The following is a 141,917-nucleotide window of genomic DNA, read 5'->3' as shown; positions in this document are numbered from 1 at the left end:
GACACTCAGCCAGTTATCACAGGGGTCCCGGTGACAGTGTGGACCCTGCCCGCAGAGAGGGAGGGCGAGGTCGGAGGGTGGTACAGCCAGTCGTGTGAACACATAACCCAGGCTCACGCCGTGATTGTCACATCTTTATTTGTTTTTTATATCAGACTATCATGTCTATGCAGTAGTAATTATCCATCTTAATTATGAATAATTACTTCCAACTTGTAAGACCCATAGAAGCAATACATTTAATTTATTAAAATTTGGGATGAAAGGATTGCCTTGAGTTAAATTTCCAAACAGTTAGAAAGGCGACCTCCTGTCCTCGACACCGTGAGCAGAGCCCCTGGCGTGGCGCCAGCCGTACCCCGCCCCACCCCCGGTTTCTACATGCTGGTCCAGCTGCCCGGCTGCCCCCTGAATCCCCGCTCTGCCCACGCACGCGCCAGGTGGCCAGTGCCCGAGCTGACACCGCAGCAGCCCTCAGCCAACGGTGACGCAGTGGGGCAGGGAGTCCCCAGCCCCTCACTCCTGGAGAGGGGTTGGCTCTGAGGTGCACGGTCCACGGTGGCTCAGAATCCCCTTCCCTGCTGGGCCCCAGGTGTCCACACAGCTCAGTGCCCGGTCATGGGCCCTTGTCCACACTCCTCCCTGCTCACTTCCCCGCCCGGTTCCTGTTTCCTGGTGTCAGCTCCCGTCCCTGCGGCAGAATCTGCTGCTGTTTATTCCAATAAAGTGCAGCCGTGACCTGCTGCGTCGTCCACTGAGCCTGTGCCTGTGTTTGGAAGCGGAAGAGCCCTGCCATGTAGCGGCAAGATGGTGACTTTTTTAAAGTGACCTTGAAACAGAAAATGATGAAGAAGGCACAAATTGCTCTCAGCATTTCCCGCTCCAGAGGATGCCACTTCCACCCCCATCAGGTGAGACGACAAAGCACGCCGGCCACCCCCAGAAAGCCGTGACGGGGATGATGGTTAGAACAGGGGCACGAGGGGGTTCCTGGTGTCCTGCCTGTGGAATCAATTCACGGAAAGGGCCCAGGAGTCCTGACGACAGACTGGCTGCGGTGCCTCAGCGGGGGTGTCCACTGACGTCATGGGTGTGGCGGGTCCCCAGGGAGGAGGGGAGCCGCGCTAGCCGGGAGACGGGAAGAGGCCCCAGAAGGCGGGAGCGGTCGCTAACCAGTGCCCGGAAGCAGGGTCCTTGGAACCCTCTCTGCTCCCCACAGCACGCCATGCGGCCTATGCCAGTCCTGAACCCCCCTTTCTCATCAAAAAATGGAGATGGTAATATTTCCCCAGGTTGGTGCGATCAGTTGGATAATGGGGGCCCAGCACAGCAGCTAGAGAGTGGCCAACACGGGATGGGTACCAACCGAGGCAGACGGGGCTCACCCCAGCAGACTGAGACGGTGTCCAGGGGGCAGGACAGTGCTGGGGAGCCCCTGGGAAGGGAGGGAAGAACGGGGTTAGCAGAGGGGCCTGGAGCTGAGACGCGGAGTCCCCGGGAGCTCTGGAGCCGCAGCGGCCGTGGGAGTCATCCCGAGCTGGGCCACGCGGGCCAGGGCCCACACCCGTGCACACCTGGAAGGACGTGACCTTGGAGGTCCCTGCAGCCCCGCCCTTCCGGCTGCCCACCTCTGGGCCCCCCGCCCTGTGGTCTGTGGGAACACCCGGGCTCCACGCAGCCGGGGGAGAGCGGGGAGGGGAGCTAAAGTCCACATTGGACCAAACACTCCCCCAGGCATTCTCCATCCCTGAAAACGCAGCAGAAAAGATGGAGCACCTTGGAGCCAGGAAGGGGCCCCTGGGAGTGAAATAAACTTTTGTTAGGTGAGAAGCATTCTGGAAACACATTGGAGACATCTCTCTGGGCCACAGACTGGCCAAGATGGACGAGGACGATCGATAAGGCGGATGGATGGTGTGATTAGGAGCGAACACAGAAGACAGACAGCTGGTCACAGCCGAGGCACTCCCGGAGGGCGACGGCTAGGGGTTCGGCTCCAATGCTCCAGAGGCTGCGGCCCCCGGAGGTCGCTTGTGGGTCCCCACGGAAGGGCGCCTGGTGCCTGGACTCGGCCGGGTCTCGCCCTCTCTCTCCCTTGTTTCATCGTAGACGCATCTTCAGAGAGTGGTTCCCGCAGGACGCAGCCAACGAGCATCGCATCCATCAGCCGACAACCTGCGCTCCTCTCCTCCAGGCGGGGGGCCCACCTCCTCCCCGAGGAGAGCCTTCCCGCAAGAACCGTGTCCTGGGTGTGCGAGAGGGGCTGCAGGCAGCCTGGTCAGAGGTGCGGGGAGGCGGGCAGGGGTCCTCAGGGTGCGGCCTGCTGGGCTGCAGTAAGCACGGACTCCCATATCCCGGGGGCTCATTAAAACGGAAGCAAAGAGAGTGCACGTTCGTGCATGTGCGTGTGTGTGCATGTGTGTGACCCAGGGGGTCGGCAGTGGGCGGGAGAGAGGAGGCCCAGCTCGGGCACAGGCAGACAGCCTCTCCCCACCACCTTTCCTTCCACTCGGCCTCGGTGGGTAGGATGCTTTCCACCCTGGAGAGGACCATCTTCGCTACCGGTCACTGAACCAACGCCAGTCACCTTCGGAAACACCCCGCAGACACACCCAGGAGCGGTTGACCAGCCACCCGGGCACCCTGAACCCCGTCATGTTGACACATAAAATGAACCATCACGATGAGTAACATCAGGACGGGGGTACTTGCGGGAGGGATGCAGGGGCAGCAAAGCAGACGGAAAAGAGATTGGAGCTGCCAGGCGGCCAGCTTTGAAAGCGGGGGGCTGGGCCCCGAGCCAGGGAACGCCAGGTATTCTAGAAGGAAGAAGGCGAGGAAACGGCCTCACTCCAGAGCCTCCGGAAGGAACCAGCTCTGCCCACACCTGACCTCAGCCCACTGAGACTCACTTCAGGCTTCCGACCCCCAGAACTGTAAGATAATCCATTTGTATTGTTTTAAGACGCTGAGTTCATAATAATTTGTTACAGAGTAAAAGGCAGAGTACACCAGCTTCACACCATTACTTCAAAGTTCCCTTTTTTCTGACATTCTTATTTTTTTTACTTGACCTTTGTTGGAGTGTAATTGTCCGCATTAGCTGTCAGAGCCGTGGGGTGTATCTCAGGAAATTTTGCTTGCAGCTCACTAGACTTTTCTTTTCCTAAACAAAATTATGTCCCTGCTTTGTCTAAAGGAACATCCTCCCAGGCCGCTCTAAATTCTGAGGAGGTGGATCAATCTTAGTAAGCTCCGCAGTAACAGGCAGGTCTCAGTGATGAAAGTCATTTAAATTAAATTATTTATGCAGATTTATGAAACCTAATGGAATTTCATGACCGCGGTATTAGAGGCTGGAGGCGCGGACAGCATGGGGCGCGCGGACAGCATGGGGCCCTCGGACACCAGGGGAGCTCGGGCGTCACCCTTGCGGGTGCAGTGCTACCCCCATGGGATGCCAGGCACAGCGTGGGGAGGGGATAGTGGGGGGCCTTTGAGGTCCCTGATGTTACCAGAACAGCGAGCCCTAATTTTACATCTCACACCTCGTGTCCTTCTCCTCCCTCCTCTCCTAGGCCACCTCCCCCCAGACCCCACACAAAGACCAAAGTCCAAGTTTTCCTCCTATCGGACCAGCTTAGGAGACAATCAATTAGCTCTTTATTTGGCTGATTTAAAGCAAGTCTAATATGTGGTGCTTCACTTGATATTATAGACTTTTGCCACACCTCTGAGAAGAAGAGGATGATGGAATGTTAATGACAACCAGAGATTGGAATCAAACACTGGATGCCGTGATTACTTCAGAGTTCAAATTTTTGTCAAATACTAGAAAATGCGTATTTCTTAATCCTGTGCCAGACATGGTATCCCAAGTCAGGTTACTGCTGTGCGCAGGCGCTGAGTAGCTCACTTTCATGCAAGACTCCGATTGCCACTTTTGGGCAAACAAGTCCCTCTGGTCTAATTACAGGACGACCCCCAGGTGTCCAGGGGGCTCGCATCCACAACACTTTGCCCCCCCGGGAGCAAAGGGGGGACATTTTCCCTCGACTCTGGAGGCAGAGACCCCATGTCCCAGGACCTGGGGGTAATTTTCAGCTAAGTCATTGAGCTGTGAATCTCTTGAGGCTTTTGATCATTTGAAGCTCACATCTTCTCAAATGGCTGAAGGTGTAGATGTGTTTCCTGAAAGAAGAAATTCTGCTCTCCAAATAGTAGAGAATACTCACGAAAATAGTTTACGATAAATAAGTAAACAAAGCATTCCGTAATGAAGTCCTGGACTTCAGTGCTTCTCCAGTTCCATTTAAAAAGCAGGAACTCACGAACTGCACGGCAGAGCCTGCCAGCTCTCTAGAGAGTTTCCTGAGCCATCTCAGCTCAACACTTCAATCCTTTCCCCGGGTGACTCGCCCCTTAAATAAATAAAAACAGGTCAGATCCTGAAGCAAATAGAAACCATTGATCTCGTTGAGCTGGAGTAACAAAGCGTTTTCTCAGAGACATTTCTCTGCACATCCCCGAATGGCCAGGTCGTGAGCCAAGTTGCTCCAAATAAAAATGTCCACTGGCTCAGAGTGACCCTGGGGAGGAAGCTGGACTCGAGACTCTGCAGGTCCCCCAGAGGTTCTGCAAACAGCTCTCCAACACCAGGAGCACCTCAGCCCCGGGCCGACCTCCGTCTGGCCCTCCCAGTGTCTCTGAGGAACGTTAACTCACACTGGGGCACAGTTGCTTCTTCAGTTTTCTGAGTCTGCTGGGCGGGAAGTCCCGTCTCCAAGGAGCAAAACGGAGATGCCCTTCCTGCCAACACCGCTCCGTCCACCATAAGGGAAGGGCACCCACTTGTTACGTTCACAGCTGAGACAGAAGAGCTCTCAGCCTCAACTGACCCCCTGAGTGTGGGCTTCTCCCCAGGTCCTATACTCCTTCCACCGACATGCGTTATTCTTCTAACAAGTAAAACTTCCTTTGGTTTCTTGTTTGCAGGATTTAAAGAATCTCCCACAGCGGTACCTCCACCCTCGTGGTTGTAGAAGTGTTTTTTGTGTTTAAGCCATAACCAGGGCCAGAGGGTGGAACGCACTTGGAGATGCAAGGATGGAAAAGTCAGGGTTGCATTTAGCCTAAAATTACCTACAGCGCCATTGCCTCTCGTGAATCTCTACGTGGGAACGTTAAGCGGTCTCTTGGAGACGTCCAGTCCCCAGAGGACTGCTGGGTTGTGGGCAGCAGCTGGGAACCCAGGTGTGCCCTGAATATCACATGGCTGTGTTTTCCCTCCTTCAAATCAGATCTGACTCCAGACACCCCCCAGGCTGGTGGGAGAGTGGACCTCAGACAAAAGTAGTGGCGGGTCTTCCTCCCGGTCTTCCTCCCGGTGGGCACCACGCAGGTGCCACGGTAAGAGCGTGAACAGCCGGGAAGGCACTGGGCACCTTAGGCCAGCCTGGCCCCAGAATCTCCACGGGGCTGCAGTCTTGGCCGCCTGGGCCAGCACGCCCACCTTGCACTCTCCCAGGTGCTGAAGCTTCCACGTGTCTGGGGAACAGGTGAACGGCTTCAGGCCAGGTGAACCAGATCCAAATGAAGGGTAGCCATGGTGCAGCCTCTCTGGAGAACAGGTGGGCAGTTTCGTGCAAAGTTAAGCATAGACGTGCCCACCACCCAGCAGTCCCACGCCTGGGTACCTGCCCTGGAGAATGGAGACCAGGGTTCACACGCCTCCACGTGGCTGCTCACAGCAGCTTTATTTCTAACAGCCAAACTGGAAACAACCCCAAGTTCTACAGGTGCATGGATAAATAGTTCCATCGTACCATGGAACACGGCTCAGGACAAAAGGAGTGACCCATCACCGTGCATCCCCTCGGGTGAATCCCGGCGACAGCAGCTGAGTGAGGAAGCCGGCCTCCAGCCCCGTCCTGCAGGGCTCACGTGCAGACATCCTCAGAAAGACACACTGCCGCCCTGGAAACACGTCCCTGTCAGCCCGGGTCAGGCCCGGGGACAGTGTGACCGTAAAGGGATGGTCACCATTCTGAGGCCCTAGCCGTGTCCAAATGCACAGACCTGCCACCAAAAGAAGAAAAGGCAACTCGACCAGGTGTTCATTTTAAATATAAAGTATTTCTTAGAAAGAACAACTCAAAGGAGAGGGTTAGTGAAAAGAATGTGAAATGCCCAAGATAGCAAAGCCTCCAAGGAACATGAGGGGCTGCTATGGGATCCGATCCTGTTCCCATAACCTTTGACACCAGCAGACGCTTCACATCTCACCAGGTCCTGAGGCCACACCCACCAGCCTCCTCTGTGCTGGCACCGTCCCTCCAACCTCATCCCCCAGTCAGGGCAGTCCCTCGGCCGGGGGCCACCAAGGCTCCCTCTGTCCCCACCAGACAAGACTGGGCATCACCACTGATGGCCAGCATCTCTGGGGGGCCACGGAGGTGGCCCCAGGGAATGCCCTGCCCCTACCGGACACACCGCCCAGAATCTGCTTTTCCACCAGCGCCCCTCGGCTGCCTTCCCACACCAGCACGCAGCCACAGCTTCTTGTCCCATGGGGTGGAAGCCCCTGCTCAACTCCACAGGTGGGCAGAGGCCTGTGGTCAGCGTTACAAACAGCAGTGACCACACGTGTGCAGAGGTAGGGATGTTTCTTCAGAGACCACGCCTCTCAGAGAAGCTGCAGTCTCTGGCAATATCGGAATTATTCTCAGAAACTGGAATCATGATCCTCCCAATATTCTGACATCAGAATTTGTAGTGGAAAAGTAGAACTAACCTAAGTGCCCAGGACAGGAGCCGTGGGGGACAAGCGGTGCACTCCACGCTGGACATGACACGCCACCACAGCAAACAAGCAGAGGGACGGACCCCGGGCGTGAGTCTCAGAACAGAAACAAGCAGAAGAGCAGGAGGTGGAGCGCTGTGTGTGCCATACATCACGGTAGAGAAACCTCAGAAAGCGCAGGATAAATCCACACGCTGTTTATGAATACATACATACTGTTAAAAGTGCTTTGTAAGTGTGCATTCGAATAATAAGCACCAAATTAAGAGCCTGGGTTCCCTCCCGGGAAGCTCCCAGGACTCCCAGGGAACGTCGGGTGCGCTTGTTACGCTGTATTTCTTAAGCTGATCTGTAGGGAGCGGCACTGGTGTATTATTCCCTATTTTTATATACTTTAAATATTTCATTAGTAAACAGAGCCGAGTACAGAACAATACGCAACACACTGTCGTTTATAGACTTCACAAAATGGACGTGTACTTATACTTGCACGCCTCGTCCAGAAGATTCCAGGGAGGCCCGTGAAGGTGAGGACAGCGGTGCCGGATGCGGTGGCACCCGGAGCTGGGACGAGAGGACGGCGCTCGTTTCCTGTCATCAGAGGGGGTGTAGATCCGTGTTACTAGGTGCACGTAGTATGTTTTCAACTTATAACAGAAGGTTTAAATATTTAAAAGGAACATTTTAAGAGAACGAGCGCCCTCACTCCTTCTCTCTATCTCCTGCTGTCACTCCCACCCTCGGCCTCCACCTGGGGCTCCAGGCAGGGCCCCCCCTGCGATGCGACCACAGCGAGGACCCCACTTGTGTCTTCCTTGGCCCACCAGCCTCTTCCCCTGCCCGCCTGCAGCCGCGCGCGCCCCAGAGAAAGTGACCAGGCAGCTGCCCCCGCTGGCCCAGGCCCACTACCCGCACCCTGACCGCTAACCCCACGAATCTGAACCAAGGAGAGCGGGTGACTCGTTTCCTTCCTGAAGATTTAAGAGCTTACCTTCGGAAAAATTTGAATTATGCATGGCTTGGGAATGACCATATTTCCTCCATAAAATATTGATTTGATTCTTTTAAAACAAATAAAATGCAGGCAAGTGATGCCCAGAAAGTTCAGCTGTGGTGCAGACAGAAGCTCCCGGAACTCAGCTCTACCCCAGCGAGAAAGCCCAGCGATTAACAACTATTGGCATGGATTTCATTTACCAAAAACACGTATTTTATTTATTCGCATAAGCCTCGCGCTCCCGACTGTGGTAGAAGCCATTGTCTGAGCTGTTCCTACAGAATAAACACAAACCATCAAAGACGCGGTCCAGATGACGGGGAGACGGTCCCTCCATCAGAGCACCTGTCTGCCTGTTCTGTCCCCCTGCACCCCTAATCCCCCCACTGTTCCTCTAGTACACCAGGCACCTTCCCCCCTTTGCCCCTGCTGGTCCCACTTCTCTCTATCTCCCTGACATCCACAGGGCCCCTTCCCACACACCCCCTTCGCCACTCTGTCTCTCAGGTCAGCGTCATGTTGGGGGCGGGAGGTAACTGCCCAGCTCATCGGGAGGGGCCTGGCGAGGGTCCCCATGCCCCACCCCCAGTGCAGACACGGGCCTCCCTGGGAAAGCCGAGCAGACCCCAGTCTGTGTATAAGGCACACCCCGCTTTCTTCCCAATCGGAATTGGACCGGCTCACAGCAAACGTCCGCAGACAATAAGTCACTTAAAATGGAAATTGAGCCAACAGCCTTGAAGGGAAGGAAGGGCTTTCTCAGCGGTTCTGCCCTGGCTGCCCACACACCTGGGACAGCTGGTCGGGAAGGAATCAGATCTTTTAGCTAAACACATTCCTAAGGTATTTCCAGGAATCTCTGAACAAAGACGGCAGAACTACCTCCACCCTCCAGAAGTGCTTCTGTTTCCCCAGAAATTACCAAGACGCCTCACCACAGGGAGAGAACAGCAGTCCCAGCCAGGCCCCTGCGGCAGCTCCTGGAAATAATCACTTCCCAGAGACGGTCTCTCACTGAGAGGGTTGCCTCTCCCGGCTTAGGGGAGAGTCCTTCCAAGACAACAAAAAAAATATTCAAGTAAACGCAGCTGAGCCCCAGGGAGGAGGAGGAGACCTCAGCATCACACTGCCTCACCCCCGGGGCTCCGGCCTCCAGAGAGACTCCAGGGAGGCACGGGTCTCACCCCCTGATGATGCCTCAGCCAGACTGGCATCTGACCCCCGGCCTCCTGGACCTGCTCAGCCTCCCGGGACCCTTCTGAGCTGGGAGCTTGGCCGGGGGCCTGCTCTTCCGTCGGGGGTGCAGACGGAACCAGGACCACACAGACCCACGGGCTGGAGTCCAGCATCTCTCAGCCCCCGCCCCCAGCCTTGGACCAGGGTTGACGTCAGAACACAGGCAACCGTGACCTTGGGGCCACCGACCCTAACTGGTGAGACTTCTCTCTGCAAGCACTTCAGTCCGATTGTGACGCACAAGCCACCAGCCGTTACCGGGTAAAACACGTAATTAACAAGGCCAGCAAGCATGTCCATTCTCCACAGAGATTCAGTTAATCTCTTCCCTCCTCGGTTACAGGGAGAGCTTTATTTAAGGGCCCCGAGTGGACCAGAGTCCACGGATGTGCACCGGCACTAGCAGGGCTGTCCCGGGCACTGTCCCTAACCCGCTGCCACAGGGGCACCTGTGCCCTCCGTTGTGGGTGAACAGCGTGGCTTGGGCAGGGACACCACAGGCCACCTGAGAGGAGGCTGCCCGTGGCCCAGAAGGCTGACACGCAGGGCCATGGGGTCCTGTTCGAGGCCCCGGCCGCGTGGAGGGTCAGGGTGGGAAGATGTCGTCTGTCCTGAGAGCCCGCGGCCCGCCGAGGGGCTCGAGCAGGAGGCAGCCCCGGCTTGCTCTGCAGACCCAGGTTTTTCCACGTGGCTCTGAGAACCTGTCAGCTTCCCCCACCCCCGTCACTCTGCTTCACCTCAGAATGGAAGGGAGACCCCAATACTCTGTGAATCAGGGCCGGTGGACCAGGGAGCCACTACAAAGAACTGAAGAAAATCTATTCTGGTGATCCTTTCGGTCATTTGGAGACTTTCTGTTATTGTTTAAGTTCAGTAAAATCCACTCTATTTGGTGTACACTTCTGTGCGTCTCGACAAACACTTAACATCGTGAAACCAACAACACAACACAAAGGACCGTTCTGTCATCCCCCCAAATCACTCCTACCGTGCCTTCACGGTCGAGCCCTTCCTCCAGCCCGGCCCCCAGCAACCACTCACCCGTCCTTGGCCCTTTTCATCTTTTCTGGACTATGACGTAAGTCGAATCACGCCCTGCATGCGTAGCCTTGCGAGGCCTGGCTTCCTGCACTTAGAGGGCCACCTCTGAAGGGGACTCCCGCTGTGTGTCAGGATTCCACACCCGTCTACCACAGAGGAGGGCCCATCACCCCAATGCACCACGGCTTTCGTATCCACGCACCTGTTGGTGGAGATCTGTGTTGTTTCCAGTTCTGAGTCATGATAAATAAAGTGGCCGTAATCATTCACAAAGAGGTATTTGTGTTAACATAAGCTTCCGTCTCCCTTGGGTAAACACCTAGTCCTGAGATTGTCGGATCACGTGATACGTGTATGTATATAAGGAACCTCCAGGCTGGTTTCCGAGGCCGTCTGCCGCACCACTTTGCACCCCTGCCAGCAGCCTGAGAGCTCCAGTTGCTCCAAATCCTCGCCAGCACTTGATGTTGCCCGTTATCGTTGTTCTGTCTGTTTGTGTGTTAGCCATTTCTACAGGTGTGAAGTGATGTTTCAATGTGGCTTTGAGTTGCATTTCCCTAGTGACTGATGGTGTTGAGTATTTTTCCATGTGCTCATCTGCCATCTGTGTATCCACTTTGGTGCAGTGTCTGTTCAAATTTCTTGCCCATTTTTTAAGCTGGGTCTTTATTTTCCTACTGTTTTCCTACTGTTGAGTTTTAGTGTTCCTTGTACATTCTGACTACAATCCCTTTGACAAATATGTGATTTGCATTTGTCTTTTCATTCTCTGGGCAATCTATCTTGAAGAGCAAAATTCTTAATTTTGATGAAATTTAATTTCTTAATTTGTTATGGATCAGGCTTTGGGCATCACATCTAAGAACCCTCGCTTGACCCAAGTTTACAAATTCTCTCCTTTGTTCCTCTGGAAGTTCTGTGGATTAGGCTTCACATTTAGGTCTATGATGCATTTGAGTTAATTTTTTTAATTTTTATTTTATATTGGAGTATAGTTAATTTACAATGTCGTGTTGGTTTCAGGTGTACAGCAAAGTGATTCAGTTATACATATACATATATTCATTCTTTCGCAGATTCTTTCCCATATAGGTTATTACAGAGTATCAAGTAGAGTTCCCTGTGCTATACAGTAGGTCCTCGTTGATTATCTATTTTATATACAGAACTGTGTATATGTTAATCCCAAACACATATGAGTTAATTTTTGTTTATGGTGCAAAGACTGGGTTTTTTTGCTTTTTTGCATCTGGATATACAATTATTCAGCCCTATTTACAAAAATACTCTTCTTTCTCTATTTAATACCCTTTGCACTTAGAGGGATTGTTAGGATCAAATGACACACCGTGTGGAAATGTTTGGCGCCTGGGAATACTCAAAGTGCTTGATGAACAGTAGCTTAAAAATCCCACATTCTCTGCGCCCCAGAAGTTTGCGTGACAGGCAGGATCCAGCTCGTCTCAGAAAAGTTCTGGAAGCATCCCCTGCTTCGTGGGGTGTGGTGAGGCACAGATAGTGCTGTGAGGTACAGGCCCTGGCGGGGACTTGGGTGCAGATAGCAATTCTGAAAACCTTCCTGCAGGGTGATTAAGGAGAGGTAATTACAGTGCCTGACCCCCCAAAATATATATCATGTAAAGTGCTTTCTAAACCTGAGATCTTACCGTTAGCACCCAGACAACCATATTTAGAGATGCTTTCCTTAGAAAATGTTATTAATAATTGATTGGGTGATTACTTTTCACTTTGCCCACTGAAGACATTATTTGATTTATGTACGGCACAACTGACTTTGTAAACAGAGCATATTTAAACACAACTTGACAACAGTGATGATTTATTTGATGTTATCCTTTGAAATTATATTTATCAAGCCATAGCTCTCTGGCATTTGTTATAGCTTCAGCCAAACAAAATCACCATGAGTCAGGCCAGCCTCCCAGCAGGCATATAACTCAAAGGATCATGTGACAAAGGCCGCACCTCCCCACAAGGCCACCGCAGATATCACCTGGGGTCGGGGTTCTGGGTGCACCGAGTGTGCCCCCCGGACAGTGCGTCCCTCCAGGTCACCCTCCCAGCACCCTGAGGAGCGGGAGTTAAGATCCGCATTCCAGAGAAAGCCGTGTGTCTGAGAGGTCAGCCGGCGCACCTAAGGTCCAGGGGCCAACTCCGAACCACTCTCCACTCCCCGTTCTCCCCAGTGACTCCCTGCAAAGAGCCAGGCTCCAAGCACAGTGTCCCCTCCATGTCGCCCTGAGAGGTTCTGGCCCAGCTGATGGGGTCCAGGCCTCCAGTGCCCCCCGAGCCAGGCCAGTCTGATGCCTGGGGGGATTGGGTCCTCAGTCTTTCCAACGCTCCTGTGGAGGTGGACATTCCCAGCCACGTCCAGGAGTCGCAGTGTCCCTGCAGCACGTCTGGGACTCCTGGTAAGTGGGCCCCGGGGTCCTCAGGGCCTGGCTTTCTGATGCCTCCCTTGCTGGCCCACTCAGGCAGCCCGCGCCAGCTCTGCTCACCCTGGTGCCTTTGCCTCTCTCGCTCCAGCTCCAGTGCGGGACTCACCCCGTTCCATGCATCTGTGTCTGCAGAGGGGTTGGGGCTCTGCCAGAGCTGCCCACGCGCTAACTCCCGGGGCTGAGGCTCTCGGGGGCTGAATCCCTTCCCTCCCCCCAGCACTTCCTCCACGCTCCCTCCCCGGGCCCCTGACGTTGACTCCAGATGCTGGGCGCCCTCCTTTCCGGTGTGGACTAGCTCAGCCCTGCTCACTCAGCACCTCCCTGCTCCGCAAAGCCGGAAGCTCACAAGGGGCCGGCTCAGACAGAGGCTGAGGGTCTCACTGAGGGTCCACCGTGGGTCTCACCTGTGAGCAGCTCGAACGCCCTCAGAGGCTTCAGACTCTCTCATCATCATCTCCGTGGAGAGCTGCCCCCTGCCCCGCACTCTCCTGTCCTGTGCAGGTGCAGGGAGACAGACACCTAGGTCACTTCTAGAAGCCATGCCATTGGCCCTTCTCACCAAACTGCCCCAAAGGCCCCGGCACCCCAGGCTCCCCGAACCCCACAGAGATGCATCTGTCCCTGACCCCTCTGCCCCAGTTACCTCCAAATTCCACCCAGAACCCACTCAATCCCTCCAGCTCCACGGCCCACCCAGCCCAGACCTTCACCACCACCCACCACCTGCCCCACCTCACAGCCCGGTCTCTGCTGCCCAAGCAATTGTCCACAAATGTGCTTCGGGTTGGGTCCCCAGTAAGCTTCTCTCGCGACCCCTCACCGCCTGAACCCCAGCTGCCCTGTTTCTCTCAGTTCTTGGGGACCACTGACCTCTCTTCTGCCTCGGGCCTGGCACGAGCAGCCCCGCTGCCCACAGGCCACCTCCGCCCTCGTCACGGCCACGCCCTGCCCGCGGCCCCTCAACTAACGCCTCCTTCTCTGAAGGCCTTCCCAGCTCCCTGCCGGGCGCTCACACACAGCTCCCTCCACGCTCGGCCCGTTTTGGAACTGTCTGGTGTTTTGTTACCTGTAGACTGTGGCTCAGTAGGGCAGGAGCTCATCACCTCCACACACGCGTCAGGTGAGCGAGCGGACAGACGCGCCCTCCCCGGCACTCAGAGCAATTCCGCCCAGATTCGTTGGCTTGCTTTTAGTTGGTACGGCAATTTCCCCTTCCTCTCACTAACTGCTTTCTGGATACCTCATCTCCCCAGAGGGCAGTGGTGCCCGAGTAGCTGAGGCTCTTTGCACCAGGGGAGACGTTCTGTGCTCCCAGGGCCTTTGCACAGCCCCTCTGTCCCCGCAGCAGCCTTCCCAGGTGGCCTCAGGGACCAGGACACTGCAGGTGCGGCAGGGACCCTGCCAGCCGGCCCTGTGCTCACAAGGCCAGGAAGTGGTGGGTCAAATCATCACTGCAGACCTTCTCAGGGCCTTCACCAAACACCGCGACCTCCCAGCGAGAACAGGGCCCAGTTCCTTGGTGTGTGGACTCCATCTGTTGTGAAACGCTCCTTCATCTCTTAACAACTTGGTGAAAGGAGACCACGAAGCCACAGCGACAGGGTTGTAGCTCTGGTTCAGACTCACCACCCTGGACGGCCTGAGACCGAGGACTTCCCAGGGGTGGGAAAACCAGGAACTTCCAGGGCAAGCGGGAACAGCTGGGAACCCTCGCTGCAGCCCGACGTGAGGACATTAAAATGCCGGGGGCAGGGGACGTCACACCTGGAAACCTGCAGGTCCCCGGCTCACACCCGAATCATTTCGAGGAGCCCCTCCCTGGCTGCCGGGGAGCAGCCTCGGGTGATGACTAAGCCTGCTCTGTCCTCACTCACACCCGGGACCCAGGCCCCGGGCCCAGGGCGTGTCACAAGGTTTGCCGTGAGCGCAACGCACGTCAGGCCAGCCGGTTCACCCTGTCACTTGCTCCGTGAAGACCTTTACCACTTGGTGACGTAGAAGAGACGTGTGTCCCCAGGGAGGGGCGAGGGGGAAGCTGGCGAGGGTGTGCGGCCCGCCGTGCACTCAGCCGCCAGGAGCGGGACGGGGCCATCGCTGTGAACCTCCTGGGGGCCCAAATCAGCTTCACCGCTGCAGACTTAATCATCTACGTTTTGCAGGAGGATTTTTTTTTTTCTTTTTTTTTGGCCACGCAGCATGGCTTGTGGGATCTCAGTTCCACCCGCGCCATCTAGGCTCCCCACGACCCGCGAAGCCGGCCCTCCCACGGCCGGGGAGCCCTGCCCTTGGGCCACCATGCGACGCTCCCAATGCCTCCCAACAGGCAGGGGCCGCGCCTCCCCAGCAAAGCCCAAGCTTGCTCTGCACAGATGCTGAGCCCAGCGTCCCGGGAAACCAAAGCATGAGTAACCCGAACGAGGTCGAGAAGCTCGCGGCTCTGACGCGGCTTCAACTGCAGCATCACGGTGAAAAGAAGCGTGACTGCTCTTTGCAATTCAGTCAGGCCTCGGCCTCGCCAGGAATATCAAGGCTCTGAGACCCCTGCGGGCTCCACGCAGCCTCTGCGAAACGTCCGTCCCAAGTGCCCGCGCGGAGCCCACCTCCGCGTGCAGGCCACGCGCTTATACTATAGAACGTATACTACAGAGTGTAGTAGATAGAGATTGTCCAGCTGCTGGCAGACCACAGTGTCTTCCTTACGTACGTGTCCATCAAAGGAAAACTAAAGCCCCAAAGCTGGCCGATGACTGTTATGGGAAATCGATCCTAACATTAGCCAAAGAAACCCATCTAATTGTGGATATTATGAAGAACTTATTATTAAGTGGGTTCAAGAAATAATAACTGTCCTCTGCTTTCAGAGGTACTGATCCCTATGAGAAAATATAGACATATTTATTCTGTCTCCCCAGGTCTAGCTGTGAACCAGCCCTTCCTGGCTAATGTGGACATCAGTCAAAATGTGGGCTTTAGCATAAGGCACACACGCCAGTTGCCCCCTGAACATGAAAACCTGAAGCCCCAGATAGAGAGCGAGAGAGACTGCTTCAGGGAAAGTCATTGCCTGCGGTGAGGTGGTGGCCCGCCTGGGGAGGGGACACAGGGCTGCAGAGCTGGCTGCCTGAAGGTCGACGCCGCATCCACGCCGGGGCCCTTGCTCTGGCCTGCTGCCCCAGCGGGTGCAATGACACCCACCGTGCACGACAGCGTGGCCCTCAGCTTACACTCCTCTGCTCCCCTCTGCCCTGCCAAGAGCCACGGCCATGGCCACCAGCCCTGTCGGGGCCTCCGCTCTGTCTACGTCCATAGCAGGTCTCAAACGCACACGCTTAAAAATTCTGGGGTGGGAGGGTGGCTCCAAAGACCTTCTGTTTACAAGGCTTAGTTCTGTCTACTTACATCGTAGTACAAGTTAAAGCTGAGAGAATTTTAAATACTTATCAATTGATTCATTTAAAAATAACAATCATAAACCCAGTGTATGTTAACGTACATAACATATTTTTATGAAAAAAACTAGATTTTCAAAATCAAAAAAAGTGTACTGAGAAGGGCAATGTTTTACATTCGTTCATCTCTTGAATGTCTGGCTGATAGAGGACAGTTAGACTCTCATAACTGCTTCTGCATTCTGTCTTTCATGCTATGTTATTTTGTCTGTAATTATCAAAGAAAATGCAACCCCACACAAATAAGTGGGTAGAAAGGAGAGAAGTGTGTAAAAGGCTTTTCAGAGACTTGCGATCTTCTTCAATACTGCACCCAGCTGGACAAGTGGGAGTTTGTGGGAGGTTGGCAGCGGCATCTGACCCCAAATAGGTACCTCCTGCCCCGTGCATGGAGCTTTACAAGAATGTCCTGCAGCCTGAGTGGGTCTTCTGCTGACGTGATGAATTTTATACGTAACGTCAGGCCCTGGCCATTGGGAAACACTGGTTCCATGAGTTGTGCAGACCTTCCAGATGTGGACCCATTCCATTGTCCAGTGTCCAAATACCACATTTGCTCAAATCACCACTAACCCCACTAGGAAAGTTGCTAAACATTGGGAAGCCATCAGACTCAGGGTGACAGACACCAGTTTTCCAAAATTCTAATTTTTGCCTGAAACCTGAAATTTCATCATTGGCAACAAATACTGCCCACTGTTTTCCTCAAAGCGGCAAGTTTACTGTGTTCCTTTGGAGAAAAAAATCTGTGAAATATCAAAGCCAGAATAACTGTAGTTTGCCTGTTGGTCTTCCCTTCAAGTATAAGTGGCGCTTCATTTTCAAAAAAGGAAAAAAAAAAAAGCAGTTAGTTCAACTCACAGCTCAAACCACAGCCCCGCAGCAGACGCCCTCTGCACGCACATCCCACTTTGTGGGACAGACAGACCAGGAACAAGACAAGTCCTCAAACATGGAGATTGCAAAAGGTGATAATACTTTTGCTCCATCGAGGGCATTCTGAGAAGGGGCCAGTTCCGTGTGACCGCGTGTGTCACCAGGGGCCGCGGCCTGATTCCTGCTGAGGCTCCAAGTTTCCCCATCAGGGCAACGTCAGCACGTGAGGATGGGAAATAGTGTCTCTGTGCGATTATCAGTACAGTTTTTACCTCCCGGACCCCCGAGAGGGTCTGGGGCCCCCAGTGTCTGTGCCCACACCCGGAGAAGGGCTGGTCTGGGGCCCCCAGTGTCTGTGCCCACACCCGGAGAAGGGCTGGTCTGGGGACCCCAGTGTCTGTGCCCACACCCGGAGAAGGGCTGGTCTGGGGCCCCCAGTGTCTGTGCCCACACCCGGAGAAGGGCTGGTCTGGGCCCCCCCCCCAGGTCCTGCCCCAGAGCTGGCTGAGGAGGAGGAGGGTGCACCTAAGCGAAAAACCACCAGGTTTATAACTGCAAGGGAGGGTGCCTGGCACTGCCACGCTCACCACACATCCCACCTGCGACAGTGGCACGTACAGGGAGCAGAGGCGGTGGCCCTGGAGGGCAGCCCGCACAGCTCTACCCAGAGGACCTGGCACTGGCCACCCAGCTGGGGCCGTCCAGCTTCCCTCCAGCCTGAGCGCCCGGGCATCTCTTTTAGATGGCGCTTGACGCCCAGGCAGCCCATCCTGCTGGGTTTCCTGTTTTCATGTTGCCTTGGCACAGACTTTTTATCTTGCTCCAAAACACTACCCTCAGATCAGTTCATTGACGCCTCTTCGTATCTTCCCGCTGGCACCCAGGAGCAGCTGGGCTGCCCTGAAGAATTTTCCCGATGGTCCACAAAGCCCCCTGAACTTACGCTGCATCTGAGAGCACTTCAGACCTTAAATTGCCCCTGCGAGAAGTCGTCATCCAGCAGCCCCTATGCAGAACGAAAGCAGAAGTTCAAACTGAAAAGCGTGCAACCTCGCCCCATGCCAGAGCTCGGCGTCATCAGGACCAGCGAACAAAACACAAATATTCAGAAAGAAAAGTGCTTCCCTGAGGGGAGGAAAAGCACTTTCACGGTTACAAAATACTGCCCCCAAATTTATTCAGACAGACATTCTATATTGGAAAACATGGAAGTGACAAGATATGTTGTGTAAGTTATTTGAAAGAGAGCTGTCTTTTGGTTTAATACATCACGGTGACCAGTGAGGGACTTTAGAACCTGGAGTCCACCCAGGAGGAAGAGGGCTTGTCTCTGTCCCCGCGGCCCCGCCATGTTAGGCTTCAGCTCTGCTTCCCCACAGTGCATCCTGCCCCTGGTCATCTTTACCCCTCCCAACCCCTCCCAAACCCTCGTGCGTCTGAAAAGTTCCCTTGACGAGAGCAGCCTCGTGCTGAACTCAGATAAAAAGCGGGAGAGGGCTTCCCTGGTGGCGCAGTGGTTGAGAATCTGCCTGCCAATGCAGGGCACACGGGTTCGAGCCCTGGTCTGGGAAGATCCCACATGCCGCAGAGCAACTAGACCCGTGAGCCACAACTACTAAGCCTGCGCGTCTGGAGCCTGTGCTCCGCAACAAGAGAGGCCGCGATAGTGAGAGGCCCACGCACCGCGATGAAGAGTGGCCCCCGCTCGCCGCAACTAGAGAAAGCCCTCGCACAGAAACGAAGACTCAACACAACCAAAAATTAAAATAAATAAATAAATAAATAAAAAATATTTTTTAAAAAAAAAGCGGGAGAGGCGGTGAGCACGTGATCGCTAATTGGCTCCAAGGGTGACCTGGGTGGGAATGAGCTTCGCTCCGCAGCCTGCACGCGGGGGAGCCTGGCAAGGACTCGCCTCGGGCACCGGCTGCTGACAGATCGCCTCGTCCGGGCAGGAACGGCACTTGAGCGACTATAAAGATCTATTTTCCAGCAGGATTCGCAAACCCCTCTCAGGGCCCCTGCCATCACCATGATCCCCAGGAATCCTGGCAGGTGTCACCTCCGGGGTCCGTCGTGGAGAAAAGCACTCTTGCTGTTCAGAAAGCAGAGCCCTTCAGCCCCGCTGAGGCAAGTTTAGCTACAGAGGCTAGAAACGTGCCCAAGTGTGTGAGCCCAGCAGGGTCTCGCTGCCCAGACGGTGCCCGGGGACGGGCAGGACCCTGCCCAGGCCGCCTCTGCCTGCCCACCTCCCAACGGCCCAGCCCTGTGCCGACAAGGGTGAGTAGGCCTCACCGGTGCCTTCACCTGATGGGAGCAGGTGGGACCCCTGGGCCAGGGAGCGCTGGCCTCTGGAGGAGTGCACGCACCCCTGGCCACACGAGCGCCCCCTCGAGCCGCATGTCCCATACAGAGCAGGGAGACGGTGGGCAGCCAGTGTGATGGGTGGGGACCCCGCCGCAGCCACACGGTCGACAGGAGTCCCGACTCTGCCACTGGCTGGTTCTGGGTCTCTCTGAGCCTCAGTTTCCCCTCTGCGAAAGGGAGATGGTAACAAGACCTGGCCATGGGAGGGTCGCAGGACTGAATGCGTCAACACGCACGAAGCGCTCAGCGCGGTTCCAGGCTCGCAGTGAGCGCGATTTTTGTGCTTTCTAAATAAACGGGTGTTATCCGGGCTCCATCACTAGGTAGCCTCGGTTGCAGTTTCCCATTCCTGAGTCTGTGCCGCGCCCTTTCTGAAACCACAGCGATGGACTCAGTCTACTTGCGCACAGGAACCTGTGTCCGCTGCTCAGGTGTCAGAAAGGGCTCGGCTTGTTCTGTTGACACAAAGTTTCATTCTCATTCTGTGGTGGCAGCAATTCTCCAGGTCCAAGCAGCAGACGTTTCCTCCGAAGTCACGCAGGTAAACAGGGAAAAGCCAGAGGTTTTCTCCTTGTAAATTATTTCTACTTGGCAAACACGGAAATAAGAACGAGGTGAAAGTCTACAGCTGTGAAAGTAAATAAGCCAGCTGAGGTGGCAAACTTGAAAGCCAAGCTACACAGACTGCTCTGCCGGATGCAGCTCGGATGCCTGGTAGGTCACACGGGTGCCAGGCCTCCCCCGGGGTCTCCATGGGGCAGCAGCTCAGGACAGCCCGGGGTCCCTCCCAGAGTCAGGAAGCCGAAGGCACAGGGGGCTTAGGGTGAGGGGTGGCCTTCTGCCTCAGAGACCACCGGGACAGTGTGGGGACGCAGGGCGTGGAGGTGGGGAGGCCCCGGCCTGGATAATGGGGAGGGGAAGGCCGAGTGTGAGCCCGAGAGCCTACCCTGGGGAGTGGACAGCATCTAAGGACGTTGAAAATGCCAGTCCTCTGGCCTCACCCCCCCTCCCCTCCACCAGGGGTGGGGGCAGGAATCCGAGTGAAACACTCCCCACGGTGACGCTGGTTCTGAGACAACACACAGACCAGGCTGCAGGACCGAATGACCAGGACATTCGTGCAGTTCCCTGGTGGGAGTCTTTGCCGCCCCTCGACGAAGCTGCGCTTCTGTCAGGAAGCAACAACAGCAGGACAGCTTTGGGATGATGCAGGGTGCAGACACCTCGTCTACGTCCACCGAGCTGAGTGACTGCTGACCCCTCTGCCAGACCAGCCCTCAGCACCCACGGCTGCTGCTTGTGGCCTGGAGGCTACCCAGAGGGGCTCCCTAAACCTCACAGCTGGCCCCAAGCCATGTCCCGGAAATCTGAGGGAGGAGAGGAAAGGGGGAGAGCCAGGCTGGGGCCGGAACTTCACACCACGTCCCACCTCAGCAGCCACACGAGATCCACCACCCTTGGCCAAACTGTGGGTCCCGCCCTGTATCAGCCGGTCCCTTGGGAGTCCCCGTCCCCAGCTCTGCCTACAGGACCCCCCAGGCAGCCCACCTGGTGACTCAGATCCCCCTAATGAGGGGTTCAGCCTTTGCAGGCAGACGGCACCGCTGAGAGAGAATTTACAATGACACTTGGTAATTGAACCCCCAGGGGCTGATTCCACTCCTGTTAGAAGTTCGGGAAGCTGTCTCTATCGTTAACAAGGCCAGGCACCCATGTCTCTGGAGCTCATCCTTCGTGTGGAAGAGGCTGCTCACACGACACTCCAAGTCGTTCAACGGTGCTAGAGAAGAGATGGGAACAGGAACACTGTCAGGGAACCAGTCGTGCCCGAAACCATGAGAACAGGCCACAAACCTGGGCTGAGTGTCAAAGCCTGTCTCAGCCCGGCCACAGCATCCCCAGCGCAGGGGATAGCCTGGTCCAGGGCCCTCGGATCCCAAGAGATGGAGGGTGGGGGTGCCCCAGGAGGGAGCTCCCTGCATCTGGCTGCAAGTTCAGGGAAAGTTGGAGGCAAAGGGGCCCAGGCAATGACATTGGGCAGAGGTGCACGCACTTTGTCCACAATGTTTAGTTGAAAGCAATTTTTTTTAAAGAAACTTGGTCAGTGTATTTGAATCAAAGCAAAGTTGGTAAATCAGACAATTTTAAGAAGTGATGAAAAATGAGAAGCTTCTAATTCTGGTTAAGATGGAGTTAGCACACTATACACATCTCCTCCACTGATTACAGGTAAAAACACCAGGCAGAAAACATAAGGCAACCATCTGAGAACATTGAAAAGTAAATAGCAACAGAAGATTGGAGCTGGAAATCAAATGTCAAAGGGAGATTAGACTGCAGAAATTTCCTGGTTTATTTCCTCCCATTTTCCCAGGTTAGACTCCAGGCAGCTTGGATTCCTCAGTCTTTTAAAAGAATAATACATCACAATCAACTGGGGTTTGTTCTGAGAATGCAAGGTTGATGCACATTTGTAAATTGATCAATGGAATCCACCAGGTTAATAGACTGAAACAAAAACCACATGATCATATAGGTTGAAGCAAGAAAAACATTTGACAAAATTTGACAACCTTTCTTTCTCAACAGGAAAAGAACTTCTTTATCCTGATAAAGAGCACTGACCAAAAAAACTAGAACAAAAAACAAACCAAAAAAACCAACTATGAATAGCATTATACTTAATGACAAAAGACTAACTACTTTTGCTATAATATTAGGAACAAGGCAAAGATGTCTTCTCTTTCTTTTGCCATTCCTATTCAACATCCTACTAAGTCCTAGCCAATGTAGTAAGAAAAGAAAATGAAATAAAAAGGCATAGGATATAAAGGAAGGAAAAAAACTGTCCCTATGCACAGATAACACGATTGCGTACGCAGAAAATCCCAAGGGATCTACAAAAGTTTTAGAACCAACACATGAGTTATGAAACTCCTCACAGAATACAAGGTCAACATACAAAAATCAACTATTTTTCTATATACTAGCAATGAATAATTAGAAAAGAAAATTTTCTAAATAACGCCATTTACTATAGCTCTAAAAAATGAAATGTGTAGGCATAAATCTAATAAAAGGGAAAGATTATTGGCTAAAAACTATAAAATGCTGGTGTAAGGAATCAAAGAAGTCCTAAATAAATGGAAAGACATACCATGTTCATGGAATAGAACACTCAATTTAGTTAAGATGTTAATTCTCCCCAAAAATCATCTATAAATTTAACACAATCCAAAAAAAACTCACAGAAGGATTTCTTTAATAGACATGCTTATTCTAAAATTTATATGGAAAGGCAAAGGAAGTGTAATAGACAAAAATATTTTTGAAAAAGAATAAAATTGGCAGACTCATGTTGCTAGATTTTACTTACCCTAAACCTGCAATGATTAAGATAGTGTAATATTGGTGAAAGGATAGACACAGATCAACGGAACAGAAGAGAGAGACGAGAAATAGATTCACAACAATATGATCAATCAATCTTTGACAAAAGTGCAAAGGCCTCAGTAGAGAAAGAATTACCTTTTCAAGAAATATTTCTGGAACAAGTAGACATACATATGCAAAAAAAAAAATGGACCTCAACCTATACCTCACACATTATAGAAAAATTAATTCAAAAGAGACCACCAGCATAAATGTAATATGAAAAGTTATAATACTCTTCAAGAAAACATAGGGAAAAAATCTAACTCTTTGGGTTAGGCAAAAAGTCCTTGAATGGGACACCAAAAACATGATCCATAAGAAAAACTTGATAAATTAGCCTTCACCAAAATTAAGAATATCTACTCTGTCAGAGACACTGTTAAGGGAACAAAAAGACAAGTCATAGACCAATAGAAAATATTTAAAATCATATATCTGATAAGGGACTTATATTCAGAATATATAAATAATTGTCTAAAGCATAGGAAATCTAACGACCATATACTTTGAACATATACTTTGCCTAAAAAGAAATATGGATGGCAAATAAGCTCATGGAATGCGATGGTTTTTCTTGCTCTTTCACTGGAAACTGCCCTCCTGGGGCCTCCTAGGCAGTCACATGGTCTGCGGGTACCTGTCCTGAGCAGCCTCCCAGCCACCCGGGTCCCCCGCATCTGTCCCTGCGTGTTGGCCCTGGCACGAGGCTCCTGGCAGCGGTAGTAATAGGGAAGATTTACAGCGAGTCAAGCACGTGGCACACGAGCGTATCAGACAAATGACTAAGACGGCACTTTCCTCCTTGGCCTTTTCTCTGATGAGCAGGATTTACGAGCTTTGGTAATGGGCCGTAGCAAGAAGGCCAAGTTTGTAAAACACAGTTCCTTTGTCGAAGGACACGGGCTGTCCAAACTTCCAACTCTGCAGACGTCACACTCGTGCGCCCAGCCCTGGAGCACACTGTAGAGGTCAAAGGCAGCCCTGGGTGACAGCTAACGTAGATCCCCACCCTCTGTCCAGGTGCAGCTGCCGCCACGTGTGGATCCCCAGCCTCGGCCCGCTGTGGTCTGATGGCACAGGTTGGCTAGCAGCCGGCATGGGGACCTAAATCATATTCAGCTTTGGCTCAAGCTCCCAGATCCCCACAAAGCCAGCAGGCAGCAGGACACCAGGTCTGGGCCAACCTTCCCTGACAAACCAGCCACCAAGCGGCAGCTCTGCCCAGACCACCAGTTATCAGCAAGGGTTTTCAGCACTCCTGTGGCTCGTGAACACACACACACACACACACACACACACACACACACACACAGAGTCCCTATGCCCACAGGTGTGTGAGGCTGTCCCAGGCAGGCAAAGGGGCTTGACCTTCACAGCAGGGGCAGTCGAGTCTCAGGCTTGTGGTCAGCACAGAGTCCCTTCGTGGCACCTCTCAGCCTGGCCAACTCTGAGGCCAGTCCCCAAGGACAGAACCATCCTTTGGTGCCAGGCCACACCTCCAGTCACAGCCAGCCAATGGACCAGGCCCACGTCCACCGCAAAGTGCTGATGGGCTGCCCAGCAGGCTGGGCAGGGGCGGGTGCAGGTGGGGAGGGAGGACGCCCCGCTCAGGGCTAGCTCACGCTCAGCCCCACCACCTCCACCGGAACTCCAGTGTTTATGTCACGTCGTCACGGTCCTTGTGAGCGCCACCTTCCTGTCTGCTGGCAGGGCTGATGTTCAGCCGGGGTGTGCCCCCTGCATTTGTTCCCATGTCTGGGCAGCCCCTGCGGGGTCAGCGCCCAGTCACTTAGACTCACCCTCGGCTCTGATCATTCTCCAGGCCAAACTCCCCCAGGTGAGTCTGGGGGGGAAGAGCCCCACAAGTGACCGGAGACCCAGCTGGCACGGCGAGACAACTCGTGCATTTGCCTCGTTTCCCGTGGTCCACGCTGGGAACTTGCTCACCCTCATACGGAAATCTCAGCCTGCGCACCCCGATTCCTGGAGCCTGACGCTAGGGTCCACATCTTCTGTAAACCACCCGACACCGCATCACCCTCATAAATCCCCCAGGCTCCAGAGAAGAAAATGTCTACGCTAGCAAGAGAGGCCTTGAGAACGGGCCCCCCATGGGCGGTGCCATCTACAGGTTAGAGCTGCATTTCCCAGGGGCCCCTCTCTGTGGGCTTCCAGGTTGGGGTTGGCCACAGGCAAACTCTGTGAGGTCGTGGAAGGCAGAGGTGAAGCAGGTGACTTCTGAGGCTGGGTCACAAAAGGCGGTGTCACTTCCCCTTGCTCACCGCCCACTGGTGCCTGGCCGTGTGCCACCTCAGGCCGCCCTGCCGTGAGGAAGCCAGGCCACCTGGAGAGGCCCCGTCGGCAGTCCTAGGTTTCTGGTCATCCAGACAGCACCCAAGCCTCCAGATGATCCCAGCGCCCAGCTGTGCTGTCACCCCCCGCCTTCCAGTTTTCCCAGCTGAGGTCCAGACACTGTGGGGCAGACACAAGCCATCCTCTTTTCCCTGTCCAACCCCCGGACCTTCTGAACCCGTAGGCACAATGAAACGACTGTTAACTCCTAGAGTAACTTGTTACACAGCAGTAGTGACCGGAATGCTACCTGTGTCAGCCACAGTTTAAATTGTCATTTGTACCCAAGAGATTCAAAGCTTTGGGCAAAAGGGAGACGTCCCAGAGAAGTAATCCCACAAAACATCTTCTGTCTTCTCATGCTGATGAGGAAATACTTTTCTGGTCTGAGCGCACCGGTCCATAGCTCTCCTCGTCCACATTACGAAAGAGGAGCGTTGACGGCACTTCCAGGGAGTTACCATCCCTTTGCCCAGCCTGGCTGAGTCCGGCAGGGGCCTGGCCCTGGTCAACCTTCTCAGTCGAAGGCCGTTCTGGACTCATTAATCCCAGGCTGCTGGGTGACACCAAAACCTCTTTGGTGGGTTTTCTCAGGTTCCTGCTATTTTTTGCCCTCCTGATCTGTGGGCACCTCAGGCAGGTCTGCATTGACAAGCCCAGTCTGCCCCTGAACTTGACACCTCATTCCGTGTGGGGAAGGACGGTGTGTGTGCAGAGCAGAGCAGATCTGCAGCTGGCATTCAATTTAGAGAATGTTTGTTGCAATAAACACACCAAGATATGTTTCTTCAAGGGTGTTTGACAGGCCATCTCTGGAGGCCATCTTCCCACACCATTTTTCTAGCAAAAAACATGGTCTTTATGTTTTTATTCTAGAAGGAGATTTACTTCCCTAATAATGGGAATCCTGATATCGGTGGATTCGTCACGTGCTAGAGTTAATGTTTGCCTTTGCAGTGCCATTTCCACTGTGAGAGAGGTTTAATTGACAACTTGAGATTTAACATAGCGAAGCTATGAAACATCTGGGAAACTGGAGAAACGCATGTTTTTATAGCCTGAAGGCTACCAGCAATTTGATAAACATAAGATGTGGATAATTTAAATGTTTAAGCATTTAATTACTAGTAAATGGGGATGTTTCGTTTTATGTTGTGTAGCTTATTATTTCATAAGTTTTCATCTAAGGATCCGCGAACAGGAGCCAACTTTCTGTCTTAAAGTCTCTCTCTTCCTCGCCGTTCTTCTTCTGAAAGCAGTGCCCTGGGGGAGCCTGGACAGGCTCCAGAGTGAAATCCTACTCTCTGCCTCCAGCATCTTAAACAAGACTCGCTCCCTCTCTCCTTGCGGCCGCCAAGAGCAGCCGTGCCCACAGAGGCCGAGACCACGACCCTGAGACGGAGCTCCCCGGCTGCTGCCAACAGCTTAGAGGCGCTGTGCTGAGACCCGCAGGGAGAGACAGGACCAGCCTCTCCTGCAAGGCACAGACCTGACCCTCAGTCAATCCACACAGCAAATCTACCAGCCACATGGGCTTTTAAATGTCTTTATACAGGTATCCACAGATGTACAGTTTAACAAAATTGCATGTGTGTGCCGGGTCATATGAACTCTACTTTAAAGCCTAGCCGTTTTCCTCTCCACTTTTTTACCTGTTTTTACCTGCTGACTGCTCCACCGCCCCCGCAGCTCTCCCACTTGCCCCCAGGTAACCATGTTGAAAATGTCATATGAATGTGTCTGTATTTTTCTCTTCAATCACATAGACATAAAGGGACAGCTCTTTAGGCAAATATACATTTAGAGTGGGTTTGCCTTGTTTGCACTACAAAAATAAGAACATGATATGCACATTTTTCTGAGACTCGCTTTTCTCCTAAGGAACTCCAAGACACCCTGCTGAGCCCCACTTAGTTCTTGGTATTAGTCGGCTAATCCTCCGTGTCTGCGCCCCCTCTGCCTGGGCTCGCCAGGTGCTCCCAGGGCTTCGTCTCCGTGAACGGGTACCAGTCAGCATCCTGGAACAGGAGACCTGGGTTCACGAGTTTTCCTTGTAGAAGGTAGATACCCAGTGAAATTACTGGGTCACAGGAAACGTGGATTTTCAATGTTAATAGTTGATACAAGATAAAGCCGTCATATGAGTAAGTGTGATGGGAGGAGCCCACGTGCAAACACTGTCACTATGGCGAGAGTGACAGCCAAGGGCAAAGGGGGTGGCAGAGCCCCCCCAGTGCACCCCGTTGCAGCCCCCACTTTCAACTCTCATACTCTGGCTGTTGACACTAAATTCTCCACGTGGGAAAAGGAGTGAAAGGTAAGGTTCACACTCAGCGCAGACGTTCGGTGCTGTACTCCCCCCGTTATTCCAGAACCTGAATAGACTCACAAGCCCCAGCCAAGCTGCCAGCTTCCAGCTCTGGCTCTCGCAACCGCTGCCTTGCCACACTGCACCCGGGGCTCCCCAGCGGCGCCTGCACCTCACCCGCTCCCCCAGGCCTCACGGGCCCAGTCTGCCTGCTGGGAAGACTCCATCGGCCTCTGTGCACCTGACCGCCCACAACTGCAGCCCGATGTCTTCCAGGGCGGTGCCCAGAGTAGGGCGGTGCCCAGAGTAGGGCGGTGTCCAGAGCCGGCCGGCCGCCCATCCCCCAGGGCAGACACCCCACTCCACCACCACCTGCTTGTTGAGTGACAGACACTCTGAGGCAGACACTGGGCTGTGCTGGGTTGGGGGGTGTCATGCGATGAGAGCTGGGAAGGTGACGGTGGTGACCCGCCCGTCGTCGGGGGCAGGAAGGGCAGGCTGCCCAGGCTGGGGCAGGCCTCCCAAGGGAGAGGAAGAGGAAGGGACAGACCATTTCAGCCAGCACGTGGGTCCACCAAATGGGGGAAGCCCAGGTGGCTGGCGCTCAGAGGGGCGAGGCCGGGGCAGCACGTGCAGGGCGCGGTGGCATGTGGGTGTTCAGCCAGAGTGACGGGTCCCCCGAGGTACCCCAGCTCTCAAACAGGTGGCAAAGGCCCTGCCTGGCCAATTTCCAGTCACCAAGCACGGGGGGAGCTGGAGGGGGACCACAGCTCCTCCCGGGGCAGCGACCACAGCGCCACCACAGCCCCGCGCGCGCTCCAGAATCACCCCAATTCAGAACCGACCTGCATCAGTCTGAACACTGCACTGACTCTTAACTCTGGTTACCGGCACGAAATTACGGTCAACGCAGAGAGAGCACAGATGTTGAGAACAAGGTCGCGGTGCTGGTGGGGTGGAGGCCTTCTGACTCTCACCCCGGATTATCTACGACTTCAGATTGAAGAGCAGCTTCCGGTTATTTACAGCAAAACTTAATCCTCCAAACTCCCCAGGGAAGCCGCTAAGCACCAGTGACAGAGTCCACGCTCCACGATGGAGGCCCCCCGGGTGGCGGGTCATGTAATCGGTGCAGGACAGTGAGGAGAGGCCAGTTCACAGCGCTGTTAACGCGGCTGGAGAAGAGGCTCATTAGGGACACGAATGGAAAACGGAAAAGCCCACAGTCATGCTTAAATTATTTTCAACTCTGCACAACTTTGGTGGCGTTTGAGGTGCAGAAGGGCCAGGTGAAAGTGCAGGTGCACAACTTTGGTGGCGTTTGAGGTGCAGAAGGGCCAGGTGAAAGTGCAGGTGCACAACTTTGGTGGCGTTTGAGGTGCAGAAGGGCCAGGTGAAAGTGCAGGTGCACAACTTTGGTGGCGTTTGAGGTGCAGAAGGGCCAGGTGAAAGTGCAGGTGCACAGCTTTGGTGGCGTTTGAGGTGCAGAAGGGCCAGGTGAAAGTGCAGGTGCACAGCTTTGGTGGCGTTTGAGGTGCAGAAGGGCCAGGTGAAAGTGCAGGTGCACAGCTTTGGTGGCGTTTGAGGTGCAGAAGGGCCAGGTGAAAGTGCAGGTGCACAGCTTTGGTGGCGTTTGAGGTGCAGAAGGGCCAGGTGAAAGTGCAGGTGCACAGCTTTGGTGGCGTTTGAGGTGCAGAAGGGCCAGGTGAAAGTGCAGGTGCACAGCTTTGGTGGCGTTTGAGGTGCAGAAGGGCCAGGTGAAAGTGCAGGTGCACAGCTTTGGTGGCGTCTGAGGTGCAGAAGGGCCAGGTGAAAGTGCAGGTGCACAGCTTTGGTGGCGTTTGAGGTGCAGAAGGGCCAGGTGAAAGTGCAGGTGCACAACTTTGGTGGCGTTTGAGGTGCAGAAGGGCCAGGTGAAAGTGCAGGTGCACAACTTTGGTGGCGTTTGAGGTGCAGAAGGGCCAGGTGAAAGTGCAGGTGCACAACTTTGGTGGCGTTTGAGGTGCAGAAGGGCCAGGTGAAAGTGCAGGTGCACAACTTTGGTGGCGTTTGAGGTGCAGAAGGGCCAGGTGAAAGTGCAGGTGCACAGCTTTGGTGGCGTTTGAGGTGCAGAAGGGCCAGGTGAAAGTGCAGGTGCACAGCTTTGGTGGCGTTTGAGGTGCAGAAGGGCCAGGTGAAAGTGCAGGCAGAAAGGTGGGCTGTGTCCAGCCTGCACCGCCCAGCTTGGCTGAGGGCCTGGGCCTCTCCCTTGTCTGTCCCAGGTAGACAACCCAGGACGGCCAAGGGGAGCAGACGGGGGGCCCTTCGAACCCCTGCACCTTCATCTTCATAACGAGGCTGGTAGCAGACACCTCCCAGCAGGCGACAGCACCCGGGGACCTTCCTGGGGTGCGGCGGGCATGCTCCCCTCCTTCCCGCGCCCACCCCCCAGGATCTACCCCCCCCCCCACCAGTCACCTGAAACAAGTCATTCTAATCCAGCTCATTCTAAGATGAACAAATATGCTGTCGGGTTTTTAAAGATTTGGCACCGTCAAGTTAAAACGCTACCTAATCCCCTCAGAAGACGTGCTTCACGCAAGCCCTCTGAGTTCTGTAAACAGCTGGGAGCAACCTAAAAATAGCGCAGCTGCGAACCGAAACCAGCAACGTGAAGGCAGGAAAATCTACGTGCGGCATTTACTCCGCCCAGGTCACTGGTTCCCCCAAAGCAGAAAAACACGAACGGTGGTCTTTCGTTTCAATTTTAGATCATCAGACAAAATAAATGGCTTTTCTACACTCTGTAACTCATTTTATTGCCCCGTAACAAACCCTACGCGAGGTAAACTAGTAATGCTAAACAGTTAATGCCCACACGTGATGCCTAAGTTGCCCATGAAGATGTTACCTCTTCAGATGATGCAGGAGGACGTCAATCCAGCTATGATTCGCCAGACCTGAAGCTGCCTGGGCACCAGGGCCACCAGGCACGCCCATACTCACCAGTCCAGGTAGGAGGGGCAGGGACGGACCAGCGAGCCACTGGCTCCAGAGCAGCCCTCCCACTGCAGCACCCACCACTCCCCCCAGAGATGCCCCTGCCCCCCTGCATGGAAGCCAGGTGGAGAGGGGGGAATGGGAGGCGCGGGGTGCGCTGGGGGAACCCCCTCCCCAGAACCAGCCCCGCTGCTGCAGCAGGAACAGGACCTGGGCAGTCCTGTAAATCGTCGTAGATCCCACACCAGAGGCGGGAAGCAGAGCCCCCAAGGCTGCCTGACTGCATCAGGCCCCTCTGTCCTCCCTAAAACACCCCTAAAACCAGGGACCCTAACACTGATGGTGTGCCCACGTCATGCCCTGCCCCTGCCCCAGGGCCTCTCCACGCCTACTTGCTCCTTGAGATTTTAGAGGCCGGTGCCTCTCCCTCTCCCGAAAACAAAAGGATGTAAGGCATTTGCCTTCAAAAGGCACATTCCCCAGAGTCCCAGGGGGGCTGGCAGGTGGTTCGGGCTGCCCCTTCACCCTCTGTTAGGAGTGGGGTGCACACTGGTAGCCGGGCTGTGGAGCTGATGCCCAGCATCTAGTGCCGGGTGACAACCATCGACCACAGGAAGGTTGTCCCATCCCACGGGGGCTGAGCAGGGCTGAACGGGGGGAAGCCGGAGCCACCTTCCCTTCGAAGCGACCCCCTCTGGCTCTCTCCAGCAGGTCCCCCACCCCCTGCAGGAGCACAGGGACCCCCCGCCCCCTGCAGGAGCACAGGGACCCCCTGCGCTGGCGTCCCCCCCCCGCCTTCCCTCCCCATCCGTCTCCCATGGACGTGGCAGGTTCTGGGACCGCTGTGGAAGACAGGCTTATTTAAAACACCAAACACAAGCCCCAGCTTTAAGAAGCACATGCGGGCTTCCCTGGTGGCACAGTGGTTGAGAGTCTGCCTGCCAATGCAGGGGACACGGGTTCGACCCCTGGTCTGGGAAGATCCCACATGCCGCAGAGCAACTGGGCCCGTGAGCCACAACTACTGAGCCTGTGCGTCTGGAGCCTGTGCTCCGCAACAAGAGAGCCCACGACAGTGAGAGGCCCGCGCACCGCGATGAAGAGTGGCCCCCACTTGCCGCAACTAGAGAAAGCCCTCGCACAGAAACAAAGACCCAACACAGCCATAAATAAATAATAAATAAATAAAATTAAAAAAAAAAAAAAAAAAAGAAGCACATGGCACACACAAATGCATAAAACCTCAGGGGAGAATCCATCAGGAAGGTGTCTTGTGTACCTGAGAAGATGAGGGGGACGGGCAGCTGCCGCTCTTGTGTTACAGTGAGTGGTGCCGGGGGAGGGGGTCGGACCCCGCAGCACCCTCGGGTCCCCAGGGGGCCCGCAGTCGTACTCCCTAGCGAGCGCGGAGGGAGCCCGGCTCCCCGGGGGTCAGGCCACGCTGGAGGCCAGCACGCCGGAGCCTCCACTGTCCAAGCCGTCCCCCTCCACCCCCGCCCGAGGCTGCGCCCCCAGTAGCACGCAGGGGCCCTGGTGGCTCTCTGGAGCTCACAGGGACTGAGCGAGTTCGGGGGAGGCCAGACCTGGGCCGGGGTGCAGGCAGCCACGGGGAGCCCACCACTGACCCCGACATTCTGCCTGGCTGGGCTGGCAGTGAGGAGGTCCACTTGAACAGCTCAAGGGCGAGCCCAGGTCAGGCCCTGCTGGGGAGGACCCCAGACCCCTGAGCTGGGTGGTTGCAGAGAGCAGGGCCGGGCTGCCCATCTCCAGCCTCCTCCCGAGAGCCGCCCCGGCCCCTCGCGGTTTCCGCTCCACCGGCTCTGACCCTCAGCCTCGCTTCTACCCCAGGGTCGTTGCCCAGGTGACCAGTGCTTTCTGCCTCGCTTACATCGAGGCCATAAGATCTAGACCACCTGGCCGGCTAGACCTTTTCCACTGAACCTGGGGTCAGAGGCCACTGACGAGCCTGGCGCCCTTGACCCCCACCTGTGCCCAGGGTCCCCAGCACGGCTGCTGTGCCCAGTAGAAGCTGCGGGAAGGACGTCTTCCTCAGAAGTGAGAGCTCAGAGCTCGGCCAGCCCCAGGTTGTAATGTGATCACCTCCCACCCTAGCAGTTTGCCATGAAAACAAAAGGGAGTGAGAAGAAATGGGGGAGGTGCAGCGTGGTGTCCCACTCCCCAGTCTCGGCCTCATGGGACGCTTGCTGTGTCTGGCGGTGCCTTGATCCCGGAACAGGCGCTCCTGAGAGCCAGCTGCAGCCGTGCCCAGAGCCCAGGGCAGCGGGCAGGTGCCGCCAGGGGCCAGCACCCAGCCCTCCTCTCCTCCCCGGGAGCGGCCCCCCGGAGAGCCGCGCACCGATGAGGCCGAGGCGCCGGCCAGCTCCCCCTGGACCCACTAGTGCCTCCGGGTGCCCCGTGGCACCCCGGCTGGGGACAGGCGTCAGACCCTCTGGGTAGCTCGAAGTGGTTCCCGTTTAGTGATCCAAGAGGGCTGTGGGGCTGAGACGGTTCAGAAAGGCCAGACCACAGAGGAAAACAAACACTTGACTTTAAACACGCGGTTTTTGTGAACGAGTGGCTATTTTCCTTGAAAGCATCAGCACGGTCTAACCCCATGACACACGAGCAAATAGACCTCAGGACAAGGCGTCCTGCTGGCCGCACGCCCGGCTCACAAGGCCTCCACTACAGGAGAAACCATTCATTTCATTCCTTTGAGATGCCTTGACACGTAAAACACCTGCCCATGACACAGCCCCTCGGCCCAAGGAAGGGCTGCCGTTTGCAGAATGGCCCCGGCCTGCTGGCCTGTGTGGCAGTGACGTGGTCCCCGGGCCCGAGAGCCACCGTCGCTCGCCCGGCCCCGCTCGGGAGGAGCAGAGCGTCCGGAACTGGCCCAGCTGGAGCCCGGCCCTGCGGGGCCCAGAGCTGCTTCCTGAGAGAGGTCGCCCCCGAGCCCCCCGGGCAGAGGCCTAAGAGCTCGCGCCCCTGCCATCCCCGTGAGCAGACCAGGCTCGGCCCTGCTCCTAGGGGTCCCCCCAGCGCTCCCCACGTGTCCTGCTGTGACCCTTTCCGCCCCCAGATGCCGCAACCCTACCCCCAGCCAGAGCTACGCAGCCCGTCCCCCAAGCAGCTGCAAAAGACAGGAACCGTACGCCGAACACAGGGACCCCGGGAGGAAAACAGTGGGAACAGAGATGCTGCATCGAAAGCCGGAAATTGTCCGTGCTTTTTACCCACAGCCCACTGCTGAGACCTTATCTTGAGGCACAAAAGGGGGTTTCTCTTCAAACAAAGGCGTACGGCCACTCCGTCCAAAGACCCCCTGAAATGACAGAAGAGATGTTTTGTAAATGTGAACCCACAGGCACAGGAGGCCACCGGAGAGAGATGGCGGAAAAGTTTCCGGAGAGCCGCAGGGGGCTGGGCAACGTGGGAGCTCTAAGCGTTAAGCTCAGCCCCCAGGTGAGGTGGGGGTCGTCAGGGGCCACACTGAGGAGACCCACAGGTGTAGGAATTGGAGCCCAGCCCCCAGTGTCCAGGGAGGCCCCCCAGCAAGGCCTCTTCGGGGACCCTCTGGTCCTTCTCACTTGCCTCACTCTTTGACACTGGTGGGCCACCGAAGACCAGAAGATGCTTGAGAAAAAGCCTGTTAAATTAAAAGAAGAGGTATGGTGGGGGACCAGAGAAAGTGCAGGGTACCGAAGGAAACTGTTTAAAGTTATAATTATTCCTGACATTGATAAGAAACGATACTGCATCTGTGAAAACTCCAAAGGGTCCCCTCTGGGGAGAAGCGGGGCGCAAGGCATAGGGTTTTTGTTGCCCTACAGAACCACCACAGTCAAAATACAGGACACTTCCATCACCCCGAAAATATCCTCCTGCGGGCTTTTTAATCAACCCTCTCCCCACCTTCAGTCCCTGGCAACCACTGGTCTAATTTCTGTTCCTCTTGATTTTTCTTTTCCTGGATGTCATATGAATAGAATCATTGCATTTTTAATCTGGTTTCTTTCGCTTCACGTGACATCCTTCGGGTTTGTCCATGGCGCTGTGTGGCTTCGGTCTGTCCCCCTTTCCTGCTGTGTCACGGTCCTTTGCACAGACAGGCCACAGTCTGCTCATCCGCTCGCCAGTCGAAGGGCATTTGGGTTGTTCCTTGTTTGGGGCAGTTATGAATAAAACCACTCTAAATATTCGTGGACAGGTTAAGTGAAGGTAACTTTTTCAGATACATGATTTGAAAAGATTTTTTTTCCCAGTTTGTGGCTTGCTTTTTCCTTCTCTTAACAGCATCTTTCACAAAGGAGAAGTTTTTAATTTTGATGAAGTTCACTTTACTGGCCTTTTTCTTTTATGGTCTGTGATTTTCGTATCATACCTAAGAAGTTTTTACCAAATCCAAGGTCATAAAGATATCCTCCTATGTTTTCAACTGGAAAGTTTTCTGTTATTCCAATAGGTATTTAAAGTTAAATTTGAGAGCTTGTTGGGCCAAAAGAAGCAATGAAGGAAATAAAATGGGGGGGGCAGATAAATTAGCCATTATCAAGTAGGAAAGAGTTGGAAAATCACGTAAATTTTCTGGATGGATTATCTCGTGGATACGCCTGTCGTAGTACTAGGAAAATGCAATTAAAGCCGAATACATAAAATCGTTCCTATAGGGCAGATATAGTCAGAAAATCAGAAAGCAAATCAATAAAATTACAAAATTTGTTTAAGCCACTGAAAACGAGGGGCAGGTATTGGAATACATTAGCAAAGTAGCCAATCTAGACACCTACCATTAACTGTATTAGGTGCATTTTTAGTCTGAGTATTTTACTGGCAGGGAAATGTACAAAGTGATCTTTCACGGTACTTTCTAGCACAGATGCTTTCCAGAGCACAGGTGGGAAACTTCCTTTCTTCATCAAAGGAAACCTTCTCTCAGGAAAGTGCCAACCGTGACTGTTGCACACGTGTGAACAGCAGCTTGGTGCTTTAAAAAAAAGTTCTGAGTCGGAGGCCAAAAAATAAAGGACATAAGTACATGGTTTTAAAGTTTAAATCACAAAAGCGGGGGGGGGGTGGGGAATCTCATTTGACAACCACTGTCTAGAGAAAAGGAACCAGTTCCACGTTGTAATAAATGCAGGGATTTAAAATGTGGGGCAGAGGGAGGGGAGAGAGATAGGAAGAAAAACCCCCCGGCAAAGAGGATGTGAAGATGAATGAGAAGAATGAGGAAGAGGAGTTGAAGACCAGCCAGAGGGAGGGAGAGAGGAAGGGAAGGGCAGAGCTCGGCGCGCGCGTCAGACCGCTGACGGTGGAGCCATTTTCTTGGCAATTTGTTATGGACTATCCACGCGCGAAATAGATTCAGGTTTTAGAAATTTATTTTGCAAGCGCACGCGTCAGTCAGGTCTGGACAGATGCCCTGGGGTGATGAGCACTTTTACCCCGTCGCACGATGCCTGATTTCGGAGGTCATCATTCCAAAACGAGACGGCTTCGTTCCTCAGCGTCTGAAGGTTGGGCTGGAAACCTATATTCATGTCAGGTACGAAACAACTTTTCCACTTCACATCAAGCCTTGATTTAGTTAAGGGACGTTCAGGGAACACGTGTACTGAGAACCTCTCCCCTCCAGCTCTGACCCAGAGCAGTTAACAGAGCGAAGCCGGCCTGCTCGCGGGAGCTCCCGCCATCCGCGTCGGAACACTGCCCTCTGCTGCCCACGGGGAGAACGGCAGGCCGTCCCCAAAGCCCAGGAGGGGCAGGACCCTCAGGGTCCCACACCCACCCCGAGGCCGCCCTCATCCGCCAGGAGCCGCCAGGAGCCCACGCCCGCGGCCCAAGAGGCCGGTGCAGGATCCCAGCACCCCTCCCAGACAAGAGGGTGCGATGCCTGGGCCCCGGCTCCCCACCCCTCTGGGCTGTCCCCCTGCTCTGACGGTTCCCTGTAAGGTGGGAATGAATGAGTGAATGAATGAACGAATGAGTGAGTTAACAGAATGATGTGAAGCAAAGGCCCCCGTGACCCCTCCCCTGGTACCTGGCACTAAAAGAAAGAGGAGTTTCAAATTCAAGCACGATTTAAGAAAAAACAACCTCCATTGACCCATTTCTTGCATTACCAAGAATGAAATCTAAAGAACTGACGCTGAATATTCACAATGTTTTTGCATAAATATATCCCTATACGGACGTGTGGGGACCTGGGGAACACTGGGGGCCGCTCAAGTGCCCTCCGATGGGGCAGCAGCAGGACATTAGGCTGTTGTTAAAAACGATGAACAAAAAGATTTTTAAAATATGGGGGAAAGCAGGATTCAAAGTTGTATCTATAATTTAAAGAAATTAAATTAAAATCACGCATGAAAATTAGCTAAGCTGACTGCTTAGGAAGGCGGGAGGGTAGGGTTGTCCTCCTGTGGATGGCAGCTTCCCAGCTACTGCAGTAACTCATCTGTGTAGACGTGCAGTTGGGGATGTTGATAAATAAATGTCTTTAAGATACGTGGCCCCCAGGCAGGTCACAGCCTGGACCGAGCCTTCGGCTACAAGGCCAGGGAGTCGCGCCCATTCTGGGGAGGGGCAGAGGGACAGTCCTCAGTGTCCCCAGGAGGCTGAGCTGCCTCTGATTCTCTGAAGGTGGTTGTCACTGACACACACACACAGGACACCACTGCGACCCTTGTGTCCCGAGGCCGAGAAGGAGCAGAGGCCACTCCCCAGCTCTGTGGACGATGGGGGCCAGGAAGGCACTGCTGTCAGGGCTGTGCGGATGGGAGGACCCTGGGTGGGCCGGGAGCCCGGGGCAGCCTTCCATGCAGCTGGCACGGGCACCCTGCCTGTTACCCGAGTCACCACCTCAGTACGCACCTGCCAGGTGGGGGGGCCCGAGGAGAGGGGCCGCATCCTCCAGCCGCGGAAGGAGCCCCTGCCTTCCATCTGGAGGGTGACTTGAGTCTGTAACAGGGCTGATAAGGACACAGAAGAGTCACTCTCTGAAATGGCTTCTCTCCGAATCCACCAAAAAACACCTACGGGCTTCCATTCTTGCTCAAGTGTCGCCAAAAGACACTGATAAGATTCAGTCTTTTCAAAAAAATAACCTTTCCCCCCAAAATAAATAACCTTCCCGACTGAAGCTGCTCTGTTGGAAGGCGTTTGTGACGTCTGGGCTCCCGCGATCCCCCTTCCTCCAGGGCCACGCCGTGCGGCCTGGCTGAATGGCGACTGGCTGACCAAGACACTGAGCCGGGGGCTCCCTCCATCCTTCTCTCTGGGGGAAAGGCTTGTGGGAGGCATGGAGGGGGTGGCCTCCGGGCTGTGTCTGCTGTGGGTACTCGTCGGGGACCCCACGGTGGCCACAGGGGAGGGGCGAGCTGGGCAGAGCCAGGAGGATGACAAAGAGGGGACCGCACTTGAGGCCTCGTCGGCCACCCGACCTGGAGGAGGGGCCAGGCTGCCTGTGCGTCCCCGGCCCTCGGGCGCAGGTCCTGGGCAGGCCTCACGGGGCCAGGCTGGCCGAGGCACCCACCCCCAGGCGTTGGGGAGCGTCAAACGGAATGTATGGGAGAGGGCTTCGTCAATCGCCAAGAACTAAATAAACATCGGGGTGATTATTATCACTATTCCTTATCAAATTAACCACCCGTATTCCATAATTGCAAAGTGCTTCTGAGCAGAGCAGGTCGGGATGCCAGAGCTCATTAAAAACTCCAGGTGACTTTACATCGTTTTGCTGACCTTTGCATGAATTCTTGCCTTTTCGGTCCTCGTTAAATCCTCTTCCTGGAGCTGTTATTAGCTCCCCAGTCTCTCCCCCAGTTAAATAATGACCCAGGATCACTCGTTTCAGTGTTCCCCATTTTCATTCCCCCCCAGCCCACGGTACCCCCACTTTGGATACGTCCGGGTTGCCGTGGGCGCTGGCTGGTTAGGCGGGCATCTCTCCATCACCCCCATTTGTGTGCACGGACTGTGCCTCTCACACCAATTATTAAAAGCTGGCTATTTTCAGGGGAAAAAATCACTTTTACAAATAATTAGGTTGGGATTTGATCTTCCCCGCAGTAAAAGGACACCAATGACTCCCATTCCATTAGCCAAATGCTTTTCTTGAAGTTTGGGACACTACAGGAAGTTATCCTCTCTGACTGCAGACAGGAGGCCCTTCTGGTTTCTTCTTCTGAACAGAGCCAAGGCCACCTCGTTAGCCTGAGACCAAGCATCCACACAATCTGTGACAGAGTATCTGTCCTCGAACAGCCCCAGCCCTTGTTACTCCCCAAGTATTTATCGACTTAAATTAGAAATACTGGCCCTGATTTCTTACTGGTGCAAGGACTACAGTGTAGGTTTCCAAGTGGGTTTGGAGTTTAAGGTGGGTCGACAACAAAAAAACTACACAAACCAATTCAAAAGTGAGCAAAAGTCTCAAATAGACATTTCTCCAAAAAAAAGACCAATAGCAAATAAGTACACGAAAGGATGCTCAACATCACTCATTATTAGGGAAATGCAAATCAAAGCCCCGATGAGACACTCATTAGAATGGCTATAATCAAAGAAAACAAAACAAAACAAAGACAGAAAACAAGTTTTAGCAGGTGTGGCAAAATTGGAACCTTTGTGCATTATTGGCAAGAATGTAAAATTGTGCAGCCGCCTTGGAAAACAGTAGGGCAGTTATTCAAAAAAATCAAAAATGGAATTACCATATGAACCAGCAACTCCACTTCTGAGTATAGAGCCAAAAGGATCGAAAGCAAGGACTCAAACAGGTATTGGGTTGGCCAAAAAGTTTGTTCAGGTTTTTCTGTAAGATGTTACGGAAAAACCCAAACAAACTGTTTGGCCAACCCAATATTTGTAGACTCATGTTCATAGTGGCATGATTCACACTCACCAAAAGGTGGAAAGAATCCAATCCATCAATGGATGAGCAGAGAAGTAAAATGTGGTCCATCCACGTAATAGAATGTTATTCAGCCTCTAAAGGAAGGAGATTCTGACACAGGTTACAACATGGATGAACCTTGAGGACATCAAGCTAAATGAGTTAAGCCAGTGAAAATGTGTGATTCCACTTATGTAAGATACATAGATTAGCCAGATTCATAGAGATAGAAAAGTAGATCTGAGGTTGCCAGGGGCTCATGGAGGGGGTAGGGAGTTAGTGTTTAATGGGGACAGAGTTTCTGTTTGGGACAATGAGAAAGTTCCCAAGATGGAGGGTGGCAATGGTTATACAACATTATGAATATACTTTAATGCCACTGAACTGTACACTTGAGAAGAGCTAAAATGGTAAGTTTTATGTTACATATATTCACCACAATTTTTAAAAAGTAAAAATAAAATGTACTTTTAAAAAGTTCAAGGTAGGTTCCTTGACAGCCCCTAGACCAGCCTGGACAGACTGAGACAGGCTGGGACCTGGGACCATTTGCTGCAGTGCTTGCACCTGGGCAAACCTCTCCTAGAGCAACAAAATACAAAAAAACTATAAGGGACTAAAAATAACCGCGTCATGTGCAGTTGGGGCAAATTCTGGACAAAAGATACAAAAAGACCAAAAAAGCCCAACTGCCACTTCTGAAGAGCTGGGCGCAAAAGCAGGGGGTCAGGAGCAAAAACAGGGTCCTGCGCATGCCCCCTGCCCACAGCACCAAAGGGACGGGCAGACCACCGACGCCAGCCCTCCAGCCCGACCCCTGGACGCACCCCTACCGTCGCCACATATAAGGAAGCAGCTCGCCCCACCTTGGGCGGCGAGCAAGGGAACCTGTCGTTCTCACTCTGCCCTGCTGCAGCAGGGGCCCCAATAAAGCCTTGTCTGAATTTCTTGTCTGGCCTCTTATCAATTTCTACTGATTGGGGAAGGCCAAGAATGCTGTCGGTATCAAGACAGCAGCCCAACTAGTCTGACAAGACAAATACAGAAGCTCAGAAGGCTGTGAGCAGCACTGCCCGGGCCTGGGAAGGAAGGATGCCTGGAGGCGTGGGTCATCATAGGCTGTGCCCAAACCCCCTGAGACCTGAGAAAGCACTTCTCAAGCTGACCACGGGAAAGAATGAATATCATTTTATGTTCTAACAATAATAAACTAAAATTTTAACTTGATTATATTGAAACTGTCCCAAATTTATAACCCACCACATTTTGAGATTGAGGCAAAACAGACTCTGTGAGAGCATTTGCTCTGTGACTCAGCAGATCCTGTGTCCTTTAAGGCCACAGAGCAGACCTAGAGCCCCGAGGCCCAGGGCCGGGCCCAGGTTGCCCTTTTACACAAGGGGACAGGGGGTGTTTTGGGGTCTGAAAAAGTCTCTCTCTGAGAGGTTGAAGAGGTTCTGTACCCAGCCTGAAGATCTAAGCAGGAGACTCATTTGGACTCTTTAAGGACCTTTACCATAAGTGATATAAAAATAGACGAACAGCAAAAAGCCTTCCAAGGAGGTCTTTGAGTCCTAAGGCCTGGTAGATGGATTGCCTTCCCCATCTTCCCACACAGAGCAGCGCCATTGCTACCCTGAGGTTGGGGAAGAAAGGGCTCTGGGTTTCTTGAGAAGCTGAGGACAAACGGGGATAGGCGTCCCCAGTGGCTCCCTGATAATAATCATTGTGAATTCTGTCCTAAACCTACATTAATGGACGTGAGAAGATTTAGGGGAGGGGCGGACAACAGGAGAAAGACGGGCTTGCCAAGAGGGGGCGGCAGCCGTACGGTGCCACCTGACCCCCGCGAACCCTTCAGGGCAGCCGGATTCTCCCAGCATGCCCCGGGCGGCCTCGGCATGCACAGCGATGGCCTGACCCTCCCGTGATCCTGGCATTCTCCCAGCAGGCACAGCAGTGGCTGGACCCTCTCTGGAGGTGGAAATGCAGACCAGTTGCCCCAGAGGCTCCTTGCCCTTCTGTAAAGAGAGGGATGAGCTCTAGGCCACCTACTAGAGTATATCACCCAATACGGTAACCATTAGACACACAAGCTAGTTCACTTAAATTAGTTAAAATTAAATAAAATTTAAAACTCAGTTCTTCAGCCACACTAGCCACATTTCAATAACACCATTTCAACAGTCGCTAGTGGCAACTGTACTGGACAGTGCAGACCTAGAACATTCCATCTTGGCATGAAATTCTATTTACAGAGTTCTCCTAGGTGTAAAACTCTGATTCTCACCTCCAGGCCACACCCTCCCAGTCTGGGTATCAAGGTCACCTCAAGGATCAATTACTTCACATCTACTCAGTGGCCCCCAAGAATTGAGCAATTCCAGAAGCAAGAGGAAAAACTCCAGAGAGCTCCCCCTTTCTGCCCACATGCTCAGTGGATGTTTCTGGAATATCCCCCAGTGTGTAAGCAGCGAATGAAACCATAGCCATGTTGGTGTCCCAGGAAAACAGAGGGCAGCTTGAGAAGGCTGGCCGGAGAGAATGACACTGCCGCCCCCCTGCTGGGGCATACGCTCAGATGACATAAATCCACATTTACTAAATAAAGCTGCAGCATTATGCATTTAAGGCATGGAGTTGACTTTTCACCTCCTAAAGCCTTCATAATTGCTTTTATTATTATGCCAGAATTCTATCTCAGTTGAAATTTTCTGTTTTTGCATCCTATTAAAAGTGTTAATAAGCTGAATTTAAGACCTTACCTTGCAATTATGTTGAACAGACTAAATAAATCAACACGGGCCCTTAGTCCATTCAAGGGAAAAAACTGAACTGCTGCTAATTTAACAAATATTTTAGAAGTCAGAGCTGATGAACATTTAATGCTGTCCAAAGCATATTTGATCTCTGGTGATACACATGGGGGGCCATTACCTGCAAAGCCCTGTGCCAGGGGGGTAGGGGAGGTAAGTGGATGGGCCTCACGCTAGACCCCGGTGTGGGAGAGAAGGAGGGGGTCGCAGAAAGGGGAAAGGCAACACGGTGATTTGACAGGCCCCGGGGTTCCGAGGCTCGGGTGTCCACATCCCTCTTTCGTATTGACGACCAGCGGGCTCATCTGAGAGCAGCATTTTTAAAGAGCTGCCCTCCCCCCCTTCAATCAGCCATGTACCCGAGAGGTCCAGGGTGGGGAGTTCTGCAGGGGCCCCTCAGGTCTCCAGGGTGCAGCTCGCCGGGCTCTTTCCACAGCTCTGTTCATTCTCAGTAATACTGCTTCTCTCTTCCCCCATATATGACATGGAGATCATTGTTAAGAGGTAAAAATGAGCCCTAAGACTAAAATCCAAACCATTTCCCAGACAAAAGTTCCAACACACTCAGGCAGTCACATCTCCAAATAGCACCACCAAAGGCCTGAGTGGCTGAACCCGGGGACTTCCTCCTGGCTGGTGGGAAGGAAGGAGAGGGGCAGGGACAGGCCCGCCAGGCGCAGGGCCCACGATCGCCCAGGGAGAAATGACAGGGCCCATACCAGGGAGACCATGCGAGGTAGGATGGCACCTAACCCAGGGCTGCTTGAACTTTCTCCAAATTCAGAGGCAAGTGAACTCACCACGCCAGACCCGCCACGCACAGAAAGTATCGTACAAGTTTTATTCACGGTTTTTTAATTCCAATACTGTATTTCACTCTATGTATAATATGCTCATTCACCTTCATATAGAAACACTGCTAAGTGAGTTACCATGGAGTAAGATGGTGGTCCAGGAAGGTGCATCCTTTTTACCCAGTGGGTTGTGTGCTTGGGGACCCCAGCACGGAGGGAAGCAGTCCAGGCTGAGAAGCGGAGACAGAAGCGCTGCCCAGCAGGTGGAGACCTGGCCAAGGACGATCGCTCTTCGCGAACACTTGCGCTCTTAAGGATGAGGCGGAGCAACTCCCAACATCAGAGCGTTTGGACTCACCTGCACCTTCCCATGTCCGCAGGCAAACTCCGCTGCTGTTAACGTGTGGCCGGTCAAGTGGCCCGACGGCCCAGACTCAGCACACCAGCCGCCTTGGACACTTGTAATTTTGTGTCCAACTAACGGCAACGATGGGGCGCCATTCCCAGCCAGCACGCGAGTGCTCTGTAGTCTACAAATGTACCCAAATTACTCATTTATTGTTATTTATATTATTTATGGAGTCTCGTTTTTCCAAATCAATTACTGAATATTTTCCCCTCCACTCTGATACACTGATCTAAAAATCACAAGCGTTAAAATGTTGAACACAAACTGAGATCCAAATTACAGAGAAATGAACCTTCAGGTCTTGTGATAGACATTTCTGAAGGCTATTTGAAAACTGTGTATTTGGAATATCAGATGACTGAGAGATGGTAGAGAAAGGTAGTAAAATGTAACGAGCTATCGCTTCATCACAGGAACTCTGGTGAGATTACAGAGCGCTCGCGGGCATCACGTGTTTATGACGTGGGACATCTATCACTCGATCACTCATTCAGCTGCAGAGGTTAAAGCTCCTCACAGGCCAGGTCTAACCAAGGGGAGGTCCAGTGGGTGGGCAGATAAGTCCACCAAACATCACCGCCGTTCACAGCTCAGCCTCTGGGCCCAGGGTCCATGCAAGGCTCGTTCCTGTCCCCCAGTGTTTTATGACCACCTTCCACATGCCAAGCCCAGGGGAGACTGGGGGACTCCAGACCCACAGGTGGGGCCTTACTTAGGGGTCCTCTGTACCCACCAGCACAGAAGTGGAGAAGCAAGGGCCCACCGGGCCCTCAAGCTGCTCACGGTCTGGAGGAAAACACCAGACTCTGTGCTTGGACTCGGGATGTAACAGCCATCACTTCACATCTAGTTGCCCAAATGATGTCTTTCCTGGGCCCCTGGCATCTCCACCTGGGGGCTGCCGGTGGCCCTCCCTCAAATCCCACCTGGGAGAACCTACGAGGCGTGGTTTCTAAATCCGTCTGCTACTGCCCCCTGCTGCTACCAGGTGTCACTGCAGCGACAAGGCCCGGGGTCCACTGTAGCCCGTGGAGCCCTCTACCTCGTGCCCAGGTGCCCAGGCTGTGAGGTTCACAGGTGTCCGGCCTCGGCTTCTCCAGTCCTCGCTGACCACCAGCCATTTCCCACGGCCCGCCATGTCACCACACCGCCCGGGCCAGCCTCCTCCTCAGATGGCCCAGGTCCTTCCTGCCTGGGGATCTAAGTGGGGGGTCCCATGCACTGAGAACCCCCAAGGCTGAGCCTCACAAACCTGACCCTTGGCTGCCAGGAGCCCACCTCCACGTGGGGAGGGGGAGGGTCGGCCTTGGGGGTCCCCTGACCCCCCTCCATTAGTGTGACAAGGAGTCTGGTCGTGGACTCGACTCAGCCCAGAAGGGTGACCGTCGTCTCATCCACCGGACAGTGGTGAGCTCCGCGGCCTCCCAGCTCTGGCGGTCCCAGTGGCTTCATCCCGAGCCAGGGTGGCGGGGCTGTGGGAGAAGGAGCCCAGGCCTGGGACACACAGGGGCCCTGCCCCGGTCGCCAGGTGAGGGCAAGGGGCTGGCTTGGGACCGCCAATCCCCCCAAGAGGAACCGCCTCTTCGTGGCTGATCCTGGCCAGTCTCTACCCAGTGTCCCTCCTCCATCCTAGGAAGCAGCTTTGATGCTCTCGGGGGCCGTAGATCTGGATGAAATGTGGGCCGAACCTGGTGGACGGGTGGTTCCTGCAGGCAGTGAGGGCCCAAGGCCCGGCCCTTCGCAGCTGGGTGTATCCAGCGTGGCTCTGGCTCAGCTGTGACCCAGGACCCTGGGGACCAGGGTGGGAGGTGCCCATCGTCCCGTCCACAGTCGCGCGGGTGGCCTGGCCTCTTTCCTCTTGCCTTATGGAGCCTGATTTGTGACACGAAGCGGGAAGGAAAGCTCTAAGCCCCGTGAAGAGTCACCGAGGACAGTTCCCTGGCACCCTCGGCTCGGAGTGCTGGCGGAACCCCTCCACGGGGGCGACGGCGCAGCCGGGGCGGTTTCACCCACGTTCCCTTCGGGGAGCTGTGTTTCCCGCGTCCACCCCAGCGGAGGGACTAGTGCCCGAGGGAGTCCTGAGAAACGGGCATCTTCCTCCAGAGGGGGCCAGGCAAGGCCTGTGTCCTCATCTCTAAAGCAGGGACAGTTACGAGAAGACGATGAAGATTGGGGGATGGGGGAATAACCTTGGAAAATACTACCGGGAAGTCCTAGTGAACTCAACAGCACTGTGTCTCATCTCACACGTCCTCTCGTTTTCCGCAAATTAGCAGAAGTCCAGCAAAACTGAAGGCACTAGAACAGAGGCCGCGGGCGCCCACCCTTTAAATGAGGTGCAAGGGCGCCACCCCGTGGCAGCTCCCTCTCATCTGGTTTGCAGCCGCTTTCTAGGTTCCGGCTCTGATACGGTGCGTTCTGCATCTTCCTTCTTTAATTTTATTTACTTGGGTGCCTGGGACGTCCACACACCCCACCCAGCATGTACAGTCCCGCATCCTGCCGGAAGGCCCGGGGGAGCCAGATGGTCAGCGGACAGCCTCCTGCCAGCTCCCTGCCTTCTTTCTGCCGCGGGGGGTCGGGACCCCGCCCCACCCTGGCTGAGGGGGTGTCTCCTGAGAGTGTGTCCCTGGATATCTCCCCAAGTGGTATGCGCAGAGCTCCAACCACAGAGCCTGGAGGATAAACAGTGAGGGGACTCAGCCGTGGGTGGGGCTTTCCTCCCCCGGGAGAGGCAGGTACCAAGTCAGGGAGTGTGCCATGAACCCAAGTTAGCTTAGGGCGGGTCACACAACCCAGAAAGGATGCTTTGTCTCTTTGGGGGGCAGGCCAAGCGCAGGGATGGGTGCCAGACTTTGTCTCCTATCCCCAGCTGTTGGCCTGACCCCAACCCCAATCCTCCAGACCCCCGTGGTCACCTCCACCCAGCAGCTTCCCTCCTCCTATAGCAGCCGTGGACCTCGGCCGGAAGCCTTCAGCAGAGGCTGTGTGGCTCCATCGGGGACCCTGGTCAACGGCAGGTGCCCTCTCCCCCAGCCCCAGGGTCAGTGATGGGGGACGCCTTCCCGGATGGCCTTGAGACCCAGGAGATGAGGGGGCAAAGCCTGCAGGGAGGGGCTGGCTGGGGAAGAACACTCCCCTTCTGGCCCCCTAGGAGCAGGGCTGCTGGGCCCCAGGGTAGCCAGTTCTGGGCCAGAGTCCTGGGCCCCAGGCCCGAGGGTGGAGCCTAAGGGGTTGAAGTGGGTCCCCCTTCCCACGGTGGGAGGAGACACTGCTCCCACTCATAGCCTCTAGTGCAGAGCCGGGCTCAGAGCACGGCAGGGGCTGAGCTGACGTGTGGAAATGGGACAAGCACCCCAATTCCCACCATCACCTGCTTCAGAAGGCGGTCACAGGGTCGTCCAGGGAGGGGCCCGCCTCTGTTCTCCCCAGCGGGCTCCTGGGCCGGAGGAGGAGTCCGGGGTGGGTAGGAGGGCCGGGCTGGGGCAGAGGCTGACTGGGGACTGGGAGACGGGGGTAGGGTGTGAGCGGCCCTGGCGGAGAGCTTTGCGGGGACAGCAGATCAGCTAGGAAGCCTGGGGTCCTCAGGTGTCTGCCGCCCTCAGAGGGGGGTGATGGCCCCTCCCCCTCCCCATACTCCCACTGTCACTGGTGCCCACCCTCTGAGGCCTGAAGGACCCCACGCAGGGGTGCCACTGCCCCCACTCAGGGGCCGGGTCAGCACCCTGGACCCAACCGTCCCTGCCTCCTGAGCTTTGGCCACATGAGCCCATCAGCTCCTACCTTCCTGGCCCCAGCTGGCCAGCGGTGGGGAGGGGTTTCATTGGCCCCAGCGGGTCACCCCTGTGTCCTGGGCCTCCCTGCAGCCCAGCCTCGTGGCGGGAGCTCACCTGCATCCGCCTCAGTTTTTGTGACTCTTCAAATGAAGATTTTCCAAATACATCCTCATCTTCAAGATGTCTGTCTAAGTTCCACAGTGCATATAGAAGAAATGCAGCACAGAAATGGGGCTGACATCCAAAAGGAATAAGAAACCATTTAAAATCTTCACTGCGGCTGCTCAGAAAGCATCAAGGTGGACTGCCCCCCAGGAGTCCTCGCTGTCTGCCTCTCCGTTGCCCGTGGGGCCTCTTTCCAGGCTTCGCCCCAACTCTTCACTCAGCCGGGTAGCTGCAGTCTACTTGCTCCCCCTGGGTGTCTGCATCTGTCATTGTCTCCTCCATGCTGACCCTTCCTGCTGCTGACTGCTCAGAGATATGGGTCCAGGTCCTAATCCCTGGAACCTGTGAAAATGACCTTATTTGGAAAAAAAGGGATTGTGCAGGTGTCGTTAAGCTAAGGATCTTGAGACAAGACCATCCTGGATTATCTGGGGGGCCCTAAATGCCATCACAAGTGTCCTTATGAGGGAGGCAGAGGGAGACAGATGCACGGGGTTGGGGGGGCCATGTGAGACGCAGGCAGAGGTTGGAGTGATGCTGCCACAAGTCAAGGGATGCCAGCAGCCACTGGAGCTGGAGAAGGCAAGGAACAGAGTCTCCCCTCCAGCCTCCAGAAGGAGCATGGCCCGGCCGGCATCTTGATTTCGTCCCAGTGGTACTGATTTTGGACTTGTGGGCTCCGGAACTGTGAGAGAACAAATTTCTGCTGTTTTAAGCCACCACATCTGTGGTGATTTGTTACAGCAGTCACAGGAAACTCATACTCCGCCTTATCTAATTTCTCTGGACTCCTCTGTATATTTTGGATACAAGTCCTTTATCATATGTTCCTTTTGAAAATATGTTCTCCCAGTCTGTGACTTGTCTTTTTATTCTCTTAATAGCGTTTTTCACAGGGCAGAAGTTTTTTAATTCTAGTGAAGTATAACTTATACATTTTTCTTACTTGGATTGTGCCCTTGGTTCTGCATCTAAAAACTCATCTGCACACCCAAGGTCACTGGTATTTTCTCCTATGTTATTTTCTAGAAGTTTGCATTTTGCATTTAGATCTGTGATCCCCTTTGAGTTAATTTTTGTGAAGGCGTAAGGTCTGTGCTTAGATTTGTTCTTTTTTTTTTTTTTTTAGATTCGTTCTTTTGCAGGTAGATGTCCAGGTGGCCTAGAACCACTTGTTGAAGACTATCTGCTCCATTGACTGCCTTTGCTCCCTTGTCAAAATTAGCCAACTATATTTATGCAAGTCTGGTTCTGGCCTCTCTAGTCTGTTTCACTGGTCTATTCGTCTCTTCTCTCACTGTGCCCATTACCACAGCTTTGTATTAAGTCTCGAAGTTGAGGAGCGTCAATCCTCAGCTTTGTTCTTTGTTCTCCTTCAGTATTGTTCTGGCTATTCTTGGTCTTTTGCCTCTACATATAAACCTTAGAATCAGTTCACTGATATCCACAAGACAACTTGGTGGGATTTTGAAAGACCATTGAATCTATAGGTCAAGTCGGGAAGAACTGACATCTTGACAATACTGAGTCTCCCTATCCATGAACATCGACTATCTCTCCATTTATTTAATTATTCTTTGACTTCTTTCATCAAAGTTTTGTCATTTTCCTAATATAGATCTTGTATATATCTGTTAAATTTATACCTCAGTGTTTCTCTTTTTATGTGCTACTGTAAATAGTGTTATGTTTTTAATCTCAAATCCCACTTGTCATTGATGTTATACAGAAAAGCAATTGACTTTTTATTGAAGTATAGTTGATTTACAATTATGTGTAGTTTCAAGTGTACAACAAGGTGATTCAGTTATACATATATATATTCTTTCTCATACTCTTTTTCATTACAGGCTATTATAAGATATTGAATATAGTTCCCTGTGCTATACAGTAGGTCCTTGTTGGTATCTATTTTACATATAGTAGTGTGTATCTGCTAATCCCAAACTCCTAATTTATCTCCCCCTGCTCCCACTTTCCCCTTTGGTAACCATAGTTTGTTTTCTATGTCGGTGAATCTATTTCTGTTTTTGTAAATAAGTTTACTTGTATCTTTTTTTTAGATTCCACTTATAAGTGATATCATATTTGTCTTTCTCTGTCTGACTTCACTTAGTATGATAATCTCTAGTTGCACCCATATTGCTGCAAATGGCATTATTTCCTTCTTTTTTATGGTTGAGTAGTATTCCTTTGCGTGTATATACCACATCTTCTTTATCCATTCATCTGTCCATGGGCGTTTAGGTTGCTTCCATGTCTTGGCTATTGTGAATAGTGCTGCTATGAACATTGGGATGCAGGTATCTTTTCAAATTAGAGTTTTCACTTTTTCCAGATATATGCCCAGGAGTGGGACTGCTGGATCATATGGTAGTTTTTAGTTTTTTAAGGAACGTCCATATTGTTTTCCATAATGGCTACACCAGTTTACATTCCCACCAACAGTGGAGGAGGGTTCCCTTTTCTCCACACCCTCCCCAGCATTTATTGTTTGTAGACTTTCTAACTTTTTTTTTTTTTTTTGGCCCCAAGGATTGTGGGATCCTAGTTCCCCAACCAGAGATCAAACCTGAGCCCCCTGCAGTGTAAATGCAGAGTCATAACCACTGGCCCACCAGGGAATTCCCTGTAGAATTTTTTAATGATGGCCATTCTGATTGGTGTGAGGTGGTACCTCATTGTGGTTTTGATTTGCATTTCTCTAATAATTAGCGATGTTGAGCATCTTTTCATGTGCCTGTTGGTCACCTGTATGTCTTCTTTGGAAAAATGTCTATTTAGGTCTTCTGCCCATTTCTTGATTGGGTTGTGTTTTGTTGTTGTTGTTATTGAGTTGTATGAGCTGTTTGTATATTAATATTTTGGAAATTAAGCCCTTGTTGATCACCTCATTTGCAAATATTTTTCCCATTCCATAGGTTGTCTTTTCGTTTTGTTTATGGTTTCCTTTGCTGTGCAAAAGCTTGTAAGTTTGATTAGGCCCCATTTGTTTATTTTTGTTTTTTTTCTATTGCCTTGGGAGACTCATCTAAGAAAACATTGCTACAATCTATGTCAGAGAATATTTTGCCTATGTTCTCTTCTAGGAGCTTTATGGTGTCATGTCTTATATTTAAGTCTTTAAGCCATTTTGAGTTTATTTTTGTATATGGTGTGAGGGAGTGTTCTAACTTCATTGATTTACATGCAGCTGTCCAGATTTCCCAATACCACTTGCCAAAGAGATTGTCTTTTCTCCATTGTATATTCTTGCATCCTTTGTCATAGATTAATTGACCACAGGTATATGGGTTTATTTTTAGGCTCTCCATTCTGTTCCATTGATTCATATGTCTGTTTCTGTGCCAATACCAAGCTGTTTTGATTACTGTAGCTTTGTAGTATTGTCTGAAGTCTGAGAGGGTTATGCCTCCAGCTTTGTTCTTTTTTCCTCAGGATTGCTTGGGCAATTCTGGGTCTTTTGTGATTCCATATAAATTTTAGGATTATTTGTCCTAGCTCTGTGAAAAATGTCATGTGTAATTTGATAGGGATCACATTAAATCTGTAGATTGCTTTGGGTGGCATGGCCATTTTAATAATATTAATTCTTCCAATCCAAGAGCACGGGATATGGAAAGCAGTTGACTTTTGCATGTTAACCTTGCATCCTGCAACCTGGCTATAATTGCTTATTAGTTCCAGGAGGGTTTTCTTCGTCAGTTCTTTCAAGTTCTCTACATAGACAGTCATGCCATCTGTGACCAAAGAGAGTTTTGTGTCTTCCTTCCCAATCTGGATCCCTTTATCTTTTTTTCCTGGCTCTCGGCATTAGCTAGGACTTTCAGAATGATGTTGAAAAGGAGTGATGAGAGGGCACATTCTTGCTTGTTTCTGGTCTTAGAGGGAAAGCTTCTAGTTTCTCACCATCAAGTACGACTTTAACTGTAAGGTCTTTGCAGATGTCCTTTATCAAGCTGGGGAAGTTGCACTCTATTAAACATTTACTAAGTTACTGTGTGTGTGTGTGTGTGTGTGTGTGTGTGTAAGACCACATTCATAATGATACAACTTGACTCTTCTCAGGTTTCCATTTATCGTCTTTGGTTGAAATTTGCGTCTCTCACATTGAAAGCCCTGGTTCTTACCAACTTGGCCAAATGGCTCATCTGCTTCATCCCACAAGGATGGGCTGCGGTGAACGCTGGATTCTGGCTCTGCTCCCTGGCAGGGATGACCAGGAGGGGAGCTGGTGTCCCAGAAGGTGGGCAGCCAGCATCCCTGGCTTCCTAGAGAGAGGAGGGGTTGGGGGGCAGAACCCTCCCGACGGGCCGTGGAAGTCATTCCCGGCCGTGGTTTGGGCTGGGTCCTGGGGCAGCACGGGTGGCACTAAAGGGACCCGGGTCTGGCTCCCCTCTGCCCCTCTCAGCCTGAGCCCTGAGCCTCCCACAGGGCAGGGCAACTCGTGCCTTCTACCTCTTGGAGTCTGCACTTTATTTTTTAAATTCAAATAAAAATAAATCAAAGGATGTGTTTCCTCCCAGGACGTATCACATTCATCAAAGCATCAGACTCACACTCGGCAAGACAGTGGCCGTGGGGCAGCCATGGCCTCCGAGCAGAGGCTGTATTTCAAGAGCCACACGCTTGAAACCAGTGGCCTGAGGACCAGCTCCGCCTCCCAAGGGGGCCAGCCACAGCCCTGTTCACGGAGACCCGTGTCGAATGAGGGCTGTGCTTCTGCTTTGCTAACGGTGGTTTGGCACAGGTCGGATGAACTGTCCACCCCCAGGCGGTCCTGGTCGCCACCACGAGGCAAGTGCCTGCTAACACGCAGCCCCGTGCTCCTCCCCTCCACGTAGGACGCAGACACAGAGGGCTCTGTATCTGCTGCTGCCCCTCCACGGTGCTCACCCACCCAGAACGCTGAGCCTCCCACGTGGCCCCCGCCCCGAAGGTCCCCCCATTTCCAAGATGCGTTTGTGGGCACAGTGCCCAACTCCGGGAGCCCCCGCTCGCCTGTCCCCAAAGCGCCTTCGCACTTCCCCGCGCGGCCAGCAGAGGGCAGCAGGCAGCCGAGGAAAGGTGGGCAGGGCCTGGGTCCAGCCAGGGCGGCCGCTGGTGGGGCCGCCAGAGCCCCTCGGCCACATCCTCCAACCTCGCCCCCGCTTTGGCAGTAAGCGCTGGGGGCCGTAGCATGATTCCCCTCCTCTCTAAAGCTCAGCGACAAAAATCACCCACATTTAGACACAGGCGACAGTTTTCAGAGATTTTGTCTCGTTTCTTGCGACCGCGTGACTTCCTGTGGCCCAGCGGGGATGGCCGATGCTCCTGTCTGCCAAGGATGAGGAGACAAACTCGGGCCCGGGATCCCTAAGGGCCTGCGGCTGGAGGAGCAGAGCGGGATTTGGAAACTTGTGACCCAGAGTCCAAGCGCCTCGGCGCCCACGTCCCCCGGAGGGGCGTGTGGACACTGGCACCCACCTGGGGCTGAGCACTCTGGCCACCACGCTCCCAAAACAGGGGCCGCCTGGGGCGCGCGTCCATCCCAACTGCGCGCGCCCACTTTAGAGCAATTCCCAGGGGCTGCTGTAACGGGGTCCACACCCCCAAGTTCACGCCCACGTGCTGGGACTTGTTTTTAGAGCTCAAATTGAGCTCCTGGGAACCAGCACTATCCAAGGTTGGGGCAGGTGGGAAGGGCACACCCTTGCACTTTGCATTTTCAGTTGATTCTGGAACTCTGTCTGAACTTGGGGGCGTGAGACCCAGTAGCGTGTCTGAGTGAACCCCTAGGTGTAATGGGCGTTTTGCACCGCACGAGGCCAGTGTCTGAAGCTGACGGTCGCCGCAGGCAGAAAGAAAGAGTTCAAGAAAAGGGGTCTCATCACAAGGCATATCTGAGCTGATGCAGGAGACGGAGGACAAAGGTGTGGGTTCTGGAGCGCAGCTGGGGCGGGCGGGCCCTTTCCTCCGGGGACCTCCTGCAGCCCCTCAAAGTCACCTGATCAGTCAGGCTGACTCACCTCCCTCAGAAGGCTGGGAGACTCAGATTGCCAAGGAGCCTTTGAAGAACAAAGATCTTTTTCAATATACAGAATTCCTAAGTTACTAAGATAAATGGGGGAAGATGTGACATTTCTCGCACATAATTTAAAATTCAAATCTGCTCACAGTAAAGGAAAATTACAAGATATTCTGAACTGCGATTCAGATCCTTTTGCTGACATGAGGGCTCGAAGCTGCTTTAGATCTGCCTTAATTTTTATAATCTAGAGAACAAAACCACGTTATGGAATATCATGAAGTTAATGTTTTTATGTTTGAAAGGAAGTTATTCTGGATCCTTTCATTCTGCCTAAATTTCTGAGAGTCACCCCTGTTGTTTGTATCTGTAGCTGCTTCCCTGTTATTACTGAGAAGTATTCTCTTGTGTGAATAACAGTAAGCTAGACTCTAATATGCACCAGGCATTTCGCAATTTGGCCATGAGATCTACAAATAATAAAACAAGAAAAACGCTTTGCGATACCCAGTGACTTGTAAACACCAATTAGAATCCAGAGTAACTCACTGGATATTTAAAGTTCCCTGGCATTATGCAACAGAATGGTTTAAAATCTCTTGATATCAGCTGAGGCACACTGGGACACAAAGGAGGCAGCTCTCTTTTCAGGAATATGTTCCTTTTGTGTTATTTTAAGATTTTAATTTAATGGTAGCTAATTAACCAAAGAATGCAGTCTAAACTAAAATTAATTCTCTTGCTATCACTTCCAAAGACCTGTCTTTAACACACATTAAAGCAATTGCATGTAAGAGAGTCTGAGAGTTGACCTGGGTTTTCAGCAGCTCAGGGCGAGACCAGCTAAATCCATCAGTAAAAAGGAGATCACAGCCCCACTTCTCCACTCCTCTATCAGTACAAAGGAGATCACAGCCCCACTTCTCCACTCCTCTATCAGTACAAAGGAGATCACAGCCCCACTTCTCCACTCCTCTATCAGTACAAAGGAGATCACAGCCCCACGTCTCCACTCCTATATCAGTACAAAGGAGATCACAGCCCCGCGTCTCCACTCCTCTATCAGTACAAAAGGAGATCACAGCCCCGCTTCTCCACTCCTCCATCAGTACAAAGGAGATCACAGCCCCGCGTCTCCACTCCTCTATCAGTACAAAGGAGATCACAGCCCCGCGTCTCCACTCCTCTATCAGTACAAAGGAGATCACAGCCCCACTTCTCCACTCCTCTATCAGTACAAAGGAGATCACAGCCCCACGTCTCCACTCCTATATCAGTACAAAGGAGATCACAGCCCCGCGTCTCCACTCCTCTATCAGTACAAAAGGAGATCACAGCCCCGCTTCTCCACTCCTCCATCAGTACAAAGGAGATCACAGCCCCGCTTCTCCACTCCTCCATCAGTACAAAGGAGATCACAGCCCCGCGTCTCCACTCCTCTATCAGTACAAAGGAGATCACAGCCCCACGTCTCCACTCCTCTATCAGTACAAAGGAGATCACAGCCCCACTTCTCCACTCCTCCATCAGTACAAAGGAGATCACAGCCCCGCGTCTCCACTCCTCTATCAGTACAAAGGAGATCACAGCCCCGCTTCTCCACTGCTCCATCAGTACAAAGGAGATCACAGCCCCGCGTCTCCACTCCTCTATCAGTACAAAGGAGATCACAGCCCCACTTCTCCACTCCTCTATCAGTACAAAGGAGATCACAGCCCCACTTCTCCACTCCTCCATCAGTACAAAGGAGATCACAGCCCCGCGTCTCCACTCCTCTATCAGTACAAAGGAGATCACAGCCCCGTTTCTCCACTCCTCCATCAGTACAAAGGAGATCACAGCCCCGCCTCTCCACTCCTCCATCAGTACAAAGGAGATCACAGCCCCGCCTCTCCACTCCTCCATCAGTACAAAGGAGATCACAGCCCCGCCTCTCCACTCCTCCATCAGTACAAAGGAGATCACAGCCCCGCCTCTCCACTCCTCTATCAGTACAAAGGAGATCACAGCCCCATGTCTCCACTCCTCTATCAGTACAAAGGAGATCACAGCCCCGCTTCTCCACTCCTCTATCAGTACAAAGGAGATCACAGCCCCGCTTCTCCACTCCTCTATCAGTACAAAGGAGATCACAGCCCCGCTTCTCCACTCCTCTATCAGCACAAAGGAGATCACAGCCCCGCGTCTCCACTCCTCTATCAGTACAAAGGAGATCACAGCCCCGCTTCTCCACTCCTCTATCAGTACAAAGGAGATCACAGCCCCGCTTCTCCACTCCTCTATCAGTACAAAGGAGATCACAGCCCCGCTTCTCCACTCCTCTATCAGTACAAAGGAGATCACAGCCCCGCTTCTACACTCCTCTATCAGTACAAAAGGAGATCACAGCCCCGCTTCTCCACTCCTCCATCAGTACAAAGGAGATCACAGCCCCGCGTCTCCACTCCTCTATCAGTACAAAAGGAGATCACAGCCCCGCTTCTCCACTCCTCCATCAGTACAAAGGAGATCACAGCCCCGCTTCTCCACTCCTCTATCAGTACAAAGGAGATCACAGCCCCGCGTCTCCACTCCTCTATCAGTACAAAGGAGATCACAGCCCCGCGTCTCCACTCCTCCATCAGTACAAAGGAGATCACAGCCCCACGTCTCCACTCCTCTATCAGTGCAAAGGAGATCACAGCCCCACGTCTCCACTCCTCTATCAGTACAAAGGAGATCACAGCCCCGCGTCTCCACTCTTCTATCAGTACAAAAGGAGATCACAGCCCCGCTTCTCCACTCCTCCATCAGTACAAAGGAGATCACAGCCCCGCGTCTCCACTCCTCTATCAGTACAAAAGGAGATCACAGCCCCGCTTCTCCACTCCTCCATCAGTACAAAGGAGATCACAGCCCCGCTTCTCCACTCCTCTATCAGTACAAAGGAGATCACAGCCCCGCCTCTCCACTCCTCCATCAGTACAAAGGACATCACAGCCCCGCTTCTCCACTCCTCTATCAGTACAAAGGAGATCACAGCCCCGCGTCTCCACTCCTCTATCAGTACAAAGGAGATCACAGCCCCGCTTCTCCACTCCTCTATCAGTACAAAGGAGATCACAGCCCCACGTCTCCACTCCTCTATCAGTACAAAGGAGATCACAGCCCCCCGTCTCCACTCCTCTATCAGTACAAAGGAGATCACAGCCCCACTTCTCCACTCCTCTATCAGTACAAAGGAGATCACAACCCCGCTTCTCCACTCCTCTATCAGTACAAAGGAGATCACAACCCCGCTTCTCCACTCCTCTATCAGTACAAAGGAGATCACAGCCCCACGTCTCCACTCCTCTATCAGTACAAAGGAGATCACAGCCCCGCGTCTCCACTCCTCTATCAGTACAAAGGAGATCACAGCCCCGCTTCTCCACTCCTCTATCAGTACAAAGGAGATCACAGCCCCACGTCTCCACTCCTCTATCAGTACAAAGGAGATCACAGCCCCCCGTCTCCACTCCTCTATCAGTACAAAGGAGATCACAGCCCCGCTTCTCCACTCCTCTATCAGTACAAAGGAGATCACAGCCCCACGTCTCCACTCCTCTATCAGTACAAAGGAGATCACAGCCCCCCGTCTCCACTCCTCTATCAGTACAAAGGAGATCACAGCCCCACTTCTCCACTCCTCTATCAGTACAAAGGAGATCACAGCCCCGCTTCTCCACTCCTCTATCAGTACAAAGGAGATCACAACCCCGCTTCTCCACTCCTCTATCAGTACAAAGGAGATCACAGCCCCACTTCTCCACTCCTCTATCAGTACAAAGGAGATCACAGCCCCGCGTCTCCACTCCTCTATCAGTACAAAGGAGATCACAGCCCCGCTTCTCCACTCCTCTATCAGTACAAAGGAGATCACAGCCCCGCTTCTCCACTCCTCTATCAGTACAAAGGAGATCACAGCCCCGCTTCTCCACTCCTCTATCAGTACAAAGGAGATCACAGCCCCGCTTCTCCACTCCTCTATCAGTACAAAGGAGATCACAGCCCCGCGTCTCCACTCCTCTATCAGTACAAAGGAGATCACAGCCCCACGTCTCCACTCCTCTATCAGTACAAAGGAGATCACAGCCCCGCTTCTCCACTCCTCTATCAGTACAAAAGGAGATCACAGCCCCGCTTCTCCACTCCTCCATCAGTACAAAGGAGATCACAGCCCCACTTCTCCACTCCTCTATCAGTACAAAGGAGATCACAGCCCCGCGTCTCCACTCCTCTATCAGTACAAAGGAGATCACAGCCCCGCTTCTCCACTCCTCTATCAGTGCAAAGGAGATCACAGCCCCACGTCTCCACTCCTCTATCAGTACAAAGGAGATCACAGCCCCGCGTCTCCACTCCTCTATCAGTACAAAGGAGATCACAGCCCCGCTTCTCCACTCCTCTATCAGTGCAAAGGAGATCACAGCCCCACGTCTCCACTCCTCTATCAGTACAAAGGAGATCACAGCCCCACTTCTCCACTCCTCTATCACTACAAAGGAGATCACAGCCCCGCGTCTCCACTCCTCTATCAGTACAAAGGAGATCACAGCCCCGCGTCTCCACTCCTCTATCAGTACAAAGGAGATCACAGCCCCGCGTCTCCACTCCTCTATCAGTACAAAGGAGATCACAGCCCCGCGTCTCCACTCCTCTATCAGTACAAAGGAGATCACAGCGCCGCGTCTCCACTCCTGTATCAGTACAAAGGAGATCACAGCCCCGCGTCTCCACTCCTCTATCAGTACAAAGGAGATCACAGCCCCACTTCTCCACTCCTCCATCAGTACAAAGGAGATCACAGCCCCGCGTCTCCACTCCTCTATCAGTACAAAGGAGATCACAGCCCCACTTCTCCACTCCTCTATCAGTACAAAGGAGATCACAGCCCCGCGTCTCCACTCCTCTATCAGTACAAAGGAGATCACAGCCCCGCGTCTCCACTCCTCTATCACTACAAAGGAGATCACAGCCCCACGTCTCCACTCCTCTATCAGTACAAAGGAGATCACAGCCCCGCGTCTCCACTCCTCTATCAGTACAAAGGAGATCACAGCCCCGCTTCTCCACTCCTCTATCAGTACAAAGGAGATCACAGCCCCACGTCTCCACTCCTCTATCAGTACAAAGGAGATCACAGCCCCGCTTCTCCACTCCTCTATCAGTACAAAGGAGATCACAGCCCCGCTTCTCCACTCCTCTATCAGTACAAAGGAGATCACAGCCCCGCTTCTCCACTCCTCCATCAGTACAAAGGAGATCACAGCCCCGCTTCTCCACTCCTCCATCAGTACAAAGGAGATCACAGCCCCACGTCTCCACTCCTCTATCAGTACAAAGGAGATCACAGCCCCGCTTCTCCACTCCTCCATCAGTACAAAGGAGATCACAGCCCCGCTTCTCCACTCCTCTATCAGTACAAAGGAGATCACAGCCCCGCTTCTCCACTCCTCTATCAGTACAAAGGAGATCACAGCCCCACGTCTCCACTCCTCTATCAGTACAAAGGAGATCACAGCCCCGCTTCTCCACTCCTCTATCAGTACAAAGGAGATCACAGCCCCGCGTCTCCACTCCTCTATCAGTACAAAGGAGATCACAGCCCCGCGTCTCCACTCCTCTATCAGTACAAAGGAGATCACAGCCCCGCGTCTCCACTCCTCTATCAGTACAAAGGAGATCACAGCCCCGCGTCTCCACTCCTCTATCAGTACAAAGGAGATCACAGCCCCACTTCTCCACTCCTCTATCAGTACAAAGGAGATCACAGCCCCACTTCTCCACTCCTCTATCAGTACAAAGGAGATCACAGCCCCGCGTCTCCACTCCTCTATCAGTACAAAGGAGATCACAGCCCCGCGTCTCCACTCCTCTATCAGTACAAAGGAGATCACAGCCCCGCGTCTCCACTCCTCTATCAGTACAAAGGAGATCACAGCCCCACTTCTCCACTCCTCTATCAGTACAAAGGAGATCACAGCCCCACGTCTCCACTCCTCTATCAGTACAAAGGAGATCACAGCCCCACGTCTCCACTCCTCTATCAGTACAAAGGAGATCACAGCCCCACTTCTCCACTCCTCTATCAGTACAAAGGAGATCACAGCCCCGCGTCTCCACTCCTCTATCAGTACAAAGGAGATCACAGCCCCACTTCTCCACTCCTCTATCAGTACAAAGGAGATCACAGCCCCGCGTCTCCACTCCTCTATCAGTACAAAGGAGATCACAGCCCCACTTCTCCACTCCTCTATCAGTACAAAGGAGATCACAGCCCCGCGTCTCCACTCCTCTATCAGTACAAAGGAGATCACAGCCCCACTTCTCCACTGCTCTATCAGTACAAAGGAGATCACAGCCCCGCGTCTCCACTCCTCCATCAGTACAAAGGAGATCACAGCCCCGCGTCTCCACTCCTCTATCAGTACAAAGGAGATCACAGCCCCGCTTCTCCACTCCTCTATGAGTACAAAGGAGATCACAGCCCCACTTCTCCACTCCTCTATCAGTACAAAGGAGATAACAGCCCCGCGTCTCCACTCCTCTATCAGTACAAAGGAGATCACAGCCCCACGTCTCCACTCCTCTATCAGTACAAAGGAGATCACAGGCCCACTTCTCCACTCCTCCATCAGTACAAAGTAGATCACAGCCCCACTTCTCCACTCCTCTATCAGTACAAAGGAGATCACAGCCCCGCTTCTCCACTCCTCCATCAGTACAAAGGAGATCACAGCCCCACTTCTCCACTCCTCCATCAGTACAAAGGAGATCACAGCCCCACTTCTCCACTCCTCCATCAGTACAAAGGAGATCACAGCCCCACTTCTCCACTCCTCTATCAGTACAAAGGAGATCACAGCCCCGCTTCTCCACTCCTCTATCAGTACAAAGGAGATCACAGCACCACGTCTCCACTCCTCTATCAGTACAAAGGAGATCACAGCCCCGCGTCTCCACTCCTCTATCAGTACAAAGGAGATCACAGCCCCGCTTCTCCACTCCTCTATCAGTACAAAGGAGATCACAGCCCCACTTCTCCACTCCTCTATCAGTACAAAGGAGATCACAGCCCCGCGTCTCCACTCCTCTATCAGTACAAAGGAGATCACAGCCCCACTTCTCCACTCCTCCATCAGTACAAAGGAGATCACAGCCCCACTTCTCCACTCCTCCATCAGTACAAAGGAGATCACAGCCCCACTTCTCCACTCCTCTATCAGTACAAAGGAGATCACAGCCCCGCTTCTCCACTCCTCTATCAGTACAAAGGAGATCACAGCACCACGTCTCCACTCCTCTATCAGTACAAAGGAGATCACAGCCCCGCGTCTCCACTCCTCTATCAGTACAAAGGAGATCACAGCCCCGCTTCTCCACTCCTCTATCAGTACAAAGGAGATCACAGCCCCACGTCTCCACTCCTCTATCAGTACAAAGGAGATCACAGCCCCACGTCTCCACTCCTCTATCAGTACAAAGGAGATCACAGCCCCGCTTCTCCACTCCTCCATCAGTACAAAGGAGATCACAGCCCCGCGTCTCCACTCCTCTATCAGTACAAAGGAGATCACAGCCCCGCCTCTCCACTCCTCCATCAGTACAAAGGAGATCACAGCCCCGCCTCTCCACTCCTCCATCAGTACAAAGGAGATCACAGCCCCGCCTCTCCACTCCTCTATCAGTACAAAGGAGATCACAGCCCCACTTCTCCACTCCTCCATCAGTACAAAGGAGATCACAGCCCCGCCTCTCCACTCCTCCATCAGTACAAAGGAGATCACAGCCCCGCCTCTCCACTCCTCCATCAGTACAAAGGAGATCACAGCCCCGCCTCTCCACTCCTCCATCAGTACAAAGGAGATCACAGCCCCGCCTCTCCACTCCTCTATCAGTACAAAGGAGATCACAGCCCCATGTCTCCACTCCTCTATCAGTACAAAGGAGATCACAGCCCCGCTTCTCCACTCCTCTATCAGTACAAAGGAGATCACAGCCCCGCGTCTCCACTCCTCTATCAGTACAAAGGAGATCACAGCCCCGCTTCTCCACTCCTCTATCAGCACAAAGGAGATCACAGCCCCGCGTCTCCACTCCTCTATCAGTACAAAGGAGATCACAGCCCCGCTTCTCCACTCCTCTATCAGTACAAAGGAGATCACAGGCCCGCTTCTCCACTCCTCTATCAGTACAAAGGAGATCACAGCCCCGCTTCTCCACTCCTCTATCAGTACAAAGGAGATCACAGCCCCGCTTCTCCACTCCTCTATCAGTACAAAAGGAGATCACAGCCCCGCTTCTCCACTCCTCCATCAGTACAAAGGAGATCACAGCCCCGCGTCTCCACTCCTCTATCAGTACAAAAGGAGATCACAGCCCCGCTTCTCCACTCCTCCATCAGTACAAAGGAGATCACAGCCCCGCGTCTCCACTCCTCTATCAGTACAAAAGGAGATCACAGCCCCGCTTCTCCACTCCTCCATCAGTACAAAGGAGATCACAGCCCCGCGTCTCCACTCCTCTATCAGTACAAAGGAGATCACAGCCCCGCTTCTCCACTCCTCTATCAGTACAAAGGAGATCACAGCCCCGCTTCTCCACTCCTCTATCAGCACAAAGGAGATCACAGCCCCGTGTCTCCACTCCTCTATCAGTACAAAGGAGATCACAGCCCCGCTTCTCCACTCCTCTATCAGTACAAAGGAGATCACAGCCCCGCTTCTCCACTCCTCTATCAGTACAAAGGAGATCACAGCCCCGCGTCTCCACTCCTCTATCAGTACAAAGGAGATCACAGCCCCGCTTCTCCACTCCTCTATCAGTACAAAGGAGATCACAGCCCCGCTTCTCCACTCCTCTATCAGTACAAAAGGAGATCACAGCCCCGCTTCTCCACTCCTCCATCAGTACAAAGGAGATCACAGCCCCGCGTCTCCACTCCTCTATCAGTACAAAAGGAGATCACAGCCCCGCTTCTCCACTCCTCCATCAGTACAAAGGAGATCACAGCCCCGCGTCTCCACTCCTCTATCAGTACAAAAGGAGATCACAGCCCCGCTTCTCCACTCCTCCATCAGTACAAAGGAGATCACAGCCCCGCGTCTCCACTCCTCTATCAGTACAAAAGGAGATCACAGCCCCGCTTCTCCACTCCTCCATCAGTACAAAGGAGATCACAGCCCCGCGTCTCCACTCCTCTATCAGTACAAAGGAGATCACAGCCCCGCTTCTCCACTCCTCCATCAGTACAAAGGAGATCACAGCCCCGCGTCTCCACTCCTCCATCAGTACAAAGGAGATCACAGCCCCGCGTCTCCACTCCTCTATCAGTACAAAAGGAGATCACAGCCCCGCTTCTCCACTCCTCTATCAGTACAAAGGAGATCACAGCCCCGCGTCTCCACTCCTCTATCAGTACAAAGGAGATCACAGCCCCGCGTCTCCACTCCTCTATCAGTACAAAGGAGATCACAGCCCCGCTTCTCCACTCCTCTATCAGTACAAAGGAGATCACAGCCCCGCTTCTCCACTCCTCTATCAGTACAAAGGAGATCACAGCCCCGCGTCTCCACTCCTCTATCAGTACAAAGGAGATCACAGCCCCGCTTCTCCACTCCTCTATCAGTACAAAGGAGATCACAGCCCCGCGTCTCCACTCCTCTATCAGTACAAAGGAGATCACAGCCCCGCTTCTCCACTCCTCTATCAGTACAAAGGAGATCACAGCCCCGCTTCTCCACTCCTCTATCAGTACAAAGGAGATCACAGCCCCGCGTCTCCACTCCTCTATCAGTACAAAGGAGATCACAGCCCCGCGTCTCCACTCCTCTATCAGTACAAAGGAGATCACAGCCCCGCGTCTCCACTCCTCTATCAGTACAAAGGAGATCACAGCCCCACTTCTCCACTCCTCTATCAGTACAAAGGAGATCACAGCCCCGCGTCTCCACTCCTCTATCAGTACAAAGGAGATCACAGCCCCACTTCTCCACTCCTCTATCAGTACAAAGGAGATCACAGCCCCGCGTCTCCACTCCTCTATCAGTACAAAGGAGATCACAGCCCCGCGTCTCCACTCCTCTATCAGTACAAAGGAGATCACAGCCCCGCGTCTCCACTCCTCTATCAGTACAAAGGAGATCACAGCCCCGCGTCTCCACTCCTCTATCAGTACAAAGGAGATCACAGCCCCGCTTCTCCACTCCTCTATCAGTACAAAGGAGATCACAGCCCCACTTCTCCACTCCTCTATCAGTACAAAGGAGATCACAGCCCCACTTCTCCACTCCTCTATCAGTACAAAGGAGATCACAGCCCCGCGTCTCCACTCTTCTATCAGTACAAAGGAGATCACAGCCCCGCTTCTCCACTCCTCTATCAGTACAAAGGAGATCACAGCCCCGCGTCTCCACTCTTCTATCAGTACAAAGGAGATCACAGCCCCGCTTCTCCACTCCTCTATCAGTACAAAGGAGATCACAGCCCCGCGTCTCCACTCTTCTATCAGTAAAAAGGAGATCACAGCCCCGCGTCTCCACTCCTCTATCAGTACAAATGAGATCACAGCCCCACTTCTCCACTCCTCTATCAGTACAAAGGAGATCACAGCCCCACTTCTCCACTCCTCTATCAGTACAAAGGAGATCACAGCCCCACGTCTCCACTCCTCTATCAGTACAAAGGAGATCACAGCCCCGCGTCTCCACTCCTCTATCAGTACAAAGGAGATCACAGCCCCACTTCTCCACTCCTCTATCAGTACAAAGGAGATCACAGCCCCACTTCTCCACTCCTCTATCAGTACAAAGGAGATCACAGCCCCACGTCTCCACTCCTCTATCAGTACAAAGGAGATCACAGCCCCACTTCTCCACTCCTCTATCAGTACAAAGGAGATCACAGCCCCACGTCTCCACTCCTCTATCAGTACAAAGGAGATCACAGCCCCACTTCTCCACTCCTCTATCAGTACAAAGGAGATCACAGCCCCACTTCTCCACTCCTCTATCAGTACAAAGGAGATCACAGCCCCACGTCTCCACTCCTCTATCAGTACAAAGGAGATCACAGCCCCACTTCTCCACTCCTCTATCAGTACAAAGGAGATCACAGCCCCACTTCTCCACTCCTCTATCAGTACAAAGGAGATCACAGCCCCACTTCTCCACTCCTCTATCAGTACAAAGGAGATCACAGCCCCGCGTCTCCACTCCTCTATCAGTACAAAGGAGATCACAGCCCCGCGTCTCCACTCCTCTATCAGTACAAAGGAGATCACAGCCCCGCGTCTCCACTCCTCTATCAGTACAAAGGAGATCACAGCCCCACTTCTCCACTCCTCTATCAGTACAAAGGAGATCACAGCCCCACGTCTCCACTCCTCTATCAATACAAAGGAGATCACAGCCCCACGTCTCCACTCCTCTATCAGTACAAAGGAGATCACAGCCCCACTTCTCCACTCCTCTATCAGTACAAAGGAGATCACAGCCCCGCGTCTCCACTCCTCTATCAGTACAAAGGAGATCACAGCCCCACTTCTCCACTCCTCTATCAGTACAAAGGAGATCACAGCCCCGCGTCTCCACTCCTCTATCAGTACAAAGGAGATCACAGCCCCACTTCTCCACTCCTCTATCAGTACAAAGGAGATCACAGCCCCGCGTCTCCACTCCTCTATCAGTACAAAGGAGATCACAGCCCCACTTCTCCACTGCTCTATCAGTACAAAGGAGATCACAGCCCCGCGTCTCCACTCCTCTATGAGTACAAAGGAGATCACAGCCCCACTTCTCCACTCCTCTATCAGTACAAAGGAGATAACAGCCCCGCGTCTCCACTCCTCTATCAGTACAAAGGAGATCACAGCCCCACGTCTCCACTCCTCTATCAGTACAAAGGAGATCACAGGCCCACTTCTCCACTCCTCTATCAGTACAAAGGAGATCACAGCCCCGCGTCTCCACTCCTCTATCAGTACAAAGGAGATCACAGCCCCGCGTCTCCACTCCTCCATCAGTACAAAGGAGATCACAGCCCCGCGTCTCCACTCCTCTATCAGTACAAAGGAGATCACAGCCCCACTTCTCCACTCCTCCATCAGTACAAAGGAGATCACAGCCCCGCGTCTCCACTCCTCTATCAGTACAAAGGAGATCACAGCCCCGCGTCTCCACTCCTCTATCAGTACAAAGGAGATCACAGCCCCGCGTCTCCACTCCTCTATCAGTACAAAGGAGATCACAGCCCCGCTTCTCCACTCCTCTATCAGTACAAAGGAGATCACAGCCCCACTTCTCCACTCCTCTATCAGTACAAAGGAGATCACAGCCCCGCGTCTCCACTCCTCTATCAGTACAAAGGAGATCACAGCCCCGCGTCTCCACTCCTCCATCAGTACAAAGGAGATCACAGCCCCGCTTCTCCACTCCTCTATCAGTACAAAAGGAGATCACAGCCCCGCTTCTCCACTCCTCCATCAGTACAAAGGAGATCACAGCCCCGCGTCTCCACTCCTCTATGAGTACAAAAGGAGATCACAGCCCCGCTTCTCCACTCCTCCATCAGTACAAAGGAGATCACAGCCCCACTTCTCCACTCCTCTATCAGTACAAAGGAGATCACAGCCCCACGTCTCCACTCCTCTATCAGTACAAAGGAGATCACAGCCCCGCTTCTCCACTCCTCTATCAGTACAAAAGGAGATCACAGCCCCGCTTCTCCACTCCTCCATCAGTACAAAGGAGATCACAGCCCCGCGTCTCCACTCCTCTATCAGTACAAAAGGAGATCACAGCCCCGCTTCTCCACTCCTCCATCAGTACAAAGGAGATCACAGCCCCACTTCTCCACTCCTCTATCAGTACAAAGGAGATCACAGCCCCGCGTCTCCACTCCTCTATCAGTACAAAGGAGATCACAGCCCCGCGTCTCCACTCCTCTATCAGTACAAAAGGAGATCACAGCCCCGCTTCTCCACTCCTCCATCAGTACAAAGGAGATCACAGCCCCACTTCTCCACTCCTCTATCAGTACAAAGGAGATCACAGCCCCACGTCTCCACTCCTCTATCAGTACAAAGGAGATCACAGCCCCGCTTCTCCACTCCTCCATCAGTACAAAGGAGATCACAGCCCCACTTCTCCACTCCTCTATCAGTACAAAAGGAGATCACAGCCCCGCTTCTCCACTCCTCCATCAGTACAAAGGAGATCACAGCCCCGCGTCTCCACTCCTCTATCAGTACAAAAGGAGATCACAGCCCCACTTCTCCACTCCTCTATCAGTACAAAGGAGATCACAGCCCCGCTTCTCCACTCCTCTATCAGTACAAAGGAGATCACAGCCCCGCTTCTCCACTCCTCTATCAGTACAAAGGAGATCACAGCCCCACGTCTCCACTCCTCTATCAGTACAAAGGAGATCACAGCCCCGCGTCTCCACTCCTCTATCAGTACAAAGGAGATCACAGCCCCACGTCTCCACTCCTCTATCAGTACAAAGGAGATCACAGCCCCACGTCTCCACTCCTATATCAGTACAAAGGAGATCACAGCCCCACTTCTCCACTCCTCTATCAGTACAAAGGAGATCACAGCCCCGCGTCTCCACTCCTATATCAGTACAAAGGAGATCACAGCCCCACTTCTCCACTCCTCTATCAGTACAAAGGAGATCACAGCCCCACGTCTCCACTCCTCTATCAGTACAAAGGAGATCACAGCCCCACTTCTCCACTCCTCTATCAGTACAAAGGAGATCACAGCCCCGCTTCTCCACTCCTCCATCAGTACAAAGGAGATCACAGCCCCACGTCTCCACTCCTCCGTCAGTACAAAGGAGATCACAGCCCCGCGTCTCCACTCCTCCATCAGTACAAAGGAGATCACAGCCCCGCGTCTCCACTCCTCTATCAGTACAAAGGAGATCACAGCCCCGCGTCTCCACTCCTCTATCAGTACAAAGGAGATCACAGCCCCGCGTCTCCACTCCTCTATCAGTACAAAGGAGATCACAGCCCCGCTTCTCCACTCCTCTATCAGTACAAAGGAGATCACAGCCCCGCGTCTCCACTCCTCTATCAGTACAAAGGAGATCACAGCCCCGCGTCTCCACTCCTCTATCAGTACAAAGGAGATCACAGCCCCGCTTCTCCACTCCTCCATCAGTACAAAGGAGATCACAGCCCCGCTTCTCCACTCCTCCATCAGTACAAAGGAGATCACAGCCCCGCGTCTCCACTCCTCTATCAGTACAAAGGAGATCACAGCCCCACGTCTCCACTCCTCTATCAGTACAAAGGAGATCACAGCCCCGCTTCTCCACTCCTCCATCAGTACAAAGGAGATCACAGCCCCGCGTCTCCACTCCTCTATCAGTACAAAGGAGATCACAGCCCCGCTTCTCCACTCCTCTATCAGTACAAAGGAGATCACAGCCCCACGTCTCCACTCCTATATCAGTACAAAGGAGATCACAGCCCCACTTCTCCACTCCTCTATCAGTACAAAGGAGATCACAGCCCCACGTCTCCACTCCTCTATCAGTACAAAGGAGATCACAGCCCCGCGTCTCCACTCCTCTATCAGTACAAAGGAGATCACAGCCCCGCGTCTCCACTCCTCTATCAGTACAAAGGAGATCACAGCCCCGCTTCTCCACTCCTCTATCAGTACAAAGGAGATCACAGCCCCGCTTCTCCACTCCTCTATCAGTACAAAGGAGATCACAGCCCCACGTCTCCACTCCTCTATCAGTACAAAGGAGATCACAGCCCCGCTTCTCCACTCCTCTATCAGTACAAAGGAGATCACAGCCCCGCGTCTCCACTCCTCTATCAGTACAAAGGAGATCACAGCCCCGCGTCTCCACTCCTCTATCAGTACAAAGGAGATCACAGCCCCGCTTCTCCACTCCTCCATCAGTACAAAGGAGATCACAGCCCCGCTTCTCCACTCCTCCATCAGTACAAAGGAGATCACAGCCCCGCGTCTCCACTCCTCTATCAGTACAAAGGAGATCACAGCCCCACGTCTCCACTCCTCTATCAGTACAAAGGAGATCACAGCCCCGCTTCTCCACTCCTCCATCAGTACAAAGGAGATCACAGCCCCGTGTCTCCACTCCTCTATCAGTACAAAGGAGATCACAGCCCCGCTTCTCCACTCCTCTATCAGTACAAAGGAGATCACAGCCCCACGTCTCCACTCCTCTATCAGTACAAAGGAGATCACAGCCCCACGTCTCCACTCCTCTATCAGTACAAAGGAGATCACAGCCCCACGTCTCCACTCCTCTATCAGTACAAAGGAGATCACAGCCCCGCCTCTCCACTCCTCCATCAGTACAAAGGAGATCACAGCCCCGCCTCTCCACTCCTCCATCAGTACAAAGGAGATCACAGCCCCGCTTCTCCACTCCTCTATCAGTACAAAGGAGATATCACAGCCCCACTTCTCCACTCCTCCATCAGTGCAAAGGAGATATCACAGCCCCACGTCTCCACTCCTCTTCACCACAAAGGACTCTTGCCCCTCACTTCCTCCACGCCCGTCTTACTTTCTCTTCAAGCCTCTCAAGCAGGATGCATCGGCCACTCCACAGTGACTGCTCCTGTCCAGGTCAGTAAGGGCGTCCCAGCTGCTGCCACCAAATGGTCCCTCCTTGGAGCTCCTCCCACAGAGCTTGAGAGCAGACCCCTTCCTGCCCTGTCTTCATGGGCTCGGGACCCCACGTGCTCCTGGTTCTCCAGCCCGCCTCCCACGTGGCTCCTCCTCAGCCTCCTCCTGGGCTCTGTCCTCGGTCCTCTTCCCCACCTACCCTCCCTCCTGGGGTGAGCTCACCCAGTCTCTTCTGGCTTGAAACGCCTCTCGATGCTGGCGCCTCCAGAATCTACAGCTCCAGGTCCCAACTTCCCCAAGTGCTCCAGGTCTGGACGTGCAGCTACCTTTGCAACCGCTGCGCAAGTTCACAAGCAATCTCTCAATCGGCCTGCACCCCTGCACCGGCCCAGCCCCTCTTCCTGCAGCCGTTCCCATCTCGGCGCCAGGAAACTCCCTTGTACCGGGGGCTCAGACCACGCATGCAGTCATCCGCAAGTCCCTTCTCTCTCACACCGCATCCACTTCACGGTCAGCCCCGGCGCGCTGCGCCTTCAAAATGCCTATCTCTGAAGCCTGACCAGTTCTCAAGCCCTCTCCCCAGGACCACCACATCCATGACCACTCGACCGTCATCCCTCTGCCTGGACGACCTTGGCTCCGTACAGTTCATTCTCAGCAGAGCAGCCACAGTGGCCCCGTTCAAGGCCAAGTCAGCCGTGACCCCTCCCTGCTCATGGTCCCATAGCTTCCTATCTCACCTGGACTCCATCCTGCTTCCCGGCACAGCCTCCTCCCGATGTCCGCGCGGCTCCCTCACCTCCTCGAGGTCTTCTCCAGTCACCCTGTTTAAAACTGCAACACTCCCTAGATGCACTCCCTTGCCCTCCTTCCTTGCTTTATTTTTCTATCCAACTTCATCTGACTTACTACGTACTTTGCTTACTCCTGCTATTTTCTTTTCTCTTATATATAAATTTATTTATTTATTTAATTTATTTATTTTTGGCTGTGTTGGGTCTTTGTTGCTGCGCAGGCTTTCTCTAGTTGCGGTGAGCGGGGGCTACTCTTCGTTGTGGTGCGTGGGCTTCTCGTTGTCGTGGCTTCTCTTGTTGCGGAGCACGGGGTCTAGGCACGCAGGCTTCAGTAGTTGTGGCATGCGGGCTCAGTAGTTGTGGCTCTCAGACTCCAGAGTGCAGGCTCAGTAGTTGTGGCTCACGGGCTTAGTTGCTCCGCGGCATGTGGGATCTTCCCGGACCAGGGCTCGAACCCATGTGCCCTGCATTGGCAGGCGGATTCTTAACCACTGCACCACCAGGGGAGCCCACTCCTGCTATTTTCTGGATCCCTAAACTGAGATGTAAGCTCCCTGAGGGTAGGCATTTGCTCTGGTTACCCCCGCATCTCCTGGGCCGTGAACAGTGTGGCACATAGCACGAGCTGATCAAAAAATAATATTTGTTAAGCGGACAAATGTTCCTGATTTGGAATGATCATCTTCCAGAGGTGCCACATGGTACCTGGTAACTACCAACTTCACAATATCACTGAAAGAAGTTATGATTTCGGACACATAAACCCCACAAATGAATAATCCCTCCGTAGGCTTCAGAAAACACACCCAGGAATGAAGGGACGATGGGCACGCTGTACTGCAACACCATTTCCCTAAGATTGTACACTGATGGGGGCTCAAGGAGCCCTGGTAGACAACGTGAGCTCTGTGCAGGGCTGCCGTCAAAGGTGGACGCCGATTACCGGGGCTCCAGCTGTGTCCGAGGAGAGTGATTTGCAGTGCGGCCACGGGCGGTGGGCCGGCATGATGCTCTCAGGTGAGGGGCGCTCCAGGTGCGGCCCGGCCCAGAAGCTCCACCCACCGGCCACTGAGCGCGCTCTCCATTGGCTGCCCCGCCGAAGGATCGCGCTCCCATTGGCCAAAGACTCTAGGGACGGGCCCGGCTCGGGCTAGGGTCCGGGGCAGTCTCGCGGCCTCCAAAATTCCCCAGAGGGGCGAACGGCCGGCAGCAACCCCGCGGCTGATATTCAGGGAAGCACCAAGCTCCGGATTCACAGCCGCCTGCCGGCCGAGGCGTTCCCGGCGGCCCTGAAGCCCCGTTCCCAGGGGGCGGGGCGCAGCGCAGGTCGCGCAGGCGCAGTCGGCGCACCCGGGAGGCTCCCCCCCCCCCCCCGCCGCGGCCGTGCGCCCCGCCCCGCTCCGCTCCGCTCAAAGGAGACTCCCGGCGGCCCCGCCCCCGCCCACGGCCGTCGGAGGCGGCGGGGGATGACGTCATCGAGCGGGACGACGGGCATTGGGCGCCATTTTGAAAAGGGAAAAAAAATCCGCCGGCGGCGGCGGCGGCGGCTGCCGGGCTGAGGTGCTTGGGTGGCAGCTGCGCGGCGGCCGCCTCCTACGTCCGCCGCCGCCTCGGCGCCCGGCCGCCCCCGGCCGCGCGCCGGCCGACCGGCCATGGCAGGTGAGGGCCCGCGCGGGGCGGGGTCGGGGGCGGGCGAGGGGCGAGGGGCGCGAGCCTGACGCGCCCGGTGTGTCCGCAGGAGCCGGAGGCGGCGGCTGCCCTGCGGGCGGCAACGACTTGCAGTGGTGTTTCTCGCAGGTCAAGGGGGCCGTGGACGAGGACGTGGCGGAAGGTAAGGCCGAGCACCTGGGCGCCCCCGGGGCCCGGCTGGGCCGCTCCTGGCCGGGGCGCGGGGCGGGCGCGCGCTCGGAGGTCCGGTCCGCCGGGGAGGCGACGCCGGCCCGGTCCCTAGGGGAGGCGGCCCCGGGGGTTATGTCAGGGGCCCAAAGTCGCGGAGCGCGCAGATGTCGGGTCTCCCGAGTGGATTCTGGGTCTTTCCGCTGCAAGTGGCTGCCTCCTGCGTTTGCTGGAGCTCCGGAAGTAACTGCAGAAGCCGGGGACTGGAGAAACGTAAGCTTGGGGTAACTGCAGGCTGGCAGGAGTCGGGTGGGGAATCGCCCCGGCCTGGGTCAGGTCGGGGGCCTCTGTCCAGTCACCTGTGCGATGGGGGCATCCTGTCCGGCCTCAGTTTCTTCTTTAAAAACAGGCTCGGACCCCTTGGTGCTTTAGATTGCTTTCTGAGGTTCCGGAGTTTTTCAGTTTTCTTATCAGCTCTTTCTCCTTCCCCGGCGGCGTGTTTTAAAGTTCCTGCTGCAGATTGCACTTGTGAACTTTGCGGTGTTGAGGTTGGCTGGTCTTTTCCGTAACGGTGGTCGCAGGGGAGCGGCGTTGCGGGGGGACGGGGGCGCTTCCCACGGCGCCGCGTGTCGTCCTGAAGGAAGAACGCCTAGACTCGTGCCCGTGCGCGCGGTGCAGCGACTCGGGAGGGTAAAGTCAGGCACTGACTCTTTTGCTGTTGTTCAGCCGTCTTACTCAACATGGTGAGCCTTTAACCCTCTCTTGAAAAGTATTTGTGTTTGCGTGAGCTACACCTTCTCTGCCCCAAGTAACCAGCAGCCTCTGGCCAGGTGTGCTGCGCCTTTCCCCCACCGCGCCCGCGCCCGTGACCTTTGGCTCCGTCCTCCTTCGCTCTGCACCTCCCCCTGGCAGAGTGACATCTGGAGATCCTCTGACATCTGGAGACAAACAGTGCCCAGATCAGTAAGCAGGTAAAACGGTGCTCCAGAAATTTGTGAAGATGTATCTGATTTGAGATTGAGATTTTTCTTTACATTCACATAAGGTACGTTTTTTTTCACTTTGCAGTGCCAAGTGGGTGACCGTTTAGCTTACTCAAAATTTCTATCGGGGATAAAGCAAAACCACGGGTAGGAAGGTGGGAGGGCTTAATGCCTGTCTTAATTTCTGGTTTCTTTCCCTTTTTATAAGAAGGTTTAGTTGATAAGCCGAATGAATTAAAATGTAAGTCTAACTAAAATGGTGTATTTTAAGTGTGATGTTACATTTCGAAAATGGTATTCTTTACTTTTAAAAAATCTTGACAGAAATATTTTGTTCTCTGAACTTTTTGCAGTTTTACATCCCTACTTTAAGTAAAGTTTTGACTATATCTAAAAGTTTGGTATTTTGAGTTATGTATTTTGTAAGATCGCTTTGTGGTAATTACCCACATGTTTTTTTGATCGTGTGTATTCACAGCTCTCTGTCTTACTCCATACCTAATTGTCTATCAGGGTTAACACATTTATAACATTCATTATTTCGTCAAGTAGTCGTGATACTACCTGTTTGAATTGTACTATTTCCATAAAAGTCCATGAGAAAGAAGGAAAACGTAATTGCTAACAGCTAGCGACTGTTAAGCAACGAGAATAAAGGAGCTGGTGGTGAAGCTTGTGCCCAGACTCAGCCTTGGTGAAGGAGTGCTGATAAGAGATAATTAACGGGAGATGTAATTGAAGGGAGGTTACTGGACGTCGATACTTGAACTGTAGGGCTAGAGGTATAGTAAGTTTATTTGTTCGGATTTGTGGCTCGTGAGGCGTTTCGTTCTTGAAGGTTTTGTTCTATTCCAAGCTCCGCTTTGCAGAGTTCGCTGGTAACCCTAAATTTTGTACCGTCTTTCTGCTTTCCGCTGCTGTGAGTGATCAGAAAGTGACTGAGGTGGGCCTCTCCTTGCCTGAGTATGGACGTGAGGGGTACGGGGGCAAGTGTGGTCTCCCCTGACTTTTGAAGGCTGAGGGAGGAGTGGGTATAGTGGAGAGAGGCTTTTGATTTCCTTGTTTTTAAGCTAATAGAGTTTGGGGGGACACCTGAAGAAAGTATTGTAATGTGTAAAATTTGATGATGACTTTTTATTTTTATAAAATATATCTTTATTAGAGTATAATTTTTTTTTTTTTTTAGAAACAAGAGGGTTTTGCCTCTGGGTCAGGTCAGCCCATCGTGCTACCAGGGATTTCCCATCTCCCTGCAAATAGGGATAGAGGTGGGCTCAAGAGGAAACTAGTAATTGTCCTGCTGGTGACAAGATGTGTGAGTGACAGTCCCTGGTGACTTGCCCCCTCTCCTTCCCCATGACAAGCTGGCCAGGGTGATAGGCATCGCCCCTGAAGGTGGAATAGGTGAGCTTTTATGACTAGATGAACAAAGAGCCAAAATAGTAAAACCAGGGGGAGGCTTCCAGAAGGAAGTGAGAACGTACTTTTTAGCCTGTACCTCCAAATACTTATGCTCTAAACAATGACTACTCTTTGGAAGTTGTTAAATATTTATACAGATTTTTCACGCGTGATGTTTAGTCACCATCACCCTGCCCCTGCTCCCTTTCCTTGGGCAACTTTCACTGCATGAACATCTTTTGCAGGTGACACATGATATTACAGACCTTCGCTTGTCTGTCTTCAGCAGTGTGAGCTCTACTTAGAGCTGGAGGGCTAGGTGCCCCTCCCTCACCCCACAGCCTTGTAGAAGACCCAGCCTGGAGGTAAAGATGGTTAAGTCTTACTATGTTCCCGAGATTGCTTCAAGTTACTTGTGCCCATTAATTCAGTCTTCACACAACTCTGGAAAGGAGGAACTCTTGTTCTTCCCAGTTTTAGATGTGGAAGCCAAGGCCCAGAGGACAGGTGACTTGGTCAGCAGAGTGGCCAAGCCAGCGTTGGAAGCTGGGCCAGCTGGCTCCAGGGCCCATGCATGCTGTGCTGCATCAGTGACCGTTTGTGGCCAGTAGTCTTGAAGCCCCCCAGTGTGGGGTGTGGCTCCGCAGCCGTGGGATTGCTCTGTCCTTCCAAAGCTCAGGAGAGGTCTCACTACCGAGAATTACAGGAGACGACCTCTGAAAGCAAATGAAAATGAGCTGTCTTTAAAGGGAGTGCCTATCAAAATGATATAAGATTAGTGACAAGGGTTTCAGAACGGCCATTCTCAAAGTATTTGAAGAGCAGATAGTACAGAGACAGTAAGCAGCGGGAACACCTGGGTGTCCAGTGAGTGATCCGGTGGCCTTGCCTGCCGAGTTACTCTCCCAGGACCTCAGCTGCCCGCTCGCAGGGAAGCTCTGGGCCTGCTGCTTTTGTACATTCATTGCTCTTCTGATTTTCTGGAGGAACAGGGGGAACGGGTTAGAGAAGGGAAGGGCTTGTCATGAACTACTGCCTGCATTGACATAGTTTTTTGCATAGCTTGAGAGCAGCTGGTTCTTTTCATCTCAGAGTGTGTAGGTTTAAGTGTCTAGACTTTCTATTTGATGATTTTATTTTAATCAGTTTCTTCATCCACGATCTATTCTATTGCTTTGAATTAGACATTAATCTTTTTCTAAAGACATAGTGCTTAACAAAACTAAAGGTTCATCTGCTTAATTCAAGCTTGAGTCTGGGAAGTTGTGTAAATAATGTCGGTTTCTCGGTAATCTGGTATGGCCAGCCTTTCTGAAAGGGTTTACATAGATGTTATGAAAGAAAGAAACATTTAAATGGTGAAGGGTAACAAATTAAGAGCACTTGGGCGTCAGTAGCAGGAAGTTATTGTGTTTCATTGAATGTAAGATACATGTGATGTCAAAGATGTGAAAATGAGGGAAAATGTGCTTCTTAGAATCAATGAAATACCATACTTGTGAATGCAAAACTTTTCAGTCATAGTCATTATTTCTAGAGTACTGTGATAGTTTTTTCCTGTGGAGATTCTGCCTTAAAGAAATCAGATGTGCATGGTTTTTTTAAGATTAATGCATTCAGTGTACTTACTGAGCACAGCTACATTGTAGTGTCTCTGAAATCAGGCTGTGCATTCAAGAAGCTGGACTGATCTTAGTCAGATAATCAGGTGCAGGTTTATGGTAGTATCAAATCATACTCCTTGATTTTTTTATTCCTTGATTTAAAAAATCTGTTGTTTTGATGGGAAGTTCTGGGTTCAGTTCATGTCTGCTGTTTATCAAGCCTGAAGGCCCTTTCTGAACCTCAACTTGCTTATCTAGAAATCACATAAGATTTTTGTTGAGATAAAACAGTGCTGTGCTTTTGAACCTGTAAGGTGTTGTTGAAGTGTTAGGTACAACTGTTCACTAATTCTCATGTATTTTAAGGTGTTTGGGTTTAGTTGTAGCTATATTTAAATGTGAAAGTAGCAGTCTCTTAGTTTTTCCTGACCTCCCTCAATCTCTCCACTCACCCCAGATCCCTTCCATAGGGCCTGACCTCTTGGTTTTTCCATCATTATTCAGTGATCTTCCCATGCCTTGATCTTGGCTCATATTTCTTTCCCAACGTAGAATACAGCTTTCCCCTGCTATCCTATCTGGAAGCAGAGCATTCCTACAAAACCTTTCGTAAGCCGAAATGGTGTAAAGGGAGAAGCAATAATTACCTTAGCCACAGGTGTCAATTATCCTATGACACATCTTCCTAACGGAGGCACAGAAGGAGTTAAGGTAAAGCCCAGACGCTCAGACACAGTTCAAAGCTCTGACAGCTCGATGCTGAGATGCTCAGTGTAGCTCCTGGAGAAGGAGCTTGGTGGGGCCCCTCTCACTGCGCAGGGTGCACTACCTGTATAATCATTTCCTGCAAAACAAATGCTGAAGGCTTTTTTTGCCCTTTTTTTTTTTTCCAAAAGTGAAATCTTCAGATTTCAGTTAGCAAGCTGTAGGTCTTTGGTAAAAGCGAAGTGACATACAGCGAGCTTTCAAAAAATGGGGGATTTCTCAGGAATTCTCTGGTAGTCCATTGGTTAGGATGCCTGGCTTTCACTGCCCGGGGCCCGGGTTCGATCCCTGGTCGGGGAACTAAAATCCCGCAAGCCATGCGGGGGCGGCCAAAAAAAAAAAAAAGGTGGGGAATTTCTATATTCTTTTAGTTTCCTCTCCTCCTTCTACACCTAGTCATCCATCTACATCCATCTCAGATTCCACTTTCTTTATGGAACACTGCTCAGCCACTCAACATCCTTTCCTGTCACTTAGCATGTCGTGGTGTTAGCATTGGCTGAGACCCTGCTTGTTCCCTAGTTTCCTCTCCTCCTTCCACACCTAGTCATCCATCTACATCCGTCTCAGATTCCGCTTTCTTTATGAAACACTGCTCAGCCACTCAACATCCTTTCCTGTCACTTAGCGTGTCGTGGTGTTAACATTGGCTGAGACCCTGCTTGTTCCCTAGTTTCCTCTCCTCCTTCCACACCTAGTCATCCATCTACATCCATCTCAGATTCCACTTTCTTTATGGAACACTGCTCAGCCACTCAGCATCCTTTCCTGTCACTTAGCATGTCGTGGTGTTAGCATTGGCTGAGACCCTGCTTGTTCCCTAGTTTTATCATATAGGTTAGGCTTGCTCTTCAACTTGATGTTAATCAAGATACTGAAAGATTTTGGTGCAAATTCCACTTCAGCCCTCTTACTAGCTTTGTGTTAACGTGACAGTTACTTACCTTCTGTTCCTCAGCTGTAAAACAGGGTGCTATTTCCTGTGACCATTACAGGTTGTTAGAAAGATTCCAGGTAATGCAGGAAAAGCTTTGGCAAACTGGCTTACAGTAACTGATAACTGTTAAAATGCTGGTGTCTTTTTTTTTTTTAATTTTTCATACAATTTTTAAAGGTTACTTTCCATTTACAGTTCTTACAAAATATTGGCTCTATTCCCCATGTTGTACAGTACGTCCTTGAGCCTATCTTATACCCAATAGTTTGTACCTCCTATTTCCCCACCCCTATATACCCCCCACCCTGTAACCACAAGTTTGTTCTCTACATCTGTTAGTCTGCTTCTTTTTTGTCATATTCACTAGTTTGTTGTGTTTTTTAGGTTGAACGTATAAGTATAAGTGATATCATACAGGGTTTGTCTTTGCCTTCACTTAGCATAATGCCCTCCACATCCCTCCGTGTTGCTGCAGATGGCACTATTTCATTCTTCTTTATGGCTGAGTAGTATTCCATTGTATAGATGTGCCACAGCTTCTCTATCCATTCATCTGTCGATGGACACTTAGGTTGCTTCCATATCTTGGCTATTGTAAATGGTGCTGCCGTGGACATTGGGGTGCATATATCTTTTCAAATGAGTGTTTTTGGTTTTTTTTCGAATATATACCCAGGAGTGGAATTGCTGGATCATATGATAACTCCATTTTTAGTTTTTTGAAAAACTGCCACACTGTTTTCCACAGTGGCTGCACCAGTTTACATTCCCACCAACAGTGGAGGAGGGTTCCCTTTTCTCCACATCCTTGACAACAGTTGTTGTTTGTGTTCTCTTTGATGATAGCAAAATGTTGATGTCTTAAGAGACCCTCTTGCATAGGAGAGTAACTTACTCTGTGTTGCTCCAGGGAGCCACCTTAAGAAAATGAAGGGTGTTACGGGGGCTAGCTTTCAGCTTAGTTCATCTAAAAAGTTCGCAACAGCGTCCTGAAGGTCTGCTCATGCTGAATGTTGCAGTGGAGAAACCCAGTTTCTGTCTCACGAAACCCTGTGTTTAGACAGCGACTGGCAAGCAGTTGGGTCCTGGCACCATCGTGAGAGCAGGGTATGTGGAGGGAATGTGATAGAGTGCCCAGTACACAAGACTTGGGTGGGGAGTGTAGGGAAGGAAATCAGGGTGTAGGAAGAGGGAGGAAGGAAAGGGAGAAGAATGTTCCAGATTGAGGGGGCTTGGAGTGGAGATTGCAGAGAGCGTGGTGCATTCTGGGAAACCAGAGTACTTGATGTGTTTGTCTGGCAAAGAAGGGGAAGGCCCGAGATGCGGGGCCGGCTGGCAGGGACCAGAGTGATGAGTAAAAGCCTTGAATACCGTGCTGAGCACTTTGAATTGTGTTTCGAAGTAAATGTGATCATAAACGTTTAAGATTCTCAGTAGAGGAGTGACATCAACTTCACGGAAAGTCACTCTGGCCTTTGGAAAATGGGTGGTGACAGGGTACGAGTGGAGACAGAAATGCCAGCTGCTTAGCTACTACAACAACAAAGGCTGGCAATGTGAGCTTACACTAAATCAGAGGTTTTCGGATTCTTTTTAAAGGGCCCAATAGTAAATATTTCGGACTTTGCAGGCCAGTCTTGTCTCATCTACTCAACTCAGCTGTGCCTTTGCAGCAGGAAAGCAGCCAGAGACCCCAGGAACATAAGGGTGTGACAGTGGGCCAGTACCACTATTTACAAATCAGCAAGGGCCAGATTTTGATTTCACATGGTAGTTTGCCTGCCCTGTGCTAAGCCAGTGGTTCTCAAAGCCTTTTGGTTCCAAAACCTCTTGGTTTTATACTCTTAATAATTTTTGAGGATCAGAGAGCTTTTTGTTCATGAGGGTTATGTCTATCAATATTTACTGTATTGGAAATTAGGACGACTGAAACTATTTATTATTTCACTTTAATAATAAATCTATTACATGTTATCATAACATTTTTAATGAAAAACAACTTTACCAAAACCAAAAAAGATTGAGAAGAGTGCCATTGTTTTATACTTGGCAAGTGTTTTAAGTGTAGGGCTTAATAGGAGACAGGTGGATTCCCAGATCTGCTTCTACATTCAGTCAGTTACAATTGTTTTATCGAAATATATGAAGAAAATTTGGCCTCATACTTACATGTAGTTAGAACAGGGAGGGGTGATTTAATAGGCTTTTCATGTAATTGTAGATATTCCACTTTAATACTACAACAGAACTGCACACGTGGTGGTTTCTTCTAGTAACACTTTGGAACCTGAGACCATATCAGTGAATTGTTTACCCCCGTTAACATTAAAGTCCATAGTTCTATCTTGTACTTTGACTGTATCCCTTGCTTATGTGGGTAATTTGGTAGCATCACACCGTGGTCATTTGGAAATACATATTGGTGCACTGAGTTATTCAGATCTTCTAAATGTTGATACATTTCATTGTACAAGGTCAAGAAAATCACCACTGATCTCATTAGAAAAGTCTTAAAGTAGGAAGCTGTCAAATTAATAGTAGTAGAAACAAGTTTTCCAAAATTCTGATTTCTCTTGAAAGCTTGGATTTTGTCATTGGCAACAAATACCGTCAGTTGTTTTCTGTGTAGTGAGTGGCTCACTTTGTTTATTTTTAAGAAAATTTCCGCCAGATGTCAAAATCTAAACAACCATAGTTGGTCAGTTGTTCTTTCAGATAACAGTGGCATTCCATGAAAGTGGCTGGTTCAACCTGCAGCACTAACAACCGTGCACGTGCTTTTCCTTGAGACAGTCGCTGTACTCGGGGGTACGGCAAACCTGCTGTGTGCCTAGCGCCCATCTTACCACAGAGCATATTGAAAAGACTCATACTGGGGGATTCCCTGGTGGTGCAGTGGTTAAGAATCCGCCTGCCAATGCAGGGGACACGGGTACGAGCCCTGGTCCGGGAAGATCCCCACATGCCGCAGAGCAATTAAGCCAGTGCGCCACAACTACTGAGCCTGCGCTCTGGAGCCCGCAAGCCACAACTACTGAGCCCATGCACCACAACTACTAAAGCCTGCGTGCCTAGAACCCGTGCTCCGCAACAAGAGAAGCCACCGCAGTGAGAAGCCCACACACCGCAACGAAGACCCAACGCAGCCAAAAATAAATAAACTTAAAAAAAAAGAAAAGACTCATACTAATGGGTTGGGTTTGAGTAAAATTAATTCGTTTGATGGTTCATCAAGGATAATCCTCAGTAAAACTGGCTTATTTCCTCTCTTTTCTTCCTGCCCGCGCGGGGTGTGAACAGCAGGACTGCTGGTGCGGTTCTGTGCTGCTGAGTGACGCGGGCTGGACACCAGCCGTTTCAGCCACCTTGCTTTTGCTCTTTCATGCAGATGACAACACAGTGAAAATGGCAACGCGATGTTCGTATTATTGTGAAAATAGTTTTGACCTTGTGGTCCTCGAAGAGGTTCTTGGGTACCCGCGGGGGTCCACAGACCACTCTTTGAGAGCTACTGCTTTAAAGCTAGCTACTAGCAATAGGAATAACAGAACAGGGCAGATTTTAAGATTAACTGTCCCCTCTCATCTTTACTGGATTTTGCTGTTTTTGTCTCAGAATACAAAAGGAGAGCATTCATTATTTAAAGTAACTCAAATGATGCAGATGTAAAAAGAGTAAAAGCAAAAGTTCTTCTTCATTCCTCCCCAGAGGTAATGACCCCTAGCAGTGTGTGTATGTTTTTTAGACCATTTCCTATTCATTTATCTATGTACTTTTGTTTTAAAATTTAGTTTGCGTGTAAGCAGCAGTTTTTAAATCCCGTGCAAAGTGTGACTCCTATTATAAATGTTGTTTGCTTGCTTCTTTGCATCAGCAGTGTGTAATTTGAGATCGCACAGTGACCCGGGCTTTCTGCTGATCTGTGCGTGCACTTGAGCCTGTTTGACCCTGAACATAGCCCCTGGGGATGTCAGTGCTCCTGTTACTTGTGTTTACAGATGAGCACCTTGAATCTCAGAAGAGGTAGGCACTTGCCCAAGGACACAGAGCTTGTGGGTGCTGAGGTCAGGATTTCAGCCCAGGTGTTCTGGGTCCAGAGCCCATATGTCGGTATTTTTAACCGTGCTGCCTTCTTGCATAGCTCGATTTCATCCTTTTTGATGGCTACAGAGTATATAGTTGTACGGATTACTCATTTATTTAACAAGTCCTCTGTTGGTGGGTTCCAAGTTTTGCTATTACTAAAGATGCTGCAGTAAAGAGACTTGTCCATCCATCTGCCTGGGGCAGGCGTTCCTGTGGCTAGAGTCCTAGAAACAGCCACACTCAAAGGCCTCCAACATTTACCTTTTTAGGCTGCCAAATTGTCCTCCAAAAGACGGTGCTGACTTACCCCTTCCCCAAACTTTTCCTTCATCCACTCATGCTGGGAATATCAAACTTTTTAATTTTAGCTATTTTAATGTCAATTTTAATGTTGTAATTTGCATTTCCTTACAGTTAGGCAATTGATGTTTTTTTTATCAACTATTTCTATTTCTTCCGTGAATTGTCAGGTTGTATCTCTTGTCCATTTTTCTACTGAGGTTTTTAGAAACCAATTTTAAAAGCTTTTTAATACATTATAAGTACTAATCTTTGAATATTTTTTATTAACCCTGAGTTTTAATTTTTCAGTTATGTCCACTGTATGTGTGTCTTCTATAGGCGTTTTTTTTGTTGCCGTTGCCACTGTTGGGAATTAAGAAAAAGCTGAGATCTTTGTTCGGTCAGTAGTGGTGTGGAAGAGGAGCAGTGCGGGACAACAGGAGTGATTCACAGGTTGAACTCAGTATTGAGAGCCGGAGCTCAGAGAGTGACCGTGAAAACAGAAGAGCTTGGAAAATTCACAGAGAGCTTAGTAAGGCTGTTAGTCTTACACAGACTGGGGAACAGACTTTAGCCTATTTTATCTAGATCTCCAGAGATAAAGTCACAACTAAAACGCGGGTGTATGAATTCTGTATCTTGGGCTATACGTAGCACAGTGCTGGCACGTAGGAAGTATTTTAATAAACTGTGAATTCTTAGTCATGATACCTGCCCCAAGGGTATTAAGTTCCCTGATGATGTGGAAAATTTGGGTGTAAAAAAGGAACAAACGATGAGTCCTCATTTTTAACCGTATCTGTAAACGTGTCATTCATTTTTTAAAAGGGGTAAGAGAGTTCATATAAATCATCAAAGAAAGGGCATTAATGAGCAAAGACTTCTTTTTGAATTTATTTTATTTTTATTTATTTTTGGCTGCGTTGGGTCTTTGTTGCTGCGCAGGGGCTGCTCTTCATTGCGGTGCGTGGGCTTCTCATTGCGGTGGCTTCTCATGTTGCGGAGCTCAGGCTCCAGGCATGCGGGCTTCAGTAGTTGTGGCTCGCGGGCTCAGTAGTGTGGCGCACGGGCTTAGTTGCTCGCGGCATGTGGGATCTTCCCGGAACAGGGCTCAAACCCGTGTCCCCTGCATTGGCAGGCGGATTCTTAACCACTGCGCCACCAGGGAAGCCCGCAAAGATGTTTTAATTAGAGCAGTGGTGAGGTTTTATTTTTGCTTTACATTTCTGGAAAGAGTATCTCTACACTCATTTTTCTGGAGGGCAATTTCACATGTATCTATCAAACCTTAAGCAAGGGTTGGGAGCCTATGATTCATTCCACTTACAGGAATATGCCAGCTTTTTTTTTTTTTTTTTTGATTTATTTATTTTTTTCGCTGCATTGGGTCTTCGTCGCTGCGCACGGGCTTTCTCTAGTTGTGGCGAGCAGGGGCTGCTCTTCGTTGTGGAGCACGGACTGTAGGCGCACCAGCTTCAGTAGTTGTGGCACGCAGGCTCGGTAGTTGTGGCTCGTGGGCTCTAGAGCGCAGGCTCAGTAGTCGTGGCGCACGGGCTTAGTTGCTCCGTGGCATGTGGGATCTTCCCGGACCAGGGCTCGAACCCATGTCCCCTGCATTGGCAGGCAGATTCTTAACCACTGCGCCACCAGGGAAGTCCTGTGCCAGCATTTCATGAAGATGTATTTACAGAGTTGTGCATTGCAGCAATAAAATATCAGGAAAAAAATGCCCAAAAGTAGTGAAGTGATTAAGTGCATTGTGGTGCACCCATATTGTGGATTAAAGGGGTCTGTGCCTGCTGGAGAGAAGTTTGTGACGTGTTAGGTGAAAAAAAGCAATTCACAGAACAGTGATCGCATGTAAAACTGAGTGGGGTTGTAAATGTCTGGAAGATGCAGGATGGCTAACATCAGTGGGGACCAGGGTCAGCGAGGGGTCAGATTTGCGTCAGAGGGACTTTGGCCTTTATTCTACACGCTTCTGTATTATTTAATGTTCCACACCAAGGCAGCATTGTTTTTGTGATGATAAAAAGAAAAAGACCAGTAAAGAAAAGGAAAAGACTAGCTTTATAACAACGGAGGAAGGTTTCCCTTCCTGTTACTTATGAACACCTGCTGTTTAGGCTGCCACTTGAAAACACCCTAAACATTTTTTGTAAGGTCTTTTGTTTCTTAGGGGTTTTTTGGAGTATAGTTGATTTACAATATTGTGTTACTTTCAGGTACAGCAAAGTGAATCAGTTATATGTATATTTTTTCCAGATTATTTTCTATTACAGGTTATTACTATACTATAAGATACAAGACACTGATTATAGTTCCCTGTGCCATACAGTAAATCCTGTTGCTTCTCTGTTTTATGTGGTTTGTATCAACCCCGTTTTTCCGAGTTCTAATTGCTCTGCTCCAGGTATCTGTGATGACAAAATAGATATCCATAAGAATATATATTACTGAAGCTCTAGTATTTGTAACTAGATGTAAAACAAAGCAAAGTGACAGCCCAGCTGATGATGATTGTCGAAAGGGGGGCCTTCAGTGCCTGGTACATCAGTGCGTTTGTAAATGGACCTAACTGTCCATCTCATGGGGGTTGCTTGTGGCTTGGTTTCGGCCATTTGCAGTGACCTGTGTATCTGCATGTTCTAAAGAAATGTCATAATTTCTTTTTTTTTTTTTTTTTGGATACACCTTACATATAGGAGAAATATTTTATTTATTTATTTTTTATTTTATTATTTACGTTTTGGCCGCGCTGTGTGGCATGTGGGATCTTAGTTCCCCTCCTGGGGATAGAACCCACGCCCCCTGTGGTGGAAGCGTGGAGTCTTAACCACTGGACTGCCAGGGAAGTCCCTAGGAGAAATACTTTAAATCTTGAGACAACCATTTGCCACCTCACTTTTTTTTTTTTTTTTTCTTAACAATATCTGTTTTTTCCTCTATAACTTTTTTTTTCTTTTTTCTTTTTTTTGGTCCTCTGGGTCTTAGTTGCAGCTCATGGGCTTCTTAGTTGCAGCTTGCCAGCTCCTTAGTTGTGGCAGGCAGGCTCCTTAGTTGTGGCATGTGAACTCTTAGTTGCAGCATGCATGTGGGATATAGTTCCCTGACCAGGGATCGAACCCTGGCCCCCTGCATTGGGAGCACAGAGTCTTAACCACTGTGCCACCAGGGAAGTCCTTGCCACCTCACATGTTGATAAACTTTATAGTTTTTCTTTAAAATAAGTAGTAATATACATATTCTTAACATAATATCAATAATTATTATATAATTATTAATTATACAGTTACATATAAATGTAAGGTATATTTATTTATTAAAATATATATAATATTATATGCTAATTGTAAACACCCATGTTCTCAACATTTGGTCATATTTGTTTCAGATTTAAGATGTAAAAGTTACAGTTGAAGTTCTCTCTCTCTTTTTTTAACTCCCCAATTCCATTTCCTGTACTTTTCTCTCCTTCCTTCACCAGTGGCAACTTCTACCATGAAGTTGGCCTATAAATTCCCTGCTTCTGAATTTTTATCGAAATAGATGTACTGCTGCTGCTTTTTCTCCAGTTGTCTTGCTTTTGTTAGACCTTAAGGATCTAATTGAATTTTAGAGGTCAACATTTCTTAGATTTTGACTTTGATTATGATAACAAAAAGCATGTATCTGTCAGTTGTTGAAGTCATCTGAAATATCAGAGATAGTTCTTGAAGTAGTATTAGCCACAGTGATCATTAATTTTTTTCTGCCATCAAGCCCTGGTTATGTTCAGGTATGTAGTAGTGATATCAATCTGAAGATGAGAAAATGCAAAAAATCTTTATTTTAACCATTCTTAGTTTACTTAATGTCCATTAAAGCACAGTAGAATTCAGTAGGAGAAGGAGAAATTGGTTGGAATTATGAAATTATCCACTTGGGACTTTCTGTGTGCTTTTTAAAGTACTGTTCGGGGTAAAATGTGTTCCTAAGTAAAATAATATAATTGTATGAGTTGTTGTTTTAGAAATCCATTGAAAGTTTACCTTTGGGGGAATTCCCTAGTGGTCTAGTGGTTAAGACTCTGCACTCTCACTGCTGAGGGCCCAGGGAAGAGCCCAGGTTCAATCCCTGGTCGGGAAACTAAAATCCCACAAACTGTGTGTGGCACGACCAAAAAAAAAAAAATTTACCTTTGGGGTTGCTGGCTGTGCAGGCCTGGTGGTGGCCGGCAGAGGGCAGGCTGGGTTTAGGGAGAACAGGTGCCCTCACCTTTCACCAGACTTGGCTCCTGAGGTTGCATCTCGTTGTTTCATTTGACCTACAGAGAAAAAAATAACAGTGGATTTGGCTTTTTTTTTTAAAGGTTTGGGAATTTTTTTTAATTGTGATAAACTATACATAGCTTAATATTGATCATTTTAATTATTCCTACGTGTACAACTCAGTGGCATTAATTACATTCACAATATTGTGTGACCACCACTGCCTATACCCAAAACTTCTTCATCATCTCCAACGAAAACTCCACACCTGTTACATAACAACTCCCTCTTCTCTCCTCCCTGCAGCCCCTGGTAATCTCTATTCTGCTTTCTGTCTCTGTGTATTTTCCTATTCCAGGAACTGCATATAAAACTGGAATTATACAATATTTGTCCATCTGTATCTGCTTTATTTCACTACAAATAATGTTTTCAAGATCTACCCAAGTTGTAGCATGTATCAGAATTTTTTAAAGATTTTATTGTTCTGGAGCTATTTTAGGTTCACAGCGAAATTAAGAGGAAGGTACAACAATTGCCCATATACCACCCTCCCCCTTCAACCTCCCCCACGGTCAGCACCCCCTGCCGTCACAGCCTGTTACACGTGTTGCGAAGAGCCAAGACTGGCACATCATCATCACCCATAGTCCATAGCTGACCTCAGGGCTCACTCTTGATGTTGTGCGTTCTGTGGGTTTGCACAAATGTGTAATGACACGTCTCCATCTGTATAGTCTCATACAGAGTCGCTTCCCTGCCCTCAAACTCCTCTTTGCTCAGCCTGTTCACCCCTCCCTTCCCCCCCGCCAGCAACCACTGATTGTTTTTTTTTACTGTCTCCATAGTTCTGCCTTTCCCAGAATATCATAGAGTTGGAATCACAGTAGGCAGCCTTTTCAGATTGGCTTCTTTCACTTTGTGATAAGCATTTAAAGTTCTTCCCTGTCTTTCATGGCTTGGTGGCTCGTTTCTTTGTACGCTGAATAATATTCCAGTGTCTCGATGGACCACAGTTTATTAACCCGTTCACCTACGGAAGGACATCTTGGTTGCTTCCAGGTTTTGGCAGTTATGAATAAAGCTGCTACAAACATTTGTGTGCAGGTTTTTGCGTGGATGTACATTGTCAACTCCTTTGGGTAAATATCGAGGAACAAAATTGCTGGATGGATCGTATGGTAAGAGGATGTTTATTTTTGTTAGAAGCCGTCAAACTCTCTCCTGCAGTGGCTGCACTGTTTTGCGTTCCCACCAGCGATGTGAGAGAGTTCCTGCTGCCCCTCGTCCTCTCTAGCACTCCGTGTTGTCAGTGTTTTTGGATTTTGACCATTCTAATAGGTGTGTAGCGGTATTGTGTGTTACTTTACATTTCCTGATGACATATGCTGTGGAGCATCTTTTCATATGCTTGTTTGCCATCTGTATATCTTATTTGGTGAGGTGTCTGTTAAGGTCTTTTGCCCATTTTGTAATTGGGTTGTTTTCTTATTGTTGAGTTTTAAGAGTTCTTTTGTATATTTGGATACCAGTTCTTTATCAGAAGTGTCTTTTGCAAATGTTTTCTCCCTGTCTGTAGCTTGTCTTCCCATTCTCTTGAATGTATCAGAATTTCATTCCATTTTATGGCAGAATTAGATACGGATTTTTTGAAATAGAAATATGTATCTAACCTCATTTCTTATGTTGTTTTTGGTCATTGAATGCACTTTTTAAATTTTTACCCTTAAACAATAAATGTATTCCTGAAAAGGTGTTTGGAAATTGGATTATTTATATGCATTGAGTGAAATGACTGGTCAAAAATAGCTTGTTACAAGTTTTTTCTATAGTAAAAAATCACAAAGTGGGGGTGGGTAATTGCTTAAAGTTTGGTAAACTCTGACTTGTTTTATCATTCACCTGGGAAAGTTCTCACTTACTTGATAATCTTGCCTATTTTAGGGTTTCTCTAACTTAGATATCTGTGAGTTCTTTCATGTGTGTTTAAATATACTTAACTTTGTACTTAGTTCTAAGGAAGAATCTCAGGGCTGTGTGGGTTCCTAACAGATGCTAACAGAAGTTGGCGTTGAAGGAGAAACATTAGCAGCCGTGTTTTTCTAATGTGATGGACTAGGTTCACGTGTAGACAGAGGTTAGTCTTCTTTTGGTACCAGCTCCTCAAGGTAGTGACCTTTTTACTGTAGATGACAGGAGTGGTAGTCACTGTCTCCTTGCTGGCTTGACTGAGTCTGAAATTCCAGTGAGGGGCTGTGTGGTGTTACATGTCTGGGTATGCAGCAGGGGGGAGGGGCCGAAAGAAGAAACCTTGCTGAGAGTAGTAAGTGACCCGAGGCAATAAATGAACTTTGACCTCCTCATTCTTTTGCTTCTTGTGCATCCGTCCATGGTGTGGAAGGTACCCTGAGCCAAGCACTGCTCTTCAACAGACATGGTCCTAGGAGGGAAGCAATTAACCAGTGAATCGCCATTGTGATGAGGGCTCCAGAAGGAGTCAGAGGGGTTCCCTGGGCAGCGGCCCTTTGAGCTCTAAAGTGAAGGATGGATGGGCATGGACTGGGTTGAGGGATGGGAGGAGTGGTCCAGGCAGAGTAGAACGTGGAGGAGGGCTTGAAACAGGGAGAATTATGACCAGTTCAGGAAACTGAAAGAGGCCTGGGTGATCAGACCATAGAAAGCAAAGGGGAGAAGGAACGAGGATTTTGATCTTTCTCCGAAGGGCCGTGGGGATTCACGTGGTGTGTCTTAGTGGGAAAATAGCACAATCGCATTTGTGTTTAAAAATAAAAATTGCTCCAGATGCAGTGTGCAGAGGTGGGCTGGAATCATTTTAGGGCAAGATGCTGCTTTTTAATTTTCAAAAGAGTCTATAGTAAGTATGTTGATGATTGTGTTACAGAGACATTGCCTTGTCCTTCATAGTTACAGGGTGCTTTGGCTTGGTTTGGATCAGGCTTCTGCCATGGACCACACAGTTCTAATTTACCGAAAGAATTACTAAGCATGAAATTAAGCATAAAATCTCCTAGCTGTAATTCAAGTGTGGGAGAAAGGTTAATATGGACAGTCAGATAGCTTTTTGGGTTAAAACTTTCTAATTTTTAGCATGTAGTGGGGGGAATAGAATGGAATATTCTGTATGAATTGGATTTTCCTTGAAAAGAGTGATTAATTTTCCAGTGGGCTTTAATTTTAATAACAGGTTAAATGTGGTTTCCTAAGTTTTGAAGTCTACTGAAATTCATTAGGCAAGACACCTAGTTAGGGAATGATGTAAACACTAATTTTCCTGATAAACAACAGTAAAATATGCACCATATCCTTCTGCTGCCTTTATCTCCTTATGCACGTGCTTTGCAAGAAGTAACCAAAAAAACAGAACAAAACCAAAAGCAAGGGATCTTTAGGTTTAAATGGAAGGAGGATTAAAAATAGTGTTTTGTTGAAAAATTCATAGCAGGGTTTTGTTTAGAAAAACTTGAAATAATGTAGTCTACTTTTAGAATATAACCGAGAAAGGTTACAAGTCGCGAAGACCCTTTTAATGGCTTGATCCAGTCATTTCATGGTGTGCTTTCAACAAACAGCTTTGTTGGGATATAACTCACATAGCATGAAACTCCTCCTTTTAAAGTGTGCAGTTCAGTGTTTTTAGTGTGTTCACAGAGTTGTGCAGCCATCACCACTAGCTAATTTTAGAACATTTTCATCACTCCCAGAAGAAACTCACTAGCAGTCCCTTCTCAATCTTTCCTCCCCCACCTCCTGGCAACCACTGACCTACTTTGTTTCTATGGATTTGCCTGTTCTGCACATTTCATTTAAATGAAGTCATGTAATATGTGGCTGCATGCCACTCTGACAGGTGCAAGGGAGCGTGAGATAAATGGCCACACCCTCAGTTCACGTCTTACACGTTCATGCACGGGGAAAGTTGACTGGTTTGGTGATGGTGGCAGAGGAGCTGGGTGGGTTGAAATAGGTGCACTTGCCAAGTGGTGGGAGCAGACAGTCCTTAGAGGGGGCTCAGGAGAGAGTGGAAGGCAGTGAGTGCAGTGAGCCAGCCAGCTCGGCTTTAGGAGGACCGAGGTGCGGCAGAGGCCAGAAGAGGGGTGGGGCCGCTTTCTTCCTTAAGATGAGCGATTGCAGCGCCCCTGTTTGAAAATGGGAGCAGCCTGTTAGAGGGGAGAGGAGGGATGGTTGACGGGGGAGCACAGCCCTCGAGGAGGCCAAGTAGCACAGGGCCTCCCGCTTTGGTTGGTCCCAGCTAGAAGCAGCGGCTGCTCCCGTTGCCACAGGGAAGGGGGGATCAGTCCCCGCAGGTGCCATATTTGTTCGTGGGTGTGTGTGGACGGTCTCTTCTGGGCACTTCTGTTCTTCGGAGAAATACACAGAATTATTAACAGAAAGTGAGGTGTGGGTGGCTGAGGTGCTGGACGTTTGAGAGGAACAGGTGTGACGGGGGTGTTGTGAAGTAGGGGGGATCAGTGGTCTGGGAGCATCAGACGGAGATCTGTGCGCGGGCGTTGGGGAGCAAACAGCCGCCACCGGAGAAGGCTTTGGGGGAACTCAGGGATCGGCATGTCTCAGAGCAAGAAGATGGAGGGAGCGTTCCAAGGAGAGGCTGAGGCTGTAGTCAGAGAGAGGCTCGGGGAGGGTGGACTCTCGAGTCGGGCTGGGGAAGCACAGGGCCAAATGCGGAGAAGACGGATAGAAGTAAACAGGACACAGGAGATGCCCAAGTGTGCAGCACAGCGGTGTTCACAAATGCAAACATCCTGGGAAATGACCCAGATCAAGAAAGCACCCAACCCTTACCCGCAGCCCTATTCCACCCCAGCTGCCGACATTATGGATTCCATTCCCCTGTTTCTGAACTTAATATAGATAGGATCGTGGTGTAAGTACTCCTTAGTATTTTCTTCATGAAACTAATCCGTATTGTTATGTGCAGTGCTTGTGTGTTCACTTCCACTGCTGTGTGGTACTCCACCATGTGAACATTCCACAATTTATGCATCCTTTCTACTGTTGATGGACATTTGAGTCGTTTCTCTTGCAAACATGCTACTCTGAACATTCTTGTAAGTGCTTTAATGGTACACGTATGTGTTTCTGGTGGCTGTGCATCTAGAGTGAGATTTCTGGCTCCCAGGATGTGTGGGCGTTTAGCTTTTGTGGATATTGCCAGCTTTCACTCCCACAAGTGGTGTGTGAGAGTTCCTGTTGTTCCCTATCCTTGCGAACACTTGGAACAGTCTTTAATTTCAGCCATTTCCCTGGGCATGTAGTGGTGTCTCAGTGTGGTTTTTACTTGCCTTCTTTCCCTGACGGCTGAAGAGGTTGAACACCATTTCCTATTTTACTGGCCTAGGATTAGTTTTGATGATACCTTAGTGGAGAGTAGATGACTGATTTTAATAGTGACCACTTTCTGGGACTGATCCTCATGCAGTTCCTAGTAGTGAGGAAGGGGGGTAGTGGTCTCATGAGGGACATGCAGACATTAATCCTGCTGATGGCTGTGTAGGTCAGCAGAGCTGTGTTCCTTATCAGGAACACACTGTGATCACAGGCTGGGGGGTGGTGTTTAAATAGCCCTGCACATCTTGAACTAGAGGAGAAGGGGAGGGAGAAAATGAAACAAACTGCTGGAAACTGCATCTCCCGTCTAATTGTTGTTGTGGGTTCATTTTGATTGGGAAAGTTGAGTATTGATAGGGTTTTAAGCAGGGTGGTAATGTGACTTATTCCTTTAAACACATCCCTCCATGTGCCTTGTGGAGATTGGACTCGAAGGGGCAAGGTGGGGGGAGGGGGCGCTTAGGAGGCTGTCACAATAATTCAGCCGGAGATTATGGTCACTTTGGACATAAGACAGTGGCAGTGAGACTGATGAAAGTAGAGGAAATGAAGTACTCACATCCGTATGTTTTCGTTTTGAAAAGCTTAAAAACTTGGAAAAGTACAAGAATAATATAACAAACACTTGTATACTCCCCCCCAGAATCTGCCACCACAGCTGCCTGTCTTCCCTCATTTCTGTGGCTTTGTATCTGTGTAAGTGATCTGTCCGTGGTTCTAGGCTCCGGGATCCAGCGGCGTGGTTCTAGATCTCCTCGGTGCTGCCCCATCTGAGCCGGTCCATAACCCTGTGCGTCCTGGTCGTCACCAGCTGTGCTGCTTCTGGAATCTTAGTGTAAGGTGCTTCTCCCCTGGGGTTTCTGCCTCCCTCCCACGCTTCCAGCTCAGCTGGACTCCTGCCCCCATTGCACCTTCCTCAGTCCTGTCTGTCCCTGTCCCTCACCCTTCTCCCTGCTCTGCTCCCTCCCCTCGGCTGGGTTCCAGGGTCTAATGCTGTGTTACTTCTGGCTCGCTCTTAATCTTCTGGCCTCTCTCAGCCCCTGGGTTCATACTCCTGGTAAAACCCCAAACCTAGTTGAACCGAGCATCTGCCTACTCTCAGCCTGCACCCGAGGCACCAGGCAGGGTGGAAACGCGGCTGCGGGAGCTGTGCTGGTTATGATTCATTCACAAAAGTGTCCATCCCAGCAGGGCAGGGACTTGGCCTTGTTCGTTGTGTCCCCAGTGCCTGTGCAGCACCGGCTTATAGTAGTCATTCTGGACGTTTGCTGGATTTAGAAAACTACTGCCCTCAAATCTCACATGGGCATTGATGCTGTGAGACAGACCCGCATTTCCCTAGTGCGGTCGCTCCTGACTTTCTGGGAAGACCTCCTTCATATGTTCTCCCAGATCGCCTGTACCTCCCGCTTTGACTTTTAGCAGCCCCACCCCCACCCTTCACCACCACCATCCCCCCACCCCCCCACCCACCCCCGGCTCACACTCTTCATCTCCGTCCCTGCCTGCTCGTTCTGTAACCCTGTTCTCGCTCCTGCACCGTCCGCGTCTGCCCCCGCTGCCACATTATGCCCATGGCACACGGACATGACTTTATATCCTCTGTCCTTTAAAAACCCCAGTGACTGCATTTCCCCTTCGAGTCCTCCCCCTCCCCATTTCTTGTCCCTGCTTCCTTGTGGCACAGTAATGGTATCTGACATCCAGTGCCTCTTTCCTTACCAACTGCCCCCTCCCAGCATCCTTAGCAGCCTCTGAGGAATGTCAGACACTGCTAGCTTTTGATCTGTGAGTCTGAACAGTAAGTACTGACTTCCTGTTCATCGTAACTGATGATTTAGCTTTTTTGCTAACATCACCTTCCACCCACACATACTCGCCTCCTCCCCTAAAGAGAGGCTTTAAGAGAATTCTCTTGCGAGTCTTGGTTACATCAGTATTATGCTGACTTTGTAAATATTGTTCATCACGGAACTAAAGTGTACATTTTCGTTTTCATACAAGTTTTCATTTTGTCTAGAGCTAATGATTGCCTAATTTTTTCATATGCTTAGTTCTTTGTCTTTAGTGCTGTTTTAAAAAACAGTCACTTCAGCAAATCTGTCAGATACCTAGCAGTGACTTTACCCAAACCCAGCAGATAATCCCAAGCCCTTCTTTCCTTTCCCCAGATGACCTATCCTGGCCTCAGTCTCCTTCAGGCTGGACTGTTCTCTCCAGGCCTGTCGACCGCGTGGCTCCAGTCTTGGGACCCTCTTCGCCATTGTTGAGATGTCAGATCCCCATCTTCCTTCCTCTTGGTTTATTCTCATTTTGCCACATTGCGTCTTCCAGTGGTTTCCTGATAAAGGGATTTCGTTGTTTTTGCTCTTTGCATGTTTGAAAACATCTCTACTCCCTCAAACTTGTTTGGAAATTTGGCTAGGTTTAGAATTTTAGGTTGAAAATTTTTTCTTGGAATTTGAGGGTAGATGGTCTTCCATTCACCATTCTCCTGCCTCCTGTGGGATGCCATCTGATTCCTCTCTTGTGTGACCTGTTTTCTCTGGAGAATTTTGGAATCTCCCTTTTGTCCTTGGTGTTTTACATTTCAGAGAGACGGGCCTTGGGCCGGGCCTGTTCATTCATCGTGCTGGGCCCGCCTTGTGCCCTGTCAGCCTGGGAATGTACTTGCTGCTGTTTAAGGGAACGCTTGTCTTACTCCTTTGATGATATTTCCCTTCCTTTTTTCTGTCATCTTTCTGGAACTTGGTAACTGGGTGATGGGCCACCTAAACCTATCCTCTCATTATCTTTTCTTTCCTATTGTCCACTTCTTTGTCTTTTTGTTCTACCTTTTGGAAGAGGTCTTGAGTTTCTAAATTATTATTATTACCCTTTGAATTTCCAGGAGCACTTCCGTGTTTTTCCTTTCTCGTGGCGTGCTGCTGTCTTCCAAGGACCCCGCTGGATGTGCTGGCACCCTGCACTGTGGGATGCAGATACCATGCCCAGCGCCTGCCCCATAGGCGGTGGTGAGGTCCCCTGGGTTAGTCCAGGCGAGTGCTTCCTTGAGGAGCGCCTGGCACCTCAACAGGCGCGAGGCCCACGTTCTGACGTCATCGCTCTCCTTAGGGATTAGCTCCCTGCCCAGGGTAGTTGTTAGTTTCGTTGATCTTTTGTTGGTTCGCTGTCCCTCTTCCCTCCGCGTGCCTCCTTTGTTGTGACGTTTTCTCTCACAGGTCTTTCGACCCTGAGCTCTTGGTTCTTGTTTAAGTGGAGCCACTGTGGAGCAGACAGGCAGGTCTGTGAGCAGGTGGGCTTTTCAGCTGGAGGGCTTTCCTGTGGTTGGCCATTTCTTTAAGGACCTCAGGTGATTGAATCTTGAGGCCTTTTCTCTCGGGCTTTGGTGGTTTGGAGAGGAACCCTTGTGGAAAAGGTCCACTCCTGGCAGCCAGCATTCGGGAAACCAGAAGTGGGAGTGGCCGTGTGCTCCTGCCTCACCGGATGGGGCCCGGCTTGGGGACCCAGCAGGTCAGCAGAGCAGACAGGCCTCCCGCCATCTCGGGGCCCAGCGTCTGGCAGGGAGCCTGCCCCAGGCCGCGGATGCACACTTAGACTCCCCCGCCGTCGTCCACAGCGCTTAGGGAAGCCCGCTCACACTGGCGGCCTGGCAGAGGACGCCTTTCCGTTTCCTCCTGATGCCTTGGGGTGGGGGCCCCCTGTGCCCTGCCCCCACGCTTGACTGCAAGTCTCAGATGCTCCTCAGGGGCTGCTGGGTCTTCTGCATGGTTTTCGCATCCTCCAGGCAGCCACCCTGCAGCAAAGGGCGTCATCGCCGCTCTTTGTGCCATCGCGAAGGCACTGCACTCTCACCACGCGAGGAGCCGCGGGGCACTGGGGCAGAACAAGTGGCAGAATTGAGTCGCTGCACAGTCCGTGGTGCTTTTGAAATGCCCAACTGGGTGCCCTCAGTCAGGACCACATTTATGCTATGGCATCAGTAATACCCATTGGATTAAATTCATGCTGGTGATTTAAATTTTATTGGTTGTGCAGTTTTAGTATTTAGTTTGTCTGTTTATTTTGATTTTAGAGCTCTTCTAAATTCTACAGAGGGTATTTCTAATTTTAGGTTAATACATATTTACATAGCATAATGAAAATAATTTCTCACCACTGGCAGTCATGCAGTTTTTCTTAAAAGATTCACTCCATTTTAATGAAGTTTGAAAATCACTGACAGGGACTTCCTGGTGACGCCGTAGTTAAGAATCCTGCCAAGGCAGGGAACACGGGTTCGAACCCTGGTCCGGGAAGATCCCACATGCCACGGAGCAAAGAAGCCCGTGTGCCACAACTACTGAGGCTGCGCTCCAGAGCCCGCAAGCCACAACTACTGAAGCCCACGTGCCTGGAGCCCGTGCTTCTCAACAAGAGAAGCCACCGCAATGAGAAGCCCGCGCATGGCAACGGAGTAGCCCTTGCTCGCCGCAACTAGAGAAAGCCCGCGCTCAGCAACGAAGACCTAATGCAGCCATAAATGAATAAATGGATGAATGAATGAAAGAAAATCACTGACAGAGCTAGAATACCATTAATTATATTATATTGTGCACCCCCTGGGTATAAATGACATAAATTTTTAGTTCCTTTTAGTCCAATACAGAATATTTTAGTTTCATTTAAGCAAATCAGGTTATTTCAGGTAATTTAATTTAAAAAGTGACACTTCTAACAAGAAGCCTAATCCTTTCCCCAAGACTTACTGAAGACTTAAGAAAAAAAAAAGAAAAAAAGAAATCCCAGGCGGGAGAATTCGGTGTGCTCTTATAAATGTCAGTAAACCATACCAATGCAGTAAGAACTTATTTTGCAGGAAGGATATCGTATATATATATTTTTTTCAATAAATTTATTTAGTTTTGGCTGTGTTTGGTCTTCGTTTCTGTGCGAGGGCTTTCTCCAGTTGCGGCGAGCCGGGGCCCCTCTTCATCACGGTGCGCGGGCCTCTCACTGTCGCGGCCTCTCTTGTTGTGGAGCACAGGCTCCAGACGCGCAGGCTCAGTAGTTGTGGCTCACGGGCCTAGTTGCTCCGCGGCACGTGGAATCTTCCCAGACCAGGGCTCGAACCCGTGTCCCCTGCATTGGCAGGCAGACTCTCAACCACTGCACCACCAGGGAAGCCCAGGATATTGTATATTAACAAATAAATGTATGTGCAGACCTTTAAGAATCGCAGTATATTATGACCACTTTTCGGAAGCATTCTTCAAGTAGTTTCAACTTTACGGTCCATTTCTCATTAGTAGGTAGGTCGTTTATAACAGCTGTTCAGTGCTATTTGTGTGTAAACACTTAACGACCTCTATGATGCTGGGGCCCTGGCACCCCAGAGAGGTCACTCTCAGTTGCTGGTAGGATATGCCCTTTGAGCTGGGGCCCCGGCAGCGGGGACGGGTCTGTAGTGATGCATCCCTTCCTCGGAGCAGCCAGAGAGGAGATTTTCTGCGGCAGCCAAGGTGAAGCGTCCAGTTGTAGTCGGAAAACAAGCTCACAGCAGCCGCTTGGGAGACCAGAGCCGTACCTTTGTCTGATTCTTAGTGCTCAGCAAGTCTGAACTATGGAGAAAGTGGTTTTCCCCTAAAGCCCAGCCTGGGATGTTCTTCCTGATTCAGTAGTCTGTGTCGTAAATCCAGATCCGTTTCCTCTACCTGAAGTATTAACCTTAGGACACCTGAGACTTTTCCAGGCTTGACTTCGTTTTTGTACCTTGTGGCCTTTACCCCTTGTGAGCTGATGTCCAGATCTTGGTGTTGATGGTGTAGAAATCTCGGTGTCTGACCAGCAGTGTCTCACTAGGTAACGATGTCATCGCTATCAATGGCAGTGACTTTACCCAGACAGTAAGCTAGAACTTGTACTGTCTGTAACGTTATTTTGTATAGAAGCCAACCAGTCACTGTGTTAATGTCATGTAAGAATCAGGTTTATTTTTAAAGGTAATTCAGGCATGCATTATAAAGTTAGGCAGCAGTCTTCTAGAGCCAACTTTTATCTGTTTCTGTTTTTTTTCAAAATTAATTTCCTAAATTACTACCCTATATCTTATATCAAGACAACCCAGTCTAGATAAATGCTGGTGTGCCAGAGACCAGGCATTGGATCAGTGACCCATAAATCCACATGGGCTCTGGGCGCCAGAACCAAGAAGTGGCTGCTTGATAATTATAAGTTTCCCATGAAAATTTTGCTTTATCCTTGGAGGAAATTTTTTATGTGTGTATCTTTCTTTTGATCCTTTTTATTGATTTTTTTAATATTTATTACAACCCCTTTCAGAATCATAAACTGGTAAATTGCTTCTGTTGTTTGACAGCTGATGTCATCTCAACTGTGGAATTTAGTCACTCTGGAGATCTTCTTGCAACAGGAGACAAGGGCGGCAGAGTGGTTATTTTTCAGCGTGAACAAGAGGTCAGTAATTTACAGTCCACAAACCAAGTGAAATCATTCAACACTTCTCACATCACTTATAAGGAAGGAAGCACAATTATTTTCTCAGTGTCTGATTTCATTTGATTCCATTATATCACATTCACCATGTAGCACCTTCTTTCAGAAACTATCTCGGGGTGAACGAGAAGACCTGTGTTTCCGCTCACGGACGTACAGCCCCCAAGTCCCGTCAAGCCCCCAGTGCCCTCATCTGTAGGGCGGGCGGAGAGTCCTTTCCCCGCCCCAGGTTGTCACAGGCGGCGGTGCGGACCAAGTGAAGGGTGTAGGCTGCTGGGGTTCTGGATCTGTCTGCTCTCATCCCGGAGCGAGTGAAACCCCTTCACCGGCCGTGGAGGTGCTGGCCTCCAGCCCCAGGGTCTGCTGGCTGGTGCGGGCACTCTGCGTGCCCCGCAGCACTGGCCGCACCCTCGAGGGCCGGGGCCTCAGAACGCGGGCCTTGGAGGAGCCACAGATGAGCCTCACTCACGAGCACTGGCTATCAGGCCCTTCCCGTCCGGGGGAAAAGGGGAGAGGAGCGCTGCTTTGTCAGTTACACGTAAGAGGAGAATGGGAGCTATCGCCAGGCCTTGCCAGCCCCTGTCGTCTCTCGTTTCTGGCGAGCGGGCCTCGCCGAGTGCCCCGTAAGGCAGGATGAGGCTCTGCTGTGCGGGTGCCCCAGGCGGGAGCCTCAGCGCAGCCAGGCCCGGGGGTTCCATGAGGTGCCCGCCTTGCCTTTTCCCGACAGAGCGCCCTTCCTGCCTGCTTCCTAGCTGGTAAGCGTGCAGTTGCTTTTCATCTCCAAATTCTGCCCTCTAACTTCTTGTGGTAAAACAACTGTGGTGTCAAGGCGGGTGGGCCCTTGCTTCCTTCCTTGTGGCAGGGAGTGCCAGCCCTGCACTGCAGAGGGGCACTTGGTGGCGTCTGTAGGGGGCAAGCCCTGGGCCCCCAACATCTCTTGGTTAAAATATACCTGTTGCAGCTCCAATGTTGACTAAAAATTTTTTAATTGTATTTTTTCTGGTTCGGGATGGTGAGAATTCTTTTGTGAATATCGTATATATTATCATGAATCTTTCTAAATCTTCACAGACAATTTGATAAGTTTATAATTAGGTTATAATTATGCTCTTGGAGGTGGATCATCACACGGTGCTACTTAAGAAGAACCACATACTTCACCCTTTTCAACAGACGTAAAAGTCGGTGGCGGTGTTTGAATAATACTTTTAGCAGAAGGATTATTTAACAGATTACTTAGCCATAGCTATCTTAAACTTAAGAGTTCACTTTTAGCTCCGTAACGTCTGCCATTTGAATGATGTCCTTAGAGAAAATGAAGTTTTTTCTTGTTTTGGAGGGTCATTGTTTAAACCTAAAAATAGGCTAGCTTCAAATACGAAAGATTATGATAAAACTCAAGCATCTTGCTATAAAATGTGTTAAGTATTTTAGTTTTGAGAAGCTATCATATTGTGTTCAGTGAAGATGTATTAAGTCCATGTTGCCACAGATTTGTGCAGTAGCAGGTCCCTAAAGTTGTTTAAATTTGATAAGCCCGACCAACTGTAACTTCAGAAATCCTGGGCAACATTTTTCCCCATCTTTTTCTTCGTATTTTGGTTAATATAAAAAGAGGTTTTGTATCCCATCTGCCTTTCAGATATTTTAGTGGTTGCTGTATAATCCTCATTGCGGACTTGAGTGTTTCCGTGTGGGTAAGACTCTGTCTTCATCCATCATCAAAGGGACAGTTGATGATATCGCAGCACCGCTGGGATGAGGCGGCTGCCGGTCCAACTGCAGCAGCTCTCGGTCGGAAACTGCAGCAAGCCTCCAGAGGTGTCAGAACACATGCTTTAGAATCCGTGAAGCGTACAGGGTTCCTGGAGGAGAGAGCAGCACCCCGCTTGGCTGGGGAAGGTGCAGGACATTCAGTCAAGAGGGAACCATCGGAAACTCGGTGGCAACGTGGTTTTCGAGCTTTTTTTCCATGTTAGTGGTGGAGCCCTCTGTCCAAGGGACCCTAGTGTGTCAGTCTGGGGCGAGCAGAGTTTGTGGACGTGGCCCCACAGCTCCCACCCCTCTGCAGAATGCCTTCCCTCTGCGTGGTCCATCCAGTAACGTCAGAACTGTAACTAGGGATCAGCATGTCCCAAAACAAAGCGAGGCCCACCTTCTCCCTCTCCTCGTCGTCCCCGCGTCCCCAGCAGCCGGACCGGCGGTCTCAGCCGCTTCAGCTCCGCCCTCCTGCTCGGCGTGCAGTCACTGTGCCCTGCGAGCCTTCCTCAGAGTCCCTTCCTCTCCCCTGGTCTGTTCCTCTCTCTCCCTGGACAGGCCCTCGGGCGCTGATGCGAGGTCTCGGGGTGGAGGACAAGGCCAGGGGGGTAGCAGGGGCCTTGGGTTTCAGGAGTTGAGGGCAGAGATCAGGGCAGTTAGTGGCAGCGTTAGAGGCAGGGCGCTGTTCCCGGAGAGAATGGCCCGGGAAGGACGGGCAGCACCGTGATGGGTGCTTTTCTTCGGAGATTCACGTCTGAAGCATGGGACTGACCGATTCCACAGATTTTCCCTTTTAAATATTTCAGTCTCGGTTTGTTCATTTGAGAGTTAGAAGTATCCGTTGGTGTATTAGACTTTTTCATAGAGAGCGTGCGGGCCACGAAGAAGGAGAGCAGTGTGAATAGCATAAGCCTCTAATCCAGCACACCCGTGGGACACGTGGTAGGGGTTTCCGCGGTCCTGCTGAGGAGTGCTTGATCTGATCGCAAGGGCTGTGCAGCACTTACTTCCCGGGGCAGCGCGGTCGAGAGATGTAGGTGGTTTGGGGAGATTTTTCTCATACTACATGATCTTGATTCAGAAACGTAAAAGGGTGTCTATCTAGACATGAAGGTTATTTGTTTAGTTCAGTTTATTTGACACACACACTAATGTGTTAAAAATGTAAGATTTTAGATACTGGTTATAGAACAAGAATTAAAATACTGGTCTCCTTGATTTTTAATTATGAAATATTTACTATTTCATAGAAAATGTCATTTTGGACATGCAGAAGATTTCAGGGATTAATATAAATATACTTATGAACCCACCACTCAGGCTTTTATTCCTTTAGAAAAGGAAACCCTGGGCATGTAGGTGAAGCACGTGCTGTGTCCCTCCCCCATTCTATCTTTTCCATGTTACTTCCACATCTTATTTTATTATCCCTCTACCTCCTCCGAGTTGGCGATAGCTTGTTCTTTTGTTTTTACTGCAATGTGTAGAATTGTTTTGTGTGTGTTAAAATTTTGCACAAGAGGTATCTTACTATGGGTGTGTTCACGCAACTTGCTTCTCTTACACGTGCTGCAGGATTTGCCCTCGTTGGTTCCTTTGCCATAACTGCCCATTCGTGACTCTGCCAATTAGCAGTCCCCTTCCCTGGTGGCGCGGGTGTGTGTTGGCTGGCTGTCACAGGTGATGGGGAAGTGTGCGTCCCCGTGGCTCACCCCTGGAGGACTTGGGCCAGCTCAGCCGACTCTCCACGGGGCCAGATTGCAGCCGCTGCCACCTCTGTGGGCCCTTCGGCCTCTCTCAAAGCTGCTCCGGTAGCGCAGAGGCGGCCAGAGCCAGTGTACACGCAGGGAAGCTCGACTCCAGACCCTGCCCTAGAGCAGATGCCCAGAAGTGGAAGAGAAGGCTGGGGAGTCGGCTCTCTTATTTGTTTCTTCCAAGTGAAGTAATTCTGAGCGTCATCTGTTTGACATTTTTTTGACCCAGGATTTTTATTAACTTTTAAAAATGTGTGTGGTCATTTGATATTCAAATTGGGAGAACTGAACGTTTCTCTGCACTGTGCTTTGTTCATTAAAATGGCTTCATGTTTCCTTGCAGAATAAAAGCCGCCCTCATTCCAGGGGGGAATATAACGTTTACAGTACCTTTCAAAGTCACGAACCAGAGTTTGACTATTTGAAGAGTCTAGAAATTGAAGAAAAAATCAATAAAATTAGGTGGTTACCACGACAGAGTGCTGCTCGTTTTCTGCTCTCGACAAATGGTAAGAGCTGTTTTCCTTACACGGCCGTTTGAGTTGAGGCTGTGTTTTTAATTTTCTGCGTGTAGATTCTTTTTGATTTTAACCCTTCTGGAGGTTATCTCTGCTTTAAACTTAGGGGGAGGGTAAAGTATTAGGTAGGCAGGAAGTGACAGGTTGAAAACTCAAAGTACGCAGACGCACACACACTCGCGGTGTTACATTTCTCAACTCTGCAGACGTTTCTACATCTTTACTTAGTGTAGGAAACAAAATGTTCATGTACAACTGGAAGTACTAATGTTCAAATACTCCTAGCTTATAAACCAGCATAGAACCACAGAGTTTTCTTGTATGATACTCAGCTAATAGTGGTGCATGATATATGGTTTTTCTTTGAATATGGAGAATGAGGTTTTTATTTTCAGATAAAACTATTAAATTATGGAAAATAAGTGAACGGGATAAACGAGCAGAAGGCTGTAACTTACAAGATGAAGACGGACGACTTCGAGATCCGTCTAGCGTCACGGCACTGCGGGTACACGTCACGTTTTCTTTCACCTAGCCGGTACTTGTCATAGATTAATCAGTAACGATGCTTAAGTCGGCTGTTTAGAGAGTACTGTTAAATAGAAATACTGTGGGGTCTGTCTTCTTGATCTTGAAAGTTATTTGTAATCATTTTTATGTATACTTGTTACAGTGGAAGTCCTCATAATCTCACAAAAACAAAAACGTCACACATCTTCAGAAAATATACTACTACTAAAGAAAAGACTCCGATTTAATTCCATAACAAATCTTTCTAAGTACATCCACTGCCTTTCACTGTGAAGGTTCAGAGTAGCCCATTGGTGGGGTTGGAGCAGCTGGAACTCAGCACACGTCCCTGGAGGAAGCAGCGTGGGTTGCAGATAGAGAGATGACCTGTGGACCAGCAGGATGGCCTTCATTGGATTTCCTCTGAGTTATTAGCTAAGGCAGATTCTGACCAGAATTCTTTGCCCATCAATCCATGAGCAGCATTACTTCTTCTTTTTCTTTTTTTTAAAATAAGTTCTTCACTCCCTCTTTGGTGCCCCTAGGTACAGTATGAAATGACTGTGTTTTATCAATTCTAATATCTCGATTTTTTTCACATTTTAACATCTGTGAAATTGAGTACAATTTAAAATCTAGTGTCCTGGGGTGGTGCCTTTAATTAAATGGAGTATGAGAAGGAGGTTAAACAAGCTTGAGTCCTGCCCAGATGCACCCTGGTAAGACCCCGGGGTGCTGCCGATGGGCCGGGCCACAGCGGAGACCAGCGGTCACTCAGGCGCTCCCCGAACCGACCGCCTGGTTCATTAGAAAGTTGTTGGCCGGTTGGTTGGTTTTTCAGCGAGGTTTAAACCCTTTGCGGAAGTGTGATCTATCAGGTGAAGACCTAGTGAGTGGACACATTGTATTAGTAGCTGAGGAGCTACAGAGGAGGGCACGGAATTGCAGGAAGCTCCCCATCCCGCGCCCCACAGGGCCCCAGCGCAGCGTGCGTGTGGTGGGTTTCGATCTCTTTCCCCGTGCTCTGCTGGCCGCGTGCACGCAGGTGCTGGGGCAGCGGGCGCCCAGCACGGAGTCGCAGCCCCGCGTGCAGGGGATGCTCCCGACAGGAGCACAGTGGGTGTAACAGGTAAGCACTGCCGAGGAGAAGGGTGGGGTGGGACCTCGTAGGTCAGTGGTATCGCCCTGTTTCCAGGGAGTTGAGGCCAAGAAAGCTATGTAATTTGCTCAGATCTAAACCCTAATTTGAACCAAGATGTTCTGATCCAAGTGGTGGATCCTCTGTACCATGCTGCTGCTTTCCCACCCGTGAATTAGTGACAGTTTGTAGGTAAATCACTGTTGGTGACAGTAACACTAGTTTTACAGTTACCACCATGTAAACTGCTCCTTGGAAACTGTAAGTGCGCTGGAAGGATGAGGCCTGGGGTGCCCTGTGGGTGCACCGATTCTGTCTCGGCCGCCTCTCCCCTGCACCCGGCCCGGCACGCTCCCCCTCTCCAGGGAGCCCCCTGCCTCCCAGCCAGGCCTGCTTCTCCACCGCGATGCTCACGTCCGTCCCGGCTGGGGGAAGTCTGTAAGGGCCTCTGAGGCCCAGTCTTCGCCCTGGTCAAGGCTGCTGTTCTACAATTAGCCTAACCAAGCTGGTCTCGTCGGGGGCCGTGGCGAAGCATGTGACAGGTGTGAGGTCATCACAGTTGCAGAGTGGGGTGCGGTGGGGGAGAGATCGCAGGCCAGGTCACTCTGTATGTGGATTTACCTTTGTGAGTTCATGGACTCCTTTGAACTTGAAGAGGAAAACAAAATTTTGAAAGGGGAACAGAAATTTTGTTCTCCTCTTATTTTGGTGCCAGAAAGGGGCTCTTTCTGTTATCCGTATTACAGTTGTCTCGCATTTTGATTAATTAGAGACTTGTTAGAGGGCATGACGGGTCTGTCCTGTCCCTCGTGGAACCAACAGCTCCTGCACCAGAGGAGGGAAGCGTGTGCTCAGCACTTGGCTGGTTTAAAATGAGGGGAGTATTTTTATACATGTTTCCCCAAGTTCATTTTTACAGCATTTTGGCTGGAGAAAACTAAATTAAGGGATTCTCTCCTACCCTTTCTAGGTACACTCCTTGGGTTTTTAATTTAAAAAAAAGCACACTTCAGTTTTTTGTTTTGATTTTAAAGCTTCTCTAGATGTCAGTGATGTTGGGCTTTTTTCCTTTTTTTCTCACGTGTGACACCGTCGCCCACGATTGTGCCTTGGGCTGTGGCCACTCTTGTGCTGGCTCTTCCCTCTCGTCCTTCGCCCGGCTGACCTCTCCTCCCTTTCCCTTTCTGTGCGGACGTCCCCTTCCCTGGGAGCCCTCCTCACCACAGCACTCATCGCAGTCGGGGTTTCTGTGCCTTTTTTAAAAAGCCTTTTATTGAAGTATAACGTACGTACCCGACATGCCTCTGCCGTCTAAGTGAGCAGCTCCGCTGCCGTCTGCAGGCTGAACGTGCCGCGTCGCGGGCGCCAGGTCAGGAGAGGCCTCTCCTGTGCTCCCCCCGCCCAGTCCCTGCACCCCGCACGCCCAGCCCTGTTGCAGGGCGCGGGGGTCGGGGGGCGACGAGGCGATGCGCCTGCTCTCACTCTGGAGTCCGTGGCTGCGAGGCCAGAGGAGGAAGGGGGGCTCGACTCAGGCCCCACATCAGGCATCAGTGTCGGGGGCCATCTGCTTACCGAGCAGCCAGAAGCTGTTGCTTGTTTGGAGTATTGTCTGTACATACTGTTACTTAACTGTGCATACAGATTTGTTCCTTTTTGTTACCTACTGTAAGTGTTCTGATTTTATGCTGCTGGGATCTTTGTTTTGAATTCCTGTTTCCTTCCATTTTTAGGTCCCAATATTGAAGCCCATGGACCTTATGGTAGAAGCAAGTCCACGGCGAATTTTTGCAAATGCTCACACATATCATATAAATTCCATTTCAGTAAATAGTGATCATGAAACATATCTTTCTGCAGATGACCTGAGAATTAATCTGTGGCATTTAGAAATCACAGATAGAAGTTTTAGTATCCTTCATCAGATAGATATCGCAACGTTTTTATAGGATTGTTCTTGGATAGGTCATTCTCATCTTCATTATACCCCTTTGTCTCAGAGTCTGTCCTTTGTCACTTTTTTCTCCTGTCGGAAGCTCACATTTTCTCTCAATGATTTGTGAGGACTCTAATTCATGAAGGGTTCATTTATGCAGTCGTATCTTTCGTGGTTTTCTTAAAGATTTTGTCCCACCGTCATGCTTCAGATGCCCTTCATTGCATCTGAGACCATACAGCATAGAAACAGGCATGTGCTTTCTGCTATCTATTAGCACTTTTATATATATACATATATATAATGCTTTTTTGGTTTTGTTTTTTTTTATTTTTGGCTGTGTTGGGTCTCCGTTGCTGCACAGGGGCTTTCTCTAGTTGCGGCAAGCGGGGGCTACTCTTCGTTGCGGTGCGGTGCCTTCTCTTGTTGTGGAGCACGGGCTCAAGGCACGCGGGCTTCAGTAGTTGTGGCTCGTGGGCTCTGGAGCGCAGACTCAGTAGTCGTGGCGCACGGGCTTAGTTGCACCGCGGCATGTGGGATCTTCCTGGACCAGGGCTCAAACCCGTAGGACGTCCCCTGCGTTGGCAGGCAGATTCTTGACCACTGCGCCACCAGGGAAGTCCCTATCTGTTAGCACTTTAAAAACACCTTGGATCCACTCACAGGGGCCAGTTGGTGCCCTCGTGGCGCCTCACCTCCCACTTCGCTTTCAACCCAGCTTTGCTCTTCGGCGAGCTCTCGCGTGAGCTGGGGTGCCGTTCTCTCATCTGTGGGCGTGGCTCCTTCCCCAGCTGGGCTGTGTCCTCACAGGCCTTTGCTGACCGGTCCTCCAGAGCCTGCTGGCCACTCTTCTCGGGCACTCGGCCCTGCGTGCCTCGTATGCTTCCGCGGGCTCAGCCTGGTGCCCACTCTGCCCGGTGGCCTGGAGACAGCCACGACGGCGTGCCGGGCAGTGTAGGGCTCCAGTCCCTCCAGGGTCCCTGCCCACGCTGTCTGATGTCTGGAGACTTGAGCTGTAGTGTCACCAAGTTTTTTAGCTTCCTTAGTTGTCATCTGTTTCTGCTATCCTATCTTGGCCCAAAGCCAAATTGTACACTTCCTTGTTTTTTCAGTTGAGTGATTTCTGTATTTGGCAACCTACCATGTGATGTTGTTCTGACTACTTAGAGCAAGCTCTTGGTGTCTGATACTTAACAAAGCAGAATCTTTTGGAACCTGGCAATACTCGTGTGTCTGTATCATTTTTGTGGATGTTAGTATGGGACTTTTGTGCAGATGGGCACTTGCTTCCTTATCTTTTAATGTGTGTTATGTTGCTGGGAAAGTCTCTTCCTAGAATGCTAGCAGTAGCAGCGAGATGAAGGCAGCCCTCGTGTCTGCATGGATGTAGCCCGTCGGGCACGTTACTGGAGTCTGATTAGTGTATTAACGTAGATCCTCTTACCTGTGTGCTCGCCCGGCATACAGTACGTGTAATCGCCTCCTGCACACCTAACCTCTGAAACCTCGTCACGTGGGTCATCTCATGCCTGCGAGCGCCCTGCCTTAACTGTGCGCTTCAGACATCGTGGACATCAAGCCGGCCAACATGGAAGAGCTGACGGAGGTGATCACGGCGGCCGAGTTCCACCCGCACCAGTGTAACGTGCTCGTCTACAGCAGCAGCAAGGGGACCATCAGGCTGTGCGACATGCGCTCCTCCGCCCTGTGTGACCGACACTCCAAGTGTAAGTGCCGGGCGTGTATATAAACGTCCCGTCCAGGGCCCGTGTTGTCTGGGCGCTGAGCCACCTCCGAAGACTTAGAGGTGCTTCTCGTTACGCGTGTGCCTGCGCAAGCAGAGACCCGGCCTTGGTCCTCGCAGCGCTGCTGAGGGGATGCGGAGCGACAGGCCCGCTTCTGTGGCGCCGCGGTGGAGCCCGCAGGTCGCTCCTGCCAGCGCTTCCATGCGGCGTCCGACTCCCTGGGTGGGCCCAGTGAGAGCCCCTTGTCGCCTCCACCTCTGTGCACTAGGACCTCTGCTGAGGCTGGAGACGCAGGCCACCTGAGACCTTTCTCGGCTCTCGGAAGGGGCTCTGTTCCCAGAGAGCTTTGCTGAACCTGAAGCCAGTTCCCTCAGGTGAAAGTCTAGGCTTTCATCCACTGAGTCTTGAAGTCCTTCTAGGTGAGGAGAGCTTTGGTTTTGTTTTTATTTTTAGCCATAACCAACAGGCCCTACTTTGTAGAAAACCAGAAGTCTGTGTGTCACAAGACATACAGAGTGTGTCCTGGGAACCTTGCCAACACGTTCCCAAGTACCGAGCAGTGACGCCATCCCAGCCCAGAGCGCCACGGGTTGTCGTGTTCTGGACACTTGGTCCTGCAGCGAAGTCAGTGTATCGGTCAGTCTGTCCAGAGTGTCTCCCGTCGTAAAGTGGGGCAGCTCCAGCAGAGCCTGATGGGAAGTGTCCTTGATGACTGGTTCTTAGGAGCCTTTTTGCCTCGTTCTGTCTCTTTTTGAGGCTAAAGTGTAGGGGGAGGGGGGTTTTCTTGCAGTTTTATTTTTTGGTTTTGGGGGTTTGTGGTTTTTTTTTTTTTTTTTTTTTTTGGCCACACTGCATGGTATGTGGGATCTTCCCCAGTCCGGGATCGAACCCGTGCCCCTTGCAGTGGAAGCGCAGAGTCTTAACCACTGGACCGCCAGGGAAGTCCACTATAGTGTGTTTTTTTGTTTTTTGGGGTTTTTTTAATAAATTTATTTATTTTAATTATTTATTTTTGGCTGTGTTGGGTCTTCGTTGCTGCTTGCGGGCCTTCTTTAGTTGCGGCAAGCAGGGGCCACTCTCCGTTGCATGTGCGGGCCTCTCATGGCGGTGGCTTCTCCTGTTGCGGAGCACAGGCTCTAGGCCCGCGGGCTTCAGTCGTTGCAGCACTTGGACTCTAGAGCACAGGCTCAGCAGTTGTGGCACATGGGCTTAGTTGCTCCGCGGCATGTGGGATCTTCCCGGACCAGGGATCAAACCCGTGTGCCCTGCATTGGCAGGCGGATTCTCAACCACTGTGCCACCAGGGAAGCCCCTATAGTGTATTTTAAAAGAACTTTGTACTTTAGTAGAATTCCTGCAATGAAAAATGAGTCTTTTCTAATGTTTGGCCTATATTTTCAAGACAACACTCGTGAATAACAATTTTAGATTCCAAGAGTAGTCTTATTTGTCAGCAAAGTTACTTATTTGAGTAAATGCTCAGTATTGCCACCAGCTTGCTTATAATCAACTTCAAATGCAGACTCAACAAACATAGGTTCCTACATTAAAAAAAGAAAATCATAAGCCACTGCAAATGAAAGGAAGTACAGAAATCCTCACCCAAAGTTCACCAAGCCACAGGCTCGACAGTGCGCTGGGGGCTCTGGGGTCTGGCGCATGGGCAGGGGGCGAGTGAGGGGGCACTCGAGTTACTGCTGAGAAAGCAGAAGTGTCAGGGAAAGAAAGGTCTGCCAAGGAAGCCTGTAGAATCTTTCTGAAACTAGTAGTTTGGTTTTGTTAGCCTAAGTCTGGACTATTGAATAGTGAAGGAAAACCCCTTTCCTGACGGGCTTTGGCAGCTGGGACTGTTCGGTGTTAAATCTGACCCAGGCGTTCGCGGCTAAGGGCCGGGCCCTGCAGCGCACTCGCAGCCACTCGGGGCATCGTGTCGGCATCTCCTGTAGCGCCCTTTGCATCTTTCTGAGCCAGGGACGGGATGGGACGCGGTTTGCTAGGGACTGGCGTTCCGAGGATCTGCAGGGAAGCGTCAGGTTAATGCAGAGGCCTCAGCAGGCCGCACTCAGAGCGCCCGAGCAGCATTCTGGGTTGCAGGCCAGGGCCTGGGTGAGCCTGGGGCCTGTGCTTCAGGAAGATGGGAGGCCGCAGCAGTGCCAGGGCAGGGCCCGAGTCTCGCTTGGACTTTAAAATGATTTGTTCTCTGGTTTTTAAACAGAAGCTGAAAACATTGTATTTTCCAGTTTTTGAAGAGCCGGAAGACCCCAGCAGTAGGTCCTTCTTCTCAGAAATAATCTCTTCTGTGTCCGACGTGAAATTCAGCCACAGCGGTCGGTACATGATGACCCGAGACTACCTGTCGGTGAAGGTGTGGGACCTCAACATGGAGAGCCGGCCTGTCGAGACCCACCAGGTGAGGCCGCGGCGTGGACCCTGCCACGCCTTGCACGCGACCGTCCCTCTGACCTTCCTGTACTTCCATTAAGGTCCACGAGTACCTTCGAAGCAAGCTGTGTTCCCTGTACGAAAATGACTGCATCTTTGACAAGTTTGAGTGCTGCTGGAACGGCTGCGACAGGTGAGCCCTGCGTCGTGACCAGGCCCGAAGCACGCTGATGTCCTCAGAGGCGGGCCGGGCTGCCAGGAAGAGTCCCGATGGGCTTGGTTCTCCAGGCCGTCTGGGAGGTGGCCGCAGCAAGGTGGAAACATGGGGTGTCTGAGCACACTTCTCACCTTGCTTACGATTCCACCTGTATTTAAACAGCAAGCGTAGTACGAGGTTCATACTGGCTGTTTTTAAAACGCTTAGTGGATGATAATTTCTTATTTTTTGTTATTTCCAAGATGAGTGAAAGGAAGGCGGTGGGGAGGTTAGTTACTGTGGCCTGTGTGGGGTGGCCACGTTCCAGTTTGCCTTCGGGGACAAGTGGAGGACGAGACCTCAGAGCCGCTGCTGTGCTTGGACAGAGTGGCGGTGGCTGGTGTGAGTCCGTGGTCTGCCTCGTGATGAGGCGGCCAGAGGCCTCCGCCACCTGGCTGTGCACGTCCTGAAGGTGATGGCGGTGCTGCCGAGAGGTCTGTGTTTCGTGTTCTACGGAATGCCACGCTTCACGTGACGGAAGGAGATGCTCTTGCATCGTCTGTGATGGGTTCTGTGCCGGCTGCTGCTTGTCAAGGGTGTCAGTGAGCAGAGGACCTCGCCACTTCCGGCGAGGGACTGACGGACGTTCTGAGAAACGCTTTGGCACAAACACCTAGCAACATCAGATGTCACGCCACAAATCTCTTCGTGGGTATAGATGAGCTCACAACCAGTAAGGCCAGGAGTGAAGAGGGAGCAGGAACTAGAAGGAAGCCCTCCTTGGCCTCAGGGCACCAGCTGGAACCAGGAACCTGCAGCCCAGGAGGGTACAAGAGCTGTGGCCCTGGACCCACACAGGGTTGGCAGTTGAAACTGGGACCCTCGGGGTTATGGAAAAGGCATCCATCTACGTTCAGATGGGTCCCAAGGGAAATGTATCAGTCTGAGACCTTGGATTGGAGTGGATGAAGTCCCCTGACCTTTGTGACCATAAGCCTCCCTCCCCCCCAAGGACATGTGTTTGTATTTGTACTGACCTGGAGAAGCTCACTGAGGGTAAGTCCCAGCAGACAGGCAGCCCCGGGCATCCGCACTATTCACAGGCTGACGTGCCACCTGTTAGTGTCTCCTGCTGCAGACACGGGGCCCCTGGGTGGCAGGGGACTTCACTCCTCACAGCATAGCAGAGCAGCATGAGCTCGGTCAGAGTGCCTTGGGGGTGACACAAGGGGCCTGGGCAGAGGCCGCTCACGCAGCGGGGTTGGCCTCACACCAGCACACACTCAGCTTGGGGCTCCACCGCTTTTACAGAGAGTGGTAAACAAGGCTGCAGCCCTGAGATGTGGCCCAGGTAGAGAGCACTGAAGAAACGCATTCTTGGCAAACCCACTGAAAACACGTAGGGGTGCCCGGCACCCATGGCGGACTTGTCTTTCCCAGTGCTCCAGGGCTCAGGATTTCCCCAGATTAAAATCAGTTAAACAGGAGCTCACAGGTGAAAACCACTGAGCACATGAAGGAAAGCCAGTGGGAGCAAGCCAGCAGAAACAACCACAGAACTGTGACCTCTGAGAAATCAGGTACTGAAATCATATGCCACAGAATATAAAATGAGAATGTGGAAATACTCACAGGTTAAAGGACGGAACCAGAACCTGAACATGGAACCATAAGGCCATTAAAAACCACCCAGGACATTTGGAAAAGAATCATGCAGGACTTCTAGAAATGAAAACTGTGGTAGTTGAAAAATCACTGTGTGAATTTAGCACACCCCGTGAAGCTGAAAAGATCTTGAATTAGTGAACTGAAGATGAGAAATATTTTAAGAAGAAAGATCAGGAGAGATTATCCAGGATTCAGCTCAGAGAGCCAAAGAGGCAGAAAAAACATGGAAGGTTGGAAAACACGGAGGGTCAGATAAGGTCCAACGTAACCTAAGTGGAGAGAAGTGTCCAAACTGGAGGATTGTGGAGAAGTAGCAGTTAAAGTGTCAATGGCCAGGAATTTTCTATAACTGATGAAACACTGAATACACAGATTCAAGAAGCACAGAAATCCACATCCAGATCATAATGAAGTTACAGGGCACCAAAAACAAAGAGAAGATCTTAAAAGCAGCCAGGGGAGAAAAGACCCGTTGCCTTCGGAGAAAGGGTGTCCAGACTGCGGGCAGACTCCTCGGCCCGGCAGTGGAAGCCGGAAGGTGCTTTGACGCAGTGTGTCGTGACCCCTTCTGACTCGCTTCCTAAAATCGTGTCCTGAGATAAATGATCACGCAGGAATATGCCTTACACAAGGCCCCAGACCCAGACAAAGAAATACAGCGACATTAAGACTGTAAACTTCTTTGTATCATAATGAAACAATGGAAATAAAACCCACAAAAGCACATAAAATTAACAAAGAGATGAATATCCAGAATATGTGAAGAATCGTAAGTCAGTGAGAAAGTCCTAACAACTCATGAATGGGAATTAACAGAAATGGGGGGGAAATGAATAAAAACAGTCATCTTCATTAGTAATCAGCAGATCAAAGCAACAGGGACGTCCCTTCACATCCGTCAGAGTGACGGAAATGTTGGGGTGCGTGGAGGTGGAGGCCAGTGGGCATGACCACTGCCCGTGCCCTTCTTCTGAGGCTCTCTGGCAGTGGCCGGGTGGGCTGGGAACCTCTCGAATATACAGACAAGAAAACACGTTCCAAGACGTGCCCTGGAGGCAGCTGACCCATGCCCGGGTTCCTGCCTGGGCGCGCGGACGAGGAATCGTCCTCTGTTCATGGTGTGGACCAGACGCAGTGAAAGCCGGGGTTACAGCCGCGCAGACCTGTACACGATCACACAGGTGACTCATCTGATGTCTAGAGCATGCAAGACGGTTTTGTTTTTAAGACCGTGTAACTGTTCAAAGGACAACCGTGTACAGGAATGTTCCCTACACGGTTCTTTATGCTTCGCGGTAGATCTGAGATATTGCAAAATACGTTTAAATTACCCATCCCCAGCACATCCAGAAGCTTTCTGGTGGCGCCTGCCTGTTCCCTCGCTCCTGCCAACATGCCCTGCCTTCCTGCCTGGAAGCTTGTGTGGAGTTGGGGGCGGGGGCAGGGCTAGGTTTTTGCCACCATCCCAGTCACTCTGCCTGGGACGGCGCTGCCCGGCAGTTAAGTTTTGCCCCACTTTGTCGTGCTCCTGTGTTTCGCGGTGTTCCCACCTAGGCAGCACCTGGCCAGGTGCCGGGGAAGGTTCTCATTCCCGCCATGTGGAGCAGCGGGCCGGGGGGACGTCCACGCCCACGCAGGTGCCGTCAGGACTACTGAATAATAGTAATAATTGTAATAAACAGCATGAAGGTTGGTCTGCTTTTATTTCTGTCACGCACCAGCACCTGTAATCAACATTGATAATAAAATACTCCTTCCCGAAAAAATTCTTTCATTGGTCTCTGTTCTGAATAATTGCTGCCATTAAGTTTTTTTATATATATATATAAATTTATTTATTTATTTTTGGCTGTGTTGGGTCTTTGTTGCTGCACGCAGGCTTTCTCTAGTTGCAGCGAGCGGGGGCTACTCTTGTTGTGGTGCGCGGGCTTCTCATTGCGGTGGCTTCTCTTGTTGCAGAGCACGGGCTCTAGGCACGCGGGCTTTAGTAGTTGTGGCACACGGGCTCTGAGGAGCAGGCTTGCGGGCTCTAGAGCGCAGTCTTCAGTAGTTGTGGTGCACGGGCTTAGTTGCTCCGCGGCATGTGGGATCTTCCCAGACCAGGGCTCGAACCTGTGTCCCCTGGATTGGCAGGCAGATTCCTAACCACTGCGCCACCAGGGAAGTCCCTGCGGTTAAGTTTTAATAACACAAATGTAAGCTTCAGATCAGCACGTTTGTTGCTTATCCTTTTGTGAACATCGTGTTCTGTGTGGAAATCAATGTGGGCAAGTGCCAGTTGCTGGCAGCGCTCCTGGGCCCCACTGTGTGGCCCTGCTGCGTCCACCGCCACACGGGCCCCTCCGTCCCTGAGGTGTGTGCATTCCAGGCTTCAACAGTACAGGTGAGATAAGCCAGGAGAGCTTATCTTTTTTTGTGGTGTGAGGTTGTAGACGAGGTTAATCCGAAGCTGAAGGATTTGCACAGTCGGCTCAGCCCTGCACTGTGTGAATGAGGCAGCACGCGTCTCGTGGGGCCTCAAGACCCGCCCCTGACGATTCAGGGATGGCCCGGGAGCCCAAGGTGCCAAGGAGGAGGCTGCAGGACACTGGTCTTACCCCGCCCGACAGGCCCGCTGAGGCAGGGGCTGGACGCACACGGAAGCATTTGCCAGCAACCAGCCACTCTCCTCTTAGCTGTGTAGAGAGACCAGAAGTTTCCACCAGTGTGATAGAAGCGCGTCACGGTGCTGTGCGCTTCAGTGGAGACGTGGGAAGCTGCCACAGCCAGCCTGGAAGGGAAAAGACCACGGGCGCTGCTGCAACGTCTGGAGTGTCGGGAAAGAACGCCCCGGCTGTCTTGCCCACTGACCCCGTGTCTGAGGCCCCTCCTAACTATTTATATACCTGTTACTTCACGAGAAAAACGCTTTTAAGATTAAAATGAACTTTAAAACCTTGTCTGGTCAGTCGTGAGCGAAGATGGTGACAGATCTCACGAATGTCTATTGAGCACGTGTGGAGCCCTACTGAATCAGGGACAAGGCGCAGGAGGTTAATGAGACCGTCCCCCGAGCCTGCGGCAGTGACTGTGTCGGGGTTTTTACCTTGTTTGAAAACACATTAATGTAATTAAAACTATAAATCCATTACTTTTTTCCGTTGTATTTATTTTTACGGATAGGATTATGTATACGAAGTTTAGGAAGAAATTCTCACTGCATCTCTCTCCTGACCATTATCATTTTTCATTTCTTATTTGTAAAAATGACCCTGCTGTGTAGAATTGGGGGTAGGAGAGGTAAGCAGCTCTATCCACGCGTCCAGGGCCGGGCCGGGCTGGGGGTTGGGGGTGGCCACTTAGAAGTCTTCCTCTCCTTGTTTTGAGCAGTGCAATCATGACTGGGTCCTACAACAACTTCTTCAGAATGTTCGATAGGACTACATGGAGGGATGTTACGCTGGAAGCTTCCAGGGAGAACAGCAAGCCTCGCGCCAGCTTGAAGCCTCGCAGAGTGTGTGCAGGTGGGAAGAGAAAGAAGGACGAGGTGAGCGTGGACAGCCTGGACTTCAGCAAGAAGATTCTGCACACGGCCTGGCACCCAGCGGAGAACATCATTGCCGTGGCTGCCACCAATAACCTGTACATATTCCAGGACAAGGCCAACTAAGGAGGCAGCGGGACTCGCGTCTCGTGCAGAATCGCGCCTGGTCGTTCGGTGCCAGAGGACAGGCGACATCCTCTCCGTGAAGAGCAGGGACGCCCTCCTGCCTCCGCACAGACTGCACGGGCTGGCCGCGCGGGTGCCCGCAGGCTTCTGCTTCAGCAAGGTGAGCCCTGGGTGTCGCTGCTCAGGTGAGAAGCCCGCTCGAAGCAGAGTGATGGACAGGACTCAAAAGAGGCCATTACTAAAATAAACGTATTTATTGAAGTCTGAGCCTTCCTTCCAATTTATAGACCAAAAATTAACATCCACGAGGAAAGTTGTCAGATTCAATGTCTCCTCCTGTCCAGCTCTCCTCCTCCTCCGCTGTCATCCTGGGGCCTCCACGTGGGCGGCTGCTGCCCGCCTTCCCTCGGCCCTTCTCAGCCCAGGCGGGGCCTCGGCCGGCGCGGAGATTCGGCCGAGCGGGCTCAGGCCGCTTTACTCCCATCACGCCTCTGGTGTAACCGCCTAATAAAAGCAACACACTCTAAAAAGTGTTTTTAAGTCCAAAATAAGTATCGTCTTTTTATTTGATTTAATTGCATATAATGAAATTATGCAGAATTCAACTTTAAAAATCTTTTGTCCTTCGTTAACAGAGTGGTGGAACGTGTGCAGTACTTCAAACTCTGAACGTATGTATCCACAAACTTCCATAACTTTTTTGTTTCTGTAGAAATGGTACATCTGACACACCAGGTAAGGTCTGGAAAAAGCCTTAACTACAGCTGCCTCTGAGAAAGAAAATCCCAAGGAGTAGTAACAGGATCGCTGCTGAAAAAGTAACACGTGGTTTAAAGTATGCCTCAAATTCACTGCAGTTGAAAACTTACGTGCTTTTTTAACCTTTTTAAAAGTACTTTGGGGGAAGGGTAACATACTTTTTAAAAACTGCTGGAATTATATGCATGCCTTCAAGCCAGCAAAAATTAAACAATTTTAATTATTATGTAATGCCACCAGTACCTTGGTGGTTTACTTTAAAAGTAGGTTGATATCAGAAATCAAGATTTCCTAAGACAAAAAAATACAGAGGTAACAACACTAAGTGATTGGAGCTTGCGGCCGCGAAATTTCACACAGGAGCCCGAGACCCAGTCCTCTGGGGGACGGGACAGCTGGGCTCACGTGCTGCTCTTGAAATTAAGGTGTATTTTGGTCACTGGTGATATGGAGATGCAAGAACAAATGTCTTGTCAACTCATTCCCCTGAATTCATGTTAACAGGGTGCCACGTTAGCTCACGTTACGTTGGAAATAGAGAATCAACAAGTACATTTATTTTCATTTAAAGGTAATTGTTTTACTGCGTATTGGTTGACGCAGTTCACAAACCTGAGATGTGGAACAGAGTTGTCTAAGTATCAGTCAACCCTGGCCCTTAAGGTAAAGCAGTTCTAGTAAGATGGGGTTGTATTTACTTGTTCAGCTTTTTTGACCAAAAAGTTTAATAAATTTCAGATGTTTAACCAGATTTGTACTATGTAACTGGACGACTTTTTTCCATCTTTCCTTTTAAGACGTATTTCCTACCAAACAGGAAACCAGCCTTCTGCCTCTCAGGCGGCCCCGGGCAGGAGGCGCGTGCGTGGTGGCTGCTGCCGGCCGGGCGGGGTTCCCTGTGTCCCTGGGCTCTTCTCCCCCGAGTCGGGCAGACGCCCCTCAGAGATGCTGTTGAGAAACGTGTAACTTAAGAGTGTCCAGCAGTTTCTTCCGTGTCTTTTCCATTAGACACTTCTGATTCCATTTAAGCCTTTTTCCCCTCCTGATGAGGTAAAAATCCTATGGGTTTCAGACTTGACGTTTATTTCTTCTTTATATTCTTTGTTTAAAAAGTATCTGTTTTATTTCTTGTTCTTCCAAAGCTTACCCCTTTTCTCCCGTTTAAAGCTAGAAAAAGCTAGAGAAATTTTATCTGCTCCTGAAAGGTAATTCTGTGAGTTTTTATCGTTCCTTAGAATTCTGTGCTCCTGTTTTTCCTGAAGCTTTAATGCTGTCTAGGTTGATGGCCTGGGTTGGATGAATACGCTTTATTCGTGTGTGGATTTAGATGTGCACTTTTTAAAGAACAGTGGCGGTTCTAGAAGCCAGTACAGGACAGGACTCAGAGTCTGATTTTAAACCGTCCGCCAGTCGTGGGCGTTCTCAGGATGAGCAGCAAACTCCCTCCCCCGTGGAGCTAAGTAGCCGTGGCCTCACAGCCGGGAGCCGGCCCAGACTGTCCCCTGGTCAGCGTGGTGGGGTCCAGGCCCCGCGGGCCGAGCCCAGGGCTCTGGTGCTGCGTGGCCGTCTGAGGAGGAACTGTCTGCACGCTTTTGTCAAAGGGGGTCCAGGGTTGGCGCTGAGGCTTTTTCTTCTGAGCGCGTCCGGCGCCCGCGGGCAGAGGCGGGTGTGCAGACCGAGCCGGGGCAGGCCGGGCCGGGCCGCGCCCCTCGTGGGGAGGACGGCGCTCCGCGCTCCGAGTCCCAGTCTTGAGACCAGGTGCTGCCCCGGGGTCATGATGGGGCGGCGGGGGACGGTCCTCCCATCAGGAACTGCCCACTGGGTGCTGTGCCGGGAGAAGCTTCCGCAGGCGCTGGGGGGACCGGAGAGGGAGGGAGGGGACGCCGCATGGGGCCCACCCCGCCAGGGCTTCTCCATGGGGGTGTGGATGGGGTGGGGACAGCGGGGGGTCGGGTGGGGCCTGACCGGTGCGGCCCACGGGGCTGGTGACAGCCCTCCTGTACCGGGCGGGCCACGGGCAGGCACCCGTCACGGGCTCCCCAGAACCAACCCAGCGGTTCTTGCGGATGGACACGCCACAGCGCGGGGTCACCGGGGTCCGTGTCCCACCCGAGCCCTTGGTGGAGAGCTTGTGAGCAGGGGGTTGGAGTGCCACCTTGATCTCTTAGGAACCGTGGCAGCCCTGACATCACGGGGAAGGGGGAATTGGAGACCTCAGGGTCTCTGCTCAGCTGTCGCCCCTCTCGTCTGGCAGCCCCTCCCTTCACGCCACCAGCTGAGTCCCGCGAGGGGCAGAGTCACGGCGGCGGGACGGGGGGTGGGGGACGGGCAGCTGAGATCACAGGAGTCCCGGCCGGGGGGGTGGGGGGTCCTGAAGCATCCAAGGCGACAGCCGCGGCCCAGCCTGACCCCCGCCTCTGCGCCCCCCAGGACCCGCAGAGCCCGTCCCGGGAAGGTTTCCCTCAGCTGCCCCGCATCTGAAGAGTGAGGGCTGGGGCTGGGGCCCACGATCTCCTGCGACCCCGTCAGCGCCCGGTGAGCAACTGAGAGGACTTGCTGGTCCCATTTCCCTGCTCACCCTCTGGACGGTGACGCCCGCAACCGGAACCTCAGGTGAGTCTGCATCCTGGGCACATCTACAGGGTCCCTGGCACCCCAGGCAGGACACGGGACCTTGGCCGAGGCCAGGGCTCCGGGCGGGACCCCGGCTGCTGTGGTGCTGGTTGTGGAGGCCGACCCTCACCAGGCTGCTCCGTGTTCCTTTGGGGTTTCCTGTGTGTCCTGAGACGATTCACTTGTTTGCCCCAGAGTTTATTAGCAGTAAATTATCTTTGTATATCTTGGGACATCTTTAAAAGATGTGTGTTCCGGGGACTTCCCTGGTGGCGCAGTGGTTAAGAATCCTCCTGCCAATGCAGGGGTCATGGTGGTTCAAGCCCTGGTCCGGGAAGATCCCACATGCCGCGGAGCAACTAAGCCCGTGCGCCACAACTACTGAGCCTGCGCTCCAGAGCCCACGAGCCACAACTGCTGAGCCCGTGTGCCACAACTACTGAGCCTGCGCTCTAGACCCTGTGAGCACAGCTCCTGAGCCCGTGCGCCTGGAGCCCGTGCTCTGCAACAAGAGAAGCCACTGCAATGAGAAGAAGCCTGCGCACCGCAACGAAGAGGAGCCCCGCTCGGCGCAACTAAAAGCCCATGCACAGCAACGAGGACCCAACACAGCCAAAAATTAAATAAATAAATATATTTATTAAAAAAAAAAAATGTGTGTTCCGTAAGGATGGGAAGCTAATTTGTTATTCCAAGAACTAACTTTCAGGGAAAATTTGTTTTCTAAAATCTAATTATCTGAATGCAGTGTAACTCTACACTTCTTATGAGAAATGTTGTGAGGTTGTTTTTGGTTTTCTTTTTTGAGGTGTAACTGACACAACTATATGAGTTTAAGGTGTACAACATAATGATTCAGTATTTGTGTATGTTGTGAAGTGACCACCACAGTGAGTCTAGATAACTTCTGTCACCACACAGGAAGTTTTTTTTCTTGTGATGAGAACTTTCAAGGTCTCTCTTAGCAACTTCCAAATATGTGATAGTTATTAACTATAGTCACCGTGCTGTACATCTCCAGGACTTATTTCATAACTGGAAGTTTGTACCTTCTTATCCCCCTTCTTTCTCTCTCCCTCTCCCTCCCCCCCCTTATACACAGACACTCACAAACACACATAAGCACACACAAATATACATAAACACACACACACACACTCAACACCTGCCTCTGGCAAACACCAATCTAGCTACAAGATTGGCTTTGTTTTTCTAGATTCCACATATAAGTGAGATCATATGGTATTTGTCTTTGACTTGCTTCACAGCATAATACCCTCAAGGTCCATCCACGTTGTCTGAAATGGCAAGACTCCATTCTTTTTATTGCTGAGTAATGTTCTGTTGCATACATGTACCACATCTTCTTTATCCATACACCCACCAGTGGACACTTGGGTTGTTTCCATATCCTGCCAATTGTAAATAGTGCTGCTATGAACATTGGTGTGCATGTATCTTTTCAAAGTAGTGTTTTCATTCTTTGGATAAATACCCAGAAGTGAAATTGCTGGATCACATGCCAGTTCAACTTTTAATTTTTGGAGGAACCTCCATCCTCTTTTCCATAGTGGCTGCACCAATTTACATTCCCACCAACGGTGTGTGAGAGTTCTCTTTTCTCCATATCCTTGCCAATACTATTATTTCTTTTCTTTTTGATAAATGTTTTTTCTTACTTTAAGTATTAAACTGGTAACACCTGTACAAATTTCAAAAATCTTTAAAAGGATTATAGCAAAGTGTTGCCCCTTCCTCTGAGCCTGGTGGTATTGATAACTCTTGTTAGTCTTGTCTTGGGCCACACTTTTTCTTAACTCAAACACAAACATGACATATTCCCATCTCCCCGTTTTTGCACACAAGGTAGCAATGTGTACACACCTGCATTTCGCTCTTTCCACCGCACGGTGGTCCTGGCTGTCTCCACACAGTTTGGAGGAAACATCCAGCACCACGAGGACGCAGGAGCCAGACTGGGCGGGCATTCCTCGTTCGCCTGGGGGATGCTGACCTGCCGGTCCAGGGATGCTCTCTGAGTAAAAAGATACTGTCTGTTTATCTTACTTTTGTAACATTTTATTTGGAAATAATTTTAAATCAGTTGCAAAAATTGTAGAGTTCCTGCCTGCCCTTCACCCATCACCCAGGTTTAATTAACACCACGTAAAGCGGGTGAAGTCACCCCACAGTACTTGTAGCTCATCCACAAACCTTCATGTTTGTTTTCCCAGTTGTCTTTTTCTCGCCCGGGATACACGATGCATTTCATTGCCGCATCTCTGAATTTATTTATTTATTTATTTTTGGCTGTGTTGGGTCTTTGGTGCTGCATGCGGGTTTCTCATTGCGGTGGCTTCTCTTGTTGCGGAGCATGGGCTCTAGAGAGCAGGCTCAGTAGTTGTGGCATGCAGGCTTCAGTAGTTGTGGCTCGCGGGCTCTAGAGCGCAGGCTCAGTAGTTGTGGTGCACTGGCTTAGTTGCTTCGCGGCATGTGGGATCTTCCCGGACCAGGGCTCGAACCTGTGTCCCCTGCACTGGCCGGCGGATTCCTAACCACTGCACCACCAGGGGAGCCCGCTCCGTATCTTTCAATCTCTAACAGATCCTCATTTCCTCATGACCTTGACCTCAGACAGTTATTTTGTAGAACCTCCCCCAATTTGGGATGGCTTGATATTTTCTCATGACTAACCTACAGTTATACATCTCGGCAAGAATACAGAGATGTTGGGGTCAGGAGGTCCACGGTACCCTAGGTTCCCTTGGCGGTAATTTCCTGGGGAGGCAGTGACACCGGGCCCACGTCAGCAGCTGTCTGCCTGACGGTCACTCTTTCCCTCGTCCCGTTTATTAATTGGATTCTGTCGGGAAGAACTGTCCCTTCCCCCACTTACTTGGTCTCCCTCAGTGTGGACTTGGGGATCCTGCTCGGGTCTGGTGACAGCCCATCACCACCAGGAACCTGTTACCAGGCTGACCCACTTTGAGCCACTGCACGTCCCTCAGGTTGGCTCCCTGTCCTTCACCTCAAGCATGGCCTCACCTCCTGGCACCGCAAATGTTCCTTATGCTGCCCTGGAATTCCCACTTTTCCAAGGAGCTCTGGTTTATGGGAGAATGGATTCGACCCCAGGATCGGTGTTATTTTAATCCAAAATTGTCTGGATGATATTAAATATTCTGTAAACTTGCTATTCCGTGAATAAAATGAATGATGGTGTTATTTGCATTAACATAAGGGGTGTGTGGAAAGGCTGTCACCATTCTGCTATCCTCTTGCCCAAAAGATCAAAACAAAAATACATATATAGTCACACATTTTAAAAGAATCAAACGTCCACTGTAATGTTGCAGTGAGAGGGGAAAACCTTGTGATCGGCTGCAGCAGGCACTTCCGGCCACCATCAGGCAGCTTGGCCTGTGCCCTGGGGAGCGTCAGTGACAGAGCGGGGATGGAAGGAAGGATACGTAACACGGAGGAAAGGAATAGAGTTATGATCCAGCTAGAAGACGAGAGAGAACTCAGATTTTTAAAAGTGAAGAAATCAGACGAAAGCTATTGGAATCAATCATAAATTAAAATTGGTGCTCCAGAGAAGGAAGGGAGCGAGGCAGGGGCCGGTGGGGGGGGGGGGGGTGGCAGAGATTACACTTAATAGCTTAGAACTCCCCAGACCTGGGGGATGCCTTGTATGTCTCAATGCACAAAGGCCTTTGTCACGGGCCAGGTCACCTGAGTGACGGATTCACAGAGCTGTCCAAGGGGTGCTGGCTCTGAGGACACGTGGCCTTGCTGGAAGGTCCCGAGTGCAGCCTGGTGTGCTCGTGACACTTGAGCCGCCAGCATTTGCTGTTAAAAGGGAATCATCCCCTTGGCCAGAGTGGGTCAGTGGGATGCAGGCTTAACGTTTTAGGGATAAATTACATAAAGAATCTGATACCATTCCATCAGCTGTCTCCAAATGAAAGGACTGTAGGCCTCTACCTCCAAGGTAATTGTTTAAATACAAACAAAGATTTTAAAAATTAGAATGTTACATTTATTTAACACAACCGAATTTAGTCTGGAAAAGTGAAACAAATACAACAGCATTTATACAGTATATCAAAGGGGCAGCCTTTAAAAACCATGCAGTGGGGATACACCTGGTTTAATGAAAAAGCTTGTGTGACGTTTGGTTTTAAACCATATGTAAATACCATAACCAAGTATTTGGCAAAGATTCATTTTTTTATCTATTTCCAGGCTTTTAAAGTAGACACAGAATAGCTTAGAATAAAGCTGATTCTAAGAGCACACAAAAACTGAACACAAACAGACTAAATTTAGCAATCCCAAGAGGAGAGAAGACGCTGATCAGCCGGTGGGCGCTGTCCAGGGTGGTGGCAACAGCCTCAGCGGGACTCCCTGTGCTGCACGAGGTGCCGGTGTGGGGACCACCTGGCCCACCCGTGCTGCGGCCTGGAGCCTACGTGTCACGTCACAAAGAACCACCAGCACAGTGAGAGCTGAGCGGCGTCTGTAGTAGACGGATGCATCCACTTAAATATGGTCTACAACGGGGGGTAAGGCCACAGTGTTTATTCGGGATAAACCCTCATGTAGTCCTTTTAATGTCAACGGTATTCGTTCTTTCAAAATACAGTGTTTAACTCAATCAAGGTTGCAGATAATGTGTTAAAATACTACATACATCATGGATACGTTAAAATTATTTATACTTAAATATAATATCCGAAGAAAGATTACCACCAAATTATTAATAGATATTAATCAGTGACAGGCGTATTACTTTATCCCATAAGTATGATTATGGGAGAGCATGGTCTTAGTGTCTTTATTTTACTGAGTTAGGAACGTGGCATTTACAGAAGAAATGACACAAGTGGTGCAGCCACCCAAGGACCAAGGCAGCCTCCTCTGTACGCTGTGCTGTGGACAACACACATCCCCACTACAGGAGAAAGCTGGACGCCAATTCTTCATCAAAACGTGCTGGTGGATGTTGTCAGGCGCCTTCCAATGTAGATCCTTAACAGAAAAAGGAATTGGTAGTTAACGTGGTCTCGCAACTCCCGGGCAGGTTTGCACAGCTGAGAAGGGGCAGCTGACGCTGGTCCCAGCATATTTACGTTAAGGGGACTGGCTCTCTTATACCCACGGTTAAAACCTGTGTTTTATTCTTCCTCAGTGTGTATACATTTCAGCATCTAATTTAGAAGCATCCAGTTGTGCTCTAACAGCCCTGCAGTGGATACACTCAATTCAAGCACAGAGGAGAGGATTCTACCCAACCTGAAACGCTCTTACTCCCGTCACTGTTTTTTGAACTGACCACACGCTGCTAGAAAGAGTCGCCTGCAGGACAGGTGATATCGCCAAGTTTATCAGCACCAACCTCACAAAGACCCCTGCTGAGCAGTGAAGCCCACGCCCCCAGGAGCCCAGAACTGAGGGGCGTAGGCATCAGAGGGCTGTCCGGGCAGAGGGGGCTGGGGAGGATGTCTTCAGGAGCCTGCAGCCCAGCACGGGGAGCTTCCTTAGAGCAACTGGCGGCGTGGATTTTATTATCCTGACCACTCTGGAGGCTGGTGAGAAGGGCAGACACCCCTGTTGGGGGCTGGCTGCAGAAATCCATCTTGACATGAAGGCCTAAACCTCAACCCGGCAGGCCCCCACAGCATCTGACTGCTAGTTCTGGAGAAAGCTCCAGAAATCAGTACCTCCCTGCGTGAGACTGGCAGAGTCTGACTCTGAAAAGCACTGTGCTGAGAGGGAAGGCAGAACTGAGAGGGAGAGGCCGGGGGCCTGGCCCCGCCAGGGAGCCCTCTCCCCAGGCAGGCAGGACCGTGGGCTGGGGCTCGGGAGGACTCTGCTCTCGCCTCCCCGAGCAGGCGGGCCGGCGTCTCCTCTGCCGCGTTCACGGAGCCTGCGGTGGCACCAGCCCACGTCAGAAGGCCATCTTGACGATCCAGATGTCCAGTCAGCTGCAGCCACAGAAGCCCATCCCTCCGCCCCAGGACCAGTGAGACCCCCCCGCCCACCTGGTCAGAGGCTGGGGAGGGGCCCCCGAGGGCGGCCTCGGGCTCCGCTCCTCAGCACCGTCCGGGCTCAGTGTCTCCACGACCCAGGCTGCCCCTCTGTGTTCCGCACGGTCGTCAGAACGGGCGCCCTCTTCTCTCTCACTGCTGAGTGGACGCCAGCAGACACGTGCAGCCCGAGTTACCGACACTGCCCCCCCGCAGCCACCCCGCAAGGAGAGAGGCTGATCTGCACCTGCGTGCAGCGGTCCAGGTCAAGCAGCCAGACGAGCGCCCCTGCGCGTCAAAGAGGCGGGCGAAAGCAGCCTCTGCTGCCGGACACTCGGGGCAGCGCTGCCCCGGCTCACGGCTCTGGGCTCTGTTTCACACGCCCACGTCGCCCGTGCTTCTAAGACCTAGAAGGACCCCACGCTGTGCCGTCCACACGGGGAGTCACTTACCCCAACCCGATGGCCAGCAGATGGGACAGCAGAAGAGACGGCAGAAAAACTTTGAGAAACTCTGCAGAGAAGATGCCCCCTTTCTTCATGACGCTCGTGTTCCGCATGCTGAGCGTGGGCGCGCGCTTCGGGCGCTTGAAGAGGAGGAACTCCCTGGGGGAGAAGTGCTGGTCAGCGGAGGCGTGCCAGGCGTGCCGGGCCAGCCGGGCCAAGGAAGGCCCCCAGTGCAAACAGACTTACTTGGTCGGGGGGACGTTTTCCGGCCGGCTTGACCAATCCCAAATCCAGTCTGAGTTTTTCTTCAAGATGCTTTCGACTTCTTTCCTTCTCTCCATATAGTCTTCCTCAGACTGGGGTAGAGCAGATGTTAAAAGCCAGCCCACTGCACCCACAGCAGAAATCTCACCTCCCACCCAAGCATCAGACCAGCAAGCTGGGCTCGCAGCCCAGCCAAGGGGGGAGGCGAGGGCCGCACCCCCCGGCTCTCCTCCCTCCTCCACACACATCACCGGGCTGAAGGCCCGACTCAGACTCGAAGAGCTGCAGACACTGCCCCAAGGAAGCGATGCCGAATGAGGACAGACGTCCAGAGATGAAAACGGAAACCATCTAAAATGGCCCAAAACAGGGATGTGCCTAAGCAAGCAGGATACTGCAGGGCAATGAAAGCGACACACACTTTCGAGTTAAACGGGAGAGAAACACCAAACACTTGTGTGCACCCCTGATTGCAGCTACATTTTGTAAAGTACGTAATACCCTCATTAAAGAGCTTTCCGAGTTGGATTATAGGTGCTCTGCCCTACTTCTCTACATTTGAAAAACTCTGTACCTGATCATCTAATTCCTCCTTAAAATCAGGGGGGAAAAAAATTAGTTCAAATTTTGGAAATACTCTAAAACACGGTACCAAAACCAACCAAACGCCTGGGCGCACCAAAGCTGGGGGTGGACCCCACGTGTCTGGGGGCAGGCCGGGCGCCGCCCTTGAGGAAGCCTGAGCACCAAGGACTCCTGGTTTCCTTGGTGAGGGAGGGCCTTGAGGGGAGACCAGCACGGGCGGGGGGGGGGACCAAGTGGTACTGACCGAGCCCACGGTTCCTGACAGCTTTCACAGCGAGTCGGGGACCCACGGGTTCCTAAAATACACTCCCCAGGCATCACGACCGGAAAGGATCTGGCAAGGCCGCACTGGCCCCGGCCCAACCGAGGCCACCGGAGAAGCAGCACATAGGGCCCCAGGCTCTCTCCCACCCACACACTGCCCAGCAGACAGACCCGCCGCCTGGCTCCCAGCTCCCCTCCCACTGGCCACTCCCAGTGTCTCCCCGGACAGCGTGTGATGGCAGAGGCGCCCAGGCCGCACGGCCTACCCAACCTAAGCCCCTGCCACTTCCGGTCCAGCGTGAAAAGCGGGGCGTGCCCCCCCCCCCCACTGCTTCTGAGGGCTGCATTCCACAGAACTTTGTACAAACAGATCGCAAATGTGTGCACGTGCACACCTTACCTGGAAGCTGTTCTTTTCTCCAAGACTATGTGTGTCTGTCTCAGAAGCTCTGTTAGTATCTTGTGGGGTCTGTGAGCGAGGTGGGCTTGGGGAAAACACAACATGTTAACCTTCTTTCCACCAGGAGAAGCAAAACCCCACAGGCAGGGGCCAGCCTCCGGGCCCGAGTGCTCCCGCCAGCACCTGGGGCCAGACCAGGGCCAAAGCGTCCCTCCATCTCCGCAGCTGAGCTCTGATGCCCCGCAGTCGACAAGCAGAAGCAGGGGCCCAGCACCACACAGGCAGGCCCCAGTCGCTTCCTCCCACCTGAAGGCAAAGGGCCCGCTGTCTCGGGAGGGCTGGGCCGAGGCTAGGCAGGCGTTTGCAGCCCTGCCTGGCCTGCCAGCGCTGCGATGCACACGCTTACGCCCACCTGTCACAGTGGGAGCTCCTGGAGCTGCTCCGTCCAGATTCGTGCTGGGCATCCAGCAGGATTTTTTCCATGTCGCCATTATAAATAGAAACAGAGTCTGGAACACTGCTCCCGTTCCCATTACTGCCAAAGTGTAATTCCACCCAGGAGCCTGATGGGGATAAAAAAAGGACATGGTTGCAATTTTCCACCCACTCTGGAGTCTGGTCCTAACAAATAACGAGCTCACCCCTCCATTTCCAAGACGCGCCGGGGACTCGCAAGGAACCGTCGCCTTGAATCACGCTGCAACGCCCTTGAGGCCCATCTCTGGCACCTGCATTACAGTGACCCTCCCCAGGGACCCTTGGGAGCCAAGGCAGTGCACCTGCTGCCACTCCCAGACTCCCTGCTCAGTCAGTGGGGTCCCGGTGACCAGGACCCTCTCCTGCACTCAGCTCTTAGAAAGCAAAGGGTGTCAGCAAGAGCCTTAGGGGTTCACAAACTAAGGAAAGGTTTACAACCTATTTACACATTCCAGCGCCACCTTCTGACCCTGAGGTCCCACAGGATTCATCACCGACTACTGCTCTGTATCTTACATCAGATGAATAGAACAAAGGTAACTAAACCTGATGAACCAGAGCAAGCAAACCATCCCAAGTGTTCATCTAGCCAAGTCTTTACGGCAAGTAAACTCAGCATTCTTTAACTTGAACTGAAAACTGACATGTTATGTATCCACCCAGATGTCATCAAAACAGAGAACTCCTTAGCACCAAGGTCATCTGCTTACCAAAATGTAGCACAAAGCAGCTACCACCCCACATCCTACGAGCCAGCATTCGAAGTTTTAGCTTTGTCTCTCCAGCCCCACGACTTGGGAGCTGACTTGATAGATAAATTCACCAAGGCGGCCAACAGCTGACCCGGCGGGCACTCTGCTGCACCAGCCGTGCTGGGCTCCGGAATCGGGAGTGACCGGGGAGAGCCCCTCCAGGGGCACCCGTGAGGGGAGGTGTCCCCAGTCCGGGCACAGCCGAGGTCCAGGTGGGTACAGGCAGGGGAAGAGGTGCCGTCGCGCTCGGCTGTGTGTGTTTTGGGGGTTGACAGGTGGAAGAGCTGGAAGGTGAGATCAACTTCGGCAATTCCCACAGGAGGACAGGTGTGAACCCTAGAGAGGTCCCGAAGGGTGAAAGTACACGTTCTGCGCGGCGGGGCTGAGACACCCACAGGTGTGCGGACAAGGCAGGCGGTCAGGGCCCTGAAGCAACACCTGGGGGCTTGGACCGGGGTGGGGGGGGGCCCCATCCTGTCGTTGCTGTGCCGTGGACCAAGGCTGGCTTCCAGCGTTTCACGGCGTCCCCAGGCTCTCACTTCTGAACCCACACCTAGGAGCGGGGTTCCAGGGTGGAAAAGTTCTAGGCGTACGTTTAATGTATTGCAACGCCACTGCTTTCCGATGCAGCCGAAGCAATGTGAGCATCTTTGTTGCCTCACACTTGGCATCCGTCTTTAAATATAGCTATTCTGTGGGTGTGTGGTGGTGGGTTATATGGTTTAGTCTGCATTTCTCCGATTTCTACTGAGGTTGAACATTTCTTCACTTGCTTACTGGCCATGTGGAGAGCATCTTTTTTGAAGTAGCTGTTGAAATCTGCTCCTCTTTCCAACGGAGCGGTCCATCTTTCTCCATCTAGCTCGATATTCAAGACACAAGCCTTTCTTTTTTTGGCCGCGCTGCGAGACTTGCGGGATTGAACCAGGGCCCCAGCAGTAAAAGCGTCGAGTCCTAACCACTGGACCGCCAGGAACTCCCGACACAAGCCTTTCTGCATTCGAATGTGTTGCAGGTGACTTTTGCTGTGGAAAGACAGCCTTTCCACTCAAGCCTTCTGGCGAACATAAAAGTTCTTGCTTTCGATTCACTCTTCCACTGCCAGGCTCCGTTCACTGGCAAGACTGCCTCTGCGGTCCCCTCTGCCCCGCCCTGCTTCCAAGCTGGCCACGCGCACAGGCCTCCTGGGCCCAGGACAGCTCCTCTGCTGCGTGTCGTGGGTCCAGGCCTCTCCAGGGTGGGTGCAGGAGGCGGAGCGCAAGGGCAGACCAGACTGAAAACCCCGACCGAGGCTGGCGGTCACTGTACGGCCGCTCCAGGAACCGTGACCCAGAGCTGCTGCTCTGCGCTGAAACCAGGGCCCCAGGGGCGCCACACAGCGCCACCCGTTCGGGCCCGTCCCCTACACGTCACCCCCTCCCCTGAGAGCCCGGGCCTGCCCTCAACAGCAGCTTGCTGCAGAATAGGTCACATTCGTCAGAAGACAGCAAATCAAGGGTCCAGGAATAAAACATAAACATACAGTTTCTACCACGTCCCGCCTCCCACTTGGCTGCTAACAAAAGGATCACCAGTTTTCAGATGTTAACACGCTTCTCACTTTAGCCTCTCAAGTCACTTCATGTTGGCCTGGCCCGCACAAGGCAGGCCAGGGTCTGTCTGGGAGCCCAGGGCTCCCTGGAAGAAAGCCAGGGCCACTCAGCCTCTGCAGGTCAGCAGAAGCTACAAGGACTCCGTGTCATTCCTGAGACAGCCCGTCTTGACTGGGGACCCTATTCCCACCTGCTCTGGTGGCTACGCAGGGGTTAGGAAAGCCCTGAAGCAAACCATAAGAGGCTCCAGCGTGCGGTTCCTTCACTAGCCCTCCTTCCTTGCCAGGAGCAAGGTGACACCCGGCCCGGCAGCTCTGGCCCCCATGGCATGGGACAGGACCACGGCGCCCTGCTCTGGGCACAGTTCCATTTTTCTCGGTTCTAAGTCAGGTTCTGGGCCTGGCTGCCCAGATCACTTTTACTTAACGGTGTCTGGCATAAATGGAGTTTGAGGTGCAATGTCTTCTCTGACACCACTTCTGACATGAAATTGGGGCAGGGGGAGGCCTACACCAATAAGCAATTTCCAGCACCGACTGGCTGTGCAACAATTCAGTTTTGACACTACCTGGAGTTAGTGTCAGATCCCACAAGTTAAAGATCTCAGTCCCACAAGACTCCCCACATCAGACAGCCGCAAATGCCTGGTAGACCAAGAATTCAGGGGTTCCGACAACCCCCTCCCTCTTCAATAATTCACTAGAACTCACAGGACTCGGGAAAATACTTTGCTTACACTTCCCCAGTCTCAGAAGGATTACAGCTCAGGAACAGCCAGCTGCACAGGGCAGGGTACGGGGGGGCGGGAGTGGAGAGGGACAGTTTCCATACCCTCTCCCAGGCCCTCAGTGGGTTCAGCAGCCTTTTTCAAAGCTTTTTATAACCCAGGCTGCAGCCCCACCCCTCCCCTCCCGGCGGGTGGCGGGTGGCAGGTGGCAGTGGGTGGCGGGTGGCGGAGGGTAGTGTGTGCTGAGTTCCCACCCTCGTGCTCCAGTGCGCTTTCCCATCCCCACCCTGAGGCTGTCAGGGCCTCGTGAGTTACCTCATTAGCAGACTCAAGTGTTTTCCAAAGGGGCTCCTTATGAATAACAACATCTCTCAGGAAATTCCAAGGGTTTTTAGAGCTGAGCTCTGTCTGGGTCAGGAACCAGGGACAAAGATGAAATATATTTTTCAAATTGAGATATAATGGACATATAACATTCTCAGTTTCAGGTGTATGTATATTATACCACAAGGGCCAACTCAAAACTCCATGGAGACAAATATATATGCTTTTTAGAATCATCTCATAGAAAGTCTCAAGCATCCTTCAGAAAAAAATCCCATTCTGGGGTGTCTACAGCAAAAGCTTTGGGTCCAAAAGCTGTATTCTAAGAAATGATTTACTAAAGGACAACAGTTTTATTATTAACCTGCAGCAACTGGGTAGGGAAGGCAGCTTCCTGGAAAATGAAGACAAGGTGTGCCATTAATCTACTTGCATCTGCAATTAAGATCACTCACCTTTCTAAGCAAGAAAGACGGGATTCCGGTTGCTGAAGGGTAACCTTATAACACTTCCTCAGAATCCCAAATAACCTATCAGATAATTGGTGTAATTAGGCCTCAGGGAAAAAACCAGGTGTGGAAGCTGCTGACCCGGGCCAGCTGCACCCCGATTCCGGTCCCTGCCCACAAAGACCTGTAATTTACGCTAACAAGACACAGGGCACGCAAACAAGGCAGACGAGATGGTCCGAAAGCCTAGGCTACCAATATTACATCATCACAGAAAGAAAACCGACTAGCCTTAGAGTTAACCCATTTTTTTTTCTTTTTTAAATCTCCTGTGACCTCCACGATCCTTGGTCCCAGAGAAAATAAAGACCATGTTTTGACTTTGATGACTTGTGGGCCCCAAGATTTGTAACTCAATATGTTATCACATCTTAGAGCCCTAGAGAGGCTATAGGAATTACCCAAACACATAGCTACTTACTGGGTAAGCCATAGGTGCCATTTAATTCAGCTCAACTCAACTGCTGTTAACTGAGTGCAAGCTAGGAACACATGCAGAAGTGTTAACCGTAGTTCACCGAGCCACTGCTTGGTTAGTTGGGTGGCGGAATAGATTCCAGCTGTCTCTGATTTACCCAGCTTGAAAACAGAGAAAACGACAGCAGTACTTTTTCAACCTACGGAAGAAACCCTTACTCTATCAAGTAACTTTAATATAGCACCCACACTGTTCATCCTGAATATTCTGCGCAAAGCTTCTCAAAGTTCCTGCCGCCACTGTGGGACCCCAGGCCCTCCTACATCCCAGGGCAAACACTCCCCTCCAGCCCCAGCTGGCAGAGGCTCCACACCCTAGTCCGGGGTAGCAGGTCTCAGCCCTGGCTATGGAGGACCACCTGTGCTGCTTTCCCCCCGTTCTCCAGAAGTCTAACCCAGCGGCCTGAAAATCCTGATTGGGAATGCTGCAATGGAACCCTGGTACATTTACTTTGAAAAAGCCGTAACAGTGATGTCGGGCAGCCGGGGTTGAAAACTACTAGGGGAACGACCTACACAACTATGGGATTAATGAGAAGGTGGAATCCCTGAGGAGAGCCCTGGGGCAGAGCAACTACCACCCTCATCAGAGGGCTTCTTCCCTGGGAGAGGTGGGATTTAAGAAATTACTGTTTTTAAAAGCTTCTCAAGTTAGATGGGACAGGAATGAGAGGCTCGACTGACAAGTGATTTTGAACATAAAGTCAAGCAGGTAAGTCATTCAGGTTCCTGGATCTTAACAGGAGCTGGCAAATCGCACCCATCCTTCTGCCTAATGTCTTCTGTCACCGACGCGCCTGCCTGCCCTGTTTTTCACGTCACCTCTGAGCCTCACTGTGAACATCTGTGAAAAGTAGAGGTTGGGCCAGGATCTAGATGCCTGAAACCCCTTCCAAACTGCATGACACAAAAACTGCGAATTCTCTTCCTCTTCATATACCTTCAGCCGCGGTGGGTGCCCAGGACAGCGGAACCCTCTGGCTGCAGACAGAGCAGTGCGTGAAGGGGCAGGGGCTGTCTCAGGGTAAACCAGGAGCACCTTACTGCACTGAACCCCCCCTCCCGGCACAGCAGGGGTTGGGGGGGGTCTTCTGGGAAGTAAGGTTCACATCCCCTCCCATGATGCTGTGACACAGTATCACAAAACTCCATCTTCTCCCTGCATATTAGGGGTTGTTTACCTGAGAACAAGAAAGACATATACGACATCTTGCTGCTGGTTAACAGCTTTAACTAGAAGGGACCAGGGGGCCGAGAGGCAACATCAACTTCGCTGTGAACTCAGGGGAAACATTTGGTCCGAGGATACAAGCAAAGGGGAAAAAGGTTTACCACTGTCTGCGGGCTCAGCTACCAAGGCTCTCAGTTCTTAACGAGGTAAACAAGAGGTAATCAAATCAACACAGAGCAGAGGACAAGTGTCGCCCCAGCCACCAATCCCTGCTCGGATTCAGTTTCCCAGGGCGGCCGAGGCCCCACGTGACTCCTCCCACACCGGGCGGCCGGGCAGCAAGTGCCCCGCAGCACGTATCCCGGAGAGCGCAGCCCGGAGAATCCTCGACACTTTCCACTCAGCGTGTAACTGTCTTTTTATAGAATACACAAAACAGAAAAATCTTTTAACCCACGAGCTGGCACTCTGCACTGCCAATGACTCAGCAGTTTGGTCTGCCAATCGAGGACCGAAGATGGAGCCGTTCAGGACACTCCGAACTCTTCCCGACAAATCTGACCCACTAATAAAACAGGCCGTGTTAGAAACTAAGTAGTTTGATAACAGGGCTGACTTTAAAAGACAGTTTACAAAACACTCCTTGGGTCTTTTGTAAGACAAAGATTCAATCCCTTAATCTGTTTCAAAGAAAACAGTCACTGTCGAAATTTAAGCGATTGCAGGATTTTTAAGCTGTGGTTGTAGTTTTAAATTATACAACACAGTAGACCAAGTCTTGCCTAGTGAAATCTTGTTTTGAGGAATACGAGAAACTAGTAGCTCAAATCCAGACAGTATAAAGATTTTTAAATCTTAACGAAACTTTAAAATTCACTCTCTAAGGCTTCAACGGCCCTCTCCAAAACTTATTTACGAGCTCCCGCCGCCGCCTGAACTCTTGCTTCAGAGAATAAAGGTCGGCGCCCGGCCCCTCCTCCAACCCGTGGGCCTCGGGCTCCTCACCCGGGCCGGAGGCGGCGGCCCGGGGGCGGCCCCGCGGGGCCAGAGCCGGGTGGGTCAAGGCCGCCACCGGCCCCGGCTTCCCGGGAGGGGGCGGGGTGTATGCACCGCGGCCACGGGGCCTCGTGCTCCCCCCCCGCAGGTCAACCCCGAGCTGGGCTCTGAACGACACCCGGACGAGCGAACGTAACTAAGGAAAGGCCGGCCGCGCCCCCGGCCCAGCGTTTTCAGGGCTCTCCCTCTCACGGCGACTCGCCCCGAATCCCGGGACCCCGTCCTCCCCAGCCACTCCAGACCGAGCCGCGGACGGCTCACAACCCGAGTCCACGAGGCCAACCGCAAGTCTGGGCGCCTGCTCGCCGGTAGCGGCACCGAAACCAGCACCGGGCTGCACCTCGGAAGACCAGGCACCGCGCGGGCTTGGGACGCCGTCGGCGCCTCGGTCGACCCGACCCGGAGACGGGGGTCCCTCCGCAGGCCCCTCCTCTGCAGGCCGGGCGCCTTTCCCCCGCAGGCCCCCCACACCCAGGCCGGCCCCCGGCCCCCGTTCACCGTGCAGGCTCTCCTCCTGCAGCCCGGGGGTCTCGCTCTGCGACATGGCGGCAGGGCGAGGGCGCTGCGGCCGGCGGGTCGGGGTTGGGGGTCGGCGGGCGCTCCAGGAGGGAGAGGGAGCGGGAGCGGCGCAGCAGCTAGAGCGCGGTCGGCCCGCGGCTCCGAATGACTGACGCTGGCGGCCGGAGCTCCGCGGATAAGCGGCGGCACCGCCCACTGGCCGTGGGGCGGGGCCTGCGAGGGCGCGCGGCGCGTGCCGCGCGTGCGACGCGTGCACGGGTCGGGACGCGAGGAGGGGGCCGCGCGTGCGCAGCCGGGCGGGGGCGGGGCGCGGGCGTCTAGCAGGTGCGCGCGGGACGTGCCGGCACCGCCTGGAAACAGGAGGGCGGGAGGCGGGGCCCGGCGGGGTGAGTCGTCTCCGCGACGCTGCCTGAGGCCTGACTGCGCCCCCTCAGACACAGGGCCGGGGAAGGGACGGGGGGCTGACAGTGGGGCTGCGTGTAGAGTCGGGCCCGGGGCTGTGACCCGCACCCTGCGGCCGGCGGCGAGGCCGCCCCGCACCTGCAGTGCAGAGACCACCTGCTGTAAATTGGACCGGCAGGAAGTCAGACAGTATCTCTAGCAGCTGGTCCAGCAAGCCACACATCAGCCCCTGGGACAATCAGCCCAAGCGGCCAGGACTTGGTCGCTGACTGACAGCTGCCCCGATTCCTGCCCGTGCCTCCCACTCAGGACCAACCAGAGGAAGCCAAATATGACCAACGTTCGGTCCCCCAACCAATCACCACTTCTAGTGGGCCGCCCCCCCCCGGGCCCCGCCTCCGTGGGCCCACCTGAGCCCCTCCCCCGGGGGGCCCCTCCCCTCCCCTTCCCTCCCCTCCCCTTCCCTCCCCTCCTCTCCCCCGCCCGCCCTGGGTCTCTGCAGACACGCGCACGTGGGGCTCGTCGCTCAGCAGCTCTGAGTCGGAGCCGCCGCTGTGCACGTTTGGGGTCTTGGTTTCCTTTCTGGATGAGGCTGCTCCTGGGAGAGGCGCTGGTCTTCTCAGCTTTCTCTCTGGATGTGGAAGCGCTGGCCTTCCTTTCAGCCGGACCCTCATTCTCACTTGGTCAACGCGCATTTACCAAATGGCGCCCTGTCGCAGCCCTGCGCTAGTGGGTACAGCCGGGGAAAACAGCAAGCAGCGTCCCCGCAGAGGACAAACTGCAAAGCCCCCCGGACAATGCACCTCTGCCTTGGTGCCTCTCCCAGCGCCTCGGTCCCCCTCACCCGGGAAGCTGCCCACATGGAGCCTTCCAGCCCATGAACACCGTGTGTTTCTCTGTTATTTAGGTCTTCTTTGATTTTTCTCAGGAATATCTTGTAGTTTTTGGTGTACAGGGCTTGCACATCTTTTGTCAGATGTATCCCGAAGTGTTCATATTTTTATGTTATTGTGATTACTATGGTTATATTTCATTTGGTTGCTCACTGATAACATATAGAAACATACTGGATTTTTGGGTACTGTCGCATCCTGCAACCTGCTAAACTCACTGAAACTTACAGATTTTCCAAGTCCTCTGAAGTGTCTATAGGCAATTACCTGAAAGTGTTTAAATGGAAATGTTTCTTACTGCACCTGGTTTTCCCTCCCCGTGCTACAACTCCCAGCAAGTTCCAGCACTCAGAGAACCCCACGCGAGAGAGGCCTGAGGCCTAGCCTTTTGACAGCATCACTGTAAACGTAATGGTTTGCACAGCCCGGAGCAAGCTCCACAGCATTGAAGGGATGCGAGTAGGAGGAGGTGATGGTGGAAGGGGGTGGGGAGAAACTGTTCACAGGCAGATCAATTTTAGGAAAATTTTAGGACAAGTTATTTCAAACTATCCTGCCTCTCCCTCCTTGAAAAGTCTTCCTGTGTACCCAGGTGCACCCCAGCTTGAGACCACCCTGCTGACGATATTAACAGAAGCCCTTTTCGTGCTGGCATTGGTGGAGAGGGGGAGCAGGAGGTGGACAGGGCAGGTCTCCCCACTCATGCGCCCTGACAAGGTGGGGAGACTAGGGGCCCGAGGAGAAGGGCAACGTTGAGGCTCTGTTTTGCCGTCTAGGGGAGCAGCCACCAGGAGGTGCTATCTAAAGTTTATAGAACCAGAAATAGATACTTAAGTATATTATTTTTAAAAAGACCTAAATAGAAAACATGTTTAGTTCCAATATCAAAACTAGGGATAAATCGATAGGGAAGTGAGCTAATCTCTTATTTTTCATGAGGGAGTCAGTAGATGCTGTCCTAACTTGAAAAAAGAGTTATTCACATCTATTTTTCAAAGCTATGTTGGTCATTACCTGAAAAACTGGAAGCAAAAGTGGTTAAAAATGGCTGCTTCTCAGGAGTGAGATAAGAGATCTCCACTCTTCATTTTGTGACCTGTATGATTTTGATTTTTCTGTCTGGGTGTATATTATTTTGATTTAAAAATATTCACTGAAGCCATAGTGAGAAGGGGGTGTTGAAAAGACACGGGGGCCAGCTGGATGGAGCTCTGTGAGCAATGACGTAGCAGTGGGTTATCACCCAAAGAATGAAATTCCCACGTCCGTGTTAACGTAGATAAATGATTGAATAAGCAAGTAAACGAGGGAAAAGAGACAAATCTCCCACACAGAAAAATCCCGAGTAAGTGACATAGATGTCGTGCCCCCAGGAGGGTAGCACGACTCCCCCTAAGCGTGGGCCGTGCGGAGTGACTTCCCCCCAAAGAGTACAGTGTGGACAGGGGAGGAGCCACTGGACAGTGAAGACACCTGACAGACACGACCTCGGCCGGGGGTCAAGGTCAACATCAGCAGAAATGCGTCGTGTTGAGAGTACGTACCCCTGATAGGACGTGATGAGAAGGGCACCTCCTCCATGTCTTCCTTCTAAAAACACACCACGCCAGTTCAGCCACCAGACAAACCTCAGACGATGCCCAGCAGAGGGACATTCTACAAGCTCCCCGCTCCTGCAATCGTCAAGTCATCAAAAATACAGAAACACCGAGAAACCGTCGCAGCCAAGAGGAGCCAAGGGGGACTCGAGACTAAATGAAATGTGGTGTCCAGGGTCGCCTCCTGGGGCAGAAAAAGGATTTCAGGTAAACACGAAGAAGATAAGAATAAAACATGCACTTTAATAATAATACATCAGTATTGGGACTTCCCTGGTGCCACAGTGGTTAAGAATCCGCCTGCCAACACAGGGGTCGCGGGTTCGAGCCCTGGTCTGGGAAGATCCCACATGCCGCGGAGCAACGAAGCCCGTGCACCACAACTACTGAGCCTGCGCTCTAGAGCCCGTGCTCTGCAACAAGAGAAGCCACCACAATGAGAAGCCTGCGCACAGCGACAAAGAGTAGCCCCCGCTGGCCGTAACTAGAGAAAGCCCGCATGCAGCAACGAAGACCCAACACAGACAGAAATAAATAAATTAAATAAATTAATTTAAAAAAAAAGAAATACACCTGCAAACGTACTGAGTAGAATGATAGCAAATTGAGTTCTAAAGAAGATTAATACATTACAACAAGGAGTGTCTCTCCTGGGAATGTAAGGATGGTGTAATAGTATATTTAAAAAAAGATTAAAGAAGAAAAAATATCTTGATCATCTTATGAAATACCTGACAGATCAAAGATTAAGAATAATCATCATTTTAGAAGCAAATAATTATTCAGTATGCATTCGTGACAACACACACACACCAAAGACAAGCTTGGTGAGCTGGGAAGGGGGTGGAGGTCCTCAATTAATTAATGTGTAGGAGACATTTAATAATTTTTGTTGGCTGCTCAACTCCTGAAGCCCTGCTCAGTGCCTGAATTCCCAACTTTTCATTTATAGGAACTTAAGACACTGGGTCTCGCATCCTTAGCCTCCCTCACAGCTGGGTAGGGGAAGAGCAGCTCTCCACTTCCTGCAGTACCTGTGGTAGTGGCAGCCTCCAGTGCCTGGTGCCGCCTGGCAACGGAACAAGCGTTTCTGTTTCGTCCAGCGGTTTCCTAACTGCACCAGGTGTGCAGTCTGACTTCTGCTGTGCTGGCTGTGTAGCTGCCCTTTGTTCCTGCCATTCTTCACGGCTAGTCCTTGGGCCTTTCCAGCAATTCTGTGCACCCTCCAATATTCCTTCAGAAAAATCCCTTTTCCACGGACATCAGCTGGAGCTGGTTTCCTCTACTTCAACTAAGAAGTCTTCCTGATGAAGGGACTCACCTGAAACCTACAGCAATCATCGTACTAACAGTGAAATGCTAGTGCATTTCCATGAAGTCAGTAACGAGCCAGGGCACCTGTGACCGTTCTGGTCTGGAGGTCTGAGGCAATGCAGGAAGGCAGGAAGGAGAAATGAAAATCTGGCATGTGGGATCTTAGTTCCCCAACCAGGAATCGAACCCACAACCCTTGCATTGGAAGCATGGAGTCTCAACCACTGGACCGCCAGGGAAGTCCTGAGAATTGAACATTTTAAGATGTCAAGAAGGAATATGCAAAACGGTCACTGTTGACCCCCCCTCATCCCCACCCCACGTAAGTTCCATGAGGGCAGGAACTTCCATTGGTCTTTTGGGTTCACCAATGTACGATGAACACCTAGAACCAGGCCTGACTTTTGGCAGGTGTTCAGGTAATATTTGTTAATTAAATTAATGAATTAACAAAGAATAATAAAGTTGTTTACCTAGAAAGTTGAAGACAACCAAGGGAGAGAGTCTTTGAACAAATAAGAATCAGTAAAATGTGTGTAGTAAGGTTAGCACTGAAAAATCAACTACTTTCTTCCAGATTAGCAGTTTGAAAGTGGAAAACATTCGTAAGAGCAACAAACAAAATATCTAAGAATAGACTTTAAAAGAATTGTTCAAGATACGAAGAAAATTGTTTAATTTTGCAGGAAAATTTGAAAAGGCATTATTAATGATTTTAAAGATACAGCATGTCCTTAAAAGAAAAAATTGATATGACAACCTCTGTCACCTTACTGTGCGCCTCACAAAGCTCTGAGCCTTGACATTTAAGGTGCCATCTGACCTCACAACAACGCAGTCAGGTGGGAGGATTACTGCTCTTTTTTTTTTTTTTTAAATAAGAGGAGGGTACAGTTTACCGAAGTAAAGGGAATCTGGGGACATGAAGTGATTCGGATGGGAAGGGGCCACCTGCAAGCCACAGGGCAGGCGAAGGATGAGTGTGGGAATGTGTAATGGCCCAGTAAATCCCGGCAAACTACAGACGAGCCACCGGTAAGTGGACAAGAATGGGCCCTCACAAACGACAAACTCAAAAGGCCAGTGAACACGTGAGAAGACGCTCCAGCTCACACGTGGAGCGGGATTCCGGCTGAGACAATGAAGACCGTTTCCGTCTCAAGCTGTGACCGCTGCCGGTCCTGGCGGGTTCTCTAGTCTGTGTTTCAGCATCCCCACCCCAGACCGCTCACCTCCACCCTCACGGCCCCGCACTGCCTTCACCTCCTTCCTCTGGTCACCTGGTCATCCCTGCAAATGGCTTCAGGGCCCCGTCCCCTCTCCCAGCACAGCACCCACCTGCTTCCCCCCCCACCACACACAGGGCACCACGCCTGCATCCAAGCAGCAAAGTGGAAAAGGGGACACGCCATGCAAACTGGTTTCATTTGCAGCTCGTGACCGCTCACTCCAAGGGGCCCTGGGGGCACTGCTCCGTTCCCCGGGCCCCTAGGGCCCAAGCGTCTGTGCAGTCCTTGCACGGGGAGGAGGAGCTGGGGTGGTGCCACCCACCCAGCTCTGGATAGAGGATGAGATCAGGAGGACGCAGACGCCCGTGGCCAGCAGGCCAAAGTGTCCGTTCCCCAGGCCCAGGTGGGCTCTGGGGGGTGGAGGGGGGCTGGGGCTGTCTAGGTCTGGCCAGCAGGGCCCCGGAAGGCAAGCAGGAGGCTGGAGGTACCGTCCGAAAGGGCAGCAAGCAGCCGTGGCCCCACCGCCAGGGACCTCAGGTGAGAGGCCCAGCGTCCCCAGAGCCCCGAGGGGCAGTCAGTGTGACTCCAGCCCAGGCAGTGTCCCCTCTGCGCTGACCCCTTAGGTCGGGGCTGTCACGGGGGAGGAGGAGGTCTGATGGTGGCCCTGGCCAGGACCGATGGAGGACATTCTGCGTGACCCGGAAATGATTTTAAAAAGCCTCAGGTGGGGTCTCACAGGGACACGGAAGAGCTGCCCTGGGCACGGAATATGCAGGTCATTTGTCTCCCTAGTGCCCTGGGTGCTGCCGGTTGGGGGGTGGCCATCCGAGAAGTGCACGACCCTGGCCGCGAGGGCCAGAACCTTTAGGGAGGGCTTCTCCTTCACCTTCTAGGACTCGGGCGTCCCCGCGGACATGCTATCCTGGGACGCAGAGCCGGGCTCCTATTGCACGGCTCTGTTTCCCGTCCTCTTCCAGTAAAACGCGGGCTTTTCCACGAGGGCCCCGCGATGGCCGGGCTGCGGCAGGCTGCTTTCAGGAGCGGCCGGCGTGATGAATCGCTTAGAGCTGTAAGCTGTGCGCTCTCGCCGTGCGCTCTCACCCGGTCTGGTCCGCTCCAGCTCCCGTCCAGGTGGCGGTGGAGGAACGGGATCCTTTCCAAGGAGAGGTTGCACTTTGATAAGAGCCTGCCTTTGCCTGAAGTGTTCAAAACAGGGAGAGGCTCCGGAGGGAGGTGTGCTCCTGCCGAGCCTGGACGGCCATCCTGGGGGCGCCGGGCGGGGCTGATTTTTTGCCCCTTTTGCGTGAAGCACTAGCTCAGCTGCTCCCCAGCTGGGAGGGATGGCAGGCCGCGCCTTGTGTAATGACAAGCACGATGGCCAGGGGCCCACACACCAAACACACGATGTCTGCGGCCCCGCCCGCGGGAGAAGCTCATCTCAGCCCTCAGGCCCAGCAGGCACAGCTCAGACCGTGAGCCCAGGTCCAGGAGCTCAGCCCCCGGCCCCCTCCCCGTGTCCCCCTTCCCCAGCACACCAGGGGCCAGGGAAAGAGACTGTGGGGACTAGGGGGGCTTCTAAGGGGCTGAGCTGACGCTCGCAAACGCCCTGAACCGCTGGGTGGGGAGCAGCTGCCGGGTCAGGCCATCACGTGGATGCGAAATGCTGAGCCCTCCCTTGACGAGAGAGGGATGCCTGGGGTACTGCCCTTTGCCGGCGGTGAGGGGGACAAAGGCGCCCCCTGCCTGAGGTTTTACAAGGAGACTGAGGCCCGGAGAGGTCCGGTGATGAGCTGGGATTTGAAAACAGGCCTTCCAGGCTCCAAGGCCTGGTCTCACCACACGTTCTTATCCCTAAAAAGACAGGGTCTATGGGGGCAGTGGTACAGCTAAGGTGACCAGTCTGAAAAGCCTGGGGACCGCTGGCTGGGGAAGTCCAGGCTGCATCCGTCAGACCAGGGACTGAAGGTCCAGAGCTGGGTGGGTCCCAGAATAGCAGGCAGAACCCGGCCACCAGGCAGTGGCTCTGCCCCTAGTTGGAAGCCCCTGGCTGCACCCAGGGTGGCAGAGCTCTCACCCAAAGCACTGAGACATTGCCCCCAGAGCCCTGCCCTGCTTAGCCAAGCCTGGTCCCTGCATCCCGGGGAACAGTGGGGCTCTTTCTGGAATTTGCCAGAGGGACCCAGGTGGGGCTGCACAGAGAAGGCCACGAGGACATTGCTCAGCGGGAGATGCTGAGCCCAAGTTGCAGGGGACAGGGCTGACTCAGGTGACCGGGGTGGGCGGGGCGTGCTGTTTGCCAAGTCTGGAATACAGAGGAGCGGCTGAGCGGGAGGGGCGTGGGCAGGGCGCTTCCCTTGGGGCTGCTGATGCTGGACGTGTCTCGGAGCACACACCCAAGTGCAGGCTGGACGCGGACTTGGGGACCACTAGGATTCGGCAGGCTGGACGGGAGGACAGCCGCTGGACGCGACAGGTCCAGAGGGCACGTGTGTGGACGAGAGACCAGGACAGGGAAGGGGGGTGTGGGTCTGAGCCAGGGGCCCAGGCACACGTGGGCAGAGGGAGGTGGGCCAGGTCCCCCAGCCGCCTGCACAGCTGGCCCAGAACTCTGGCAAGGGCCACGTCCTTCAGCTCAAGGTCGGGCACTTGAAGCCA

At 51.7% G+C, this 141,917-nt stretch overlaps 2 protein-coding genes and 2 long non-coding RNA genes across 8 annotated transcripts; 2 read left to right on the top strand and 2 right to left on the bottom strand.

Moving 5' to 3' along the window:
- Positions 1-48,248: 48,248 nt before the first annotated feature.
- LOC309642763 lies at positions 48,249-70,995 on the bottom strand. The gene is made up of 2 exons (XR_014253365.1): positions 68,747-70,995; positions 48,249-53,204 (listed from the first exon to the last, which is right to left on the bottom strand). It is a non-coding gene; the product is annotated as an uncharacterized lncRNA (long non-coding RNA).
- Positions 70,996-71,118: 123 nt separating this feature from the next.
- On the top strand, positions 71,119-115,439 carry PPP2R2D (protein phosphatase 2 regulatory subunit Bdelta). 5 transcript variants are annotated; one of them, XM_082424675.1, is made up of 10 exons: positions 71,224-71,261; positions 71,341-71,433; positions 97,472-97,569; positions 101,464-101,629; positions 102,034-102,146; positions 105,017-105,194; positions 106,782-106,946; positions 109,205-109,374; positions 109,448-109,539; positions 114,580-115,438. In XM_082424675.1, the coding sequence occupies exons 1-10, from the start codon at positions 71,255-71,257 to the stop codon at positions 114,857-114,859; spliced, it is 1,362 nt and encodes a 453-aa protein (XP_082280801.1). In that variant the 5' UTR covers positions 71,224-71,254; the 3' UTR covers positions 114,860-115,438. The 5 variants fall into 5 exon arrangements, with proteins under 5 accessions (XP_082280799.1, XP_082280801.1, XP_082280798.1 ...); XM_082424673.1 differs by lacking the exon at positions 71,341-71,433 and having other exon boundaries at positions 71,119-71,261; positions 114,580-115,437; XM_082424672.1 differs by lacking the exons at positions 71,224-71,261; positions 71,341-71,433 and adding an exon at positions 71,497-71,711 and having other exon boundaries at positions 114,580-115,439.
- On the top strand, positions 71,719-73,562 carry LOC309642764. The gene is made up of 2 exons (XR_014253366.1): positions 71,719-72,181; positions 72,269-73,562. It is a non-coding gene; the product is annotated as an uncharacterized lncRNA (long non-coding RNA).
- A 6,811-nt stretch (positions 115,440-122,250) lies between the features above and the next one.
- Positions 122,251-133,990, bottom strand: BNIP3 (BCL2 interacting protein 3). Its single transcript, XM_082424677.1, has 6 exons — positions 133,806-133,990; positions 126,635-126,785; positions 126,223-126,307; positions 124,956-125,065; positions 124,716-124,868; positions 122,251-123,265 (listed from the first exon to the last, which is right to left on the bottom strand). Exons 1-6 carry the CDS (start codon positions 133,849-133,851, stop codon positions 123,220-123,222), a joined length of 591 nt encoding a protein of 196 aa, XP_082280803.1. The 5' UTR covers positions 133,852-133,990; the 3' UTR covers positions 122,251-123,219.
- Between the last annotated feature and the right edge of the window lie 7,927 nt (positions 133,991-141,917).

This window comes from Balaenoptera physalus, assembly GCF_965194825.1.
Source record: "Balaenoptera physalus genome assembly, chromosome: 14".
Classification (NCBI taxonomy): Eukaryota; Metazoa; Chordata; class Mammalia; order Artiodactyla; family Balaenopteridae; genus Balaenoptera; species Balaenoptera physalus.
The sequence above is the reverse complement of the archived record's forward strand: the minus strand, read 5'-3'. Positions and strand labels throughout refer to the sequence as shown.

Coding starts and splice junctions, on each gene's coding strand:
- PPP2R2D (XM_082424672.1), top strand. CDS start 71,606: ATGTCGGGTCTCCCGAGTGGATTCTGGGTCTTTCCGCTGCAAGTGGCT. Junction 101,630..102,033: donor TTTTCTGCTCTCGACAAATG/GTAAGAGCTGTT, acceptor TTTTATTTTCAG/ATAAAACTATTAAATTATGG. Junction 105,195..106,781: donor AATCACAGATAGAAGTTTTA/GTATCCTTCATC, acceptor TGTGCGCTTCAG/ACATCGTGGACATCAAGCCG.
- BNIP3 (XM_082424677.1), bottom strand. CDS start 133,851: ATGTCGCAGAGCGAGACCCCCGGGCTGCAGGAGGAGAGCCTGCACG. Junction 126,308..126,634: donor AGGAGCTCCCACTGTGACAG/GTGGGCGTAAGC, acceptor GTTTTCCCCAAG/CCCACCTCGCTCACAGACCC. Junction 124,869..124,955: donor GAAAACGTCCCCCCGACCAA/GTAAGTCTGTTT, acceptor CTTCTCCCCCAG/GGAGTTCCTCCTCTTCAAGC.